The sequence below is a fragment of the Nymphaea colorata genome, chromosome 8 (genome assembly GCF_008831285.2).
Source record: "Nymphaea colorata isolate Beijing-Zhang1983 chromosome 8, ASM883128v2, whole genome shotgun sequence".
NCBI lineage: Eukaryota > Viridiplantae > Streptophyta > Magnoliopsida > Nymphaeales > Nymphaeaceae > Nymphaea > Nymphaea colorata.
This window is the reverse complement of record NC_045145.1, coordinates 23,967,800-24,111,978: the sequence shown is the minus strand read 5'-3', so window position 1 is coordinate 24,111,978 and position 144,179 is coordinate 23,967,800. Positions and strand designations below refer to the sequence as shown.

At 37.4% G+C, this 144,179-nt stretch overlaps 6 protein-coding genes across 13 annotated transcripts in view; 1 reads left to right on the top strand and 5 right to left on the bottom strand.

Annotated features, from left to right (window-relative positions):
- LOC116259214 (uncharacterized) overlaps positions 1–7,445 on the bottom strand; it is a 17,644-nt gene extending 10,199 nt beyond the window's left edge. The window contains exons 1-7 of the mRNA XM_031636910.2: positions 6,786–7,445; positions 5,900–5,985; positions 5,624–5,703; positions 3,858–3,913; positions 2,984–3,032; positions 2,250–2,399; positions 294–389 (exon numbers count right to left, since the gene is read on the bottom strand). Of these exons, the coding sequence (XP_031492770.1) occupies positions 294–389; positions 2,250–2,399; positions 2,984–3,032; positions 3,858–3,913; positions 5,624–5,703; positions 5,900–5,985; positions 6,786–7,225 (957 nt within the window). The 5' untranslated portion in view covers positions 7,226–7,445. The remainder of the gene's footprint in view (positions 1–293; positions 390–2,249; positions 2,400–2,983; positions 3,033–3,857; positions 3,914–5,623; positions 5,704–5,899; positions 5,986–6,785) is intronic.
- A 2,453-nt stretch (positions 7,446–9,898) lies between these two features.
- Positions 9,899–16,430, bottom strand: LOC116258846 (amino acid transporter AVT6A-like). Of its 3 annotated transcripts, XM_031636261.2 has the most exons (7): positions 16,207–16,430; positions 15,905–16,099; positions 14,726–15,173; positions 13,801–13,953; positions 13,200–13,403; positions 12,058–12,523; positions 9,899–10,421 (listed from the first exon to the last, which is right to left on the bottom strand). In XM_031636261.2, the coding sequence occupies exons 3-7, from the start codon at positions 15,153–15,155 to the stop codon at positions 10,280–10,282; spliced, it is 1,395 nt and encodes a 464-aa protein (XP_031492121.1). In that variant the 5' UTR covers positions 15,156–15,173; positions 15,905–16,099; positions 16,207–16,430; the 3' UTR covers positions 9,899–10,279. The 3 variants fall into 3 exon arrangements, with proteins under 3 accessions (XP_031492121.1, XP_031492120.1, XP_049935125.1); XM_031636260.2 differs by having other exon boundaries at positions 15,905–16,430; XM_050079168.1 differs by lacking the exon at positions 15,905–16,099.
- Positions 16,431–25,716: 9,286 nt separating this feature from the next.
- LOC116259690 (transcription factor bHLH49-like) lies at positions 25,717–29,828 on the bottom strand. Of its 6 annotated transcripts, none has more exons than XM_031637588.2 (9): positions 29,703–29,828; positions 27,793–28,806; positions 27,451–27,684; positions 27,176–27,241; positions 27,001–27,069; positions 26,844–26,915; positions 26,540–26,737; positions 26,333–26,432; positions 25,717–26,232 (listed from the first exon to the last, which is right to left on the bottom strand). In XM_031637588.2, exons 2-9 carry the CDS (start codon positions 28,708–28,710, stop codon positions 26,195–26,197), a joined length of 1,695 nt encoding a protein of 564 aa, XP_031493448.1. In that variant the 5' UTR covers positions 28,711–28,806; positions 29,703–29,828; the 3' UTR covers positions 25,717–26,194. The 6 variants fall into 6 exon arrangements, with proteins under 6 accessions (XP_031493448.1, XP_031493447.1, XP_031493452.1 ...); XM_031637587.2 differs by lacking the exon at positions 29,703–29,828 and adding an exon at positions 29,448–29,672; XM_031637592.2 differs by lacking the exon at positions 29,703–29,828 and adding an exon at positions 29,448–29,671 and having other exon boundaries at positions 26,342–26,432.
- An 11,243-nt stretch (positions 29,829–41,071) lies between these two features.
- Positions 41,072–44,844, bottom strand: LOC116258416 (pentatricopeptide repeat-containing protein At2g33760-like). Its single transcript, XM_031635558.2, has one exon. It carries the CDS (start codon positions 44,002–44,004, stop codon positions 42,256–42,258), a length of 1,749 nt encoding a protein of 582 aa, XP_031491418.1. The 5' UTR covers positions 44,005–44,844; the 3' UTR covers positions 41,072–42,255.
- Positions 44,845–46,198: 1,354 nt separating this feature from the next.
- LOC116258345 (uncharacterized) lies at positions 46,199–50,408 on the bottom strand. Its single transcript, XM_031635450.2, has 4 exons — positions 50,110–50,408; positions 47,814–47,892; positions 46,675–46,746; positions 46,199–46,445 (listed from the first exon to the last, which is right to left on the bottom strand). Exons 1-3 carry the CDS (start codon positions 50,259–50,261, stop codon positions 46,681–46,683), a joined length of 297 nt encoding a protein of 98 aa, XP_031491310.1. The 5' UTR covers positions 50,262–50,408; the 3' UTR covers positions 46,199–46,445; positions 46,675–46,680.
- Positions 50,409–52,872: 2,464 nt separating this feature from the next.
- On the top strand, positions 52,873–79,903 carry LOC116258600 (pentatricopeptide repeat-containing protein At2g33760-like). The gene is given in 4 exon segments (XM_050079120.1): positions 52,873–53,489; positions 72,731–72,957; positions 74,962–75,040; positions 76,960–79,903. A coding segment is annotated over 1 exon segment (1,749 nt). The 5' UTR covers positions 52,873–53,489; positions 72,731–72,957; positions 74,962–75,040; positions 76,960–78,067; the 3' UTR covers positions 79,817–79,903.
- The last annotated feature ends 64,276 nt before the right edge of the window (positions 79,904–144,179 follow it).

Sequence of the window (144,179 nt, the reverse complement as noted above, 5' to 3'; positions counted from 1 at the left end):
ATCTCAACTGGCAATTCTCTAACTATCTTCAACAAGTTCATCCAGTATGCAAGTTCAAAAAAATTAAACAAATGGTGTGCTAACTAAATGCTGAAACACCATCATCACATTTTCATGTTGAATCTTTTAGATGAAGCAGCATACTTTTGTATTAGGAGGGACAAGGGGGAAGAAAAATTTCATCAGGCCCTTAACAATTGCACATGTCATTTCCCAATAAAGTAACTTATAACAAGTTTTTCAAAAGAAGCAATTCACTAATGAGGAAAATATAGCAGCATCAAACAATGTACCTTTTCAGATCTTTTGATAATCTTATCACGTGTTTTTTCTTGCTTTTCAGTAAGTTGCCCCTTGTATGACTGCCAGGTCACTTCATCAGCATCATCCTGAAAGAGAAAGCATCAACTGGTGATTGTAATAAAGGAAACAATAAATAGCGAATATTTAGATGCAAAACATCAATATGGCTCAACACACTCCTTGCCTTCCCCATGTACCAGAAAAAGTAAAGGGAAAAAAAATGAGAAAAGGGAATGAAACAGTGAACAAGCAATAGGAAAGAGAGTCGAGAGTCACAATTACTATTCTTCATTAGCTAAACTCCCCAAGTCTGAGCCCCCACCCTGATCCAATCCAGCAGACTGAAGCTTAAGCCTTGGGTACTTGTGGTCAAAGTAGGCTCTACCTGTGGTCTATAACATCAACATGCATTTTAACCTTTTAGCTTCTTCAGGGAGAGGCATAGGCAATGACATTAGGTCCCACATCCTCATAAGTTTCTACCACCACCAAGACAAGGTTTGTGCATTCAATATGAGAAAGACAAGTTACAAACTGGGAAATTGTCAAGCATATAATGCTATGGACTCACCAATAAGCTCATTGACCTTTTGAAGAGATTAATTCTGGTTGAAAGTTGTGCCCTGTCTTGGCATACTTGTTAAAATCAAAGTGTATAACCATAGTTGCATTTAAGGTAGTGTATGATCTATGTCACATGGGTGCAGGCAATGTTGTAAAAGGTGTATTGTAACGTGTATCGGTCGGGCTAACCTATACACTGTATCATAAACGTAGCGTAGTGTATCGTAAATTAATTTTTTAATTCATAAAAATTTGTAAAAAATAAAAACATTAGAAAAATCAGTAAAATCAGGAAAAATAAGGAAAGTTTCGGAAAAAATGTGTTCTATATAAAAAACTCATCACATCATTCATAAGCCATAATATATTAACAACACATTTAGAAATGAGAAATAAGAAATTCATAATAACAAAATAATTGTCTATCATAACTCTAATGTTTAAACTTTAAAGTGTTTTAGATTACATTACAAGTTCACAAGAATCACAACATATAATATATCGTGATTATCATCACTCAAGGTCTCATCGCTCCCATGGGACCATGAGTAAACCTTCTTCTCCACCAGCAAGTTCTCCCCTCAATCAATGATCTATCACATAAATGGGCATTTTTGTAGAAAATCTAGTAAAACTTCCCCCTTTCACAACTTTTAGACATGTTCAGAAAGCGAGAGGTTCTTCTATAAAATAATACAAAAATTTCATGTTATCATCGTATCGTACCATACAAGGGTGTATCACACATAGCAATACATGCTACTCACTGCTTGCATTTTCATTGAAAAATATAAAAAATGATAACTCAAATTATTATCAAATTCTTGTTACTTAAAATGGGTACAGAAATAAAAAAGCTTTTTTTTATGTATGACTATGACTTACTCCTTGAAGTCATGAAACAACTTAGTGGTCATAAAACTTAAAACTTCTTATTTTGGAGGCCAATGTAGGCTCTTCCATGAAAAGCCATGAAAATTCTAATTTCATCGCATGCAAATCAGTCCTAGAATTGATTTTTTACTTTATAGAAATGCCTCTCATGAGGAACTAAATATTTAGCCTTAAGAAATCTATGTAACTTTAGTTCAAATAAGACTTTTTGTGCCTTGAAAGCAAACACAGTGTGCCCCATGTATCGCAGCATAATTTACAATATAGGGGTGTATTAAAGTTACACCCACTACAATATTGTTCCATTGTGTATGTACCACATTGACCTTCTTCATATGCTTACATTACATAATGGAACGTAACATCTTGTACAAGAACTACATTACATACAACACTGGTAAAAATAACAAGCTCAGGCTTCCTGTGCCCAGTAGTTGCCAATATAATAACATGAGTGCATGAGAGAGGGAGGGAAAGAGAGGGAGAACCTCTGCTGCCTCTTCAACTGCATCTTCTGCCATGCCCCAGGAAATGCCTTCAGCTAGAGAAGCTTCTGCCCTAGCACGCACAAGTGATGCTTCACGATCTTGTTCGTCTTGCCGGATCTTGGCCTCCTTTATTCTCTTCAGGTCACCTTCCTGAAACACAAAATTCATAGAACTCTCAAAATTAATAACAAAAGACAAGGCTGTAAGAAAAGATCACCATACTATAAGCCACAAGGTCAAACAAAATCAAATAATTGAAGGTCCTAAGGTTCCAAATGATTTGAGGCAACTGTGAAAACACAGAAAACATAAGTTGAAATTTAGTTGTTAACTAAGTTAATAAAGAAAACAAATAATATGTAATGATGCTCAACTAAACTTCACACACAATTTAATTTAACTCCTTGCTATGAAACCTTTCATATTTATTGATGATAGTCATCAGAAGGTTCAATAGTTTAGTATCATTAACTAAGCTTCTTGCATGTGATTACTTTGTAAACAGGGTCTGCTCCTTCTCTTGTATCATGGATGATTCATTCTAACAAAAGAAACTTCTCTGCAACTAGAATTGCATTGTCCTTGTGAACCCAGAAGAAAAAAAAAATTATAATACCATTTTTAGGTGTGATAAGTCAAGCGCAACAGCAGGAAAATTGTGTTGCCTCATGCATCCACAACAAAATCAGACATTAATTACTTGAATAATCTCAAGTATGGAAGTAACTGCTTACTGGCAACATCAACTCAGATGGTCCTTGGAAAATATATAAGCGGGTTGACCTGATAAACACCAAGTGCAAAAAACCAATGATTAGAATTAGATGATCATCCATTATTTCAAAAGAACATGAACAGTCCTACTAAAACAAGTCATAACGGACAGTACTGTAAATGAATTGTCATGAAAAACAGATGACAACATAGAAATTTCTGAAAATGGCACCACATACATGAGACATCACCTCATATAAAGAAAAAAGTTCTACTTTGATGCCTAATATAACAAGCAGAACATCGTATGCATGGAAATTTGGAAATTTTATAGATGGTGTTATAGCAATCAGATAAATAAACTCACAGGATGCTGACGTGCAGGTGTACAAAAATATCGGTACATCTGGCTTATATGAAATGTTTCTTGTATTTATTGGTACTATTCAAAGAGAAAGAACACAATGTGTAGAAGTAAAAATGATAAGTATATAGAGGCTGATGCCTGGTCAGTTGCACGTATACTAGCTTGAACAGCTTGATTTTCACACACTTATTTATACGAATACAATGACAATGTTTTACTTTTATGAATTTTAAAACACTTACAGAAACCTTCATTTCTGGTTTAATGTACAAAGAGAGTCAATCAATCAAACTATGGTGAGAAGACAATTAGACTGAACATCTGTTGGTTTATTAGAAGGCTGCCTCAAATTCGTTTTCTGTTTGGTAATAAAAGTAGCCAAAGAGATGGTCTTTGTGCAGTAGGAATTAAGAAAACCTGACCTGTACTCCAATTACCAAATGCCAAAGTAGTTAAACTATTAGCCAAATCGCAATGAAAGATGAGCAGTACTGTATCATAAAATCATAAACAAGCATCACGCTTACAAGCCAAATCGAATGACATCCCCAACATGCAAGTCCTTGTACGCTCTTCCTTTAACCTGAAAAAAGACAAAGAAGACATCAGATAGGACAGAAATGCTTGCTGCGTGGTTAAGAAGTCCACAAAGGAAACACATAAAGATCACACATGCAAGCACAAAACTTATTGAACAACGATCAAATTTCTTATTTTCACATTTTCAGTTATTTAAAGAAAAAAGGAAAAATGTAACCAATAAAGCTTAATAAGTTGAAAAGGTTGTCATTTATATCACTAAAGTCTTATTAAGCAGAAGCCAAACTCCTAGAGAATACCATTCAGTTGGACATAAGTAACAAATTTTCTAAAGCTGGAGGAGGTATGACTGCGCTATACAGACCGGACTAGAAGAAAGAGTGAAGCTATAGGAGCATCAACAAGATCATGATTTTATCAAAGTATGTATAACATGGTTTGAATATATTATAAGCGACATTCTTGGGATCTTATCAACAAGAGAAGTCCTGGCAATATTTTTAACATAATTTTCAGAAAAGCATCAGAAAACTCTTGGTGCTTATAGCACAATGCATTCATTTGATACTTGATTCCACTCTTTGTCCCATTCCTTTTCTCTTATGATACCAGTCACTTGACATCCCACGTCAACCTAATCTTGAAATCCTTAACCTAAAAATTCATTGCTCATCCTATGTGTATAACTGATGACAACATATGCAAAGAATTTATGACGGTGACATAACCACAAATATCATTCTCAGATTTTTATCGGCGAGGTTGTTTTCGGGTATGTTTTTGGTAAAGTTATGTTTTTGGGAAAATATTGAAGTTTTGTTAAAAAAATAAAAAATCAAAATGTTATGTAACATTCAAGAAATGAAAAACTAATAAAGGAGGTCACGTTAATTACCTAAAACAAGAGGAAATAAAACAATGAAGCAAAAGTTGAAACAAACGGAAATGAAATAAAAATAAATGAAAAACATAGCGAAATACTAGCTTTAAAATCGGGATACATTGATTTTTAACATTTTTTTCAAAATATCACGATATTTTCCCTTTTTTCGTTTTCTTCATTTTTTTGTTAAATCATGATATTTTCGAAAATATCATGACATTTGTGGCTATGGATGGAGGTTCTCAAATCAGTCTCACTAAAGCTACATCGATACCTAGAATGATGGTAGGTGGACTTAAATGACCAAAGTCAATAAACACTGACTGAAGACAAAAAGGTGGAATAAAAAAGAGGCAATTGTGTCCATATTACAGAATAAAGACAAGATGAAGCCGACACACAGAAGAATAATAAAGCATAAAAGGCAGAGTATAAAAAAAATCATAGGTACCTAATAGATGATGTTCCAACATAAGTGGATAATGATGACTGACAAATTCCTTGCATGTGAAAAAACATAGAAATTTTTGGAAGCACCATAACAGTTTCTAGTTAAATAAGAAAAATCCATAGCCTCATATGAGCAACTAAAACATCAAAGTGAGGATTCCAAGGTCTTGGTAAAGCTCCTAAAGAGACAGGCAATGTTGGAAAATATCACCTTAAAGACTATGACAAGCTTTCTCATTTCAGCATTATGAACCTGGATGATACATTCATCAGCCCTACTAAACCTCGGTATCATTATTATCCATCTTAAGCAAAGCCCCATTGCACAGGAAATAGCTTTAAACATAAAAAAGGAACATAACACGCAAAAGCACATTTATATAATATGGATAGACCAAAATATTCAGACAGGTGGCTTACCTGACTCTTGTTGATAAAAGTACCATGGGTACTAGCAAGATCATAGAGAAAGGCATCCCCATTTCCCTTGAATTGAAGAACTGCATAAAAATAAGGTGAATTTGGTCAGCATTTGCTCTTACCTAAGAATTTGTACGCAAAAACTGGACAGCTTTTCTTCAAGGATAACCATCAATTACTCTCACTATTTATAAACCATTATCAATGAAGGTGTCATCTTATATAATTTAGTTATTGAACTAAGGTAAAAGAAAGCTATTGCTACTCATTCCATACCAGCATGAAACCTTGAAATAGATGGATGTTCAAGTATGAAATCACAGATATCTATGCGCCCAAACATGAATGCACCTTTTGTTGACCTACAACAAAAAAGTGAAGACAATAAAGCTTAACAGTAACCTTTGATACCGCAAAAATATCATGCCTGAATAAAACAACCTTCCTCAGTAGCCAATAGCAAAGGAGAATGTTTAAAAAAAGCACAAAATGAGAAGAACAAAGACCAACAACCTATTTTTTTAATAATGAAAACGACACCATGATTTGATTCCGAAATCTTCAAAAGCTCGTTCGGCAAAAGAAAAAGGTGGCTATAAGAGTACATATTTATAACGGAGTAAAAAATTGCATATCTAGTTATGCAATTTAATTGGTTAATCAAACATGCCTCCGGCAAAAAGGCTTTAAGCCAAGTTCTTTTTTCCTTCTTCCCCTGCAAATCTATGTTGGTGAAGTATTCCATACCAAACTTAGTTTTTGCCATTTCAGAATAAAAAAATCACTTGAGTGAAAATATGAATTTTGTTAGATCCTTTAGAAAGCAGGCAAATTCCAGATAGATAGGGTTTAGTGGATAGTGCCGGATGACTTGGGGCTACTTTCAGCATCTTCCAAATTTATCTAGGAAGAGAGATGAAATTGATGGTGTACAGCAGCATTATACTTCGGAAACTCCACAAATTTATTTTACAAGCAAATTTTAAAACGCCATGAATTTCAAAGGGACTAGGAGTTGTGCTAACCCAGCAACGAATACCAGAAAATCCAGAGCCGTCTCCCGGTCACTTCTAAAGACATACTTTGAGACGCAACGAGACTAATCGCAAAAAAGTTAAGTCACTGCAAGAATTTTGATGGATTATGAGGGAATCCAACTTACACGTCAAGACGGTCGATGATGACTCCATCCTTTAGGACCTCCATGAAGTACGGCTGGCCAGGCGGTTCACTCCAAGCAGGAATTGTATAAGGGATGGAGGTCCGGGCGGTAGGATCTTCATTCTGCGGTTTCTCGACAAGACCGTCCATTAAAGTAGAATTGGCGGCTAATGTTGCATTTTCCCCCGAGTTGGTGATGTTGGTATCCGCCGGTACAGGTTGGCTGTGTTCCTGCTTATCCGTTTGAGCGATGGAAGGAGAAGCACCCCCCAGTTCTGCAGGAACAGGGATTCTGGGAGGTGGCGGCCCCATGGGCACCTTCGTTTTCGCTTCATTCTGGAGGGGTTGAGGATGAGGAGGAGATAACAGCGTCTGCCCTGCCTCTGAGGTTGCAGCAGCTACAGGGATTTTGGGAGGTGGAGGGCCCATAGGTACCTTCATTTTTGCTTCCGGCACGAGCAGTCTGCGCTGGGAAAAGGAAGAACGGAAAACTGAAAAGATGGAGTAGTCTTTCCTGCTTCAACTTTGGGCATAGAGGATGGTGGCGGTGGTAGTGGCGCTCGATTAAAAACGAAAATTTGTATGCTACTTGGTTTGCGGAGGAAGCGCTTAGGAGTCGCGAATCTCGTCTGGGGAGAACATCCCCGCGGTCTCCTAAAACTTCAAGAGAGAAAAATATATGGGCGGTACCCGTAAATATTGAAAGAGCAATTCATTAACAAAAAAAACTGGAAAAAGTATTAATCAGGGGACAAATGATCAAACAATATTCTTCTACCACTAGTTAAAATATTAATTATAATAAATAATAATAATAATGATACTTTTTATATCATTAAAAAGCGAAAAAAAATGCGTCTTAACTTAGAACGAAATATTGAAAAAAAATCACTTCTTTAAATATGACATGATTCAAGGAATTGTCTTAAGATCCTATTAAAAAACAAAAACCTGAAGACCATATTTAGTACTAGAGCTAAAAGGTAAGCTTTTAAATCTAACTTTTTACTAAGAAAAGCATAAACAAAAAAATTATATGGAAATTAACTCTTCATTCTTGCAAAAAAATTACGTCCCCTGTATCAAACGTGTAGTCCCTCCCTAAAAAGTTTAATAGCATGAGGGGTGTTGGTGTACCAGCTGTGGCCGGTAGCTAACTTGAGTGGCATGGGCACCGCACACTCGTTCAATTGGAGGTAAGTGACTTAATAGTTGGCGTGCAGCACGGGCACAACCTAAGCATTAACACACCAAATTCCTAGGTAGGCAAAGCCATTTTTTATACCACAATAAATTATTGGAGCCAACTATAGTTTAATCCACCTAATTTAGAGGCCAGACAGGTCAAGAATTTGATATTTTTAGTGTAACTTTTGAAGGAAAGTTGGGGAGAGTCTACTCAAACACAAAGTTTACTCTGTAAGCCGTCTGAGGTAGGAGGTGAAAGTGGTGGCGATTCTGTGATGGCGAAACGAGAAGAGGAAACGTTTGTTCAGGGAAAAAAAAAAAAAAAAAAAAAGAGATCTCCAGCCACAGTTCTCAAAAAGCATTGAGGAGCCTCAAGAGCCATACTATAGCTGGTTCAGCAGGAGCCAGGAAGGTAGGTAGAAGGTGCATTGCTTGTTCCATTCTCATATGTGCTACTTTTCTGAACTGTAATAACACCCTAGTAGACTAAGGCACCATACCCTACTCAGATCCTTAGAGGCAGAGGAAATGGGAGAACCTTTTAAGTCTTGATGGGTTGTTAACCTCTTGCTCACCTAAAAAGGCAATATTTTTGAATTACATAAACATTTTGGTTTTAAAGAAAAATGAAGTTATTTATATAAAAAATTCTAATAAGAAAAATATTTTCCTTTTGATAAACGAGCTGTAGTTACAGACACTACTACTTTATGCCAAGAAAAGCCCGTTGGGCAATGAAATCTTGGCAGGAATCAACTTAAAAGTCTCAAGTCTAACCCTTGAGCTATGCGGATGAAGCTCTCCGGAAGTACACATTGTTACAGGAGTGACATTCTCGCACTTTTTTCAGCCCTCGTAGTTAGACGACCTACCAGAAGTGTTACGACCTTCGGGCTTGCAAAAGGCCAGTTCATGACAGATTCATCGTAATAGTTTAGCAGGAACCTCCCATGAAAGAATCTGATAGGAACATCTGAACATGAATTTGAAATCAATATAACATCCCTCATTGCAAGATTGGAATTGGGCAACGCTTCATTGTAAGAGACGAGCAGTTAAAGCTTTTAATCGATCGGAAGTCTGTCAATGTATAGTTAGGTTATGTGAGTCTTCCGTCGTGTGAGTGTGTATATTAATTGTGATTACACCATCTCTTCATGCTTCATGTAACTAAGCTTACACAGAGGAAATGAAAAGTTTCAGTTAAATGATGTAGACTAATTAAGGTTTAAAGGGCAAAAGGATATCAAAGTCTGCCATTGAAGGATTTTGGCCTTCCAAGTTTGATCAGTTATTAATTGTGCCATGTTTATGAAACACAAGATTTCATATCAAAGAAAGGACTCTGAATGTGATTCTCACTAGGGAGTACCATTTTCAACAATGACAAATCTGAGGCCTACGAACTCCAAGTCCGCCTGATATAGCCTTGGAAAGACTACCTCATATGTTGGTTTGGAATTGAACCAAGTGGCTCCTACCCAGGTTTCCACTTGGTTCAATCGGTTAGCTGGCTGATCGAAAGCATGGTTGGTAATTGCACTAACCCAAATAATGTGCTTATTTCTGCAGCTCAACCCATTTAGGCTTGCCAGTGAAACAATAGGTTCACCGGTTCCCAGCATATCCAAAATGCATTCACCTGTCTACATATATTTCCGGGGGGAAGTGTTTCCTATGGGCTTAAAACCCTTTAGACATGGATTGACAGCTTTCAAATATGTTTTCTGCCAAAAAAAAAGGAAAAGAAAAGAACGCAGGATCTGATGCACAAGTCTGTAGCTCAAGCGTGTCTTCCTTGGTTAGTTGGTTTCATTTCCCAGCCAGCACAAAGACACGGCTCGCGATGTAATCCCCGATGCTCAATATTTGACAAGCTGAAGTGGCACAACTAAAGCATGGGTACATCCACATTCCACTCAAAGGTACAGAAATTCCGAAATTAAGATTATTGTCCTTAATTCTTTCACAACCAACCAGTTCTCAGCATTTTGGCGTTGAGATGCAAAAAAAAAGGGTCAAGTACAAGTCTGGAAGTAGACTCTCACAGCAATACTCAAAGTTCCGTTTATTCCAAGCAAATTTACAAGCTCTTGACTATATAAACTTCAATCCATGTTTATTGATACAATTTTCACTTAAAGGATCTAGAACATTTTTCAATTTGAATATTACTTGAAAAAATATTCCAACTTTTGTTGAACTGGCAGTACCTCCTTTCAAGCCTCGGTTTTCTGTACTCAGCAAACCAACTCCTTCAGGAACATATGTACAGACAAGAGACACGCTGTATAAAAACCTGCCATTCTAGGCCCTTGGAGAAACCTTGCTCTTCTTGAACATGGTGTATGCATCACTATATATAGCCACCAAGTTAGAGAAGACAGCAAGCACAATCATGAACACTGACAGGTACTTGTCCCTCTTGGTTGCAATACCATGAGAATCCCTGAAAACCATCAAGAAAGAAAGAGTAATCAGAACCCGGAAATGTTCAAGAAATTAAGCTTTTATCTCCTACAAAACATTACAATACTGCAGTGGACCAGCTAAATAAAAATTCAATGATGTAATCATCATATATTCTTATCCAAAGCTACCATTTTGCAGCTTCACTGAACCAAACAAAAAGCTTCTTATTTTCACAAGGCTCATGTTTTCACCCCCTCTACTTCCATTTAATGATTGTTAAAAATCGACTCCAGAATTGAATCAGCCAGCAAAGAGTCGAAATTCATTTGAGTCGCAGCCAATTCAGGCTAATTTTAGGAATACTGCTTTCACTATCAATTTCCCTCTTTGACAAAAATTCTTGAGCAAAAGTAACAGTTACACCTCAACAGGAGAATTTCAGTATACTGTTCCAGTGTTTACGTTTTCGCCATTAAGTTCAAAACAAAAATATTTACATAGGATTATTCTTCATTAGCAAGCTGGCTTGGAGTTCGCTACCAGATTATGACGAATGCACCACATCGAAACAAATATAACCAACTACAGGACAGGTACCTCGGAGCATAATGGTGGAATGAACAAAATACAACCACCTTCAACTTGAATGTCATAAGTCTAATACCCTAGGCAGATGGATCTGGTTGGCATATTTCTAAAGCTCTACATAAAGATGAAAAGGAAACAAGTGAACGTTTTGCCCTGCTTGCAAAGATTTACCTGGTGAAACTATGCTTACGCAACAAAGCCTCCAATTACAAGTTTAATGTTAAGAAAATGATGTCTTCATAAACTAGAACTGCAACAGATAATAGTTGAAGTACTGTGTCGATCTATACCAATTACCAGGTATCCAAACATACAGATGATGGGCAACAACAACCAGGCAAGGCTGTAAAATTTTTTCATTTTATTATTTTTATTTTCACACTGTAAATTTTAGTATAACTTTGCAGTGGAATTGCACTAACTGTAAAGAAACCAACCTCAGGTGGAACTTGGGACAAGATAAACTTGGCCTTTATCCAAGCCATGCAGATCATGGTTATGAATATATCATTTATTCAAAAATGATTATAGGCTAGGTTGTCAAACTTGGAAGTCCAATACAGGTAGTTGAAGACACTTAGACCCTAAAAAGACTAAATGGATGAGGTAGGAGTAGTCAGTGCGACTTGGTCCAAGTCGATTGACTATAAATAAATAAACACAGATATTTGACATAACAATAAACATACACACACACAAAATAACACACATATTTGCTTATAGGCCACAGATTAGTTTGCTGTCCAAATACCAGGCTTACCACTTCACTAGTCTGACCAGCTAATCGCTAGTTTGAAGGACAGGCCTATATAACCAATTGGTCCAATTCAACTGACTACTGGGACTAATCAGCCGATCAAACTAGTCCGACTAGCTGAGATTCTAACAAGTAACATGCTAGGTGTTTTGTTTCAGTATTACATAATGATCATACATACCTTAGTGCAAATTTGAAAGCCACTACTATAATCAGAAACTCATGACAGACAACGAGATTCTTGTCTAAAACCCATCTTTTATACTACTATGTTGTCAGGTGACAAACCAATCAAATAATCCTCTCAACATCACAAGTGAAAAGTTACCTGAGTGCAATGGCTGCAGGGAAGATGAAACCAATACAAACAGCAGCAGTTGCTCCTGTGAATTGGAAGGCATCCCAGATGCTGGGTATGAAGTTTGCCCCCAGGAAGATGATTCCAATAAGCCCCACAGTAACCAAAGCAAACCTCCTGTTATCCTGTACCAGGGGTCTTGAAGATGGAAAGAGAAGCCCATCCACGTTGAGCCGAAGAGCAAAGAAGATGATGGGATAGACAAGCATCAAGTGAACAGCATAGCTAATGCGGACAGCATCATTCAGTATTGAGCTGTAGCAGATCCCAAGGTTAGAATCAAAGTTAGCCAAGACATCATCCTGAGTTTCCTCCCCAAACAGAAGGAAACCAAAGAAGCTGGTTGCAACATAAACTGTGGAACAGAGGGCCAGCGAGGTATGGACTATTGACTTCATTTGTGAAGGTTCCTCAAGCTCATTCTCTATGCTATGGACTGCATGTAATCAATTGAAAACTGTCATAATGTGTGATGAGAAAATTGGAATAGCAAATATTATTAAAAGAAAGGTGCAACTATGCATTGGTGCTCTTGAAACATACTGAAGGGAAAAAAGAAGAACGGACACAAATTCAAAAAGATGAACCAAGAGATGCCAATTATTTCAATGGAAGAATAATTTATTGCAGGTTTGACAAAACTGACTTCTCATAATCCTCAGAATCTTAATGATAGACAAGCCAATTACTGGAAAAATAAATAAAAAAACAAAAGAAGGTAACTTTAATGAGGAGTCTCTTTCGTCCAGGTTCGATGGCTCATGAATTTAGGATTTCAGTAAGCAACTACTGTATGTTACAACAGTCATGCAGAAGTAATCTCAAAATCAAAGAGAAAGACAAGAAATTCCTTGTTATCTTAAGAAAGAATTTAATATTCTTCATTTTCAAATTTCTTCTTCAAATAAACTAACGGCATGTGAAACTAAAGAAGAAGATAACCATGACTGTTCACTAATGGAAACGGATACCTCTGTCAAAAGGCTCAAAACATTTCTTTGATATACACTCTTATGTATAAGAAGTAACTGCAGGATTATCCATTTGAAGATTGCTGAACCCACATAAACTAATTCAGACAATTAAATGATACAAATGGTTCTCTAACATACCATTGTAGTGGCAGATATAAGCAGTCACAAGCACAGGAACCACTGTAAAAAGGTTCCAGATGGATGCCATATCTGTAATATGAGGTGTCCACCTGGGCATTGCTATGCTTCCATTTATCAATTTAACAATAGTGATGCCAGCTGTTATAACAACAAATACCACTGCAAGTGCCACTGATAGTGCAGAAGTAAATCTCAGAGAATCTGCAAATAAAGAAAAACTATCAAATAAAGTACTGATACAGAGCAAAGGGAAAAAGCAAAAACAACTGGCATTATTTTAATGGCTTTGCTGCGTAGTAAGAAAGTGCCATGTAGAATTCAAAGGAGATATTGAATCCAGAATCGTTAGACAAGTATGCTAGTTACAATGCAAAGGCAAGTCCATAAAGGAATTCCTCCAGAAAACATGTACATGTGCCAAGTAGTGGAAAAGTCAGGGCCAAGACCAAATTCACATCCTAAGCCAGATGTCAGATCACAACCTCAGCCTGATTAAAGAAGCATCAAAATTTAAGGGAAAGCAATAAGGGAAGCAATCATTCTGATATCACAGTCCAGATAAGGGACAAACAGACATGGTCAAAGAATGGACACGTACCAACACGCTTGAATGATACCAATGGGGCAAATATAGCTAAAGTTGTAATCAGCAAAATGAATCCACGTCCATTCCACCAGTGTTCGCCAAACCATCCTTCCAGAAGACCAGCGTGATGCACTCCAGTTGAGGATGTCCCAGAAAGCACATCACCTGAACGAAAAAGTTCTCAACAATCATATTTATTTTTCCACTAGAGATGCCTGGAAAAAGTAATTGTATTCTGAAGAGTATTCATGTGGTTCTGATTGCATATTTATTTTTCCGCTAGAGATGTCTGGAAAAAGTAATTGTATTCTGAAGAGTATTCATGTGGTTCTGATTGATGCACAGCTAAATAAATGCTCACTAAAATTACACAAGTTAATTATAAATCTAAGGAAGAAGTGTTGACTAATGGATTGCCAGGGGAAGATCAAAATTTCACATGAATGTGTGAATAGAGAAGAAACACAATGACATGCCTAAGGAATGAAGTGATTATCAGCAAACTCATGAACTCAATCAGGAAAATGTAGATACACAGATTGAAAGATATCGTTGGTTGTATACAGTAGCTTTTAAGTCTTATAAGGTACCAATTTGTGTTTTGAGAAAATGAATATTGGAAGAGGTTCACACATGCCTTTTCTCAGAAATATGTTTTCAATGGGCCAGAAGATATTTGAATTGAGGATAGTCATGATCCAAGTTATCAAATCACTAAAAGAATTGTCCAAAACTGTGGAAAGTTAAGAGTGACGAAACATCCAAATTCCAATCGACATATTAGAGTGAAGAACTTTCCCTTGCATAAGCCACAACGGCATCTACCAAGCAGTGACAGACAAGAAATTTTAAAAACAAACACATTCGATGGGGAATGATTGGACGGAATCGAGAAGGGAAGAAGTGAACGATAGTATAAAATAAGATGAATGATTACCTATGATGATCATGTAGACAATCAACACGCCTACATTGTTAATAATGACACATATCTGCAACAATATCTTTCCAGTTCTCCCAAAAGCTTCTCCCATAAGCCCTCCATATGAGACTGTCTTCCCAGCTCTGCTGAACCTCAAGAGGATCTCAATCGAGGCCTCCGTCAGAAATGCCATTAAGATGATCATTACTATACCAGGTCCAAGCCCAAGAACTTTCATGGTGGCAGGTAAAGCCATGATCCCAGCACCAACAACCGTGGTAGAAAGATTGAATACCGCGCCAGAAAATGAAGCCCCATTGAACCCATCCAACTCTCCTTGAAGCTCATCTTGTTTCCTTGGGAGCAGAGGCGCTTTCTCATCCACCACTTGCTTATTGTTCCTTGATTTCTTTTCTCTTGGAGGGGCCAAGCTCCCGATCGTCATCCCACTTTGCTAGTATCACTTAAATGAAGCAAAAGGAAAACAGAAAGAAGAACAATAATACTTCAATACAGGATTTTATCTTAGCTCGGCCTCTGTTACTACATATATTTGCATATCTCGAAACTTTACTTTCAAAAAATTTAACCAAATTAATCAAATAACAAATCAACCAATCTTAACTGGTAAGATGGAGGAAGGACAAAACTAGCAAATTGAAGAACCGAAACATTACTGTGGGAATTCAAAAACATTTAGAACTCCGTATTTGAAGAAAGGGAGAAGAACAGGAAGAGAAAACAAAAGAACAAATACAGAACGCTCTAGAGATATTTCCGACGAAAGTCACGGTTTAATTTTTAAATAAATCCGAGTAAAGTTTCCGCATGGAGTGACAACAAATCAGCAGTCAAACAAAACAAAACAAATTCATAATACATAAAAAGATCAAACCCAAACTTTAAACGATAACAGTTACTCAGCCAACGAAGAATTACCAATAAAACTCGCTCATTTAGCGCATAATAAGCAACAGGGAGTTGAAAAATGACTAAATTTTATTGCAGTTACTCCAATCAGGACAGAACTGGATAAAAAGACATTTTTCAATTCCAAAGCGAAACTGTTGACTAACAATCGAAAAACAAATCAAAGAGAGACAAGAAAAACCAAAAGGAAAAAGGCCATCCAAGAACCACGAATTCCATACAAACTAAGAAACCAAAAAAACACAAACAGAGTTACAACCGTACCTACAAAAGCACCAAAAATTCACGTTCACGGCTAAGCTTCGGCAGTCAAGCTAAAGAAACCACACAATCGAAACTCAAATCAACAAAACCTCTTCCAATCCGTCACTCGGAACAGCCAACACAATCCCAAAATAAAGGCTAAACTGGTCTCTGACAGCCTCAGGTCAGAATCCCCACAGACGCTGCAATCGCCGCCTACGCCGAGACAGAAAGGAAACCGCTAATTCAGGAACCCAAGATCCTGAAAACCACCGATTTCTCAAAGTACAGACTAGAATCCAAGCTGGGAAAAGATAATCTACCTAAAATCCGAATTCTCAATGCCGACGATGGGAAAAATGGATAAATTCACGAGTTTCTAATCAGAGAGAGAAAGATGGCGCTGTCGCCAACTGCCATACTTCAACCATAAATATGAAAAATCAGACAACCAGAGATTCTTGCGTGCAAGGAATTAAAACGTGTGCATAAATAAGTCGATGTTTCTGTGTTTCTTTGCACGACCATGAAAAACCCGAAAGAGGGAAAATCTGAACCACTGAGATCACGTGCTCCCTTTTTCTTCTTATATAATTTTCACCCCGTGTTTGTGAAGAAATGCTAAAAGTAGAGTAACTACATATGTGCATCTGAAAAACAAGCCGCGGGCAGTTGATCCCACTTTGAGCACGACAGGTCAAATTACAAGCTTTGCAACGATATCGTGGCAAAATGAGATGGAAGGACTGTTTCTTTGGGTTTCATTAAATCTTTCTTGGCGACGTTGAACCGCATTTTTCGTCTGTTTAACAAGAGATCAATCAATCAAAGGAGAAGAAAAGGACGTGACAATGACTTAAAGTTTATAATGGCGACGTAATTTTCAATTTTTCGTGGAATTATTTTTTTTTCCATTTCGATCTTGTAAGCTTTCTACCACTGCAATCCCATGAGCGCAAATTTATCGCAAATTTAAAAATTAAAAAATAAAATTCAAAGGTTTTTATTCTGAACTTTTTTCTTCCGAGAAGGAAAAAGAGATTTTGTAGCACTAAAAAAAAACAGTTATTAATTAAATTTTAAGATTGTTGTCATATTTTGAAAGCTCAAAAGTTAAAAATTAAAACTACATTTAAATTGGCATTTTCAGGTAAATATACTTCTATTTTTCAAGTCATGCATGAGATCTTTGAAAGTTAGGGTCGGCTGACGTGGGTCCCACTTCGGCATTATTGGTGTCAAGAAATAAAATTTATTTATAACCCGACAAATTTCATAAATTGGGTGGCTCAGAATGTCTGTGAGGCGGACTGAACATCTGGATCTGGATCTGGATCACAGGGCTGACCAAGGACAAATAAGCCCATTCGGCTCAATTTTGGTTGCTTTTGTAGATTTATAATCTAATTAGAACATTAATTTGTGAGCGACAATATTTTTATATATAATATGGATTTAGCAATAAACGCTGATGTTCGAAGGGAGGCGTCAAACCAAAATTTCTAGTAATTGCCTAATTGGTAAAGTAAATGGGCTCTCTGCTTGGTCCAGATCCAGATCAATCCAGATCTTAGACCCACTAGGTTCAGATTTGGATCCAGATTTGCAAAAGCGTAAACCGTTAAACTTTGTCATAGATGGTTGCAGGTTAACTAAGGCTATATGAGATGACCGTGCATCATATGGTTCACGGATCAGATCCAGTTCAGGATTTATCAATTAATCCAGTTCAAGAGTCCGCTGCGTTCTCATGTAAGAAGAAGGGGAAAGTCACTTTAGATCTTAAGTCCAGATCACATCGGGAACAAGAAAAAACTGAAGAGCTAAGTCAAATCCAGATCTGAAAATGAACCCTATTCGGACCCGTGATCAGATCCGACAGCCGACATGCTTGAAGCTATGAGTATGTGCAGTCTCCTGATTGGTTAGCCAGATGAGCAAAAGTGGTTGGTTGGTGGTGTCAGAGTCGCATCTGGTCCAACGCGATAGCCGGCAGCAAGGTTTTGCTTAGATTTGTATTTAATTTTTATTTTTTGTGTTTTCCTCCGGTGAATGGCTGCCAGAGGCAGCGTTGAAAGTTTCTTTCATGAGTAGAGCTGAGTTATGACAAGTGCTAAAATATTATTTTTTAAAATTTTTATATAAGATGATTTTTTTTATAAAAGTTATGTGTAAATTTTTATTAGAGAAAAGAAGTTTGATCCCATTTATTATTTATATCTACAAATTGAATACCAACTTAAGATATTCTCATTATCATTTATTTATTTATTTATTGAACACATGTTTCTGGGTTCTAATATGATTCAACCCCACATACTGTTCGAACAATAATCGGACGCTGCCTAAAGGAAGGCCAAGGTGCTGGACGAATACCTGCCTTCAACCACAGGTTAACCTACCCAAATGCGTGAAATGCTTGTAAGCTTTTGAAAATTAAGTTCACACACACACACACGCACATATATATATATATATATATATATAAACTTGAAATCATTAAAGAAAATTAAAGTTTAGTTGGAAGAATAGATCTGGGATTTTACTGTGTCAGATCTTGGGTTGCCAAGTTAGACCAGGACGAAGACCGTGAGTAGATTCTTGATTCGGGTGTCAAAGAAACTACCAAGTTTGAACTGATGCCGTCAAAATTCAACCTTTTGTTGTTGAACTCTTGATAAAACATCTTGACTGGAATCCCCAACCCTAGAGAGTATACGTGCATGCTTTAATTTGTGCAAAGAGTCGACATCCCAAAATTGTAAAATAATATTAATAGAATTTACCTACATGAATTTAACATAATTGGTATAGATAGTTGCTATTGCTTTTGTCATAATTGTATTGCAAAGGATTAAATGTGATTGGCAATTGTAACCTTGTTTTAAAATATGTAGTATCAAACTTGGATTTATTAGTACCTATAGTTTGGATTTCTTCTAGTTCAGGCTTCTAACTCTGCCAGTACTGCTCAAAGAGTAGCACTAACTACATTCCCATTAATTTAAGCGTCTTTATGATCCTCATGCTCCTCGAAATCTACATGAGAATTTATTTTCATATATATCAAACATTATTTTATGCACAAAGCTTCCAAGGTATTGAAGTTGAAAAATGCTGAGGGACCAAAGAAAGTGAAAGTTGAGATAGTATAAGACAAGTTGAACGTCATCAACACCATCTCAACCACAAGTTTGAGATGTCATTACATATCTGGGCTCTAATAATATAAATTATGATCAAGAGGACGACAATTTAAGCACCTTTTTGCGGCTTAAGTGGGAAAGGGATGTCTCAAGAACACATCGGCAACCACTGCGCATGGTGATCTTGTAGACCTTATCGTTTCTCCTTTTTCCTTTCTCAAAAGTAGGGCTGTGCATGAGAGAGTTGAGCTCAAGCTGGCCCAGCTTAAGCTCGACCCGACTCCAACAACTCGAGTTTGGCTCGAACTCGAGTCAAGCTTGAGATTCGATGATACGACATCAAGCTTGAGCTAAACATACTTAACTCGTTTCACTCATATAGGTTAAGTCAAATGTCTCCTGTTTCTTTTAACTTATTTACGTGGTTTCTTTTGACTAATGCAAGTATGAACGACCATCTAATAATAATTCACGCTAGGCCAGCCGAGCCTTCGAGTTCTTACAACTTGAACTTGACTTGTTTAACACTTCGAGCATAAATTTAAACTCGAGCTCGAGTCAAGCATGTGTTGGCTAGACTCGTTGTGCAGCCCATCAAGCTTCTCCATAGGCAAACATCATCCCAAGAGGTGCCTGTTTATCATGTTCTTGACTTGTCCTTCACTTGGAAAACCTTCTTCACATCTCCCTTGATCCTTTCTAATCTAACAAGTTCTAACAAATGCAAGACTGAAGCTATGATCCATTGTGTTCATATGCTTCCTTCGATCTGTGAGTTATGGTTAGATCCCATCAAGTTGAATTGAAACCATATAATGTGCAGTCTGATTAAAGAGATCAATAGTGTCCAAATTGCTGGAATAATCTGATCTGCATGCGTGGTTTATATAAGTAGAAACGCGATGGTTTGGTGTTTTTTGAAATTAAAAGTGAAAAGCTCGTGAAAGTATACAATTAGGAGTTGATCCATCGATCTACAAGAAACCAATATGGATCAGCTGTGGTGCAAGACGCCAATCATAATGCGTCATATACGCAATATGATAATGACCAATCAAATGAGGAACGTAAAATTGACCCGCCATTCAAGGATTACTCTGAAGCACCGAAAGCTGGCTTGATATCTTATGAGGACGGATGAGGTTTTATTGAATGAAGATATGATGAATGCTTCTTCTACTTACCAACAAAAACAAAAAGGAAAGTTCTGTTTGTGAGTAATTTAATATTATTATATTTTTTAGTTATTTTCATATTTTTGTTTTCTAAAGAAATTTTAAATATTTTTGGCAGATTCACAAACCGAGAGTTGGAGAATCGGCAGCTTTGGCTCAAGAACGGATTTTTGCGTGCTGCTAGAGTTGCTGCGAGACTTCCCTCGCTCCATCCCATGCACGAGAAAACTTTTAATGAGGATAATGGTAGTGATAATGATGCACTGTATATCCACTGTCATCGAAGAAAATGTAGAGTGTAGGTGAGCCTTACATGGATGATGACGATGACATGCGAGCATTGATGATTCGCCACCTTTTTTAATATGATTTAATGAAAATGACCGTTGCTATCGCTGACACTACGCAGCTCAAGACCCCGAAGACAGGGGAGTTCGGGCCTTTTTCGGGCTGTGGGATTAATACCTCTCGCTCACCCGGAAACAAATTTTATCTCTCTAAAGTGATTGCAGGCTTATGTTAGCTTCAAGAACTAAGACTAGTATCTCCTTTAGAAGTTAAAATAATTTTTCTCGAAGCTATGGATATTAGAACAACAGATTTTGTAATTTAAACCACGATTTTCCATCCTTTCTATCCACTTAATTTGAAGCCACAAGATTCAGATTGACTAAACCACCTGATCCAGCGTGTAAGCGAACTAGTTGAATTCAATAGTCAAAAGTATGTACATGATCATCGGTCCGTATCCAGTAGCCTTTTGCAAATTAGAAGTTAAAAGTTTTGCATAAACATGATCTGCAGAGGTGCTTCTCTTTGCTAATAGCTTCCGTCCTTTCTTGTCAGAGGTGCTTCTCTTTGCTAATAGCTTCCGTCTTTTCTTGTCATTGTCTTTGCCATGCAGTCAAGGCGTAGAATAGCTGAATGGTACACTGTCGATGCATCTTCAATTTGATTGTCATGGGTTCTACTATGGGTAGAGGGAAGAGGGGCCTATAAGGGTCTTGGCCCTTCTTTTAGATTTTACAAATTTTATATGTAAATCTAAAAAATTTTAGTTTAATATATATAAAAAAAATTCAAAATTTCTATTTCGCCTATGTTAAAATTTTGAAACTATAGTTTAGCGCTTGCGACAAAAAAATTCCTACTTTTGCCCCTGCTTGCTACTCATTTAAATTGTAAAAAGTAGTATGGGTGACACTTGAGTTAAAAGGTGTATGTACCATATAACCATTTAGATCCCAAAGCAGCATTGAATCCTCTTCGGAGGTAGGGGGAAGGAGAGAAGCATCGGCCTCTTGGCCACTTTTAGAGAGAATAGTGCATAGCAGTCCTTCACGTTTAAGTAGGTAATTAAGAGTTCATGCCTGTCATTACTGAGACAAATTTACCACTCACATTGGTGCTCTCACTTGTTTTACATGAAAATGGAAAGGAGTGACTAGTGAGCTGTGGTCAGGGGGCACATAATTGTGGCTCAAATTGAAAGGTGGCTACGTGTAACTTACACGATGTGTACCATGCACAGCTCTCGGTGCATGACATGTCTTTCCTTGTCCTACTCTCAAAAGTACATGTCATGTACATGGTTCTATACATGGTATAAAGAGTACATGTCATGTACATGATTCTATACATGGTATAAAGAGTACATGTCATGTACATGATTCTATACATGGTGTAACCGGCTCTTGATTCAAATTTCATTAGCACCAGCCCTTTGTGTAAGCCGAAACATGCATAAATTCTGAATCCGAGTTTTCGGGGAAATGGATTTGTGACACTTCCTACCATGGTTGGTTAACTTTGTCAAGTAAAGATGACTCTTGTGCAAACGTACCTGAGAAAATAAGCACTGTATTGCTAAAAAGGTTCAACAAAGAAGGTTTATTTCGCAATATTCTTCACGGGCAAAAAAGCTATTAGAAATCCACTTGCCTTCTTAACTTACAATCTATGTCACCTGTGTGCGGGGTGCGGGTGCTGGTGCCGGTGCGGCACATCTCAAAAAAATTAGGTGCGGCGGTGCGGTGAAGATATTTTATTAATATTAATAATAATAATAATATTATTATTAATTTTTTGTAGAAATTAAATAAGACAATTAAAATTATACATTTTATGGTAGTGGAAAAAAATCAAAAAAGAAATGTTTGAAAAAAAGGCAAACAGATTGTTTTATGAAAGTCACCATTCTTTAGTCCTGTATCGTTGTTTTTGAAAGAGAAAAGAGAACATATAATATATCTATAGATGTATCTAACTTAGATGTAATGGCCGACGGGTGAGAATGGTGGATTTGATTTTATGGATTTTGGATCTGATTTTTTTTCGAAATCAGATTTAGATCCAAACCATACACTTGGTTTGGATTTGGTTTCGACTCAAAACTAGATCCAACCCCCGGGTGCGAGCTCATCAGCGGGTGCTGATTGGGTGCGCACCCGCACCCGCAACGGGTCCGTGCGGGTGCGAGCTCAGTTTTCCATTTGTTCCTCTACGTAACATGGCACTAATTATGCAATTTTGAGTTCCACTTACCAAAGTAGCATTAGCACATAACAAAGATGTGAATTATATATATATTATAGATATGCAATTTTAAGTTCACTTACAAAGTAGCATTAGTACATGAAAAAGTTGCGAATTATATATGTAAAGAGAACAAGAACGTATTGCTTAAGGATTTGAAAAGATTGTATGGACTTTAAAATATTGAAACCATATGATTTCAAAAGGACGTAATAATTGATACTAGACATAATAATTGATACTAGACATTTGTGCAAGGTACTTTTCAGATTAATCATCTGCGTATTAATCAAATTCAACGATGGCAACATGCACTTAATTGGCTGAAACAAGGGGCGGGAAATCCACAGCCTACATAAAGCTTGTCAAATTATTTAAAATGTTTACAAAAGCACCCTTAGGCTTAATATTAACAAGCTCATGAGGTTTGAATATGCTATATTTAACCACATAATTTACATAAAAATGGTGGAAACATGAAAAAAAAATCAAAATTAAGGAGTTTCGTAGTGAGACACACTCATGGAAAATTGCAGTTTGAGCACAACGTTAATGCCCTCTAAGTTTCTGCACTGGGCTCCCCACAACGTTAATTTCAAAAAAAGTCAAGACTATGGCGAGTTTTATTTGGCTTGTTCATTCTTTAAATTTCAATTAATATAGGTGAGCAGTCTAATCTCAAGGAGGCAGACCGTGATTGGATGGAGGTCCAGAGGATTTTACCTCTCTCTCTCTCTCTCTCTCTCTCTCTCTATATATATATATATATATATATATATATATATATATATATATATATATATATATATGTCTATTTTTTCAACTAAGTTTAGACAGAGAAATCATCTAGCCTCTCATATATAATATATATATAAACTTAGATGAAAAAATGGACAAATATATATATAGCATGGATAGGAATCAGCGGTACCGGCAACAGGGTTTTACAGTTTTACCGCTTCCGGCTAATGACCAGGCACCTGACCCAGATGCGATTTCCTGGTGTTATAAATAGGAAAGGGAAAAAAAACATAGCATGGTTTGAAACTTTGAATACAAATCATGATGAATACCTGTACTCTCTCTCTCTTCATCACTTGAAGGGGACATATACATGAATCTGAATCAAGCTTCTTTCTCTTTTCCTCTCCTTTTTCTAATAAATAAATGTCAAGTTGGATTTGGGCAGCTATCGACAAAAGACGCCGCATGTATCGAAATAATTAGCTCCCTCATCAACTTGAAGACCTTGAGCCTACCAGTACCCACTAGTTGGTTGACAGATCCTTGATATGTGAACATGGACTTATGCAACAGCGTTGACACTCTCATCAACTTGAGCAAGTTTTCAATGTTCATCTTCTATTGTCCAAATTTCAGATACAGATACATCAAACCGGTAGACTACCCATAGCCATCAAGATAATGAATTTTAGCTGAACTCTTCTATGGTTCCCCCCATAATAATTCGAACATAATTAAATGATACAGTACCACTTTTCACTTCCCACAGTAAAAAGTTCAAAGTTATCTGCAGCGTACAGAGAGCAGTAAAAGGCCTACAAATTAGTTTTATGACTTCAATTCTTCTTCTTTATAGGTCGTCTCTGCCAAAATCTAAAGTTGAGAGACGAAACGCATTAGTGCAGGTCCCAAAACGGTTGCACAAGGATACTGCTCTGTCAGATGCGCAGTCATAATTCCCACCTTATGTACAGCTTGCTCGAACATTTCTGTATATGTTCTTGATTCTTTAGCGTTACGTCTCTGATTTAGTTTCTCATAGATGGTCAAATCTTTCAACCACAGGCAGTCGCGTCGGGGATTTGTTCTTACTTACAGACAAAAAGAAAAAATGAAAATATTAGCAGCAATCCAGTCTTCAGATCTGACCAGAAATCTGCTGCCCAAGAGATCCAGAAATAATTCATGACAGATGTCCAAATAAATAATGGAAAACTGTACTAGAGAGAATATTTTGTTCTTGGTGCCAATCTGTTCATCAAGTTCACATCTTAACTTCTTTGTTTTATTCTTAACTATTCATTAATCCCATAGGACTTGGGATCATCTCAGCAGACGCACAATTCAGCAGGAATCTTAAGCCTTTCAAACCACCAAGAACAGTTCATTAATCTCATATATTGACAGAACTTAAGCTACTATTAATACAGATCGCGTACAACCATGGCCATTCACATGTTACCCATAAACAAGAATTTTCTTCTTTTCTTGTTTTGTCTTCTTCTCCTTTTCTTTTTCCTTTTCCTGTTTCTGCAAAGGTGATGGTCATGGAAATTAAGGGAAGAGAGGAACAGGGAGCTCGATCAATTTCATTGGAAGAATAACACATTATTCGAGGAATTCCGTAAGAAGCTTAGGACCGCTTTCTCTTTCAATAAAAGATGAAGATGACAAAATCGCAAAGATTCCTTTCCAAAATGATGCGATTTGTATCTGGTCCTCTAAGAATGGTGATGATAATTCTGTTTGCATCTGAAAAATCAAATTTTGAAGCACGATGGGAAACCTTTCGGGTCGTCCATTCGAGGGGGAAGAGTTATTGTTCTAAGCACGAAGAGAAACGACAATATACACCGGAGGCGCACATCAAGCAAAATGAAACAAAGAATTACTCGAAAGAACAAGATGGTACTTCAGGATTCTAAAAGGATGAAGAACATTTCCAAGTGAAAATTGGAACTTCCTCATGAAAAACAGATAAAGTTTGAGCTTATCCTGTAAAGCATACGAGATAATCAGAACATTCAATCATCAGTAGAAGATCGAGTTTTGATTATCCTGCATTAGGAGTCTGCAGGTCCTTTTTTTTCCAATAACAGAACGTAAATCCAGAATAAGGAAATGCAGACTTCAACCCCAGTGTACGTACAACCAAGAGGATACCATGATTAGATGGCATTTCATGTGCATTGTCAAATGTTACTCATGAAGAAACCAAAAGAGAGTCTGCATATCATGGAACTAATAATTTTCTTCTCATTTTACCTCCTTAAAATTAACTTCCAAGTTCTCAATGTCAGAAAAGGAAAAATGCCACCGTGATCTCTATTGTAAACAGCAATAGATATTGAAGCGGCCGTTGAATTGCTTTCCTGCAGACTACCAGCTTATGAAGCATTCCACTAGACTAGCTTGTGCAGATTCGGGCCTGAATGATGAAGAGGATTCTCTCCTTAAACAGCGATGAACATTTTTTTATTTCATTTTTTAACTTAATGGAAGTGAAGGCAAAAGTTTGGTTGGAGAATGCACCCAAAGCCAGAGTAAGAAACATGATCTGGTACTTGAAGTGCGGCTATACAAAATATTCTTGAAACTCTGGAACAGATCCACATCCAAAAAGCTACTGAATTTCAAAGACCTTGATGGACAGAATTTGCTGTTCGACCTGCATCATCAAGCTGGACACCATCTGAACAAACAAGCATGCCCTAAAGCTCAGCTTTCATATGACCTGGAGGCAATGAACCTGAGAACACCAAGCAAGAGAAGGTTTGTATGAAAATGTTAAATCTCCTTTTTTAATCCTGTATGACCTTAAAAGAGGTCTTGAGGAAATGTTGGCCCACTTGACTTACTACCACACATCTCCTGATTGCTGAGGGGGGTGCTAGCACCAAAATTCATCTGAACAGCATTATGGAATTCATCTTCCCAGACATTTGGAATCTATAGTACAATTACTAATCAGAAAAACCTATGCAGACAACGGTGCTAACAGAATTTTTTGTTTTAGAATTTCAATGGTAAGACAAGCACAAGAGGCCATTGTTCACCTGAGATGATGGTTCTCTGTATCCATTAATGGAAGTTAAATGAGAACTAATAGCTCTCCTCAATGAATCGGGTACATTTGGGACTCCGGATGTGGCAGTTTGAATCAGCCCTTGCTGCATTTGTTGGAGGTTGGGATGAACCATATTCATGTCATGCACATAACCAGCAGTTGAAGGAGCACCGTGCGACTGAAGAATCTGAACCAGAAGGGCAAGCAGGTCATGGCATGACTCTTGGGGGACAAAATGTTTTTTAAAGGTAAATTTTTTTTGTAAATGTGCTTAATCATAGTAAAAATCTTACATCCTTTGACAGAAGCCCCTCTATACTGAAATCCAGCCGCGGATTGACAGTTGCAAGCTTCATTGAAAGAAACTATATGGAAAACATAATTAGACAATATTTATTCTTCTTCATAAAGAACGGAACATCCCACTGGCTAGGTTCATTATAGCCGCACCTCAACTTGTCGCTGCAATGACTGCACGTAGTTAATAATTTCATCAAGCATAACTGCCTTCCCTGTTACCTGAAGCCATGGTTAAACCCATCCATGACATATGAAAAAGGAATTGAATCAATGGAAAGCAATCGTAAGTAGGAATTTTTCATATTAATGAATCCAGTAAGGGTACCTTACTGCACCCAGGAACAAGGTCTTGAAGAAACTTCATGCGCTCACTGATCTTTTCTCTCCTCACCTAAAATTCATAGAGTCAAAATAGAAAGTGTCAACTCCATCATCTCAGAAAGATATCTTTGCCCCTGATGTGAAGATGGGCAGAGGTCTGATGGTTTTGAAGTGAGACCCTTTTGTTTATAATGGTGTGATACTAGAATCAATCCAAGTTATTCATCTGATTTTGAAAGTTAAGGAGTAACTATTCATAATTTTGTATGCAGTGCTCACCCTCTCTGCAAGACTGTGACTGTTGGTAGCCTGGCCTCGCCTAGCACGGACATGGATGTATTCTTCCTTTGGTGCATCTGAACTCTGGGAATTATCTTTTGGTTGTTTTCCATTATGCTTGCCCGAGTTATTGCTTTGAGTAGGCTGCTCACTATTTGGTTTGCTTTCAAGATTGTCATCTCCAGTATCCATTGCAAATGATGAAGAACTATTAACTTGGTTGATTTCAGCATCCTACCAAATTAGTTTGGATAAAACAATTTTACAAACAAGCATTAAACAAAGATGATTCCACGAAAAATGAAACAGGAAAAGGAGCTCAGAGTGAAGCAGCAGAAATACCTGCGCAGTCTTCCTCTTCTTTTTTGCACTGAGGCCTTTTGATGGTGGTTGGTTTACAGCAGTTTCCAAATGCAATGATTCATCCCGTCCACAACCACTAATTTCTGCACCATCAGAATCATTGCTCGACGATCCGACTCTTTGTTTTCCATCTTCCGTGTTTCCTGAGACAGAAGACTTCAACAAGTTGGCTAATTTCTGCTCTATCTTGTTTGTGGTATCCTCGCCACTGTTCATTTGTTCCCCTGGGACTAAAACATCTTTACCAACTTCAGATGCAACCATTTCATTATTCTGGGGCGAACCAGAAGGCAGATGGACAGGTGTTTCAGCAATTCCGGTTGCACATTTTGAGTAAGAAGGCATAGATTCACAAATACCGAAAGGATTCATCATATCTGAAAAGTTCCCCCCACTGAAGCAGGAAAACCTTGCCGCCCGCTCGATGAAACCAGAATCAGCAGGAAATTGAGATAAGCCCTGAGGCAGAATTCCCACAGCGCTTTGGGCGAACGAGTCCCCACATTTCGATGAACAAGTCAACGAATTCCATCCCATGTCAAATGCGGGTCTTGAGGAAGACGAAGCAGAGATCATGTCCCTCATACCAGAGTTGCCAGGGTTGTGATCATCATCGCAATGCGCTTGCTTGAGTGATGGGTTTTGACTAAGATGGCTGTGAGAATCCCAAATGGTTGCACAGAAGGAATCTGCCATGGACACAGACGGGCAGGAAGAGGGCTCCACTGGAGCTCCTCTATACACAGGAATGGAGGTGTCTGCAGGCATGAAGTTGAATGAAGAATTCGAAAGATCACCAGAAAATCTCCATTCTGAAGGTATTGAGTGTGTATGGTAGCTTAAATGATCACCATTTCCCTTGCTCGACCCAAAATTTTCCTTGCCACTGGATTCCATCAGTCGCCGACAATGCCCCGAAAGAAATGACAACAATTTCTAATGGACTAATAGCACCTTCAGGCCAAAATCCACCCACTTTCAATAGTCTCCAATCTAATATAAAAACAAACATTATTTCATTAAATCAATACGAGAATAGCAGCCTATCCAAAAACAGAATAAAGAAAAGAAAGGAACAAAGCTAAAATCACCACCAAGTATGCCCAAATAATCCCAACCTTTTGTACCAAACACACCAACAGAAACAGAGATAGCAATTCAAAATGCTCCACGTGAACACTCAAGGAGAAAAGCTAAACAAAATCAACTGTAAAACCTCATATAATCACGTAGTCCAAATGTCCAAGGCATGTAACACCTAGAATTTTCAGGTTATATCAATGTAACGCACCCACATCCATAATCCAGACAGTACTGAAAATATCAAGAGAAAGAGAAAGGTATCACAGGCTCCCCACCACAGCAAACATTAAAAGCAGATGCCCCCAAATTGGTGAAAGCCACAAAATTGACAAAACCCGAATAAATTCAGCGTCAATTGCAAGAGAAAAAAGAAGACCCCAAATAAGGCTATGGACTTAGAGGTGCTAGAAAGGAAAGATGAATCACGGCGTTGGAATCAAGTCAGTGGGAGCAAGGGGGATAACCATATTTGGGAAAACATGCCATAGAAAGGACGGTGGGAAAAGTAAGAGTGGCGCGTAGGCCCATCTTTCTCTGCTTTTCAAGCTCACCTCCATTGATGATTTCTCAGAAGATGGTCAATCTGAGTTTTGGTTGAAGTGCGTGTGTGTGTACTGGGTGGGCGATCAGAGACAGCACAGACACTGCCATCTTTCCCTCTGCTGAAACGTTGGATAGCAGAGGCCCCTTCTGATGGTTTCACTCATTCAATTTGAACAAGTCCGGACTGCAGATGGTGCACAGAAGCAATACAATAAATTTTCCGGGTGTTACAGTTCTATGTGTGTGAAATGAAGATTTCTTACCCTTTTGTTTTTCTCTCTGATGTTTTGGTGGAAAGAGGACAAGGGAAGAGAGAGAGCATTGCATTTACAATCACGCCTGCATTAGAAAGTGAGCCATTGATGATTAACCACCGCCACTGCCACTGTAAAATATTAAGGTCAGGCTCAAGGATTTTATTTGTTTATCATTTCTTAGTCTTTAATCAATATGGTTTACTGACAATGCCAACCTTTCATAGAAATTTACAGGTCATTTTCTTTCTTGGTGTTCTGCTTTACAAAATTAAAGAAGTAGAGAAAGGGAGGACATCCAAAGAGTTTGAAAAGAAAACTTTGGTCAAGATCTAATTTGGGATTCCCCAGCTGAGCTTGCACAGAAAGGAGAGTCTCTCGGTAACAGTTGTCTCAAGCGGATTGGGTTCTTCCGTCTAAGGTTGACTGTTCCCAACTTCTGCGTGTGAAAGACTAGCTCAGTTGTTCGATTAAAGCAATGACACAGACACTAGGGTCAAGGGCTACGCCCCTACCTGAGCCACCTTGAAACTTGGAACGTCATTGGAGAGGCGCCACACCAGCCTATCTAGCGCATTAGGTTCAGATGGTCCACAGAGAGAGAGAGAGAGAGAGATGTTACAAGAAGTTGGCAAGATAAATTATGATAACTTGGAGCCTCTGCAGAATGATTTTTAGATCTGTATAATTGCTAAGTGCAGTTGTTTGGACTTTCACATTAAAGAATGTGATGAATTGGGTATTCTTCTAGTAGAAGTAAAGATTGTTTTTGCCTGGCTTTGCCGACTTGAATATCACAAAGTGCAAAGAGCCCCCAGAAGGGTTAACAAAGGCAACCATGTTTTACAAGACATTCAATAGTGTGGAGAAGAACCAAAACAGAATGGTTCCGGAACACTGCCCATGTAGTTGCCGATAGCCGTGGTCAATGTCGTTTCTTGCTTGATTGACATAATTTAATACAGTGATCTGATTTTAGCCACACGACCCATGTTAGGTAAGTGTCCTGAAATTTGGCTGCCATAGCTATTTTAGATATTAAAAGGTTTCAGCGGAAGATCAATGTGGAAGATTTGGTGATATTCAAAAATTGAAAGATGGCGATGGGTCTATGGTCCTTATCATGTAGCTAATCTGTCACTGCACGGCTTTCACACCAGACTACCTGTTATCGGTCCTACCATTGACATGGAGCGGCCAGTGTCATGTATTTCTCTCTCACCTTCCGCGAGTGGCCTTAGCTGCAGGGAAGTTTCTCGGGTGGAGCTTGTTCTTGAACAGTGCGGCAGTTGGTTTCCTTTTTTTTTTTCTTCTTCTTCTTTTAAGAGACTAGGATAAGTATTTCATCTACCCTCCAAAGATGAAGCCTTTATCCTTCCCTTCATCTCGTAGGTTACCAGGCTTGCTTTCGATCTTGCAGTAATGCCCATGTTATGTTGTACATTAGTGTCCACCTTTTTTGCAGTATAAACAGCTGTTGTCATGAGAGCTCAAGCTTAGGGATGGTTAGTTTTCTTTCTTCACTTTTTCTTTTGTTATGACCAAGCCAAGAATTCCAGACATTTTTTGACAACTCGATGAGAAAAAGAACAAAAACCTTTATTGAAGCTGTACAAGTAGGAGCATAAAAGCCTAAAGATACTTCTTTGTTTGCATTCAACCAAAGTCATGGTGCCACTCGAATAGCTGATTTTTCCTGTGGTTCACATCCATAGCATGATTCCTTTTCTTAAAGAAATTTTTGTGAAAAGAAATTTGTTATGACCAAGCCTTGCAATTCTTTCGTCGATCAATAATTTAAATGATGCTAAGATCATGTTACGAATGTGATTTTGACTCAAAACAAGTTTAAAAGCTAATTTTGATGCAAAAATAGAGGGTGTTTGGTCGCAATGAGTTTCACCTAGGTAGTTTGTCTTCTTTTAGAGGAATGTAGTCCCTATTTTTTTGAGGGGACCATCCTTCTCCTCGTTTAAGGTGAAAAGGGAGAAACAACTTTGCAAGGTGAAAATCTCAATGTGCTTGATTGAAGGAAAGAAGACTCCTAAATGTAGGGTGCAACTTTATGAGTAGAAATTCTTGTCTTGTTTACAAACAACCCAATTAAGTCCGCAAAGTTCCGGGTTTTAGGCACTTGGACTGAAAATGAGTCTGCTTTGGTATAAGGACTTTGTTATTTCTTTCTTTCATACTGCAGCTAATTTCCACCTCACTTTCAATGTGTCCATACTATATAAGGATTCAAATCATACTCTAGAGTTTATGCTCTTTTCTTAGGTGCATAAATTTGGTGGGATCGGATCAGATCGGGCGGGTGAGACTTGGCGAGTTGACAAAATATATGAAACCATAGCCTGCTCCTATTTATATTGGTAGCAACGATGAAGCTTTCTAGAGAGCAAGAGGTTAACAATCCACTGTCCAGAAGAAAGGCCCTGAGGCTTCTCCCATTTCTCTTCCTTCAGAGTTATAGCTTGAATCGAGGTTTGGGTAGGTAGTGGGCTGCCTTCAACTTAACAGGCACACCCTACTCTTAATGGACACACCCTACTCTTAATGGACAGGGAAAGTAACACCCATAAAAATAGAAGTGAGATGTTTAAAACGCCATATAAAACAAGGATACTTCTTTTTAAAATTTGGTCTTTTTTTTACTTTATTTTTAGCAGCGCTCCCAAATTTAGGGCTTCCAGTTGAAGAAGATCAAGAACATGGTCATTAGTAGTAGTAAATGCAAGAGTTGAAATGTTCTGCATTCATGTTTTTATAGGCATAATCTGACTCATGTAGAAACAAAGAATATGCTAAAGTTTAGCATATTGTTGGGTAGGGAGAAAACATCAGACCCACAAGCATAATTACATATAATAGAAAATATTTTTCCTTTTCTAGTTAAAAGAATATTGAAAAGGGAACACACATACACACACAGGCACACACACACATATATATAAACCTTAGAAATTAAATTTGATGTGTAATTTCATAAAAAACAAACGAGAGAGAGCATATAGGCCAATTCTCTGTGGTAGAAACCCTTTGGTGTGCCACAGACTGATGCCATTATGGGAGGGCTAAGGGAAAGGGACAAAGTAGGGGATAGAGACCTATATCTTCTTTGTTCTTTCCCTTCAATTTAGAGGACATTACCATCCATATGAACAAGATGATAAAAGGAAAGATCCTTTTAAGGCCCAACACTTTTGATCATCAGTCGCTCTTGTCCACTCAAAAGTAAGAGTTTTCAGTTTACTTTTAAGTACAAGTCTTATCTAAGTTTGTTCTTTCAGTTCCTTCTATTTTCTTTTAATTTTCTTTTATCCCTTTTGTAAAAAAAGTATTGTGCATAATCTTGATAGCTTTTACCAAGCTTTACCAAGACAATAAGGTGTAAACAAAACTGACTCAATAATATGATATCATTGTAGTTTCGTTTAGATGTTTGACACCAGCAACAAATTGCTACTATCCAGTAAAATTGCTTGAGAAATTGTGACAGATCATGCAACATTGTAATATAGTGTTTCATGAATCTACCACAACTTTTAAGACAAAATCATTAGACAATAATATTATGTTATGGGTGCCAATGACACTTTAGAGTTTTGTGTGTAAGTTGGAGAAGTATCTTACCACCGAGTAAGAGACAAAGCTGCCTTTTCTTCTATTGCCGAAACAATAGAATTTTTAGTTTGATTTAGGTGAGCAAGAGGAGCATCCTACTGCCTCACTAAGAGTCAAAGCCCGAACTGCAAAGGTGCTTGGTGCAGTGCAGCTAGTACAATTATTCCACCCATTGGTATAAAAGAAGTTGATGCTCATGCACCTTGAACCAGTGATTGGCTGCCCATTGGCGACTAGCCCAAGTCAATATATCTAAATTTTAGGGCTAATTTGTGGTTTTCAACTTATATATTTTAAGCCTCAAGAGCTTTGGTATAACTGGTTGGTCCAGTGGCTGGTAAGAGGCCATTTGATAGTTCAATTATTGCCGGCATGAATCCTCTAGGTAGACAAAAGCAACCATAAGCCCAGGAGGTAACCAATTAAGGTTTTACGGTGTCTAGCTAATGACAAAGTCTCTCGATCCTAGCACAATTTTCTTGATCTGATCCAAAATGGGAATTAAGGTTTTACGGTGTCTAGTGAATGATAAAGTCTCTTGGTCCTAGCACAATTTTCTTGATCCAATCCAATATGAATTGTGTCTGAATCATAATTTCTTGATTTCTTGATACTTGTTATGCAAATAATAGAAGGACACGTTTGGAAGATGATAATGAAACCTCTCAAGATCATACATTTATATCTTTAAAGTTTTTGCTTGTTTTAGAGTTTGAATGGACTTACAGTTAGAGCTTAAATGGACTTACAATACTATATCAAACCTTTCAGAGATCATACATTTATATCTCTAAAGTTTTTGCTTGTTTTAGATCTTGAATGGACTTACAGTACTATCATCAAAACCTATCAAGATAATACATTTATATTTCTAAAGTTTTTGCTTGTTTTAGAGCTTGAATGGACTTACAATACATATTTTAATTTGAGTTTCACAATTTACACCCCGGAAATAAATTATAAGGTTCAGATTACCCATACTTTTTAAAAAATTTTAATCTCTTTTTCTATGCTATTCTGTTTGTGTCAGTTTCATAATATATGGATTCTTTTAATATTGATATAACAAAAGTTCTTCTTAAACGTGGCAGCGTCTGAGTTACTTGGCTTGACCTACCGGCACTATCCAAATTCAACCGGTGTAGAGTCTTTAGAGAAATAAGTTCACCGTAAGATTGCTTGTCTCCGTGAATTATTAGCTCGCCTCACGAGGCATTGAATAAGTAAAGGTTAACAACTCTCTGAAGATAAAATCAATAATAGTAATACTTTTAAATGGTTAGCTCTATATGATTGCTATTTTTAATAAATTAGTTTCTTTCTTTAACCAATAACAATCATATTTAGCACGATTCATGCTGCCCCCTCAAATTAAATATTCTCCATTCCTCAAAGCGCATCATGCCATTTTTTTCACTGTAGCAAGATGTCAAACAAATAAATAATTAAATAATCTCTCTCCCTCTCTCTCCCTCTCTCTCTCTCTCTCTCTCTCTCTCTCTCTCTCTATATATATATATATATATATATATATATATATATATATATATATATATATATATATGTGAGGGGAAGACTAGTCAAACATAAATTGGAATAATTGAACAGATCTTGTTAATATGCTTACACACAGAGCATGAAAGTAAGTGCATATATTTTGAGGGGTTTAGTCAACTACTGAACCAATCAGTTTGTTCCGCCATTAATTATATTGTGGAAGCTTAAGTTTGCGTTTATACAATTACAACCATCTTAGATCTTACAGGGTAGCTAGGGATCAAATGGGTCGGATTCTCAAAGTAGATTGAAGGTTTGGTGGATTCTTTTTCCAGGGAAAAAAATTGTTTATGATGGAAGGTCGAGCTTGAAGTTGGATTCTGTACCACAAATATCGGGTCGCCCTCCTGCCCACAAAAAGAAAGTCAAGTTTCAAGTGTTCTTCGATCGAACTGGGCAGGTAAGTATGATATTAATTAAAAGTGGGTTTAAATAATGTCTCTGTTTTGGGGATGTGGGTGTACGTAAAAAAGTATTTAAAAGATTTGAAAAATGACAAAAAAGAAAATCTTACAAACACACTCAAGCTTGGTAAAACAACAAAAATATGCTCAATTTTTTATTTCTTTTGTTCCACTGTCTAAATGGTAGGTGAGAAAGAGTATTTCATCCTAATGTTCAACAAGCAGACCGAAGCCCTCACATTTCTTTGCGTCTCACTAAAGTACCATGCCTGTATTCGGTATCTTGGAGCAGCGTCTCGTTTCAACTTGCATATCGATGTCCCTATTTTGCAACACAGACGCTTTGAGAATTTGAAATGAAAACTGATCGCTTATCTGCCCTCGCTCGCACCAATCCCCTTCAAGATTTTTCACTGCACATATAGAAACAGACGTTTTAATATAGAAATCTATGCTTAAGCATTTTTTTGCCATATCACCCAAACTTGATAAAAGGAAAAGGGTCTAACAACACGCATAGTATGAACTGCGATATATACATTCAAAAAATTCAGGAAATTTTTCTATACATGGTGTGCTTAGATTTATTGAACAGCTCTTTGAAGCATTATCTTTTAGTTGGTAGCTAGGGAAGATGGCCTAACATTTGGGGACAGGACTATCGAATTTCAAAGTTCAATAATCCACAAATATTGCATGAATATAAGGAAGTCACAAGTAGGAAAACTAATAGATCATTGAAGTGCAAAATCTATTTCTTTTTAAAGCTTGGTCATTAATCCACTCCAATAATAATTCGCATTCGTTAATTCATTGAAGTAAGCGTCTATAGTACAGTAGCACTTCTCATGACTTTGAAAGCAAGACACGTTATTGAGCAAAGAATTTCGGGTCCACGGGGACTTCTCAGTCCTGGAAAATTGTAACCGATGGGAAAAATACGGCCTTGACGAGAATATTGGTACTAGTTTACTTTGGTGTTTTTCCTCCATAGGTCACCTTGTGTTTATTCCACTAGAACCATGGGGTTTTTTACCGGAGAAAATCCCGTTTCATATAGTTTAATTCATTTTCGAGGCATCCTACAAACACAGCAAAATAGTTACATTATCACGAATGGGGACTTTTATAACCCAGTAAAAGGAGATAAGTTATCCAGGTGAGTATTCCAAAGTCTGCGGATCTATTCAAATTGTTATGGACCCGTTTTCTAAAAGTTTTCAAAAAAACAATCTCTAATCTTCGGAATATGTATATGCATATTTGAGTTGATGGTATTGAATTCTTTTTTCCAATGGAAGGAAGCGATGATCAATTAAATACTTATGTGGAGGGATTGCATGTGAGGGAAATCAAGCAGAACTATAATCTAGGCCATTCCCTTTCTCCCCGCCTTTAAGGTTCAGGATTGCTTCGAGACCTCTCGTCATTTTGTGTGTTGCTTATGGATTGGGTTAATTAAAGTTTTTAGTAGCTTAAAGGAATTCTTTCAATAATCTTCCATTTTTTCTGAATCAAGGACAATGATTCTCCTGGTGGAAGATCTGAGACTTGAAAAGAAAGATAGGTCCAGGAAACGTGACAAGGAAGAGGTTTCCAACACAAATTTCTTTCAATATGTAAAACAATTAAGCATATATAACGGCTGCTTGTTGCATTGTGTTCTTTTCCTTTCATTTAATAGCTCAAATTAATACATAGAAAACTGAAACATGTCTTTGTTGAATTGTTTTTATAAAAAGCTGATAAAAGAATCACCTAACCATCCTCTAACAATAAGAAGAAATCTTGTAAAATCGAGACTGGTAGATCCAAACTGCATTGACTTTTAAACTAAGCAGTTTACTATAAGCTTAATTTTCACCAAACCTGTCTTGAAAGAAAACAAAGAAGACTTCACTACCCAGTATTAAATATCAACCATTTCAAAGCGTTTGAAGAATTCTCAAACACCATTTTGTAAAAACTCCAAAGTGAATATTTTCTGCACTTAATTGTGAAATTAATTGAAGGCCAAAAGTCAGATTTGGATTAAAATAACAACAATAACAAGGTTTTAATGTTCAAATATAAAATCAATGGCATATAATACTTCAGCCAAGGACCGAATTGTTTTCCAGTTGGTCTTGGATTTGAAGCTGATCCGAATCCGACCCGGACGGGTCTACCGAACCTAGAAGAAAAAGGCCGGGGAAGTACGGGCAGAGCCTTTTTGCTCCCGACAAGCATGAAGTGGCGCCAATGATACGTGGCATGCCTTCATCACTAAGACAGGTTGCCCTTTTCCTTTAAAAACAAGCATTTATTTTCCCTTCACTTTTTTTTATTATGGTACGGCCAGCAGCAAGCGTGTGCGCGCGCATGTGTGTGCTTACGGATCTATGCATGTCGGCATGCATGAGCCCTTCACGTGGCTTAGATGGCACTCTTCCACCCTCCCCTGCAACATTAATTAAACATTCAAATCTGAACATTAATCGATGGTTCATGCGAAATGCCAATTTGGTCTCTCTCTCTCTCTCTCTCTCTCTCACACACACACCCATTGGATATACATATATACAAACTTGTTAATATATTTATAACATAGATTTCTCCAGCCTCTTGATGCCTTCAACCTATATATATATATATATATGGAGAAAGAGAGAGAGAGTAAAATTTTGTAACCATCTTGAATTTCATCTAAGACCGGACAATGTAATAGAGAATGTGATTAAATGCACCGTGGTGAATGGTGCATTGTGAGAGACAAACAAATCAATACAGAAATCCATATATATATATATATATATATATATAATTATGACTCTGACATTGTAGAGTCACCTAAGTATCTATTTATGACTGTTTGAATAGTTATTTTCGTGATTTAATATTAACTCACAGACTGATGATATGCTTCAGATGAATAATTCTAGTTAAATGATTGAATGACTATGAATAATTTAGAATCCTATATATATATATATATATATCATCCAACCATTTGTCCATCCAAATGTCTCAAATACATTGGGTTGGGCTTTGTATGTGAGACATCTAAAGGAGCCATGGTTGGAGAATCTTAAGGCTACCCATCGTTTCATTGGATGGCTCTAACGATAATCCTCTTTACATTGTTTTCCCAGTTTCTCTCTCCCTCTCGCCGGCTCCCTTTTCCCTCTCTCTCTCTACATCACCTTCTTCCATGCTGGATGTCTCCCCTGTTGCCGGCGGCCTTCCCTTCCTTTTTACCTGCCCGCACGATTGAGGAAGGACAAAAGTGAATAAAAAAGTTTAAAGAAGGCCGCCCGATCGGAATGTTGATCGGACTGTCCTCTCCGGCAGGTCCACAGCCTGCTGTATACATCGGGCCAGCGCTCACTTACTCTATATAAGAAATCTTGATAATCGTTTTTCCCATGAATTCAAATTGATGGGCACGCTTATAATGTTTTATTAACCATAACACTTACATATATTCGATATACGTTATTTGAGTGATACATACGGGCAAGGGGAAAAAGAAAAGGAGAGTTCAATCTTTCCCGAGGTAAAAATAATAGATAACTTTAATCAGTGCGTAAAAGTGATTATTGTTGATTAGGTGGTGCGTACAATGTAATCGCTAGTTCAACTTCCACCAACTCTTGTAGCTGCAGTTGCATGCAATATAATATGAGTCTTGGCCATTGTAAATAATGGTGGGGAGAGGAGACAGTAAGCACAACCTACTCCACTCCAAAAGTAAAGGGCAGATCGAGATTCCTCTACCTCAACTCTTCCTCTCTTTTAGTTATTTTTTTGACAGTTTATATTTTCTACCAGTAAGCTGATATAACGTGGATCTGAGGACTTCCTGAGGCAGCTTTTGTTTGCCTCAGAAAGACGTATCTGGCCTTTGCGGGTTAAGAAAATTGCGCCATGTCTTTACGCAGGGGTTGGGCCCTCACTTTACCTCAATTTTTTTTTAATTTTTTTTTCATACTTATTCTATATAAATTTTTTGAAAAATGATACTTGGCGCTATTCAAAATTTAGAAACTTTAATTTCGCAAGCTTAGTCAGCTAGCCTACTTCTAGTCAGTCTCAAAAAATCAACACTCCCTGCTTTGAAACCAAATGACAAAAATAACCTTGAATATAAAAAACTAAAATACCTTCTTTCTTATAAAAGACAAAATGTAAAAAATGACACAAATTTGAATGGATGACAATGCCCTTGTGATGGGCACCAAATAGCATGTGAAGCATTTTCCGACCACCAATGGTTGAAGCGCGGGCTGGTAATTTTGACATTAATTCAATTCATAATAAATGAGACAAAAATAAGGAAACGAAAAAATACAGAATTTTAACAAATCCAGTGCCAATTTTAACAAATCCAGTACCAATTCACAATTTTTTCTATAGTTTTTGTTCTCAGCCTGGGGGTCTAGTACCTGCCGTTTCAAATCAAGCCTTTGATCGAAAATTAAAGGGGTCATAAATTCAATCCTTGCATCAGAGTCTGGTTCTTTTCTTTTCAAACTTATAAATATATGGAGAAAATGATTAAGAAAAGGAAAATTTTGTTGTTTTCTTACATAATTTATCTCCAGCTATTCCTAACGTGCCTTGTGCTTTACCATTTACTTGAAATTCTGTTGAAAGGCCTTGCACTAGACTTCCACCAACGTTAGATTCTAGTTGGTATCCTCAAGGTGAGTTATGTTCTGTATCTTTACTGTTACATCGATCTATGATGCGCTTCTTTTTTCATGATCATTGTAGGAGCTCTCACAAAAGAAATGGAAGAAAATCAATAGGCTGGATTGAAGGACCTCCAAGCACTAAATAAACATCTATTTCCCTTTGGACTGAAATATGTGACAAATTGAGGACAGATCTGTTGTAGATTCAGTTCGTAGGTGCATTGAAAATGTGGAACAGAAGTGATCTGCTCGTATCTGAAGTACATAACCTGATTTGCCTTCTAAGAAAACTAGGAATGAATATAACCTGATTTGCCTCATAAGAAATAGGTAGCTCGCGTGAATCAACTCATAAGCACAACATCCACAAGTAGTTAGTGATGATACGGGAGTTGACATGCATAGAATCAACGCTTTGAACCTTTCTCGTCTAAAAAATAGTATGATAAGGTGATTCTTTACCGTAGCCCCGTAATGTAAAACCCCACTATAACCAAGCAACCATATGTGTAATGTCAAATGTCAAATGTGTGATTGGCAAGATTTATAGTATGAAAGACCAGGTTATTCAATCTCAGATTAAAACATCGTATATTGTCGAGAAAATAGCTAGCACTATCTAAACTAGCTTAGAGCATTAGAGAGTACGTATTTTTTCATGATTAATGAGCCAGTTTCTAGATTATTTGTCCGACAAAGGGTCCGCAACGGGAATGGTTTTCCTCACAAGATGTACTTCTCAAGTGAATAATCCTGGCTACGGTTTGTTCATCAGCAGAAAAGGATAAAGAAATGAACCCTGAAAAAGGGAACTTGGCTGGAAAGAGTTCCATGAATTCAAAGGGCTGCAACACAAATATGTGATATATGGTTCAATTCCAAATAAAAATCTGACAGGACGCAGATAAATCTCATCTGATTGCACGTCACATCTTAAACTAAGGTTCATATATGAGAAAAACCCGTGTTTAAATCCACACAGCCTGTTAAAAGATTTAACCAAGCTGAGGCAATTCATTTGATTACAAGTATGTTACAAGATGCAATACGGCAAAAGGGATTTTCAACAAAATAGGGAATATCCTTTTCTATCACACCAAAATCAGTAATTATCTTAAGGAAACTCTCGTATCTAATTGATGCAGTTCTAAAGTATTCACTCCACATATCTCATGATACCAACAGCCCTGATTGTTTCTACAATTCCATCACAACTTTTTTTTTCACTTGTTTGGCAAATTTTTTTTTTTTTATCAAATGACCAGTCAGATTCAAATCTATTACAGGTGCATGACTTCTACTACAATTTACGTTTATGGAACATGCACAGTTTCTGCAAATGGCACATATTGTTCCATCAGCATCTTCTATCACATCAGCTTCAATTCCTATCCTAGTCATATTTCCGATGATTGCGAACTTGAGGAAATAGTTCAAGGGAAATTCAATAAATCTACTTCTTTCCATGCGGAAATCGAAAGTGACGCACTTCCTGTAATCAGCAGACTTGAGACTCTCAACAACTTACCTAGGTAGCAAAGACCAGCTTCAGGTGTGAAAGCATGATGCAAGTTATTGCAGGAGCAAAGATCTTCGAATAGACAAACCTAGCAACCCTGTTCATGAAGGCAAAAACACTAGCCCTTTGAAAACTGCTGTTTTCCCATCAAATTGAGATCATGAGACACTTATTTTGGTTATCCGTACACTAAAAGAGACCTTGAGGAGAGTTTAACCGTGCATGAAGCCATTGAAATTTGACAACAAACTCTTGCCCGAATGGCATTCACTCACAATTAAAAATATTGTTAATGAATAGTAATACGTATTGCACATCTTGTTCATCAGACAATTGCTGCTTGCTCTTTTTCCAGATGACCAAGATCAACCAAGATCAAGATTCGACTGCTCCAAACTAATGCTTCATATCCCCCATGGTTCATTCTGAACCTAAGGGGAATTGAACAAATAGCATGAGGGCATCCAGGGTGAATGTCCACCAAACCACTTATGGTTGGTCAGTACTATTCCATGGTTGTATTTAAAATTTGCAGTAAGAGTGTACCAGTCATCATTCATCAGTTTATTCACCTGTTGATTCTAACTTGTATTTCTAGAGACGTGAGGATCTTTTTCTGCTTTCCTAGAAAATTTCGCTGGATTTTTCCTGATGCCTACATTATCTTCAATTTTCCCACAACGAATGTCCAGAAGTTGAAACACCGGCTATATTGAGTTGCTGGAAATCTTAAATTGATTTCAATCTCAACACAGATTCACTTCTGTTTCTAGTGAACATTTTCACCAATAGTCTCTACATGAACATAGTCCTTGCTTGAAATGGTGGAACCTGTGCTTATCTCTTATAGTTATTTCTCTTTCAGATATCACTGATACAAACTTCATGGCTGTATGACAATCTGAGCACATTCTGAGGTTCTTAAGTATCCTAATTGGTTTTTCATGACTGGTCTTCATCAAACCGTATACCACAGCCAGCTTCTCACTGTGAAACATTACTGCAACTTCCCTTTCTTCTTCCTCCAATTCATGCAAGACTGAATCTGTTTCCGGTATATAACCTACTTCTCTCAACTTCCACATCAACACCTCCATCTCTGCATGTATCTCCATGGTTTCTGGGTGTATCCTGTCTCCCATGCAGAACAGATGCGCTTGGTTGCCAATTTCAATTAAGCTGTATCCTGGTTGCTTCTTTAGTCCTCTGCTTTTCATCATACTTCTCACAATCTCCACCTTGTCCGTTCTTCCTGCTGCTGCATACAAGTTGGATAGCAGCACATAATGTCCAGAATTATTGGGCTCTGCCTGGAGAAGATGCTCAGCAACTTCTTCACCTAGTTCAAGCTTGTTGTGCATCTTGCATGCACCAAGCATTGCTGTCCACACTGCGGCTGGCACTTCACCTTGTATGTCTGTATTAATGAACTGTACTGCTTCTTCCAGATGCCCAGCTCGGCCAAGCATGTCAACCATGCAAACCTGATGCTCAGCTCTTGGTTTCAAGTAGTAATCCTTTTGCATGCATTTAAATGCATCCAGGCCATGGCTTACCAACCCCGCATGGGCACACGCAGACAACACAGCAATGAATGTTACATCATTTGGCCTTGTTTCTGAAATCCTCATCTCGCTGAACACCTGTACAGCTTCCAGTCCAAAGCCATGCATTCCATACCCTGCAATCATGGCCGTCCAGGCAACCACATTTTTTTGCTGCATTTTATCAAACACTGCCCGTGCCTTGTGAACACGGCCACACCGTGCATACATGTCAATCAACGCAGTGCCCAGGGTCAGGCTGATCGCAATTCCTTTCTTCAAGATGAGATCATGCAACCGCTCCCCCAGATCCAAAGCACCCAGTTGAGAGCATGCAGAGAGCACACTAACCATGGTGGCTGGGTCGGGCTCCACTCTGGCTTGTTCCATGTTATCGTAGATGACAACAGCCTCTGCAGCAAGCCCGTTTTGCTCATATCCAGCAATCATCGCATTCCAAGCAATCACACTTTTCTCAGGCATTTCATCAAACACTTGTCTCGCTGTTATGAGATCACCGCATTTACCATACATTGCAACCAAAGCAGCCTGAACAAACCTATCTGATCTAAAACCCCGTGTCACAGCATGAGAATGAACAGCACGACCAACAAAGAGCATGGCCAGATCTGCACAAGCCTTGATGGAGGCCGTCAAAGTGAAAGAGGAGGGTGCCAATCCAGAGCCGAGCATGAGGGAGTAGGAATGAAGGGCATCCTCAGGGAGGTTGGACTTTGCCATGGCGCGAATAACTGTTGTATATAGAAATGCATCCTTGCAGGGTACAGAAACAAAGAGTTGATGGGCATAGGCTGAGGTGCAGCCCGCCATGCAGCTAAGCGTGAGCAGCTTGGTAAGCAGTGTGGTGCTCCTGTGCTGACCAGTAACAACCATGTGTGCATGGACTTGGTACAGATGTTTTAGGTGAGGGCCAGCCCTAACTAGGGATCGGTGCGCTAAGGAGTAGGCTCTGGAAATCGGATCCATTAAAGCCAATATACTTGCCAAATGACCAGGATAAGGAGCATGTCCCTTGTTTTCTTCAGGTAACTGCGCCGCCAAGTTTCCAGTCACCCCAGAACCAGGAAAATTGGTTTAGCATGATTCTATTTTTGAGGTTCATGGAAAGTAGCTCCGATGAGATCAATTCTCACCGATGTGGCCGGAATTCTTAACTTGATTTCAACTTCGACACAAATTCTCTTCTTGTTCTAGTGAGCATTTTCACTAGTAATCTCCATATGAACATAGCCATTGCTTGAGATTGTGGAATGTGCGTTCCAGTTTCAGGTAACATGACACGAACTTGATAGTTGCATGACAGTCTGAACACATCCTGAGTTCTTAAGCATCTTAATTGGTTTCCTTGGCCGGTTTTCATCAAACCATATACCACAGGCAGCTTCTCGCTTTGAAACTCACTGCAACATCCCTTTCTTCGTCCTCCAATTCATGCGAGACTGGATTTGTTTCCGGTACGGAACCAACTTCTCTCATCCTCCATCAGTGCAGTGCAAGGAGGGATAGGAGTGAAGGGCCATAAGATTTTGGTGACCAGACTCGTGTACTGAGGAAGAGAAGATGATAGAGAGAGAGGCCAACAGCCACACTGGGTCACCCGTGCCCTAACCATATTAAATAGTAAAACATATAACACGATGGACTGAAAAGTATTGACACCAATATAGGTTATCCCATGGTTGGTTGCCTCAGTACAACACGTCCTTCTTAGGAATCATCAGAGAGGTTGGACTTTACCCTGGCCTGAATCAATGATGTGTATAGGTGGTATAGAAACAAATAGTTGGTGGGCAAAGGCTGCGCAGGAAGCCGAGGGTAACGATCTTGATTTAAGAGTATATCTGATTATTCATTAACATCCTTAAATTATAATAATACATTAAAATAATGAACAAAACTACATCCTTAAATTATAATAATAAATTAAAATAATGAACAAAACTATCTTAGAGAAGAATATATCTGATTCATTGACATCCATAAATTAGAATAATAAGCTAAAATAATAAGCATGTCCCTTGGTCTGCATTGTTTGGGTAAGCAGTTTCGGATCATCTCTGCACCAAAACAACAGCTTAGCATGTTCTATTTTTGAGGCTCATGGGAAGTTGATGAGATCAACCTCACCGCGTTGCCTGACCAAGATGGATTGTGACTTATGGAGGTTACACCGAATCCACGCAACGAAATTGTGTTGGAAATGGGTTAAGTCAGGAACTATGGATCCAGGTATTGTATTCATACTTGAGGTAACTCGTATACATATTTCTATTATCCTAGATGTATCCTAAACATGCCTGGTATACATATTTCTACGTCGACAACAAAATGGCCCGGTTAATCAGATTTTATTCGAGACCAATCCAGGGCTCTGACCCCTTTTGTGTTCCCAAATCATGAGACAGATAATTAGCTTGTACCGCCGGAAATTATAGGCTTCGCGACACTGCGTTAGGGAGAGCGTTGACACCAACTCATTATTTGATATCATAAAGAAGAGAGAGAAAATGGACAGTGTGGAACTCATCTTGGTACTTGCATATATGCCCATACCAAACGCCTAGCTACATAGTTTTCGAGTCAGGCCCAGAATCAAACAAAAATTATTGATAGATCCATTGAAATAATTGGCAGGGCATGCCCGAATGGTGCACCCGACGCTAGAAAGAAAGAAACTACATGCGAAGAGAGCGTCCCTGCAGGAAGAAAGTGGTGACATGTAACTGTAAGCCGGTCGTTTCCTGCAAGATCCATTTGCTATATGCCACCCAGGACGTTCATCCTTTTGAACAAGCAGGTTCCTTTTGGTCTTCTTTTGTTTACAGTATATTCCCAAGAACAATGCATGGCTGATGGGAAAGTTCATTATTCATTTCAACAAGAACACAAACGGGGGACAAAAACAACCAGGGCTAGCTGATATATGGCTCATATTATCTCACCTGTCCTCTGTACAGGCATTTTCTAGTTGCATGAGGAAGCGGCAATTCAACATCGCATGCCCAGTGTTGACAATCTATGGGGTTCCAGGCAGAAAGTTTCCTTCCCAATCCTTGGGTGAAACGAACAAGTCTTTAAGACAGAACTCCGAAACCAAGAGTTATGGACTTTAATGTTGCTAAACGAAAACATAATTATGACGAAGACTGAAAATCCATGATTTGTTGGCAAGCTAGACATTTCTTCTATTCAACACAAATATCAAACAGTGTAGAGTAGTTTCTGTGATACATTATCATCAAAAGGAGAAAGGTACCAAAGCATCAGCATCCAAAAGATTAGGTCCAAGAAGCAAGGAAAAATTCAGAGATAAAGAGAACATAATATCATGTAAATGTCCACTGGAATTCAGGATTGTCGAACAATATCTGTTTCTGCCATCAAGAGAAACTATGCCTTTGAGCAACCTGTTCAAACAGAAATATGTGATTATAAGTCCTAACTATCAATATCTAAATTACTTGTTTGAGAAAACTCAGCTGTTAATGCCATCATCTGAAGGTCACCCCACAATTGCTCAGCTACAAGTACAACTAAGTTCACTCAGTTCAGTTTGATAGCTGATCAGATGTGGCTTGATCGATGCCCTAAAAATAACCACTCAGTCTGTTCAGCATATAAGGTTGGAAGACTTACCATGAGCTAAGGGAAATAGACAGGCCAGTTGCGGTAGTATGAATCACGAAACGCCTTGGATCTCTTATTCCACTGCAGGAGAAGACAAACGATTACTTGGTCAACTGAAGTACAACTTCTGCAATAAACATGTACATTTCCAAGTACAAGATGCACGGACATCAAATTCTTGGTGAAAGGAGTACAGAGAAAATAAGCATATGTAATACATAAAATTTTCAATTCAGCAACACTGCTACTTTTATGTGGCTCAGTTTCAGATCATGACTGTTTAAACTTTAAAGGCCTAAGTAACCCGGAGTGACATCTTGACTTGCCTAAGCTCCCCTAATCTGAGAAGCCTGTGTGTACATGTCACCACTCACTACCAAAGTGAATAACACCCAATCATTTGTATTTTTATTCATTAGCTTTTTATAGAAAAAATTATATACAACTAGATGTATCAGTTGATTTTAATCCATTAAAGTCATTTTATCTTTTATGTTCTTTTCCTTTCTACCTTTTTAAGTCTTAGACTAGGACCAGTTAGGCCTTTTAAAGGCTTGGCGCCTAGGTGTCAATGAGTGTCACGGATTACTTCGCTTGAAGCAAGATGACGGGATAAAAGACAAAACCTAGAGAACCAGACAAAAAAGAAGTATATGAAGAATCACAAATTCTTAGAACAATGTATCCAACCCTTAAGAAAGACTATATATGCTTCGCCAAAACCTTTCCTGCATTGAAGCTCGATACTAGCAGGGAAGTTAAAAGGCTCATATGAAGCTTGTGCTTAACCATCTGAACTGGAAAAAATAGTTGGACGAAGGGGCCACCTACCTGCTGGACCAACTTTTCATCTGACACATGCTCATCTTGAATTATTTATATACAATGTTGAACAAAAAGCAACTGAACGTACATAAAAAAGATATCTCATGTATTATCTTAAACATTTATGAAAATATCTACTGGATTTTATGGTGAAATGTTTCTTTATTTGCAAACTTCTATGCCACAGAAAAGGAAAGGAAGCTTAAAAAACTGAAAAAAAAATACAGCAACATTACGGAAGTTCTTAAACTTAGACAATGCTTCCGCAACAGTGGTAAGACATGCATTGTCAACAAGACCACATTCTGGAGGAGTACACTCACTTGGAAGCTGTATGGTTGCCCCTTTTTCATAGCTTTCTTCCAATGATATTGTTCATATAGCATAGCTCGGTCATGCCAACTGAAAAACATGAAGATAGTAAGCACATCCACAACAGCATGGAGAACAGTCCTAAAAATGTTTTAATACATCCGCAGACAGGCCAAGTTAGAATGACAAATTGGCTGTAGAAAGAACCGGCAACTTCAAAATTGTTTTACAATTACTTCCCTGGCTCAATGAAGGGTCTCTTCAGCTCAAGTCATGCAACACAGCTGAAGAGTGACTAGATTGTTTAACTGAATCTGCTTCAAATTACTCCACTCTTCCAATTATTTCAACGTCAAATTTGTAATAACCAAGCTATTCATAAATTGGAGAGACTGCTCACATATTCAGTAAGTAGGAAAAATCTCAATTTGGAAAAGGTCAATAAGTCAAGCTCAATTGTTCATAAATTTGGAGAAACTGCTCATATATGTCAGACAGTAGGAAAAATCCTGATTTGAAGATGGCCATTGAAGTCAAGCTCAATCAAGCAAATAGAGAGCCAAAACGGCGTACATCTTCTGAGCACTTACTGCTTCAACTCATTAGCAGGACATTAACGTTCCCAAAGTTTGAGCACTATTCTTAGCACATATTACCCCCACCATTATTCTAATTTCATGTAGAGCCTAGAAAATAAAAAAAGGTTATAATACTGTAGCAAAAATAGATGAAAGCCTGTGCTAGGAAACTACCCTCCAAGTCTCCAACCTAAAGAGACAACTGACAAAACCTGCCCACCAGCACATCCAAGGCAGCATTTGGGAAGAAAAATATTCTTGACGCTCATTCCCACCTGGAACTCAAGAATGTTATCTAGGATCCTGTTGAAAACCCTAATGAAAAACCAACCCTTGTTTTACTACATCCTAAGTTCACTGTCACATTTCCTCAAGATGGATAGACTCCACAAAGGAGCAGATGAAAAAATCCTTCATCTGCTTATGGATTCTTCAAAAATAATCTCCACTGAAAATGAACATGCCACCAAACATCCTAGGAAGACCCAAGTTCCATGATTCACCTCAGTAAGTAAATATAGAAGAACCAAGAGAAAGACCGAATCAATAAGTAACTAAAGGAAGCTAAACATGTATTGCCACTACTGATAAAATCCTCTAAATGACACCAATACAGTTTATTTATGGTAACTTACATGCGCCAAATACAGGCCCACTCCTGCATATTAAGAGTACCAAAAAGAACAAACAAAGAAGACTACAATGAAAAAGAAAAATTCAAGCCAGTGTTCCACAAGAAAAGATAGACACTAGGCAAGGAAAATGATGCCGAAAGACCACTAAAATTCCTTAGCGCCAGAATGACATTACAATCACCAGCTAAATAGCAATTAGCTCTTGAAAAATGGGCAAGTTCAAAACGCAATTAAGGATGAAGGTTCAAGTAAAACAAAGAGATACTCTAACGCTTCCTTAGGAGAAACAAAAGAAACACAAGCAACACTTCTGCATAATGCAGATATATTTTCATCTGATCGTCAAAGATAAAGGAAAAGTTCATAGCAAATGACGTTTGGCCATATAATCTTCTCGTCTTATACCCCACTCAAAAATAACAAAGTTGAAACAGCATAATCATAAAACGTCAAGCCAATTAGGAAGCCGAACGAGGAAAAAAAGTGAAGAAGCGCATGATAGCAGAAGAAGAACGACGAAAATTCTTCTACATGAGTCATACTGCTACGCAATCCTAGCAGGGCCGTGCAACTCAAGCAGCAGCCTAGAGGGCCCTTCTTTTCCCAAATTCAGGGCTCACTACATCATAGAACCGGATTACCTTGTTTCCAGTCAGTCACATCAGTACACATATACAATGCACACCATGAAGATCAAAATCAAATGAAAAAAGTAGAAAACCCACTAGCAAGAATGTTCTAAGAACAACCAAATAGAAGAGAATAATCCATTTTACCCAGAAATTACTCGGAAGAAAAATCAGAAACTGTAACACTATCATTTTACAACGTTTGCTTACCAGAAAATTTCTCTGAAAAAGAATGAAAACTGCAATACCACAATCTCAGAACGTCAAAAGCATAAGTTATTTCACCTCATCCGGACGAAGGGAGAGTCGACCACTCAAGTAAACATAAGAAACCGGACAAATGAATAATAACAACAGAAGACAGAGAACAGAACACCAAGACAACCCACAGAAATCAGGGAAGTAAAATTCCAAAATTGAAAAAAGAAGATCAAAGTGTGTCAGTTTCAATCTTTCGAGACTCACTTGTAGGAGTTGGAGAGTTGCCAAAGGTAGGGGCGGAACCAGGTGATAACGGAGAAGGCGACGGATCCTATCCAGATGCTCACGAACCGTCCGGGGTCATTGTGCGGCACGCCCGGGTCCCCCCTATACGGGTTCCCAAAGTACTTCTCCATTTCCCTGCCCTCCTGCTTCTTCTTTGCCGCCTTCTTCCTTCTTTTTCTCTCGCTTTCTTCTGTTATCCGATGTCTCTCTCCACTTTATTTCCCCTGGAACAGTGAGAAGTGGAGCGGATAGATGCAAATGTCCATGAACCAAAACCTGAACCCTCTCTCGTCTTTTACACGGAACAGAAAGGTAGATCGACTAATAATATCCGTAAAAGAAAATCCGGTTGGTACTGTTGGTGTTGATCTTTTTTTTTCTTCTTCTTAGAGCTTCTCACCTGGTCTTGTTATAAAGCAAGATCCAAGGTTCGAGGACTGGTGGAGTTAGGGAGAGTAGAGAATTTTGCGGCTCAGACACTTTGAGTAGTACCAAATATATATATACTTTTTTGGGGCCGAACAGTCGATTGATTTTGTTCAAAATTTGAACATGGCATACTTCAAAACTAAGTTTTTGAAATGTTTGAGTTCATCAAAATTGGATTTTCCTTAAACCCAATTTTGATAAACCTGGTTTCATAAAATAGAGTAAAAAACCGACCCTTTTCAGGTTATTTAATAAAAACAAATAAGCCAAGTTTCCAGAACTCATTAAAAAACTTAATGTTCATAATAAAACTAAGTTTTCATAAAACCGGTTACATGAATGTGTCTTCGAAATAAAGTGTATTTATTCGTGTCATAGTGGCCTTACTAACTTGACAACATGCAACCGAGGGGCAGTTTGATGAGATAGAAGTTGGCTTACTTATAACTTTTTGAAAATGATAGAGAAAACTTTGTCGGGGTAAGATTGTCATAATATTTTGAAGTGTAAAATGAAGAAAAATATACCAACACCTCACAAAGAAGACAGTAATTGGTCGGATCTGAATATTAGTGTCCAAACTCATGTATCCCAAAATGGGATCAGATTTTCTAAGTGCTTTTCTATGTGTTGATCGTTCAAATGATAAATCATAAACCTACCCAATATGGGATCCGATTTTCTAAGTGCTTTTCTAAATATTGATTGTAACAAAAAAAATCATCAACCTAGAACACAGTAAGCAAGCCCTCACATCAATCCACACAAATTCACTTCTTTATATGTTGATATCCCCATAACATTTATAAATAAGGGTGCTCTAAAAGTTTAAGATTTATTGTTACTGCCCTTTGGCCAGGAATCATGGCTTGGCTACTGCTACAAGATATCAATTTGAGTGTACAGGGCCAGGAACACAACAAATATATTTTTTTTTTTAAAAAGAAAGAGCTTGAGTATTTTCGATTTTTTTTATAAAGACATGCTCATTTTAAACTTTTTAACATTTTTTGTAATCCATTTTGTGTATGCTTTTGAAAATCTCACTTTTTCACTTTATCCGAGGCATTTTCTTCTGTGCATGCACATGAATGTGCACCTAAGCAGCTTAGCTGCTACATCAATATAAATAAATAAATATATAAATAAATAAATAAATAAATATATATATATATATATGGCGGAGACCACTGCCAGTTGATGTGCTTGTTTCTTGAATATATGAAGGGCAATGGCTGGGCATTTTCTTTTGGTGGGGATATTTGCAGAGTAGAAGCATAAGAACATTAAACTGACATAAATTTTATATTACGGTTTCTTTCCACTAAAAAGAATCTTGGGAACAGTGGCATAGATAGGTGGGTGCTTACACGAGTCATGAAAACTTAAATTAGTGTACCACAATACAGCTTCATGCAATTGAAAATTTGTTAATTATATGCCACTTAGTGGTTTCTATGAAAAAAAAATTCGACTGGTTTTAATGAAAAAAAAATTCTGACTCCTCCTCTGCTTGGGAATTTAAAAAGGTTTAGTGGTGCACAAAAATTGCCTTATAAGGCCTATATATGTACAGGTTGCTCCTTTGTTTGTTTCAACCTGAGTAAGCTCCAAGATGACAGACATCCAGTAGCTGTCCGTACAATTGTTATAGAAAACTTGTTTTATTTGAAAAAAAAACATTAAAAATAGGTCAAACGAAAAAAAGGAGTTTTGTGTGTTCTTTTCATGTTTTTTCTTTTTTTTTTTAATTTTTGTTTGTTTTCTACATTTATTGTTACCAAATTTTTATTTTCACATTTTTCACATGTTATTGTTTTAGGATCTTTTCTTTGTTTAACTTTTATAAACATTGCTCAGACTTTTCTAATATTTTTTCAAGAAGTAACTTTGCGATATTATATTCGAGAAAAACCTTGTTGTTTAATATGCAAATATACATTACGAGAAAACGGGTACGGCGTTTTTTAATGTGATAATATTAAATTTTAATTAAAAAATTAAAAAAAAAACAAAACAAATGATATAATCACAGCAAACAAGATAATTTTTTTGATGCGATCCTAATAACTTAAATGTTTTGTCCCTCACATATCGCCTTAATACATTTATCAACCCCCTTAACGCAATTATCCCCTTACCCTCTTACAGCTCTCAAACCCTCAACACCCCCTATTTGCTGGAAAGAGGGAAAAAAACGTATTCCCCAAGCTGCCAAAAATGGCAAAAGAGAAAGTGAAAGGGAGAGAAAACTTAAAACAGCACTAAGAATGAGGGAGAGAACAAGAGGGAACTCGGGAGAAATGAGGGAGAGCCCGAGAGAGTCATAAAGCAAATGAGGGAGAGATCGGGTCAGTGAGGCATTACGGCATTATTTGCTGTCCGTTTAGGGAGAGAATAAGAGGGAGCTCGGTAGAAAAGAGGGAAAAGAGGGAGAGCCCGAGAGGAAAGCACCCGCAGACGCCGCCCAAAGGCAAGCACCCGCCATCGCCTGCCTGGTGGTTGCCGTCCACCGGTCGTTCACCGCGGCCGCCGCCATCTCCGCCACCGGTCGTCCATCGCCGCCGCCGCCGTCATCGCCACCGGTCGTCGAAGCTTTTCAGTTTTCAAAAGAAACAGAGGCCATTCCTGCTCGATCAAGTTCCTTGCCATCTCTTTAGGTGCACAACAATCGAAAGCATAGACTCACGGCCAACTGCAGCAACTGGCGCCATCGTTGAAGAAGATTGTGTGAGCCATAAGATGGTGTGGAAGCACAGGTCCAGCTCCAGCCTCCACAAAACATAAGGCGCCCAAATTCGGCCGCCCAAATTCACCCGAAAGTTCGAAACCGAATGGCGAAAGTAAAACTGCCGAAGGGGGAAGCCGTGAAGGCGAAGGGGCGAACCGGCGAGTGAAGGGCAAGGCTGCAGGCCCACAACCGCGCAGTGGTGAGGCGTTTTTTCTCTTGCAATTTTTAGGGTTTTCTTCTTCTTCCCGTCGGCGAGCGTTTTACCCTCTGTCGATAAAGGAGATCGCCTTGCTAATCTCTGGCAAATCTTTTCTTTATTTTGCTTTTTTCATCTCTGTCGATAAAGGAGAGCGTGAGGAGCAGGTTGGTTTTCATCTCTGGCAAATCTTTTCTTTATTTTACTTTTTTCTTGGGTTATTTTTTCCGTTAGGGCGTCAACTTTTTAAGGGGACCTCTCTGACGGATTTTCTAGGATTTATTTTTCCTAAATGACCTGCCGATGTCGAGGTTTTCTTTTATTGAATGTGAATATTGTAATTGGTTGGTTGTGGATTAGGGTCTTGTTTCCTTCGTTTGGCTGCGATCTTGTTCTTTAATTGGCATTTTGTTTTTTCTTTTCTTGGGGAGAACTACAAGCCTTATCGGTTCATGAGTTCAGGCATCTCTTTTGGATACGTGTACGTGGCTGCATACTTGACTCCCAGGATGTTGATGTGTGTTCGTTTTTTTTACTATCGGTTTTCATAGAAGCACCTATCTAGTTCAGAATCCCAGTTTTATTTAATTCTCTTGGATTTTGGGGCTCTTTTTCCTTTTAGCATTGGGCCTTCTGATTAACTCGCATGAGAACTAATATGATTTAACTCTTTTTCCTGTACGAGCACAAGAACTAAGAACCATGGAGAATGTTCCGTGACTTGTCCTGAAACCGTCGTCTAACCTCTTCAAGAACAACTCCAATGCTTGTCATCTCTCCCTTTTTTTTTGCTTTAGTTCCAACAACATGTACTAGTGCCCCATAGCACTGTCCAGAAGGGAAGGTGACGCTGCCTTCGTTGTTGAAGAAGATGGTATGAGGCAGAAAGTAACCGCGCTGCTCGCATGGGAAAAGCCTGCCGACCCAGTTCTTCATCATTACCCTCGATCGGCTGTCAACGCTTGCCACTCGCAGGAGGCCAGTGCAGCTTCGCCTTTCAATTCCTGGAATCACCAGTCGGATGATTAAATTACGAGAAGGGCAGGAGCTCAATTTTTGAGGTACCCTACTATTCCATCGATCGGGTCCGTTCTCTAATTCAACTTCATCAACCTTCTTATCAATTATATTTAAGACTTTTTAGATTGGAATTTAAAAAACAAACCAGTATATACATATATATATATAGCTACATTAGCAACGGTGTATGAAGTCAGAATGGTCTATGGTGCTTAACATCAGGTAACATCCAGCTGCTTTCAAGAACGATTCAGTAGTCAAATATTAAAAATCTCTTCAGCTTCTTTGATCGACAAAAAAAGTCCACTTTGCCTCCACGTTTTTGGGCCTAAATGCCCTTACATAGAGTAAAAGTGGATCCATGGATCTGAATCCAAACGAAACAATAATTTTCTGAAAAGAACGTGAAAATAAATTTATCGCATTTTTAAACTATTTTTTCATGTCTTTTTGTGATTCTTTTCATTTTTTGTCTTTTATATTAGTGTCATCAGGGATTCAATTTTAAACTTAAAGTAAATTATTTTCATTATTTTTATCATCATTAAAACTCTCTTTCTGTGACTTTCATCTATTTTTTTTATGTCTTTTCATTAGTTGGTCATTTATTTTATTTTTACTTAATGTTTAAAAAACATTTCATTTTTCTAAGTTTACTGTAATTTCCTAGAGATTTTTCAAGAAAAACAATTTTACTGAAAAATGATAAAAAAAACTTGACAATGGCAGGCCCCACCCATTCCATATGTGCATCAACTTAAAAAAGGTATCTCCCATGGTATTTGGACTATAAGCATGGCAGGCTCCAGCTGGTTTGATGGGGCTGGATTAATTTTTTGTATTATTTTTATTTATTAATAATATATATATTATTATTAAAAATATATTTTATATTTAAAAACATTGATTTTATATTACTTTTTTATTTAAATTGGACTGGGCCCAAACTCAAGTTTTAAGCATCCGGTAGAGCCCAGGCTTGGGTTTTGGGCATTAGGCCGGGTCATGCCCAAGCTCTAGGTTTGGACGCCAACTGCGGCTCCACTCTTATTAGGCCGAGCCGTCAGATGTCCAAGCCCGCGGGCAGGGCGGTGGGCACCAGCGCCAGCGCCAGCGCCAGCTTCTTCTTCATTCTTGAAGGGCACCATCGGCACCATCGCCAGCTTCTTCTTCATTCTTGAAGGGCACCTGTGCCAGCTTCTTCTTCATTCTTGAAGGGCACCATCGCCAACTTCTTCTTCATTCTTGAAGGGCACCTGTGCCAGCTTCTTCTTCATTCTTGAAGGGCACCAGCGCTTCTTCTTGATGTCCAAGCCCAGTGCTTGAAAGCTATCGGCTGGTTAGCAAGGGCAGCACTAGTGATGGGACCACGAATTTATCTGGGCATCAGCCGGCAGGGTGGTGGGCACCAGCACCAGCTTCTTCTTCATTCTTGAAGGGCACCGTGCCAGGTGCTTCTTCCTTCTTCTTCATTCTTAATGATTTTAGGGTTTTTATTTATTTTCCCTGCCCTTCTTCATGATTTTGGGTTTTTTATTTATGTCTCAGGGTGTAATGTCTGCGCACATGTTTTCTTTTCTTTTCAATAGAAAGAATTTTAGGGACGTTATAGAAGGAGAAAGAGAGAGAGATTCAAGGGTGTGCATATCCTCTTGATGGCATTGGTGCGGAACAATTCTTAGACACTCAAGAACTTGTGCATGGCTGGGAGATGCGAACCAAGTTGAAAATCCCATTGGACTTTGGTTTTTCCTTCAAAGCGATGCGAGCCTCTGCGCCCTACCCTTACCATTGCCCCAATTTCTTGTAGTGATGGTGTGTGTGAATTATCTTGTTGGTCTATAGATAAAGAGAACCCATGAATGTTGTTGCAGGAGTGAGCTGCTTCAACAGCGCCTCTCCTAAGGAGTTTGGTGTGAATGTAACAACCGACGTTCATTTGGGAATCCTAACAAGCACAAATTTGGTGTAGGCCAGTTACCATTATGATGAAATAGGGCCCATGTCCAACCACATGCGATGCCACCAAGCCAACCAGCATTCTGCTTTTTCATTTAGGATCTTTAACTTTCTTATTTTGAATGCGTCGAGTCATCACCAAGCCAACCGGCATTCCCCATTTTCTTTTATATCGAGTTGGTGCACATAAGATTCTTGAAAATAGCTTACCAATAATAGTGTGAATAGTTGTCGGCTTGACCAATGGGCCAAAGGTCTCGGTGTAATCGACCCCTTCCTCCTGGCTACATCCTTTAGCAAGTAGGCAAGCTTTGTATCTTGCCATAGGTTTATCAGAATTGCATTTCATGCAAAAAACATGCTTGATCCAATAAGATTATGACCATCATGACTGGAACCAACTCAAATGTTGTTTTGTTTTTGTGAAGAGAGCTACTTGCTTCTTTCATGGCTTGCTCCCATTTAACATCGGGCATGTTGAGCTTCAAGGTAGTGAGACGGATCTTGATCATGCACCAAGGCCATGTAAGTTCTAGGCATGTGATACTTGAATTTGGACTGCAGTCACGTAAGTTTTGGGATGTGAGTGCCATCCGTTGAACGTGTAATTATGGGATCTGTGCTTTCAGTTGGAAGATCAACAACGATATTTGTTTTTGGAGATTAATCAACTTACTCTTCATCGACTTCTTCTTCATCACCTTCTTCAATATTAGAGACCTTTGATACGACTAATTTGATTGGCCAAGCTTGAATTGTCTGTCCTTTCATTTGTTTCTTTCTCTTGCCTATGAGTCATATTTGTAAACTCCTTGGGTATGAAAACGATCATTAATGTTGATTTGGAACCTTGTGTACATTGAGCTGTTGTGATGACATTTTTTTTTTTAAAATTGAGTTTTCATGTATTTAGCAACTTCAGCTTCATTGGTGGGATTTTGAATATTAGCGAAGAAAAAGCCTTTCCAAGGAACTAAACATGATGTGACATAAGTACCTCTTAGAAAAGGGTTCATACTTCATAGTATATATAGCCTTTATGAAGAGCTTCATAACCGATGGTTCACAGAGTTGGGGTATAGGCTCAAACTTGTTTTTGTGATAAGGCACAAGTAGAGATACTGTATCATTGTGGGTTCTTGCTGTCAGCCCAAGCCATTGGCAAAGCCACCCAAAGGCGATTGGGAAATGAAGTCCCGATGACCCTAAAGCTGTTGGGAAAAATGCCAACGGCATTTGATTTCCCAACAGTTAAAACCGTTGGCAACAAACACTGTCGTGGTTGCACACACACATATGTAACTCAACATGATATACGTGGACAACAGGCTACACATGTCATATCTTGTCACCGGTTGATTAGCATAAGTCTAGTAAGTTGCTCGATGTGAAACCATCGTACAATAATTACTTTAGAACAATTGTAAGCTTAGTTGTATGACTTCATTATTATTGAATTCTTTTTGTTATAGTCTTTGATTCAAAAAATACAAGTTCTTTTTGTTCTGTTATAGATTTCTAAATTTTGAGATTGCCTTGCAACTGAAATAAGTTTCCTGAAGGAATACTAATAAACAGGTAGTAATTTTCTTCCTACTCAGTTTGTTAGTTCAGTTCTTGAAGGTATTTCTGCGAGGCCTTCTTACTCAATAGGGTTGATAGTAGAGACTTCTCCTAAACTCGTCATATCACACATACATATTTAAATAACTTGTCATAAAACACATGCATATAACGGTTTTGAAATCTAAGAATTTGTTCGACAGAATTGATTAGGCGAGTTCTTTAAAAAAAGAAAATCATCTTTCCTAATAGCTGAATGTTTCCCATACCACATATATATTCAAATACTGTCATGAAATTGTAAATTTTCTGAATATTATGATCACCTTATGAATTTTTCAGAAACCTTCCAGACATGCCTAGTCTATTATAATGATGATGTAATGCATTGCATCGTTCTCAACATGACGCTCTCATAAACAATATGTTGTCAACTCTGTGTACCCCTATTCTTATACCTAGAAATTTACATAACTATTTGTATACATCATACATATTTTATATACACATAAGGTCAACAAAACGTACATGGATTACATGCTACACCTTTGACTGAACATCCCATATTTTATGCACACATGTTGGCTTTTTGTAGCTTTGGTGATCAATTTTGTCCATAGATTGGAGATTGGACATCTTCAAAATTCCCATAGAAACTTATCTCTTTTCCATTTCATGCATGCATCAGCATTTCTTGGAGAACTTTTCATTTTCAGGCCTATCATTCACCCACAATTTAGAGAAAAAACGATTTTTTTTATTTTATTTTTTAAGGGCCATACTATTCAAGACAACCGCTCATTAAGGGCCTGAGGTCAATTTAATTTAAATAATATAAAATGTTTGTTTTAATTTTTCTTTCAATATTTCTGTATCACTTTAATACATTTTTACCATTTTAGCTAGCATATTTTGAACATTTTTCATTGAAAAAGGGACCTTTGAAAATTGCAGAAAGTATTTTGGACATTTTTCATGGAAAAAAGGACCTTTGAAAATTGCAGAAAGTAGTTTATACTTATCCATGAGTTTCGTACAGTACCAAGCAGAGCTTGATGGAGTTGCATGCATCAGGTGGTGCACACAACAAATATGCACTGAAAGAAGATAAAGAAGAGGAGTTTTAAGCATTTTAGAATATTTCTTTATAAAATCAGTCTTTTTCAACTTTTTAAGTTTTTCATAACCCCTTTTATCCTCGTTCTAAAAGGCTCCCTGCCCCTTTAATCAGGGGCATTTTTGGTCACTATACATCCCCATGCACAACTTTTTTGTGCACAAGGGTGTATAAGTAACCAGTTTTGGCAGAGCTACATATTGTATATAGTTTGGTGTGGGCTAGTGCCCACACCAGCTAGTTAAAAATCTAAGTGTGGCCTCATTATGATGAAACTGGGCCCTTGTCCAACCACATGCGACGCCAACAAGCCATCAAGCTTTCTCCTTTTTCATTTGGAAGAAATGCAAAAATTAAAAAGATTTGAATTTGCTTATTTTGAATACGTCATACCCTCACCATGCTCCTCATTCTCCCTTTTTTTCCCTTTCTTATTCTCTTCCCCGTGCTTGTTTTGCCAAGAAATGGGGCCACCGGCCGAAAGCAAAAGCGTAGGTAGAGCACCTTCACTAATGGGTTCAGAAAGCCGCGCCAACTATTCAGTCCAGGATTCGGAAGGTGCCCAGACTGAGGGAGCAAATGAGGACACTGGATCTATTGGTGGTCCTAATTGTTCACAGGTATTGGTTCAGGTGGTTAACCGGTCTAAAGTCCCCCCAGGGGATACCGAACATGTATTCGTTCAGGTGGGTGACCAGTCTCAAGTCCCCCTTGAATCTATTGGTGATCCTAATTGTTTACGGAGGGTAATGCTTCTGATGCGACGACTGGGCAATCGTCGGATGCAACTCCAGCTGGGAGATGAGTTGTGGAATACTACTTGCAAGCCACTGACACACTTCATCATACAAGCGGGAATTACTTTCTTGATGTTTATTTTTCGCGAAGCCTGCTTTGGAGGAAAACCACATTCTAACTGGGTTTACATGAGCCTGATGCTCATCCAAATGGTGGTTGCATTTTCTCTAAGCCATTCCCTTATTGCACTTGTCTACTCAACCATCATGTCAAGCAAACAACTCTGCTGGCTTGTGCTCTTCTCTCTCATTTGGCTAATGGTGGGCATAATTGTTGGAGTAATCACATCCACCATCCTCACGGCAGGCATCACTGGCATAAACTAGGTTTCTCTTTGTCTCTCTCATTATTTCTCTTTTGTATTACATCTGCCTGCAACATTATGAATATTGAGCACTAGATTGTTAATTTCTACTACCATCATGGTCATACTGTAACAAAGTACAACATTGTCACAAATATCATTTTTGCTTATTAAACAACGAGTTTTTTCTTGACTATGATATGGCAAAGTTAACTTTCGTGAAAATGTATTGGAAAAGTTTTGGAAATCTTATAAAAGTTTAAAAAAGAAAAGATTCCAGAAAAATAACATTTGAAAAATGTGAAAATGAAAATCTTGTAACAAATCCATTTTATTTTTATTTTTCTGGTAACAAATGTGAAAATGAAAATCTGGTAACAAATCCAATGGCGATTTGTTACCAAAAATAACATTTGTTACCAGAAAAATAAAAATAAAATGGATTTGTTACCAGATTTTCATTTTCACATTTTTCAAATGTTATTTTTCAGGAATCTTTTCTTTTTAAACTTTTATAAGATTTCCAAAACTTTTCCAATACATTTTCACGAAAGTTAACTTTGCCCTATCATAGTCAAGAAAAAACTCGTTGTTTAATAAGCAAAAATGATATTTGTGACAATGTTGTACTTTCTTACAGTATGACCATGATGGTAGTAGAAATTAACAATCTAGTGCTCAATATTCATAATGTTGCAGGCAGATGTAATACAAAAGAGAAATAATGAGAGAGACAAAGAGAAACCTAGTTTATGCCTGTCATGCCAGGTATGTTGTTGTCATGAGGATGGTGGATGTGATTACTCCAACAATTATGCCCACCATTAGCCAAATGAGAGAGAAGAGCACAAGCCAGCAGAGTTGTTTGCTTGACATGATGGTTGAGTAGACAAGTGCAATAAGGGAATGGCTTAGAGAAAATGCAACCACCATTTGGATGAGCATCAGGCTCATGTAAACCCAGTTAGAATGTGGTTTTCCTCCAAAGCAAGCTTCGCGAAAAATAAACATCAAGAAAGTAATTCCCGCTTGTATGATGAAGTGTGCCAGTGGCTTGCAAGTAGTATTCCACAACTCATCTCCCAGCTGAAGTTGCATCCGACGATTGCCCAGCCGTCGCATCAGAAGCATTACCCTCCGTAAACAATTAGGATCACCAATGGATTCAAGGGGGACTTGAGACTGGTCACCCACCTGAACGAATACATGTTCGGTATCCCCTGGGGGGACTTTAGACTGGTTAACCACCTGAACCAATACCTGTGAACAATTAGGACCACCAATAGATCCAGTCTCCCCATTTGCTCCCTCAGTCTGGCCACCTTCCGAATCCTGGACTGAAAGTTAGTTGGCGTGGCTTTCTGAACCCATTAGTGAAGGTGCTCTACCTACGCTTTTGCTTTCGGCCGGTGGCCCCATTTCTTGGCAAAACAAGCACGGGGAAGAGAATAAGAAGGGAAAAAAGGGAGAATGAGGAGCATGGTGAGGGTATGACGTATTCAAAATAAGCAAATTCAAATCTTTTTAATTTTTGTATTTCTTCCAAATGAAAAAGGAGAAAGTTGGATGGCTTGGTGGCGTCGCATGTGGTTGGACAAGGGCCCAGTTTCATCATAATGAGGCCACACTTAGATTTTTAACTAGCTGGTGTGGGCACTGGCCCACACCAAACTATATACAATATGTAGCTCTGCCAAAACTGGTTACTTATGCACCCTTGTGCACAAAAAAGTTGTGCATGGGGATGTATAGTGACCAAAAATGCCCCTGATTAAAGGGGCAGGGAGCCTTTTAGAACGAGGATAAAAGGGGTTATGAAAATCTTAAAAAGTTGAAAAAGTCTGATTTTATAAAGAAATATTCTAAAATGCTTAAAACTCCTCTTCTTTTTCTTCTTTCAAAGCTCTGCTTGGTACTGTATGAAACTCATGGATAAGTATAAACTACTTTCTGCAATTTTCAAATGTCCCTTTTTCAATGAAAAATGTTCAAAACAAAATATGCTAGCTAAAATGGTAAAAATGTATTAAAGTGATACAGAAATATTGAAAGAAAAATTAAAACAAACATTTTATATTATTTAAGTTAAATTGATGAGTTGGCATGGGCAATGACCCACCCCAGCAAACGAGTGCCGCTACTTAATATAGTTGAAGGCTGAAATTTCTATGGCTTAGAGGCATTAATACATCAAACGTTAACTTTTTATGGGTGGCCCATATATTAAAAAATAAATGGGGATCAAGTCAACTCAAATTACACTTGATTTTCAAATAAATTTCAATTTTAATATTTCAACTATGTCAAGTAAATAAGATTTAAATCAATGAACTGAATTTGGCATCAATTTCGAAAAAAAATCTAATTTCAATTTTATCCAAGATTTCCTAAAATTCCCTTCATTTCTCTTCTCTTTCTTATACTCATTTTCTCTCTCTTTCTCTTATGTTTTTCTTACTTTCTCTATGTATGAGCTGTGTTTCTCTTACCTGGTCACGCTCTTTCGCTCTCTTTGGTCTTCCTCATCTCTACTATGTTTCACCTTCTCCTTCTTTTTCTTTTTCTTTTTTATCGCTCCATTCACGCTTGTAAAATTAAAACCTGTGCAAAGGAATAAAAGAAGGGGAAGGGTGACTCACAAAAAGCGAGTATGAGATGGGACAGAAAGAGGGGATAAAAACATCTCTTTTTGTCGCCTCTCGCACTCGCTTTTTGTGAATCCACCCTTCTTGCTCTTCTCTTCCCTTACACGGCTTGTTTTGATTTTACAACCTTGAAGAGAAAGACACCAATAGTGTTTTATTAATTTAATCTTATCAATATGATTATAAGGGTAGATTGATACAAAATATATATTGGGTTGGTTAATTTTTGGGTTTTCATAAAGTTTTTATAATAAGCAAAAATGAATGTCTATATATATATATATATATATATATATATATATATATATAGCCGCCGCCATTAATGATGGGCAAAGGGAGCAAAGGAGGGAGCCTGCCGGGCCTGATGCCTGGCTCTGGGATCTGCGTGGTCAGCAGCTCGAATCCGTGGACCAGCGGGTGCCGTCGGCCTTTTGACCGTGCGTAGCTCGATCAAGTTCATAAACGTGAGTACATGACTGTCAGCCATTGAAAGACGGAAAAAAGAGAAATTCGAACGCTACCAGCTTAACTTTCACAGCGAACAAACATTTCCATCCTTTTCTTGAATGTAGAAGGCGTGCTTGAAACTGGTTTTTGTTTCATGCAACTCTATGCTCCATTGTTTGCACATGTTCTGGTTAGTCTCTTACGCATGCCAGAAGAATCGTGTGCGTGCAATGAAGCGATGTATAGTTCTCCACGAGCAGACAAGATGAATCAAGTTACAATTGTTGATATCCTCTTACAACGAAGACTCTGGAACAGGTGAACTCAGAACCGCGATATCTGCAGGTTCAGTTACAATTCTTCTTACTTCTTATGAACTATGATGTGTTATATGTTTATAATGTTTTCCAATCAATTTGTCTGTTTGTCTAATATTTATTTTTCTGTTTAGATAACTTCTTGTCATTTATGCATGTGGTATCCAACACCCCACGTGTGTGAAAGGCCTTGTTTTCGCAAGATGGCTTGAAAAGTTCATTTTCATATGCGATTCTTGCATTCTTGTTTGTGAATTCAATTAGGCATTAACTTTTCAAGAGCTCGAGTACATTAGCTAGCAATTTCTTTTCCTTAGTTTCCTTATGTTTCTTCTTTGATAGTAAGGTAGTGTATCATATGTTTTTTTATGACATATATTCGTGATTTGCATCACCTTTAGGGGTCATGAAGTATGAATCCATAATGTACATCATACAATAAAAAACAGGTGATAAGTTCTCTATGATTTCTATTCTCTCCAAGAAAAATGGGTCAGCTGATAAGTTGTCAAACGTAGGAGGTATCTTGGCAATTGAAAATTTGATAGTTACCTCATGAAAAAAAAATTCTAGCTCAACCACTGCTGGTTGTTGTTATCCATATAAAGTCAGATATAGTAAAGAATATCAAATCATGCAGAGAAATTTTCAAGTCACTGCCTAACATTTATTGAATTTACAAAGGATTGTATGACATTTATATAGGTGCGGAGCCAGGATTTTGTTCAGGGGCGGGCCAAACCATCCACGGGTCGGGCCAAGAGGAGCGACGGTAGGGCCAAGAGGAGCGACGGGTCGGGCCAAACTAAAAAAAATTGATTTTTTACATATAAAAAAAAAATTTCTAGGCTCACCCGGGCCATGGCCCGGGCGGCCCCCCCTTCCCTCCGCCCCTGTTTATAACATCATGGATAACCACCTGAATTCAGAAGCTGATTTCCAGCATGTACCTCCTAGGTGAAAGAAACATGTTGATATGAAGGCCAAAACATGTCCCGACGAAGAAGAAATCTCCTAAAACTAGAAAAATTTCAGAAACACAATTTCAGGGGACGTGATGCCCGGCATGCGAAGGGAAGGTGATTGTTTAATGTTTCTTAGGTTTAATCACCAAGTTGCTCGCTGTGAACAATGAAACTAAACAAGAAATATTTCATGACTAACAAAAGAAATATGTCCCATATTTTTATGCCTAATCTAAATCCCTTAAAAAAAATAATAATATGTCTAGATCAAGAAAAAGTTAAGAACAAACTGAAACACTTAATAAAGGAAATATAAGTCTAAAAATATCCACTATGGTGAGGAGAATTATGAAAACACATGGCCTCAAATGCAAGCGTCTGCCAGTACTAATTACTTGTGAACCAAAAAATAAAGGTAATTTTATTTCCTTTTCTAAGTACATTTGTATTGATGTGCTTCCCTTTTTGTTGATTTAAGTGGTGTATCATCCCATTTGGTTTTAGTCTAAACATGTAACTTTCTTATTTTCACTATTTGCCAGTGAAATTGAATTGGTAAGAAATATGCAACAATTTGGGTAGGTAACACTGTAAAGAAAGGTAGTACTTTCACCACTCACAACAAGGATTTCCTTTTATCATCTTCCCCTTTTTTGTGTTTCAAGCATTCTAACTCTTGTCAATCTTATTCTGCTTTGTAAAGGAGGGAAAAAGATCTTATCCAACCGTTTGTTATTAAATAATCAAAATTTGGCACTCACTCACATTAATCATGAAAGATTTGTAAAACAAATTAAAAAGGCATAATATCAAGTATTATGGTAAGTGAAGATGACACAATCTAGAGGTTACTAAAGACGGACAGAAATCTTTCTTTATTTAAAAAAAATAAATAAAAGGGTTTTACTTTCATACCCCCCCAACTAATTTGTTATTTTTAAATGTTTCTTTCCTAAAATATCATGTACCATGTATTATAAATTGCCTATTGCTTCACTTTGATGGCCATCCAAAAACAAGTTTCTCAATTGCATATAGGATACTCAACGCCACAAAGTTGAGTTTCAGAACTTAATCTGTGCCTCTTCTTGTCTTCAGTGTTATCTTCTTTGTTTAGCCATAGTTTGCTGAGTGAAGGCAGGAGACCAAGGGTGGGTGGTTTGTCTCACAGTTGGGCGGTAGGATGAAATACTCATTCTTCTGCTCACCAGAAGGGCACGAAACAAACTCTCAAAAACCATCATGGCTAGTGACTTGCAACTTGTCTCATTCTTTTCTCATTTCTAGTCTTTAGTTTTGTATCTTGATCTATATGGCAGTTGGCTCAATCTCCAAAGTAACAAACTAATGCCACTATAGGTTTTGAAAGTTGCATTGTTTTATTACTCGATCAACTGAAAATAATTTTTAAGTGTCCTTGGATAGAAAATTAAGTTAAAAAGGAAAGCATGGCTGGGTTTAAATTTATATAAAAAGAGGTTCTTCCACGAGTCTAAAACACTGTTGGTATCTTTTTGTTCAAGGTTGTAAAATTAAAATGAGTTGTGTAAGGAAAGAGAGGAACAAGAAGGGTTACTCACAACAGAGCGATAAAAAGGAAAAAGAAAAATAAAAAGGAAAAAGAAAAAGAAGAAGAAGAAGGAGAAAGCGAAACATGGTAGAGATGAGCAAGACCAAAGAGAGGGAAGAGCGTGACAAGGCAGGAGAAATACAGCCCACACATGGGTCGGAGCGTATGGAGAGAGAGAAAGTAAGAAAACATAAAAGAAAGATGGAGAAAATGTTGAGAAGAAAGAGAGGAGAAATGAAGGGCATTTTAGAAAATCTTGGATAAAATTGAAAACTCTTTCGTCAGTTTCGTTGTGAAATTGTTTGGATTTGTGGAAATTGCTGCAAAATTCAGTTGGTCGATGTAAATTCTTTTTTCTTGACATAGTTGAAATATTAAAATTGAAATTTATTTGAAAACCAAGTGTAATTTGAAATGACTGGATCCCCATTTAAATTTTAATATGTGGGCCACCCATAAAAAGTTAAGGTTTAACTATATACAGTAACAGTACTTGTTGGCTGGGGTTGGCCACTGCCCGCACCAGCTCATCCAAAAATGCATTGTAGTGTCTCAACATCACATTGCCATAATTCTAAAGTTATATGCAGTGCCCACATCAAATTTGTGTCACCAATTCAGCTAAAAAATGCTGGCTCCGCTATTCACAATATATATATGGGTTGGTGTGACAATATCTCGACACTAATAAAAATGTGACTCTAAAGTATGCTGGAAATTGTTCTTTGCTGTTTTTGCTGATCTTCTGAAAGCTTTTCTGTAATAGAGGAAGATACGTTTCTTAACGAGGGACGGAAGGAAGATTTTGGAATCAGATCGAGCACCTGGCTTTTCCTTTCAATCTTGCCAAAGAAAGAGAGCTTTTTGCCTAAAAAGAATTTGACTAATTCGGTCGTTTCTTTTTAGGCAAAAGCTCTCTTTCTTTGGCAAGATTTGGAAGGAAAAGGCAGGTGCTCGATCTGATTCCAAAATCTTCCTTCTGTCCCTCATTCATTACGCGCAAGCAAGAAACGTATCTTCCTCTATTAGAGAAAAGCTTTCAGAAGATCAGCAAAAACAGCAAAGAACAATTTCCAGCATAGTTCACGGAACAACAAACACCATTTCCAATCGAAACAGAGTGTTGATACTGAGGAAATGACAAAATGGAACCAAGGGATCAAATCCATAAACATCACCTCAACTTCCAATACCCAGATGCTCCTGTTCAATGAAGAAATGGTATGACCATAGTATGCAGGGTTTAGTAGCCATTATGTTTTGTTGTAGCCATGTAGCCTTTCATATGCTGTCAGTTGAAAGCAGAACTTAATAAATTTGTTTTTTTTAAGCATAATAGTATTATAAATATATAAAATCAGCAATTGAAAATTGGGCAGGGATAAAGAGCTTCATCCGGTTGGTGAAAAGAGTATCTCTTTGGAACAGAAATCAAAATTAGGGATGTCAATGGATCGGATTTGAAGAGGGTACCTAATGTTTTAAATACTAAAATGACAACAGAAATGTGATTAAAAAACCTAGTGAGAGAATAAGCTGCACTGAGAGAACAGTTGTAGATTCCACATGTGCCCAGTGTGATTAAAAAAGCACTGGGCAGATGCCGAATCTACAACTGTTCTCTCAGTGCAATTTAATCCCTCAATAGGTTTTTTAAAGGCATTTCTGTTGTCATTCTAGTATTTTCAAAAATTTTGTCAGCAAAATGTGTGTGCATTTAAAGAGGCAAATTCTTGTCTTCAAAAACTATTGTCTTCAGCATTATCTTCTTGTTTATCCATAATTTGTTGAGTGAAGGCGGGAGACCGAGGGTGGGGTCTTTGTCTCACAGCTTGGCGGTAGGAGAGACATACTCTCAAAAAAATATGACTTCCGCTTGTCTCATTTCTGGTCTTTCCTTTTGCATCTTGATAAATATGGCAGCTGGCTCCATCCTGAAAGTAACAAATTAAAGCCAGTACAGGTTTTGAAAGTTCTATCACCTCAAAATAATATTTACGTGTCCTCGATAGAAAATTAAGTTAGAAAGGAAAGTATTTCTGGGTGTACATAAGGTTCTTCTACTCGCTAGTCAGATAAGTCGGATAGCCATATTGACAGACTACCAATTTCATTTCTCGCAACCACCAAAGCAGGGCCATCGATCGCAGTGCGAGCTATTGATATCTTTTTATGTAGGTGCATGTGCATTTAATTTCTTATGTTTAAAGATCCAAGATTTTATTACCTCCTTAAATGCCCTAAAATGGGTGGGTTTAATGATATCTTATTTTCGATTGTTTTTAAGCTAAATTTTAATAATCTAAAGATGTTAATATGCATATAATAAGAAAAGGTGAATTTCTTATACTTTGTAAAATTAATTGTAAATATATAGTTATTGTAATAAAAGAACATTATTAGATAACTATGATTTTTACATGCTCGTATATGAAACGAAAGGCAGTGGCATTGAAATGTATGTTTCGATAAAAGTCAAGTCTTAAAAGAGGAAATGTAATGCATGATAATTTTGTGATGTTTATTTCTTGAGAGAGCAAATGACATGCAAATTTTTTTCTTATTCCCTTTTCTTGTGCTGAAGATGAAACCTTTGTTATTTTTCCAAAAATAAAAGTGAAAAGTGATGTATCTTTATTAGTTGCAACTTTATTAGTGTCACGATATTGTTATCCCAACCTAGAGGTGTGCTTCGAAGTGAGTAGCATAACTGGTCGAGCTGGCAAGCTAGTGAAAGTCCAATGGACAGTTTGATTATTGTGGGTACTACTCTTCTGTTAGTTGATGAGTGTTCCACAAGTCCACCCAAGTCCCCAAGAAGCCTAGGACCTGACAAGTGGGAAAAAAAAGAGGGTGCTTCAACCCTTCTTTGGGCCGCAGTTTCCCAACCTAGAGATGAAAGGTAGAAATTTTTATGGCTTAGAGGCACTAATACATCAATTTCTGACTTTTAATGGGCAACCCATATACAAAAATTTAACTAGCCAGAATTTATCCAAATTATACTTGCTCTTCAAATATATCAAAGATTTCCTAAAACACCATTGATATCTTTCTCTTTCTCTTCAAGGTTGTATTATACTTCCTCCACTCCCTTTTTTGTGAGTCATTCTTCTTGTTCCTCTCTTCCCTTACACAGCTTCTCGTTTTAATTTTACATCCTCGAAGAGAAAGACAGAAAGAGAAGAAAAAGAAGGAGAAGGCCAAACATGGTAAAGATCAAGGAAGACCAAAGGGAGGGAAGAGTGTAAAAGTCAGGAGAAAGACAGCTCAAACATGGGTTGGAGTGTATGAGGAGAGAGAAAGTGAGATAAACAGAAGAAGAAGAGAGAAATGTTGAGAAGAAAGTGAGGAGAAATGAAAGGCATTTTAAGAAATCTTGGATAAATTTGAAATTGGATGTCTGGAAATTGCTGCAAAATTCAGTTCATTGATTTAAATTTTATTTAATTTACATAGTTGAAATATCAAAATTCAAATTTATTTGAAAAACAAGCGTAATTTGAGATGACTTGATCCCCATTTAATTGTTAATATATGGGTCACCCATAAAAAGTTAGTGTTTGATATATTAATGCCTCTAAGCCATAGAAATTTCAGCCTTCAACTATATATGGGTTGGGGTAACAATATCTGGACACTAATAAAAATGTGACTCACTGAGAACAGAGTATATATATATACATATATATATATAAATGTGACTCACTGAGAGCAGAGTATATGTATATATATTCAACATCTAATCCATCCTTACATCCAAAATTATTGGACCCGACCTAACTCTTGACATAGCCTGACATTGCAAAAGGTGGAGGAATGAATTTAACCGACAGTGTCACTAAGCAATATTAAATGTTTGGATCAAAATAATGATTTATTAAGTCACCTGATAGTCACAGTGGACATGAGTTCTATAGTTCAGAATCGGTAATTTAGAAAAGATAACTGCCTTTATAAGAAGTGATTTCCTTATAATTACATGGGAGCACCATATCTCTGTCATATCAGTAGATACCCAAGATGGCAAAACTTTTGTTTAAAAAAAAAAAATAGCAGCAGGCAGGTGGCACTAAAGAGAACCTTGGTACTGTCCTCTGATGGATTATATTTCAGCTACCCAGAAACCAAATTGAACTTCAGCAAAATTACGTGGATTTTGAAGAAGATAACCATTAGGAAGGCCCTTACATGGTGACATGGATACCCAAGAAAAAGGAAAAACAAAAATGGAAAAGCATGGTAATCTGTATCGTCAAAATTTCAAGCCTATGTGTTTTATATGAGATGTTTAATTGTGTCAGTTTCCGTAACACCACCAATTATGACCCACATGCAATGGACCAGCTGATTGATAATTTCTGCTATTATCATGGTCATACTGCAACAAAATACAAACCATTGTCGCAATATCATTTTTGCATATTAAACAACAAGGTTTTTCTCGATTATATTATGACAAAGTTACTTTTCTTGAAAAATATTGGAAAAGTCTAAGCAATGTTTATAAAAGTTAAACAAAGAAAAGATCCTAAAACAATAACATGTGAAAATAAAAATTCGGTAACTAATAAATGTAGAAAACACAAAAAATATAAAAAAAAAACATGAAAAGAGCACACAAAACACCTTTTTTGGTTTTTTCAGCTGACCTATTTTTAATGTTTTTTTTCAAATAAAACGAATTTTCTATAACAATGATACAAACAACTGATCCAATGGAGTGCAGTTTTGACGAACTACTGGACTGTCTCCTTGGAGCTTGCTGAGGTTGAAACGAAGGAGCAACCTCTACATATATCGGCCTTATAAGGCAATTTTTGTGCGCCACTAAACCTTTTTAAATTTCCAAGAAGAGGAGGAAAGTCAGAATTTTTTTTCATTCTTATAAGCACTCACCTATCTATGCCGCTGTTCCCAAGATTCTTTTTAGTGGAAAGAAACCGTAACATAAAATTTATGTCAGTTTAATCTTCTTATGCTTCTACTCCTTTAGCGTCATTTATATATAAAGGCTGTAAATATTCCCATCAAAAGAAAATGCCCAGCCATTGCCCTTCATATACTCAAGAAACAAGCATATCATTACACAAGACCACGCTTTCCACCGCAGGGCTTTTGCGGAAATGACTGCAGCTCAGGTGGGGCTTGGCGGAGACCACCGCCACTGGCAACCAGTGGCAGTGGTCTCAGCCAAACTATATATATATATATATATATATATATTGAATAGTAAGGTGATGTAGCAGCTGTTAGGTGCACATCCCTGTGCATGCACAGAAGAAAATGCCTCTGATAAAGTGAAAAAGTGAGATTTTCAAAAGCATACACAAGTAGGATTACAAAAAATGTTAAAAGTTTTAAAATGAGCATGTCTTTTTAAAAATTTCTAAAATACTCAAGTTCTTTCTTTTTTCTTTAAATATATATTTGTTGTGTGCATACCCCTGTACACGCAAGTTGATCTCTTGTAGCAGTAGCCAATCCAAGAATCCTGGCCAAAGGGCAGTGACTGCTTAAATCTTAAAGTTTAAGAGCACCCTTATTTATAAATGTTATGGGGATATCAACATATAAAGAAGTGAATTTGTGTGGATTGATGTGAGTGATTGCTTACTGTGTTCTAGATTTATGATTTTTTTTTTTACAATCAATATTTAGAAAAGCACTTAGAAAATCGGATCCCATATTGGGTAGGTTTATGATTTATCATTTGGACGATCAACACATAGAAAAGCACTTAGAGAAAATTTGATCGCATTTTGGGATACATGAGTTTGGACACTAATATTCAGATCCGACCAATTACTGTCTTCTTTGTGAGGTGCTGGTATATTTTTCTTCATTTTACACTTCTGAATATTATGACAATCTTACCCCGACAAGGTTTTCTCTGTCATTTTCAAAAAGCTATAAGTAAGCCAATTTTTATCTCATCAAACTGCCCCTCGGTTGCATGTTATTAAGTTAATGAGGCCATTATGACACGAATAAATAAACTTTGTTTCGAAGACACATTCATCTAATCCCGTTTTATGAAAACTTAGTTTTATTATGAACATTGTTTTTTTAATGAGTTCTGAAAACTTGGTTTATTTGTTATTATTAAATAACCTAAAAAAGATACGGGTTTTTACTCTATCTTGTAAAACCCGGTTTATCAAAATTGGATTTTCCTTAAACCCAATTATGATGAACTCAAACATTTCAAAAACCTAGTTTTGAAGTATGCCATGGTCAAATTTGGAACAAAATCAATCGACTGTCCGGCCCCAAGAAAAAATATATATATTTGGTACTACTCAAAGTGTCTCAACCCCAAAATTATTTATTCTCTCTTACTCTAACAGTTCTCGAACCCTGGATCTTGCTTTATACGCAAGACCAGGTGAGAAGCACTAAGAAGGAAAAACAACCGGATTTTGTTTTATGGATATTATTATCCGATCGACTTTTCTGTTCCGTGGAAAACATGAGAGAGGGTTCAGGTTTTGGTTCATGGACATTTGTATCTATCCGCTCCACTTTCACTGTTCCAGGCGAAATAAAGTGGAGAGAGAGACATCGGATAACAGAAGAAAGCGCGAGAAAAAGAAGGAAGGAGAAGGCAAGGAATAAGCAGGAGGGCCGGGAACCCGTATAGGGGGGACCTGGGCGTGCCGCACAATGACCCTGGACGGTTCGTGAGCATCTGGATAGGATCCGTCGCCTTCTCCGTCATCACCTGGTTCCGCCCCTACCTCTGGCAACTCTCCAACTCCTACAAGTGAGTCTCGAAACATTGAAACTGACACGCTTCGATTTTTTTTGTTTTTCAATTTTGGAGTATTACTTCCTTTCTGTGGGTTGTCTTGGTGTTCTCTTCTCTGTCTTCTGTTGTTATTATTCATTTGCCCTGTTTCTTCTGTTTGCTTGAGTGGTTGACTCTCCTTTCGTCCGGATGAGGTGAGACAACTTTTGGTTTTGACGTTCTGAGATTATGGTATTGCAGTTTTTTATTCTTTTTCGGAGAATTTTTCTGGTAAGCAAACTTTGTAAAATGATAGTGTTACAGTTCCTGACTTTTCTTTTCTGGGTAAAATGGATTATTATCTTCTATTTGGATGTTCTTAGAACATTCTTGCTAGTGGGTTTTCTACTTTTTTCATTTGATTTTGATCTTCATGGTCTGCATTGTATGTTTGTAACTGATGGACTGACTGGAAACAAGGTGATCCGGTTCTAGGATGTAGTGAGCCCTGACTTTGGGAAAAAAAGGACCCTCTAGGCTGCTGCTTGAATTGCACGGCCCTGCTAGGATTGCGTAGCAGTATGACTCATGTGGAAGAATTTTCGTCATTCTTCTGCTATCATGCTTTTCTTCACATTTTTTCCTCCTTCAGCTTCCTAATTGGCATGACGTTTTATGATTATGCTGTTTCAATTTTGTTATTTTTGAGTGGGGTATGAGACGAGAAGCTTATATGGCCAAACTTTATTTGCTATGAACTTTTCCTTGGCTAATGTCTATCTTTTCTTGTGGAACACTAGCTTGAATAAGTTTTTTTTTTTTTTTTCATTGCAGTCTTCTTTGTTTGTCCTTTTTGGTACTCTTAATATACAGGAGTGGCCTGTATTTGGCACATGTAAGTCACCATAAATAAACTATATTGGTGTCATTTAGAGGATTTTATCAATAGTGGCAATACATGTTTGGCTTGCTTTGGTTACTTATTGATTTTGGTCTTTTTCTTGGTTCTTCTATATTTACTTACTGCGGTGAATCATGGAACTTGGGTCTTCCTAGGATGTTGGGCGGAAAGTGCATGTGTATTTTCAGTTGAGATTATTTTTGAAGAATCCCATAAGCAGATGAAGGATTGTTTCATCTGCTCCTTTGTGGAGTCTATCCATCTTGAGGAAATGTGACAGTGAACTTAGGATGTAGTAAAACAAGGGTTGGTTCTTTATTAGTGTTTTCAACAGGATCCTAGATAACATTCTTGAGTTCCAGGTGGGAATGAGTGTCAAGAATATTTTTTCTTCCCAAATGTGTCTTGGATGTGCTGGTGAAAGGGTTTGTCAGTTGCCTTTTTAGGTTGGAGACTTGGAGGGTAGTTTCCCAGCTCAGGCTTTCATCTATTTTTGCTACAATATTATAACCTTTTTTTATTTTCTAGGCTCTGCATGAAATTAGAATAATGGTGGGCGTAATATGTGCTCAGGATAGTGCTCAAACTTTGGAAACATTAATGTCCTGCTAATGGGTTGAAGCAGCAAGTTCTCTGAAGATGTATACCGTTTTGGCTCTCTATTTGCTTGATTGAGCTTGACTTCAATGGCCATCTCCAAATCAGGATTTTTTCCTACTGTCTGACATATACAAGCAGTTTCTCCAAATTTATAAACAATTGAGCTTGACATATTGACCTTTTCCAAATTGAGGTTTTTCCTACTTGCTGAATATGTGACCAGGCTCTCCAATTTATGAATAGCTTGGTTATTACAAATTTGACGTTGAAATAATTGGAAGAGTGGAGTAATTTGAAGCAGATTCTGTTAAACAATCTGGTCACTCTTCAGCTGTGTTGCATGACTTGATCTGAAGATACCCTTCATTGAGCCAGGGAAGTAATTGTAAAACAATGTTGAAGTTGTCGGTTCTTTCTAGTTTCTAGTTTCTACAGCCAATTTGTTGTTCTAACTTGGCCTGTCTGTGGATGTATTAAAACAGTTTTAGAACTGTTCTCCATGCTGTTATTGATGTGCTTACTATCTCCATGTTTTTCAGTTGGCATGATCGAGCTATGCTATATGAACAATATCATTGGAAGAAAGCGATGAAAAAGGGGCAACTATACAGCTTCCAAGTGAGTGTACTCCTCCAGAATTTGGTCTCGTTTACAATGCATATCTTACCACTGTTGCGGAAGCATTGCCTAAGTTTAAGAACTTCCATAATGATGCTGTATTTTTTTTTTCTGTTTTTTAAGCCTCCTTTCCTTTTCTTTTTGTGTGGCATAGAAGTTTGCATATAAAGAAACATTTCACCGTAAAAAACCAGCACAGATATTTTCACAAATGTTTAAGATAATACATGAGATATCTTTTTTTTGTACGTTTAGTTGCTTTTTGTTCAGCATTGTGTATAAATAATTCAAGATGAGCATGTGTCAGCTGAAAAGTTGGTCCAGCCACTAGGTGGCCCCTTCGTCCAACTATTTTCTCCAGTTCAGATGGTTAAACACAAACTTCTTATGAGCCTTTTAACTTCCCTGTTAGTATCGAGCTTCAATGCAAGTAAGGTTTCGGCAAAGCATATATAATCTTTCTCAAGGGTTGGATCCATTGTTCTAAAAATTTGTGATTCTTCATATATTTATTTTTTATCCTGTTCTCTAGGTGCTGTCTTTTATCCCATCATCTTGCTTCAAGCGGAGTAATCAGTGACACTCATTGACACCTAGGCGCCAAGCCTTTAAAAGGCCTAACTGGTCCTAGTCAAAGATTCAAAAAAGTCGAAAGGAAAAGAATATAAAAGATAAAGTGACTTTAAAAGCGCAAAAATTTTAATATTGCCCACATGCTTTAGATTAAAATCACTTGATATGTCTAGTTGTATATGATTTTTTTCTATAAAAACCTAATGAAGAAAAAGACAAATGATTGGATGTTATTCACTTTGTGGTGAGTGGTCACACGTACACATAGGCTTCTCAGATCAGGGGAGCTTAGGCAGGTCAAGATGTCACTCTGGGTTACTTAGACATAAAAGTAGTGGTATTGCTAAATTGAAAACTTTATATATTACATATGCTTATTTTCTCGATACTTTTTTTGGTCAAGCCACATCTGCCCAGCTATCAAACTGAACTGAGTGAACTTAGTTGTAACTGAGCAATTGTGGGGTGACCTTCAGATGATGGCATTAACAGCTGAGTTTTCTCAAACAAGTATTTTAGATTTTGATAATTAAGACTTATAATCACATATTTCTGTTTGAACAGGTTGCTTAAAGGCATGGTTTCTCTTGATGGCACAAACAGATATTGTTCGACAATCCTGAATCCCAGTGGACATTTACATGATATTATGTTCTCTTGAACTCTTTGAGTTTTTCCTTGCTTGTTGGACCTAATCTTTTGGATGCTGCTGCTTTGGTACCTTTCTCCTTTTTGATGATAATGTGTCACAGAAACTACTCTACTCTGTTTGATATCTTTGTTGAATAGAAGAAATATCTAGCTTGCCAACAAATCATGGATTTTCAGTGTTAGTCACAAGTATTTTTTCGTTTAGCAACATTAAAGTCTATTAACTCGTAGTTTGGGAGTTCTGTCTTGAAGACTTGTTCATTTCACCCAAGGATCGGGAAGGAAACTTTCTCCCTAGAACCCCATAGATTCTGTTACGGGCCTACCTCCGCGCGGCCAGGGTAGTGACCGCATCCGGGCCGCCTTCGGCAGCGGGGTCCCACCAGATTCTCAATGGGATGTTGAATCGCCGCTTCCCCTCATGCAACTAGAAATGCTTGTAAAGAGGATAGGTGAGATAATATGGGCCACATATCAGCTAGCCCTGGTTGTTCTTGTCCCACCTTTTGTGTTCTTGTTGAAATGAATGAACTTTCCCATCAGCTATGCATTGTTCTTGTGAATATACTGTAAACAAAAGAAGACCAAAATAAACTTGCTTGTTCAAAAGAATGAACATCCTGAGTGGCATATAGCAAATGGATCTTGCAGGAAAGACAGGGTTGCACTTACATGTCACCACTTTCTTTCTGCAGGGACGCTTATTCGGGTACACCCATGACTGGTCGGAGGAAGGTATGCCCTGTCAATTATTTCAATGGATCTATCAGTATTCTTTATTTATTCTGGGTCTGAATCGAAAAGTATGTAGCTAGGCGTGTAGTATGGTTTCCTCTCTTGCTAGAGGCATCTATGCAAGTACCAAGATGAGTTCCACACTCTCCATTTTCTCTTTTCTTCTTTATGATATCAAATAATGAACATGTCAACAGTGTCAATGCTCTCGCTAGCGCAGTGTCGTGAAACCTATAATTTCCTGAGGTAAACCAAGCTAATTATTACCCGGCTCATGATTTGGAGGCACAAAATGGGTTAGAGCGCTAGATTGTTGTCGAATAAAATCTGATTAACCGGGCCATTTTTGTTGTCAACATAAAAATATGTATATCAGGCATGTTTAGGATACATTTAGGATAACAAAACAGATAAATTTGTATTTAGTTCCTTCAACCAAGTGTTCTATCCAAGAGTTGCACCTCGAACATGAATACAATATAGTTCCTGACTTAACCCGTTTCCAACATAATTTCGTCGCTTGCATTTGGTGTAACCACAATCCATCTTGGTCAGGCAACACCATGAGGTAATCTCATCAACTTTCCATGAGCCTCATAAATAGAACCATGCCAAGCTGTTGTTTTGGTGCAGTGACGACCCGAAACTGCTTACCCAAACAATGCGGACCAAAGGACGTGCTTATTGTTTTAGTTTATTATTCTAGTTTATGGATGTCAATGAATCCGATATATTTTTCTCTAAGATAGTTATGCTCATTATTTTAATTTATTATTATAAGTTAGGAATATTGATTAATTCGAATCGAATATACTCTTAAACCTTAAACGAATATAGTTACCCTCAGCTTGCATGGCAAGTTTGTGCGCAGCCTGTGCCCACCAACTATTTGTTTCTATACCACCGATACACATCATTGATCCATGCCAGGGTATATTTCAAAAATAGAATCATGTTAAACCATTTTTCCTGGTTCTGGGGTGACTGGAAACTTTGCGGCGCAGTGACCTGAAAAAAAGCAAGGGACATGCCCCTTATCCTGGTCCTTTGTCAAGTATATTGGCTTTAATGGATCCGATTTCCAGGGCCTACTCCTTAGTGCACCGATCCCTGGTTAGGGCTGGTCCTCACCTAAAACATCTGTACCAAGTCCATGCACACATGGTTGTTACTGGTCAGCACAGGAGCACCACACTGCTAACCAAGCTGCTCGCACTTAGCTGCATGGCGGGATGCGCCTCAGCCTATGCCAATCAACTCTTTGTTTCTGTACCCTGCAAGGATGCCTTTCTATATACAACAGTTATTCGTGCCATGGCAAAGTCCAACCTCCCTGAGGATGCCCTTCATTCCTACTCCCTCATGCTCGGCTCTGGATTGGCACCCTCCTCTTTCACTTTGACGGCCTCCATCAAGGCTTGTGCAGATCTGGCCATGCTTTTCATTGGTCGGGCTGTTCATTCTCATGCTGTGACATGGGGTTTTAGATGAGATAGGTTTGTTCAGGCTGCTTTGGTTGCAATTTATGGTAAATGCGGTGATCTTACAACAGCGAGACAAGTGTTTGATGAAATGCCTGAGAAAAGTGTGATTGCTTGGAATGCGATGATTGCTGGATATGAGCAAAACGGGCTTGCTGCAGAGGCTGTTGTCATCTACGATAACATGGAACAAGCCAGAGTGGAGCCCGACGCAGCCACCACGGTTAGTGTGCTCTCTGCATGCTCTCAACTGGGTGCTTTGGATCTGGGGGAGCGGTTGCATGATCTCATCTTGAAGAAGGGAATTGCGATCAGCCTGACCCTGGGCACTGCCTTGATTGACATGTATGCACGGTGTGGCCGTGTTGACAAGGCACGGGCAGTGTTTGATAAAATGCAGCAAAAAAATGTGGTTGCCTGGACGGCCATGATTGCAGGGTATGGAATGCATGGCTTTGGACTGGAAGCTGTACAAGTGTTCAACGAGATGAGGATTTCAGAAACAAAGCCAAATGATGTCACATTCATTGCTGTGTTGTCTGCGTGTGCCCATGCGGGGTTGGTAAGCCATGGCCTGCATGCATTTAAATGCATGCAAAAGGATTACCACTTGAAACCAAGAGCTGAGCATCAGGTTTGCATGGTTGATATGCTTGGCCGAGCTGGGCATCTGGAAGAAGCAGTACAGTTCATTAATACGGACATACAAGGTGAAGTGCCAGCCGCAGTGTGGACAGCAATGCTTGGTGCATGCAAGATGCACAACAAGCTTGAACTAGGTGAAGAAGTTGCTGAGCATCTTCTCCAGGCAGAGCCCAACAATTCTGGACATTATGTGCTGCTATCCAACTTGTATGCGGCAGCAGGAAGAACGGACAAGGTGGAGATTGTGAGAAGTATGATGAAAAGCAGAGGACTGAAGAAGCAACCAGGATACAGCTTAATTGAAATTGGCAACCAAGCGCATGTGTTCTGCATTGGAGACAAAATACACCCAGAAACCATGGAGATACATGCAGAAATGGAGGTGTTGATGTGGAAGTTGAGAGAAGTAGGTTATATACCGTAAACAGATTCAGTCTTGCATGAATTGGAGGAAGAAGAAAGGGAAGTTGCAGTAAAGTTTCACAGTGAGAAGCTGGCTGTCGTATACGGATTGATGAAAACCAGCCATGGAAAACCAATTAGGATACTTAAGAACCTCAGAATGTGCTCAGATTGTCATACAGCCATGAAGTTTGTATCGGTGATATCTGAAAGAGAAATAACTATAAGAGATAAGCACAGGTTCCATCATTTCAAGCAAGGACTATGTTCATGTAGAGACTATTGGTGAAACTGTTCACTAGAAACAGAAGTGAATCCGTGTTGAGATTGAAATCATCTTAAGATTTCCAGCAACTCAATATAGCCGGTTTTTCAACTTCTGGCATTCCTTGTGGGAAAATTGAAGATAATGTAGGCATCAGGAAAAATCCAGCGAAAATTTCTAGGAAAGCAGAAAAAGATCCTCACAACTCTAGAAATACAATTCAGAATCAACAGGTGAATAAACTGATGAATGATGACTGGTACACACTTACTGCAAATGTTAAATACGACCATGGAACGGTACTGACCAACCATAAGTGGTTTGTCCCACCAGTAACCTCAACTTTTTCTAAAAAAATAAACTATTGCTCTCTCTAGCTACATAGTGTGTGAGTGAATGATGACTTTGGCAATTCCGAATCACCTAACCATCTAACTGGTGTTGTTCAACTAAATCATATGGATTGTTGGGAGCAAAACAGGGAAAAAAAAGTGTCAACTAATACTGAACGATGAAAATATCCATCAGTTTTTTCTTCATGTTTTTTTCTTAACCATCAATTATATTGGATCAGATGGCCCTGGTTAGTAGGCTAGATGACTCTGAAAAGCCAGAGTCAACATTCAATTTTTTTATATGTACAGACACAATACACGTACGGGTATTAGTGGCAATGGGATGGTTTGTAACTCTTTTCTTCTCCTAAAAATATGTGATCTTTGAAGTCTTTTATGTATATTTGAATCACAATAGTTGAGTCCATTACGAGATTCTCTCTCTCTCTCTCTCTTTTGCAAGACAATATTCATAATGTTACAGGCAGGTGTAATGCAAGAGAGAAATAATGAGAGAGAGAAAGAGAAACCTAGTTTATGCCAGTGATGCCAGGTATGCTTTTGCCATGAGGATGGTGGATGTGATTACTCCAACAATTATGCCTAATTGCCTATCATTAGCCAAAGGAGAGACAAGAGCACAAGCCAGCAAAGTTGTTTGCTTGTCATGATGGTTGAGAAGACGAGTGCAATAAGGGAATGGGTGAGAGAACATACAACCACCAATTGGATGAGCATCAGGCTGATGTAAACCCAGCTAGAATGTGGTTTTCCTCCAAAGTAGGCTTCGCGAAAAATAAACATCAAGAAAGCAATTCTTGATTGTACGATGAACTGTGCCAGTGGCTTGCAAGTAGTCTTCCACAACTCATCTCCCAGCTGGACTTGCATTCGACGATCGCCCAGCCGTCGCACCAAAAGCATTACCCTCTGTAAACAATTAGCATCACCAATAGATTCAGTATCTCCAGGGGAAGCCAGAGATTGGCCACCTTCCGGATCTTCAGGTGGATAGGAGGCGTTGTCATTTGAATCCATTCGTGACGGTGCACTACCTGGACTTTTCTTTTGGCCGGTGCGCACACTTCCTGGCAAAACAAGAAGGACGAGGAGAATAAGAAAGGGAAAAAAAAGAGAATGAGGAGCATGGTGAGGGTACGACGTATTCAAAATAAGCAAATTAAAGATCTTTTTAGTTTTTGTATTTCTTCCAATTGAAAAAGGAGAAAGCTGGTTGGCTTGGCTGGACATGCATCTAGTTTCATTATAATGAAGCCACAATTAGATTTTTATCTAGCTGGTGGGGGCATTGGCCCACAACAAACCATATACCAAAAAATACTTCGTTGCTTGGCATGCAGTTTCTATAAGTGTGCAAACTACTGCATCGCATGTCGATCACTTGCATCTATATCGTCTCAGATATCAATTTATTGGAATCCAACGTATGGGAATAGGTTTGCTCATCAAATACTGCGACATTGGCCCATTGTATCATTGCAACCCCTCTATTGCTCTATTTTTTTTGTGTATTTTATACATTTACAAAATAAATTAAAACATCTAATAAATCAATCACCAAGAAACCTGTATATAGAAAAGGAAAGCCAAAAGCAATTGCTAAACCACTAAATATAAGGGGGAACGGAACACCACATTAAAGATTACAGAGCAAAGGCGACAAAGACAAAACCTGCACATCAGGGTTTGCATTAGTGAGGCGGAGACTATGAGAGTTTTGCAGCAAAATTTGGGGAGTGTGGAGCCTCACACGTCCATCCATGACTTTGGTTTTGCTTACTTGGACAGTAAAAAAATACTCGATTATTTCCATACGTTGGATTCCAATAAATTGATATCCGAGATGATATAGATGCAAGTGATCGACATATGCGATGCAGTAGCTTGCACACTTGTAGAAACTGCATGCCAAGCAACAAAGTATTTTTTGGTATATGGTTTGGTGTGGGCCCATGCCCCCACCAGCTAGTTAAAAATCTAATTGTGGGTTCATTATAATGAAACTAGACACATGTCCAGCCAAGCCAACCAGCTTTCTCCTGTTTCAGTTGGAAGAAATACAAGAATTAAAAAGATCTTTAATTTGCTTATTTTGAATACGTCATACCCTCACCATGCTCCTTATTCTCCCTTTTTTCCCTTTCTTATTCTTCTCGCCCTTCTTGTTTTGCCAGGAAGTGTGCGCACTGGCCAAAAGAAGTCGAGGTAGTGCACCTTCACGAATGGATTCAAATGACAACGCCTCCTATCCACCTGAGGATCCGGAAGGTGGCCAGTCCGTGGCTTCCCCGGGAGATACTGAATCTATTGGTGATGCTAATTGTTTACAGTGGGTAATGCTTCTGGTGCGATGGCTGGGCAATCGTTGGATGCAAGTCCAGCTGGGAGATGAGTTGTGGAAGACTACTTGCAAGCCACTAGCACAGTTCATCGTACAATCGGGAATTGTTTTCTTGATGTTTATTTTTCGCGAAGCCTGCTTTGGAGGAAAACCACATTCTAGCTGGGTTTACATCGGCCTGATGCTCATCCAATTAGTGGTTGTATTTTCTCTCACCCATTCCCTTATTGCACTCGTCTTCTCAACCATCATGACAAGCAAACAACTCTGCTGGCTTGTGCTTTTGTCTCTCCTTTGGCTAATGGTGGGCATAATTGTTGGAGTAATCACATCCACCATCTTCATGGCAAAAGCATACCTGGCATCACTGGCATAAACTAGGTTTCTCTTTCTCTCTTTCATTATTTCTCTCTTGCATTACACCTGCCTGCAACATTATGAATATTGTCTTGTTATTTCTAACGATAAGAGAGAGAGGGAGAATCTTGTAAAGGACTCAACTATTATCATTCATATATACATAAAAGATTTTAAAAATCACATATTTATAGGAGAAGAAAAGAGTAATAAACCATCACATTGTTACATAATTTATTCCCCATTTATGCTAGAACACTAGAGACCATAACACCCGTGCGTGTGTCTGTGTGTGTACATGTGGAAAAGTTGAATGGTAACTCTCGCTTTTCAAAGTTATCTATCCCTCTAACTAGGGCAGTCTGATGCAATATGATGGATGATTAAGAGAAAAGCAAGAGGAAAAAGCTGATCAATATTTTCATCATCCAATATTAGTGGACATATTTTCTCCTTGTTTTTCTTTTAATCACCCATATCCTGCAGTTGAACAACACTAGTTAGATGACTTAGTGTTTCTGAATTGCCAGTGTCATCCTTCACTCACTATGTAGCTAGAGAGAGCAATAATTTGTTTCTTTTACAAAAAATTAAGGTGACTAGTGGGGAATTGTTTATTTATCCTTTTTGATAATTGTCCCTGGTAGTGCATATTGGACTATAAACAAACCTTTCCTTATTTATTGAGAATAATTTGCTCTTGTCAATGTGGTTAATTTATTGTCACACATTTCTTGTGGATTTGTGATTTTTATTATAATTTGGATTCAGGGTGATCAAATTGTAGAGCCTTTTTCTGATATATGTCATAGCTTGGCTAATTTGCTGGCTTTTTCTTGTATTCATTCTTTCTGGGAACCCTTCTCAATATATAAAAAAAGGTAGATTTACTGACGCATGAGGAAATGGCCGTTGGTGAAAGTCAATTTTTACCGATGTCCAGAGGTGATGTTGAAGATTAGCTTTTACTGACATCCTCCTCTAGACGTCAATGAACATCTGCCTTCACCAATGCATGTGGTGTACGTGTTCGGTCTTTCGATTTCGACTAGTTTACTAAATAATCCTACTCTTGCTTTACTAAACAGATTGACCAGTTTAGCTTTATCAATGCTTTAGCCAGACATATAGATAGAGTTTACGTTATGCCTCTGGTATTCTGCTTCATCATAACACCGGCAGACATGCATGATCATTTTTTTCTTTTTGATTTTTAGCTTCCATTAGTTTCCTAGATTCTGCCCTGCAAAGAATATGACTTATACTACCCTGTTCTCTAATGTTGATTTATGTTCATGAATTTTTCTCCACTATTGGTTCACACTCGTGGAATTTTAAACAACAAACTTAATCGCCATGTCAATAAACTCCAGCAAAAAACCTTTTAACTACATTGCATGCACCTGTAGGGGTTAACAATTTAGGGATCATCAGGCTTATATGAAAGTTTAAGTGGGACAGAAAATTTCAGCCTAGCGGCCTCATACTCATGAAGCTCTAGAACTTCAGGTAAAGGTTCTTGCTATACTTAAATGACATGATACTAATTAAGCTAATAAATAAAGGAAAACCTTCAGCTGAAACACACCTAAAGGTTTGGCAATATAATGGAAAAAAAAACCCCAAGTTTTGTGCCATTCTTGAAATTAAGCTAGCCGGCTATTAATTAGAGACTAAGTTATCATTATGAAGTTGATTTAATGAGATATATGACAAAGATACCCTTAACTATTTCGATATGAGCCCTTTAACTATTGATACAGAAAATATTATTGATTAATGCGTTGCTATACTTGAATTGGCACATGTATTATCGAAGTTAGTATTTTTTTTTTATTATGCTGGAAAGATATGCAAGAAGGACTTAAGCGTATTTTTGAAGTTGGATGTTTTGCAGCTCCTTTATGGAGAGTTTGGTAACCAAACGGTTTACTTGGCAAATACAAATGAAGCAGCAATTAATGCGGACATAACTACGAACAGGTTTATAGATATTCAGAAGATGCAAATGGTGATCCATGAAATTGACTGAGACATATTTATTTGAGCAAGTTTACATTTGCTATTGACCAGGTTTAGCATCTTTGCAAAGTCTGCACTGAATAATTTATTGGGAATCCTACAAGGTCAGTTCGTTCTTTTTTCTCCGACGTTCTTTTTTCTCCGACAGATGGTCAGAACTTCATCTGGTTTCGAATTCTATGGAGAGGTTCACTAGAGATCTAGAGATCAGAAATTGTTGAAGAAACAACAAGATGTTTTTTCTAGCATGTTCGGATTTCATGCATTATCTGTATTATTGTTCAGTTCATTTTTTTGCAACCTTCAGTCAGACAGGCAAAGGCTGCGTTGCTGAATTATACCCTGTTCTCTAATATCCATTTATGTTCATGAATAAACTATTGTGTGTTCAAAATGACAACCTGAAAAGAAATTAGTGAAATCTACTGAAAAGATTAGTATTTCATATGGGGGTCACACAATTTTTTTTTTCTTAATAGTTTGGCGCAGAAGGTCACATTATTCAATCCCTTTTAAAAACTATGGTTTGTCTAAGTTGGGTTTTTTTTAAACCCAGTTTTGATGTTGCCTAAATAATGCAAGGAAGGTGTTTTGAAGACAAAGCTACATTTAGCTCCACTATTGCATTTTGGTATGTCATTCAAGAAATCCTTAATTTCTCGACTTCTTTTTCGAAAAATGACCCGAATGTCCTTGATTTTCAATTTACCGGCACAAGGAGTTAATGTTACTGGAGCTCAAAATGAAAACTCGCTGCTTCTTCTTGGTTACCAGTTCCTACCCTTTCCATTACATGGATGCCCTCGGGATAATAATACTATGCTTTAAATTTTTAAAAAACAATTAAAAGATATCTATATCTATATATATATATATATATATATATATATAATATATAATATATATAAGATATATATAAAGTGCCCCTCCAAGCTGGTCACCAACTCTACCGTGAGCAGACAGTTCTGTGTCAGGCTTCTTTACTATGGTACGTAAGTGAAGAGGCAAGTTTGAGAGACGTTTTCTGATCATTAATCTCACGTTCAGTTCAAAATGAAGGAATTGTTGAAAACTAGATCATGGTAACACTAAGGTGAACAAATAAATAGTGTTCAGAAGCTTAACGCCATTTAGTTTAGATACAAAAAAGAAGCCCTTGGAGTGGACTCTCTTTCAATTATCCGGTTGAGGGGAAGGGCTGTGGTGAATCATGGATCCACCAGTTCTGTATTTGTTGGAAAAATAAGGTAAAATAAAAAATGAAAGAAGAATAATCTCAAGGAAATGTTGAAAAGAACCTTCGTCCCCGCTTGCACCTTTGTCTCTACAGCAACGACACCTGGGGCTCGGGCGAAAGTTTGTCAAAAAGAGCAGCCCGAAGAAAGGACAAGACACGTCACATTTACTATAAATAAAGTCATGGTTTCTCTATTAATGGTCGAAGTTTTTTCAAAGTAGACACGTCGCACAGTGGCACACCAGTTGGACGACTGTGTAGGTGGGCAACTAAATTTAAAAATAATTTAAAATATTAAAAAATGATAAAAGAGTTTTAAAATATAAGATGGTGTTCTTTTACGTATTAAAAATTTATATGTAAATTTGAAAATTTAAGTTTAATATATATAAAAAATTTAAACATTTTTATCTTAGCTCTTGTTAAAGTTTTAAAACCATAGTTTGACCTATGCGACAAAAAATCCCTAACTCCAGCAAAACTCAATCCAATTTATATTTTTATATTTTGAATACATATTGAATCCAATTTTTCAATTTTGAATCCAAAATTTTACTGCCAAACCGAATTTGATGGTAGCCCCATATTTAGTTTAATTACAAAAAAGAAGCCCTTAAAGTGGACTCCCTTTCAATTATCCGGTGGAGGGGAAGGGCTGTGGTGAATAGTGGATCCACCAATTCTGTACTTGTTAGAAAAAATAAGGTAAAATAGAAACTGAAACAAGAATAATCTCAAGGATATCTTAAAAGACCCTTCATCCCAGCTTGCACCTTCGCCTCTACGACAATGGCACGTGGGGCCTCGGCAGAAGTTTCGCAGAGGGAGGAGCTCGAAGAAAGGACAAGACACATCGCATTTAATATAAATAAAGTCATGGTCTCTCTATTGAGGGTAGAAGCCTTTTTCAAAGTAGAAACATCGCATAGTGGCCCATCAGCCAGCCCACTCGGTGTAGGGTGTGAACGACGACTATGTAGGTAGGCTAATAAATTTTAAAATAATTTAAAATATTAAAAATGATCAAAGAGTTTTATAATAAATGATGGTGTTCCTTCGTATTTTAAAAATTTATATGTAAATTTTAAAAAAATAGTTTAATATATATAGCAAATTTTAACATTTTTATTTTAACTCTTGTTAAAATTTTAATGCCATAGTTGGACCTATGCGACAAAAAAATTATTAACTATGAAGCAAAACAAAATGTTACGGTTGTAAAATGAAAAGTTTTCAATGTAAGGTGGGCAAGATGGAAATTTTCATTGTGAGACAAAAAGCTTACCGTGTGGGGTAGGTAATATTGAAATTTTAGTTGTGAAAGCAAAAGGTTGCCGCGTAGGGTAGGCAAGATGAAAATTTCGGCAAACAAAATGTTTCGGTTGTAAAACGAAAAGCTTTCCATATAAGATAGGTAAGATAGAAATTTCTATTGTGAAACAAAAAGCTTGCCGTGTAGGGTAGGAATATGGAAATTTCGGTTATAAAATGAAAAGGTTGCCATGGAGGGTAGGCAAGATAGAAATGTCGGCAAAACAAAATGTTACGGTTGTAAAACGAAAAGCTTTCCATATAAGGTAGGCAAGATGGAAATTTCCGTTGTGAAACAAAAAGCTTGCCGTGTAGGATAGAAAATATGAAAATTTCAGTTGTAAAACGAAAAGGTTGCTTTGTAGAGTCAGCAAGATAGAAATTCGGGAAAACAAAATGTTACAGTTGTAAAATAAAAAGCTTTCCATGTAAGATAGGCAAGATGGAATCAAACTTAGTTGGTTATTTCCCTAGCTGATTGATAAATAGATTCATAAGATGATAATTGAACTCACTAATAAGCTTCAGTTTGTGCATCGCCAAACTAATCATCAGTCGGTTCATTTGCCTGTATGTTTATTAAAATATCAAATAGATTAAACTTGATCATCAACAAATTATTCAATTTCTGGAACTGCATTTTTAACATGCATTATAGATCTCCAAAGGTGTTGATATGGATGTCATTATATTCATAAGTGTTATCTTATACTTCATATGACAAATATTGAAATCAAATTCAATCTTAAAAAAAACGACCTTGCTTAGTAGTATACTAGCATAATTGGATCCATAAGTAAACAAATAACATAACATATTTGGTACTAATACAAACATGATATGAATGTTTAACCATATATCCAAATAAATATATTCAAATCTGAATCAAGGCTGTACGTATGCCAGATTTTAAGCAATAAATAGATACAATCCCAAATGATATATAAGTATAAAAATTCAGATTATATTAGCATTGATCCAAACACAATAATATCCACAATGCAACTGATGTGAACTTAAAATACAAATGATCCATATGAAATATTATACATCATGATTCAACAACCATGTTTGGATCCAAATAATAGTCATATTCTTTAGCAAGGTGAAATAAAAACTTTCCTTTACCTTGAAATGATGCAGGTCTGTATCCATAATAATCCTTCACTCTTAAAAGCAAATAAAGTTATCATCCGCTAGTGCTGCAAGTTTTCAAATAAAAACATTCATACTAATATGGATTTTAGTTCAATAGTGTTATATTACACTTCTTGAGCATATATTAGGAACAAATTCATTCTCATAAAAGGAATCTATCATGACTCAAGCTTTTTACAAGTTGAATCTCACCATGTCTAAGAGTGTTGCACTACACCTCTTAGCATAACCAACATGTAGTAATTTAACTGTTCTTTTACATAGGATGAAGACAATATAGTCTTCGTTAGTCTTTGTTTAGAGAATATTCTTTCATAAGGAGCAAAAGAAATTCATCATTTAGCACTCTAATGGTACTCACATTAAACATGTACAACTCCTTTTTTTTTCTTTTCACAATGTGATAAAATAATTGGATCTAAAAATTCAATTAATATCATAATATGTTCATATCCAATATAAGCATGATACAAATCTTAAACAAAAGATCTAAACAACTTACATTAGATGATGGTCCAAAAGAGTACAATGTTTAAAGTGAGATCAAAATTCAACAACTAAATGGATATCAAAAAATTCACGTCAAATCTAATATTATTATGGACAAAACACAAACATGATACAATATATTTTTAACCGATATCTAGACAAATTCAGATCTTAAAGAATATAAGGGTTCAACATACATGGATCCAAACCTCAATGACATCCGACCATACAATAAATATGAATGTACAACGCGTAGAGATCCAAAATGCAAAGTGGATAATAGTCAAATTCAAAATCAAATAGCTATAGAGATCCACATCATATCAATCATGGATCTGGATACAATAATACCCACAATATAACCAATTTTGATTTGAACGAGAAAGCGGATTCAACTTCAAACAGTGTAAAGCATGATTCAACAAAAACATTTAAATCATAACTAGAATTCTAGTTAACGCAAAAGAGATTGAGATTGCATATCAATTTTACTTCACAGTGTTCCACCTTTATATCGATACGCCCAAATCCCAACACCCAGGGGCAGAGGAAAGGGGGGCCCTAGGCCATGGCCCCACTCCAGCCAACGAAAAAAACAATTTACAATGAAAAAAATAATATTTTTAAATTGTGTAATGTATTTTTTGTATTAGAATTTAGTTTGACCTTACTTGGATCTAGAGGCCGGACTGCCCGCTCGCCCCTGAAGAAAATCTTGGCTCCGCGCTTGCCAACACCGTTTCGGTTCTCTTCAAGTCAGGGCTAAAGGACATACTGATGTCTGTTTTGCAAGACACAGTGACGTATTTTACTTGTCACTTTCAAATTCACCAAGTTTATTGAAAATGTATCACATAAAAACGAAGATATCGAAAATGTATCACGTAAAAACGAAGACATGCGTTCTTTTGGAGAGCACATAAAAGCATAAAAAGCTTCTTGATTTGGAAGTAGTTATAAATGACGAATAGGATAACACATTCATGCCCCTTTCTAATTGCTTAAAACCTCAAACGCCCACAAGTTTAAAAGCCTTAGAAAATGTAACCCTTTTTAACATTTAACATAAATTTTGAGAAAAAATTGGGGCAAATCGGTAATTTGAGTGGACATAACACCGAGAGTCCGATGACGTTAGATGCAATGGAGGGCATTGATTTAATGAGATACATGACAAAGATAACCTCGACGTTGACAAGTTACAAGTCCATGAGCCCTTTAACTTTTAGCCAAAAAGTATTATTGATTAATGCCTTTCTATATTTGAATTGGTACTTCTATTATCGAAGTTAGTAAGCCGTGAATAATTTATTTTATTAAGCTGGAAAGGTCTGCAAGAAGGACTTCAGTGTATTTCTGAAGTTGGAAATTTCGCATGTTCAATATGTTGACTTGGATAACCTAACGGTTTATTTATTGCACTAACAAATGAAGCAACACTATTCAATTGCGCACGCCCTTAACTACGAAAAGATTTACTGCTAGATTTTCAGAAGATTAAGTGTGTGCATGATATATGCATGTTATGTGTGAATCATGATCCATGAAATTGACTGAAACATTTAATATGTGAGATGAACTAATTGTAGCTAGCATTTGACTTCTTGTGGTGTGGGATTTTTTATGCTGTTAGAAATGAGACGTAATGCAGGTTGTGAGAGAAGGTTTTTCCATATTTATGAAAAGGGTTATAACATGTTATTAGGTTGACTTTTGTAACATATTTATTTGAGCAAGTTTATATTTTGTTATTGACCAGGTTTAACATGATTATTTAACTTGCTTGCAAAGTCTGTTATTACTGACCACGTTCTGCAATCGAGTTCATGCATGATCTGCATTATTGTGCAGTTCATATATATGTAGCTATGGGGAGCATTAATTTTTTCCTGAAATTTCAGGTCGCTGGTGGAGAAATGTGATGGATAAATGTCTCTTCGTGGCAGATAGTGATGTTGCGGATGATTCCAACGTTTTTTCTGCGGGTTATTCATCAAGATCTAGACTTATATATGCCCTGTTCTCTATTGTCGATTTATCAGCCTGCATCCCGAGTGCACACGAGATATACACCGAATGAGGTGTTGGGGTATTTCTAGAAATACTTACAAGAAAATGTTCTTTTTAATCTTGTTTAACTTTTTTTGTTTCCTTGTTTATCCCAAAAAAATCTCTTCTCTGTTAATTATAGGAACATTTTGGTCATTAAGCATGCTGATGTTGATGTATGTACACCGGCCCACAAAAACCATGTGCTCTCTGCGTCAGGAATCCGTTTCAATGAGTTGGGTGTCATTTAAGGTTTGAGATATTGTGTTATATACCTAAGTAAAAACAAAGGTTTCAACTTCAGTATAAAAAAAAGGAATAAAAAAAAATTGCATGTCACTTGCTTTCTCAAAAAATAAACATCACTAAATTACCATGCAAACATTTCCTCTCTTAAGACTAAGGCTGGGCTGCATTCCCCGGTACCCAGCCCTATTGGGCTGGGAAAAAGGGACTCGGGCTGGCCCGACTCGTTATCGAGCCGGCTCAGGTGGGATCAATAAGCCCGATTCGGACCGATAATTTACTTTTTAAATTTTTTATTGACTTACATATATATATATTATAATTAATTATATTTATATATTATTTTATATTAAAAATATATTTTTTGAATTTAATCGAACATGTCTCGAGCTAGGGTTTTCCGAGTCGGGCTGGGCCTAGGCCCAATTTTTGGATGTCGGGCTGGTCTGGGCCCCACTCGCTATCGGGCCGGGCCGGCCATATGCAAGCTTACTTAAGACTGCCTTTGAAGATATATTTCAATAACAGCTTTCGTTTCATATTGGAGCCCTAAAATGAGAATATTAATCAACATCTTACAATACTTTTTTATTACAAGAAATATTTAATTACATTTAAAGCTGAGCAGGGTCTGAGCCCCTGATCAGCGTATCCACTATGAGATCCTGTAGGACCTTTTTATATTGTGACTTGCATGGTACGGCTCCAAATCTAGACAAACAATATATGTTGGGGGTCATGGAGGCGGAAGACGCCTGCAACCTCGTTTGCTTCCTAGGCAAAGTTAACAGCGGAGGCTCCAAGGTGGGCATGAAGCGCAGGTAATAGCAGCAACTAAAGAGTTGAAGAAGAATAAGAGAAACAGAAACTGAAGCAAAGAGATTAGCTGGGTTTGCTTTTATGAGCCTCAAACAAAGGTAATCCGAAGATAAGTCCCTAAATCGTGTAATTGTGGGGCTTATATAACCAGCCTCATAGGTTTTCCCATATGCCCAGCATGCTGTTAGGGCCAGTGAAAGATTCTAGGAAAAAGACAATGTAAACTCAAAGTTTGTTTTTAACAAAAATCTTCAATTGGAAAACTAGTTGGCAAAGTCTATCTTGTAACTTTGAGTGAACTCCTCCCCCCATAGTTAGGAGTGAAAGGGATGACACTATCCAACATCTCTCACTTGGCCATTAAACTTTCAATTTGCTTCCACTTTTGTGAGTTTTCTCAATCTTTAGTTATGTGGTTTTTTATTCATTAGTTTTCCAACATAACTCAAATATTCAATATATTTAACATTAGTTACGAGGTTTTCCATAAAAAATTTACCGTCTAACATGCTGAAAAATAACTAGTCCCATGTGGACCACAATCTTTACAAATAAATCATCAACAATTCTTTTGTTAAATATGCTAACAATCACATAAGCATTTGAAACGTACATGAATATTATCTTTTTGTTCGACAATGAAATCAACCTAGACACTGTTTTGATTTTCAATTTTGTACACAAAAATAAATGCAACAAAAATAGTCTAATTCAAGGTTCTATTTTCCCTTTTTTGTCATTCAACAAGATATCATTCTTACACAAAGCAACTCGCTTAACAATTACAATGGCGTAATCATATAACTCAAATATTCAATTAGGCTCCCACTTTTTAAACATTTACATAGTCATCTAGTCGCATTGGCAACATTCTCAATTTTATTTTGACTTAATGTAAAATAATGATCTCAAATACTATTTTAAATTGTACAGGATTTTTCATCTTGTCCTTTCTTTATCAATAGTTAGCTCACTATGTAGTTTTCATAATGTAATAGTCTTTCCATTTATTTCATCAAGATCAGTACGTAGCTCCAAAATGTATGCAAGAGCATTTCAAATATAGCCAATGAGCTTTAAAATTTTGTGAAAATTATCAATGTCCGGAGAATAGAAGAATTGGACTCAATTGGCTAGTTCCTTAACTAATCCATAAATTGATCTACAAGATAACCATTGAATTCACTAATAAGCTTCAGTAATGTGATCATTATTAGGATCATTTTATTTGTACTCTGGGAATAATTTCATCTCATGCAAGAAAACATCACAGACCCTTCTTATGGATGTTTGGGTACCAAATACATATGCATTTGCAAGCTCTTATAGAAGGATCTTTGGGTACCTAATACATATGCATTGCAAACATATTCTTCAACTTGTGGATTTGCATTTTGACATGCATTATAGATCTCGAAAAATATTGACATGAATCTAGTTAGTGGGGTCTCATTCTTCAAGAAAAATTTTGCTTAGTAGCATACTAGCATAATGTAATCCACAAGTAAATAAGTAACATAATATGTTTGGATCTAATACAAACAAGATATGGATGTTTAATCATATTTCCAAATAAATTCAAATCTGAATCAAAGTTTTATGTATGGTAGATCTTAAGCAATAAATAGATCCAATCCCCAATGCTATACAAATATAAAGATTCATATGACATTAACATTGATTCAAACACAAAATATCTACAATAGGAGTAATGTGAATTTAAATACTAATGATCCATATTGAAATATTATACAATATGATTCAACAACCATGTTTGGATCCAAATAAAGGCCCAATTCTTAAAAAAGGTGAAATAAAAATTTTCCTTTACCTTTGAGATGACGTGATTTAGATCCATACTAATCCATCACTTTTATGAACAAATAAACTTTTTCATCTGCTAGCACTTTAGTGCTACAAGTCTTTGAGTAAAAGCATATAGTACACCTCTTGAGCATGTACTAAAAACAAATTCATTCTCAAAAAAGAGCCAAAGAAAACCTAGTCCAATAGCAATGCAGAATGATTTGGATCCAAAAAAATAATAGATATCACAATATTACTGGATCCAAAAAGCAAACTTTGTAACATACATTGGGTCTAATACAAACAAGATATGGATTTTAACCAATATCCAAATGAATTATAGATACCAATCTATCATGTGCCAAGCCTATCATAGGTTGAATCTCCCATTGTCTAAGATTGTTGCGTTACACCTCTTAGCATAACCGACATACAATAATATAATAGTTCCTTTCATCCTTAACCGCTCCTTTAAAACTAGGATGAACATAGTATAGTCTTCTTTAGACTTTGTTTAGATAATATTCTTTCATAAGGAACAAAAGGAATTCATCCTTTAGCACTCGAGTGGTACTTACATTAAATATGTACAACTCAATTTTTAGAATGTGATAAAATCATTAGAACTAAAAATCAATACTTACATTAAATATGTACAACTCAATTTTTAGAATGTGATGAAATCATTAGAACTAAAAATCAATGACAATATATTCAGATCCAATATAAGCAGGATGTATATCTTAAACAAAAGATCTAAACAAATTAAATCAGATCATGCTCCAAAAGAGTATAATGTTTACAATGAGATCCAAATTCAATAGCTAAATGGATATAAAAAATTTAGGTCATATCTAATATCAGCATGGACCATGGACCCAAAAGTGCAACAAATATCCAAAAAGCAAACATGATTACATATAGTTTAACCAATATAAATAGGATATGGATTTTTAACCAATATCCAAACAAATTCAGATCTGAATATGTCATGAACCAAATGAATACAAACTTGGATCTTAAGTGACGATTAGATCCAAAGCGAAATTCCAACTAGTTATATGGATTCAGACCATAACAATATGGATCCAGGTCATACTAATCTAGATCCAAACGCAATGATATCCACAATAGTATCAAAATGTATTTAAACAAGAAAAAGAATCCAAGTTCAAATACGATAAGACCATGATTTAACATAATATCGAGATCTAGATATGATTTTAGTTAGCGCTACAAACAGAAATACAAAGTTTATAGCACCAGTATTTTCTAGCATTGATCCCCCTTATGTACAATCTCTATATGTGGTTTTCACCCAACTAAAGATTGAGGCTGAAACATTCTCTACAAGCCTGTTTACGTAGTTTCAAAACGTGCACGTGGAATCCATTTCTAACAGGGGGCCATGTACTTGAATTTAGTTGGAAGCATGTTTTCCGAAATCCCCGTTCTATTTTTTAAACCACTTTTAACGATTTTTTTATAAGCAAAGTGTCCTAAGTAAAAACTTATAAACCTTTAACCATGTTCACGAAGACTATAAAAATTGTTGGGGGTGTCAATATGATTTTTAAAGTTGTGGGATAAATACCTTTTTTCTTGATTTTTTTTTTATTCATCGCTTTCTCTCTCCTCTCATTTCGACCTTTCTCTTCTTTCTCTGCTATGGTTTCCTTTCTGTAGCAGTGGTTGTTTACGGCAAGCGACGACCGGTGAGCCCGGTGTCATTGAGAAGTCGATGTATCCCCCCTTGGAAGTTCTAACTAATAGGACTCCTCATGTTCTTTCTCAAACAGTAGGAGCAAGCTCTTGTTCATTATACCAGCTCCATCTCCGGGTATCTTTCTTCCAGCTTCTATTCGATTGAGAGGCGACCATTTATCTGACATCGTAATACCCCAATGTCACTTTCTTATGTCACGTTCTTATGTTAGCAAAGCTCAAAACTTGCAACTTTGAATGCACCGTTGTGTTTTTATATTAGCAAAGCCCAAAATTCGCAACTTTGAATGCACGGACGAAAATCTGATGTCTCAGTTCTCAAAAGCAGCAAGAGATTGGAAAGAAACAGACGAACAACGCACGAACAACGCACTTCCTCTTCTTTGGTTTTCCACAAGGGTTTAAATTCACAGAGAAGAAACAAGGAGGTCCCAGGGCTCACGATGTACATCTTTGCGAGTCTTTTCTCATTTTTCACCATCTCTCTTCCTTCGCGAGTCTTTTCTCATTTTTCACCATCTCTCTTCCTTCTTTCGAACGGTCACCGCAGGGAAGACAACCGGAGTTGCGGCCGGCGAGCACCGACGACCTGCTATCCAGTGAGAAGGGGCAGTGGGAAGGGGGGTAGGCTGACATGGGCTTTGTTGTGTAAGTTTAAAACATTTTAGTTTAATAACTTACAACTTACGATTTTCCCTAATACATTAAAATACATGACATAATTGACATAGTGGATATTAAGGTAATATGTACACGTACACTTATCAACAAGCAAGAACTTTACAAAAAGATTTAATAAACCATCAACGTTATCTCATGAAAGTCATGATGTTCCTTGTTGTGAATTTTTTTTATACTTTCCCTGAAAGAAATATCCCCATATATTTTCGGCTTTAGAAGTGTCTCTTGTACGAGCATCTTGTTAAAACAGAACAGCACATGTCTACACTGTAACAAGTAAAAAATGGCAACAACCAGAAAAAAATTGGCAAGGCAAAGCAACACAAACCTTGAGCAAACATAAACATTTAGGTCATGGACCTTAGAGCACAACACCTCAAATAGCTTTTCACTTAATAATTTCATCAAACTGGTGAGAGAGAGAGAGAGATGGACCTCCAATATCTAGCTCTGCCTCTCTTTATAGCGTCATACCAAAGCCTGCCACCCTGCTTTATCAGGTTTAATAAGAACGAAAAAGAGGAAATAAGCCTTGGAAGTAAGGTTTGCCATATTATACGGCCATCATTTATTCTTCATTTTTAAATTTCTAGAGCAGATTTGCAAAAATAAGACCCTCCCAATGTCCTCCATGCAGCAGTACTCAGAAATCAGCCTGAGACACGTCTTTTAATGGAAACAGATACGAGTGTTAGGAAGAAAGCAGAACAGATTATAGGACCGCTGCTTTTAAATTTATTCAACCGTGTTTAATGTTGTCGAGACACAAAAAATTAACCGGCGGGGAGAATCAAATGATCAATGCCACGTGATCCTGGTACAAAGAGGCGAGGAAATGAGGCCATTCCAAGGGTGAAATGAGGCCACTTGAGTGGCTATCAATTTTCGCTTCAACACACTTTGGTATCCAACTAGTTAGTAGATGTGTAGTATGTGACAGCAATATGAAGCATCCACTCATCTGTTTTTGAAGTGAAGGAATGTCATGTTAGTCTAAAAACTTTTTGCGGATAAATTCATTATGCTTAAAAGTGAGGGAACAGTAATGACGGTAGCAATATTGCTTGTGAATTTAGTCCAAACATGTCGATTTTTTGCTTATTTTCATATTTTATTAGTGAAAATCACCATGTAAAGATGAACTGGCAAGACATATTTCCACTTGGTGGCTCAGGCTCAGGTTCGCCAACATTCCCGGTAACTTGGATATGTAGCCAAGGCAACTGCAATTTATAATCTTTCACTTTTTCTTTTCAAGCATTCCCACCAACTACATTTTCTTGGTATGTTGAAAGGCGACCAATCATTTTTTGCTTTGTAAAGAAGGGGAAAAGAATAATCTTTCTTGCCTTTGTCTTCATACATATTCAAATCTTAGACTAATTGACATTAATCGTGAAAGATTTGTAAGACAAACTAAACAAGGAATGGTGCCAACTATTATGACAAGTGAAGATTGCACAACCTAGAGTTTACTAAAGACAACAATTTTTGTCAATTAATTAAAAAAGAAAAAAGAGATTTATTTTCATATTTCCCCTAATTTCTTATTTGGTCACCTACCAAATGATTCTTTCCTAAAAGTATCATACACTAAGTACTATAAGTCGCCCATTGCTTCACATTGATGACCATCAAAAGCGATATTCGTCAACTTTACTACACATTAATAAAAAATGTTCAAAGCCACATGTAAGAGTTCCACAACTCAATGTATGCTTCTCCTTATTTGTGCTGCTATAGATTATCTCCTTTAGTTATAGTTTGTTGGATGAAGGCAAAAGGCAAAGTGAGCAGCCCCTTATGAAGACCATCTTGGTGGTTAACGACTTCCTCTTATGTCATTCACTATGCATTTTTCCTCTTTATTTTTTAGATTTTTAACAGGTCGTTCAACCCCAAAGTAACAAAAGCTGGTATATAGGTCTTGAAGATTTCATGTTTTTACTATTCCGTTAATTCACAACGGTTTTTACTTTGTTCTAGTTCGATAGAAAATGCTAACAATGCAAAGTATGTATGGATGTATATTGGTAAAAAAACAGGGTTATTCACTTAGGAGTGATATAGGTCTCCAAGCCATACTGAACAGACCTCCCCATTGTTTCTTTATATTACCATAATTTACATGATTATGCCAATTTTATGAGCTTTTATGCTTTCATAAGCTCTTATCTCTCTCTCTCTCTCTTTGGGTGGACTCTGTAGGTGATCATGGAATTCTCCATGCACAACTCCTCCACCATTTTTGAAATGATGATGAATAGGATAATGAAGATGAAGCCCTAGATCTCTGTGTCCACCTCAGTGTTCAATAGCAGACCAACAAGGTGCTGGTGCGGGCCACTGCCCACACAATGCCTGCATTAGCTTCGTGTCAAAGCCTCTTAACCAAAAAATTCTATCTCCACCAGTGCTCATATTTAATGCCTATGATGCAACGACTTGTCCCCTTGAAGGTGGGGAAACCAGATTCTCCATATTACCGCCAGATCTTGGGCAAACCTAACCTTGGACTTCCTGCGCTTCAGAATTCGACTGAGGAGACCTCAAGCAGTTGGCATCTCCACTAGATATACCTCTATCTCGGTCTCTTCAATCATTTGTCGAGTTCTCAATTTGATCGTGTGACGGTTTCTTACAAGGGAAGCTGTTCTAGTGCTTCTTTTGGGATTTGCGATGGAGACAACGACTTTCAGAGGACGGATTCATCACCCCATCAAATTGAGCACCCGACAAATGACCAAACAAAAAAGGATTTGTTCAATTACTCATAAAGTAAATTTCCCACTCTCAAAATCAAAGTTCAAAGAATGAAAGAATATTCCAACAATTAAATAAAGAAATGGTGGTATTATACCAGCTTGCATCCGAGGGAGGGAGCAAAACCTGAAATTGTTGAGGAGGCCCGGTCCTAAAATCGAATCTGGATCTGTTAAAGTGCAGCTCCAAGGATGATTGATCCATATTCCATCCTGGATTCAGTCATGGAAAAGATTTCTGGAACTATTCAGCTCCACAAAGAATTTTCCGGTTTTTACCTGGCTTGTGAGGGAAGGCTCCACACCCAAGATAAGATGAAGAAAATGGGCGATTGCATGAAAGAATAAAGCAATCTTAAATAACACAACAATCAAACCAAAGCGCCAAGAGAACTAGCAATTTGTATTATTTTGTATGGCTGATCACCATTACTTTCTTCTCCGGTTGACTATCTATTTTCAGTTGATTCTCTGTAGCCAGCATTGCCAAGGAACTTATGGTTACACAATAGAAACGAATAAATGGAATAATGAACTGTTCATGTACTTCCCCTCTGCCTCCCGATATTTCAGAATTTAGGAGTTGTGGACATTACGCAGCCTGATAGACATAGAAAGCCAGGGAGACAATCTTTTATCGACTTCCTTTCCGGTACTCTTTTCTTTTTAAGTCTGTACAAAGTGTGGGAGGTTTTTTTTTTCTAACTATCTTCTTAGTCCGTCCACCGCTTTCCTTTGTCGCCTTTGTACTTAATCAAGAAGCAGCCTTTAACTACATAGAAAGAGACATAGGGAGGCAGAAAGGAAGTACATGAACAGTTCATTATTCCATTCAAACGTTTTTGTTCTACAACCGTATAATCCATGACAGAATCCAGGATATATAAAATCTACAAAGAATATGTATTAAAAAAAAAGCGATGGTGAGCCATACAAAATAATATAAATTGCTAATTTTCCAGGCTTACATTTTCGTTTGATTGTTGTGTTATTGAAGATTGGTTCATTATTTCAAACAATCGGCTAATAATTAATCAGCTGGGTTGGAGGTGTTTGAAAAAGGTTGGTCGATGTCAGAATGTAATTTTTTTCGAAAATGAATTTCTATATTGAATTTGCTTTTAAAATTGGGAAATTTACTTTATAAATGATTGAACAAATTTCTTTTTTTTTTTAAGAATTGAATAATTCATGAAGAGGGTGTGAGAAGTCAATCACCAAGTAAAATGTCTCATTAGCAGAGTAACTAAAGTTAAGGGAAATTAATTCCACGTAAAATGAAGCACTTTAGGCTACCAACATGTGAAACTTCATTACTCACCAAGTATAAGTTTACTATATCGACATCTAGCCACATTTTAGTTGGTCCATTTGAAACTTGTTCAGCTAATAAAATGTATTTTATTCTTTGCTAAAAACTGGCGCAGGAAGCATGGGCTTGAAGACCAAGGTAAGCTTAATGGCACGTATCGACACCAGCTGCAGACTACCTAGTACTGGTGATGAGAGATTATACAGCTAAGCTGAGTCTAGCTTCAGCTTTGTTCCTTTACAATTAAATAACCTTCTTAAACTATTCGGTTTCTGCTTTCAGTGGGGCAACTGCATTCTTTTATCTGATGTTTTATATTGACATTGTAAAACACAATGACAGCAGCTTAATTATTTCTTGTTCATGGGAAGTTTAGTCATTGCTGGAAACAAGTTGCCAAATTTGCTCTCATTTCTTTGTTTGACTTCCACCTTCAGGTGATTTTATTGTTTCATATAATGTTTTAGATTAACATTGTAAAACAAAATGACAGCAGCTTATTTATTGTTCATGTCAACCCCAATCATAATTGGAGTCCCAAGTTGCCAAATTCCCTCTCATTTTCCTTATTTGATTTCTAATTCTCTTGGTCCTTTGTGTCATTTCATCTGTTGCTTCATCTGTAAAACACAAACAACTTAATTTTCTCTCCCTAAAAATTCTCGCAAAGTGTAAAACTTGTCTTTTGATTAACAATTTTGTCTTTATTAATGTTGTCACAAGGTTTGAAGAATGAGTATAGCTTTTGGGTTTCCTTTTCCTCACTTTGTTAATGCTAACATCAACTTGAAATAGAGCTTTTCCTTCTTGTCAAATCAATAGTTGGAAGGAAATGAAAAATTTGAAAGACCATAGAAACAAGAGAGAGGGAGGAGATGACAATAGAAACGCTCCAATGTTCTCCTCAAGGGCTTTCATCAAAAGCTGCTACTTCCCCCATGTACCAATCAATCCGGGTCTGTACACTCAATGCTTACTTGATCTACGAAGAAAGACCGATAAGAAGATAACAAAGTAGTAGCTACTTGAATTGATATGAATAACGAAGAGGTGGGCGAAGCTTTTTATAATAAGAGATGCACACATCCTGTAGCCCATAGTATTATATCAACTGACGTTGGCTTTGAAAGAAATGAGAAACAAGAGAGAAGGGATGACGACTCAAGAGGATGAGTAACTCTCTTGCATACTAATTTGCAAGAGTATTCTTTCGATTATATAGTGTAATAACTAGATGTTACAAAGCTAGAGTTACAACGTTACAAGGCTGCTATACATATGGTAACATTACAAGCGTCTAAGCTTGTATTTTGAATTCTTTCCCTCGTTGATACGATTATTGATAATGTCTAGGCTTTATTGTCAATCTATTTCCATGATTCTTGACAACGTCTAAGTTTGATTGCCAATCTTTAGCCGTTGACAACTCTTTCCTTAACAAGCTTGATTGCCAATCTTTTAGCCATTGACAACTCTTTCCTTAACATGCTCCCTCAAGCTGAACATTGGATCAATTATGTTTAGCTTGTCTCGAAACAAGTTGAACGAACTAGAGCTAAGTGCTTTTGTCATTCCATCAGCCACTTGCTGAGCGGATCGTAAGAATTTAACTTGGATATTTCCTTGATTGACATTATCTTGAATGGAATGAAAATTCACCTCAACATGTTTAGTTCTACCTTGAAAACTAAATTGGCTGCAAGATATAATGCTCCAATGTTGGCACACCAAAGAACGAATGAAGATGAGGAATTTATCACCAATTCTTTGAGAAGTGATTTTAACCAAAGAAGTTCAGCAGCTGCACATGGTAACGATTTATATTCGGGTTCAGTACTGATCGAACTATTGTTTGTTGTTTTCTAGACACCCAAGATATGATATTATCTTCTAAGAATACAATGAATCCTCATGTAAATTTTCTATCTTCTGGACTTCCTGGCCAGTTGGCATCGGCAAAGACACAAACTTGTAATGATGACGATGTTTTGAGATGCAACGTATAGTGACTGGTTCCACTCAAGTATCGCAGTATTTTTAATAACCATGATCCAATGATTTATCGTCAGAGAATGCATGAATTGGCAAGCTCGATTGACTGCAAATGCTCTGTCAGGTCTACTAAGATTAGCATATTGTAATGCCCCCACCACACTTCGATATAATGAAGGATCTTCAAAAGATGTTTGAAGAAGTTTCTTTGCCTTTACTAGTACTCATCGGTGAAACAGTAGGCTTAGCCCTGAGCCAATATCGGTGAAACAACAGGCTTAGCCCTGGCCATATTGGCTCGTTTGATGATATTAGTAATATACGAATGTTGACACAGATATAATGAGTGTTCTATCCGTTTGACTTCAATCCCAAGAATGTATGACAAGAATCCAAGATCTTTTCATAGAAAATGTATCCTGGTGGTGTCGAATAACCGAGTCAATAAAAGAAGGGGATGAGGTAGTAACAATTATATCATCAACATAAACAAAAACATAAAGGTTGTCTTTGCCTTTGGAATAGATAAAAAGTGATGTGTCCAATTGTGAGATAAAGAAACCAATCTTTTGAAGATAACAACTCAGCCATTGGTACCAAGCTCATGGGACTTGTTTGAGGCCATAGATGGCTTTTTCCAATTTGCATACATAAGTAGGATGGTCTTGATCTTCAAAGCCTTTTGGTTGGGTCATATAGACGTCTTCTTCTAGGTAGCCATTAAGAAAAACATTGTCAAAATCAAGTTGACGAAGAGACCACCCATGTTGTACGGCTAAGGAAAGTAAGACCCTAATAGTCGTGGGTTTTATTGTTGGACTGAAGGTTTTGGAGTAGTCGATGCCTTCTTCCTGAAGAAAAACCACGAGCAACAAGTCATGCCTTATGTCTAGCTATGGTCCCATGGACGTTCCGTTTAATCTTGTATACCCATTTGGAGCTAATGACATTAAGACTAGGCCATGTTGGAACAAGCCACCACACATCGCTTGCTGTCAGTCACTCTGCTTAATTGCTTCATTGAAGGAGGTTGGATCTTTCTGATCTATCATAGCAAAAATGTTTTTGGTGTCAAGGAACCTGTCATTGACCTGGTTACAACAGAATGGGTCTGAACTGGTTGCGTAAAAGATGAACTTCCTTGTATTTTCCACTTTCAGTCTCTTGTGTGTGTTCATGACCAGCAAGATCCTGTATGGGCGGATCGGTAAGATTATCATGAGAACATGTTCCAAGAGGTGGTGAAGGGCTTGATTGCTGTGGTATGAATGTAGGTGTAGCATGACCTCCGGAAGGCGAGATGTCTTGATCAGAGGCTGCAAAATCAGTCACATGTGACAAGAAAGAACTATCCTGTGGAGGTGCTGAAGCATGATTGACTAGTGAAAGCATATTATCTTGATATGCTAAAGGATCCATGTCATGAGAAATGTTCAAGGTTAACCATCGTACCTTGATCAATTTGAGTACTGGGAATATAGAGAGAAGCATCAAAAGATGTGGTGACTGTCCAGAATGCAAATTCTCAGCAAAAATCACATGTCGAGAGATAAGAGTCCTTCCAAATGTGGCATCATAACAAAGATATCCTTTATGTCTGCTTGCATAGCCAAGAAAAATACATTGTGTTGTCTTCGGTTGAAATTTGGTGCCATTAGATAAAGTGAGAAGTGGATAACATATGAATCCAAAAACTCGTAGATGAGTATAATCGGGCACCATGTCAAACACCAGTTGAAAAGGAGTCTTTCGTTTAAGCTTGAGAGTCGGAAGCCAACTAATAATATATACTGCAGTCCTGAAAGATTCAACCAAAAACTTGTAATCGAGGCCAGAGTCGTGTATCATACTCAAACCAGTTTCAACAATGTGTCTATTTTTCCTTTCAATTATGCCATTGCTCAGGCATGTAAGGACTTTAAACTTGCTACAATATGACTTGTAGCACCTATATCTGGACACAAATATTCGTTTAATGAGTCTTGCAGACTCATGGTAGAGTAGGCCTGAGGAATGTCATAGCACGTAAGAGCTGAGTGCCCCTTTCGTCCACAATATTGGCAAAAAATAGGAGGGTGTTGGTATTGTGGATTGGCCGTACCAGGTTGTGCTTGTGGCTGGGGTTGATTTTCACGTCGCTGAAATTGATTTCCATGGCCACCTCGATTTCGTCCTCCTCATCCGCGGAAAAACCCTTTGCCTCGACATTGCCCACGAAAAATGATGAACGCAGTTTGGTTGACAACCTGCGATGCTGGCTGAACAAACTCAGTTGAAGTCGACTTAAGTAAGGCAAGCCATTTTTCTTGATTGAACAGAAGATCAAATAGTTCAGAAAATGAAAGATTTGATGATGATGGACCAGTGAGCATGGTTATAAAACTTTCATATTCAAACGACATTCCATTAAGATTGACTTGTACTAGATCTTGATCAAAAATTTCTTGACCAGCAATGGATCTCCTGTTTCACACTCTGAAGAAGAACAGAAGAGGCGACCGGAAAACAGGAGATTTTGGTCGGCTCAATTAACGAAATTGGGCAAGGATGGGCTCCTTTGAACTACAACAAGTTGGGGATGTTTCCTGAGCAGTACGAGGACTGACGAAGGTCAGTACAGGCGTTGGTGTGTAGATGAAAAGGAACGGTGAAGACGAACTATGGTTGAAAAATAAGAACAACCAAAAACAGAGGAGCAATTTAGGGCTGCATATGGGGACACACAGGTGGCTCTGATACCATGAAAGAAATGAGAAACAAGAGAGAAGGGATGAAGAATCAAGAGATTGAGTAACTCTCTTGCATACTAATTTTCAAGAGTATTCTTTAGATTATATAGTGTAATAACTAGACGTTACAAAGCTAGAGTTACAACGTACACAACTTGTAGTTACAACGTACACAACTTGTACAACGTTACAAGGCTGCTATGCACATGGTAACATTACAAACAAAGAGTTATGAGTGCAGCTTGTATTTGAATTCTTTCCCTGTTGAGACGATTATTGATAATGTATTGGCTTGATTACCAATCTCTTTCCATGATTCTTGACAACGTACAAGCTTGATTGAGAATCTTTTAGCCGTTGACAACTCTTTCCTTAACAGGCTTTGTCTCCGAAAGTATGCTCCAACTCTGTTCTCCCAAGCAAGTCGTCGATAAATTTTGAAATCTAAATAAGTGGAATGTGACCATTTCTTACAAGTGAAGGGTTATAAGATCAAGTGCTGAAATGACGCCCTAGGTGATACCATCATTCTTAGAATGGTGATGCCTTTTCCCTGGGGAATACGCCTCCATGTCTCCAGCATGACTCTCCTTAGATGCACCTTGTTTCATGGTACAGCCTCCACGAATGAGGAAAAAGCCTGCGTTTCATTGCAAGTTCATTTTAAGATGAAGCTTCTTTTGCTATTGAAAAAATACTTTACATGGTTAAATAAAAAGTAAAACTTCATCCTTGGATCTCTCTCTCTCTCTCTCTCTCTTGATTTATCTTCTTAAAATCCTACTCACATGTCAAATAAACTGATCTAAGAACCAATTTCTGGGTTTTGAAGCTTCTAGATGATGCACATCAAAGTGGGTAATTAAGATCGCCAAAGAGAAAATTAATAAGTAATTTTGATTTTCCATCAACCTACCATTTCGTCTCTACTTTATTGTACAATCGAATTGCAGCTAACCGTTTCCCTCCCAAGTTCTAATAAGTGGGCTCCATGACTTAGGACTTATGAGTTATTATGTAGATAATCTTATAAATCATGTTTCTTGATGTCTTAGTTCATGTTGTGTTGTTATATGATATTATGACCACTTATTGACGTTTGTAAAGTAACTTTATCCCTATAATAAGCATTATGTATAACATGTTTTTTCATTAAAAAAACATAATTTTTATTTTTATTAATTTATTTGATTTTTCTTTTTTCTTTTTTTTGAATTAAAAAAATAAATTTACGATATGCATATGATACGACTTACGATATGCATTTTACAACATTGGTGCATAGTGGACTATAAACGATCCTTTCCTCATGATTGAAAATAATTTGCTGTTGTTTATGTGGTTAATTTAATGTCACACATTTCATGTGGATTTCTGATTGTTATTACAATTTGGATTCGGGTTAATCAAATTATAGGGTAATCAAATTGTAGAGACTTTTTCATGATATATGTCATAGCTGAGTTAATTTGTTGGTTGTTTCTTGTATTCATTATTTCTCTGAACCTTCTCACTATAAACAAAGGAAGATTTACCGAAGCATGAGAAAATGGCCGTTGGTGAATGTCAATTTTTACCGATGTCCAGGAGGTGATGCCGTTGAAGATTTACCAAAGCACGAGTATTGATGAGGCCCTGCCATGCGTCCCTCCACCGAGAAGCTTTTGAAGCACACATTCTTCAAAAAGTGTAAGAACTCCGACCATTTACTGAAGATGATGCTGAAGGATCTGCCCAGCAATGAAGACACAGCGGTAGCCGCTAAGGGTACTTCAAAGATTGAACATGAAGAAGACGAACAGGACGCGAAGAGGAGATGCAGAAGGATAAGCGGATGGAATTTCAACGAGGAGATCTCCAAAGTAGAACCCGACTTTACCAGGGAGCCCATTTGTTGGGTCGGGTCCAGCCTCAAAAGAGGACCCGACCCGGCCCGTCACTTAAGTGACGGGCGGGTGAAGGAGAGGGCACCCGATGGTGCCCCTCCCTCTTACGACGCCTCACACATCTCTCTCTCTCGTTTTTCATTTGGGGAAAAAGAAGAGGGTTTCCTCTTGTGGCTGCTCACATCAAGAGGAGAGGAAGAAGAGAAAGGCAAGGAGGAGAAGAAGGAGAAATCGCAGCAAGGTGCGTGGGTCGATTGGCACGCCAAGAAGAAAGAGGAAAGACAAAGAAGAAAGAGAAAATGAAGGGAGTCTTCATTGGGTGATTTCTTTCTTGAATCTTTGGGGCTCTTTCTTTCATTCGTATAAGAGATTGTTATTGCTCTCTTGAGTTCACTGTTTTTCTTAAAACAGTAGGGATATTGTTGCTCGTGTATTTGGCTCCCTTTCTTGATATATAGAAAGTCTCTCTTGCCCGTGATTTTTACCCCATTATTGGGGGTTTTTCCACGTAAATTGGTGTCTCCTTTTTCTTACATCTCTAGCATATATTTTGATATATATTGCTGCAACATTGGTGTTGGAATCTCGATCTTATGCACGCTGCCCTGTAATTCCGTTTTTCAGCAGTTTTGTGGTGGTTTGCCCTATTTTATTGTTGTTGAAGCATTCTTGTTGGGGGACACGACTATAACAAAGTGGTATCAGAGCCAGGTTAGCACCAAGTTAGCGCCAGGTTAGCGCCAGCGTGGTTGTGAGCATTCTTATTAAAGGATGGAGTCGACCCCTACTAGAATGGTCTCTTTAAATGGAAACAATTGGACTATATGGAAAGCGAAAATGGAAGATTTGCTGTATTGTAAAGACCTGTATGCACCAATTGAGAACCAAAAGCCAGCGAATATGACAGATGAAAAATGGAAGTTATTGGACAGGAAAACCATTGGCACCATCAGACAATGGTTAGATGACTGTGTTTTTCATTTCGTATCCGTAGAGACGAGCGCGAAGTCGTTATGGCAGAAGTTGCATGATCTTTACGAGAGGAAAACAGCTGGGAACAAGGCTTTCTTGATTAGGCAATTGGTAAATCTGAAACTTAGAGAGGAAAAACCAGTGTCAGAGCATTTGAATGAAGTACAAAGCATAATCAATCAGTTGTCAGCCATGAAAATGATATTAGATGATGAGTTACAGGCACTCTTGTTGCTCAGTTCTCTTCCCGACAGTTGGGAGACTTTAGTTGTTTCTTTGAGCAACTCCGCTCCAGATGGTGTGCTTACGATGAAGCATGTAACCAGCAGCATTCTAAATGAAGAAACAAGGAGAAAGTCTCTTGGTACTGGTAGCTCGCAAGTGCTAGTGATGGGAGACAGGGGCAGACAGAAGAACCGTAACAAATGGCAAGACATATCAAAATCAAGACCAAAGATGACAGGTAAATGCTTTCACTGTGGTATTCCAGGGTACAAGAAGATTGATTGCAGAAAATGGAAAGAAGAAAAAGAGCAGAAAAAGAAGATTCAAGAGAATGTGAAGCCAAAAGAGTACACTGCAGTTGCTTCAGATGATGAGGTAGTGTTATTTTTATCTGAAGAAAATGATTGTCTTACAGTTCAGAATGGTGATTCTACATGGATTTTAGATACAGGGGCATCATATCATGCCACACCATGTAGAGAGTTATTCTTATCCTACAGAGCATGTGATTTTGGAGTAGTTCACATGGGCAACAGTGACACTTCGAAGATTGTTGGGATAGGAGATGTTTGCATTCAGACGAGCACAGGATGCAAGTTGACTTTGAGAGATGTGAGACATGTTCCAGACTTGAGAATGAATTTGATTTCTGCAGGAAGACTAAGTGAAGATGGATATTGTACTTCGTTTAGTCAGACAGGTTGAAAACTTACCAAGGGGGCACTAGTGTTGGCTAGATGTGACAGATTTGGCTCTTTGTATGGGATGAAGTCTCGAATCAGTAGTGTAGATGTCAATGCAGTTACTGGTGGTACTTCGTCAGATTTGTGGCATAAGAGGTTAGGTCACATGAGTCAAAGAGGAATCGACTTGCTTACCAAGAAGAATTTGTTACCAAAGGCAGATGGTGCACAGATATCTCCATGTGATCATTGTTTGGTTGGTAAGTTGCATCGAGTTTCCTTTCAGAAAAAGCGCCCTTCAAAAACTAAACATGTTTTAGATTTAGTTTATTCAGATGTATGTGGACCTATAAATGTGACATCTAAAGATGGAGCATCCTATTTTGTTACATTTATTGATGATGCATCTAGGAAGGTGTGGGCCTTTACAATGAAAAGCAAAAGTGAAGTAAGTAGCATCTTCATGACTTTTCATGCAGCGGTTGAGCGCGAGACTGGTAAGAAGATGAAGAGACTGCGTACAGATAATGGTGGTGAGTACATAGCATCTTCTTTACGAGATTATTGTTTAAAGCATGGTATTAGACATGAAAAGACAGTTCCTTATACTCCACAGCATAATGGAGTTGCAGAAAGGATGAATAGAACAATAATCGAGAGAGTTAGAAGTTTGTTATCTAGCTCTAAGTTGCCAAAATATTTTTGGGCAGAGGCAATGCGTACTGCAGTTTATTTAATAAACAGGTCTCCTTCAGTGCCTCTAGATGGAGACATTCCACAGAGAGTTTGGTCAGATGAAGAAGTTAAGTATGATCACCTCAGAGTTTTTGGTTGCAAAGCGTTTATGCATGTACCTAAAGAACATAGGACCAAATTAGATGATAAAGCTATTCCTCTAATATTTCTTGGTTATACAGATGATGAATTTGGTTACAGGTTATGTGATCCAAAGAATGACAAAATCTACAGGAGTCGTGATGTTGTCTTCATAGAGGATCAGACTATTGAAGATGTCATGGGAGACACGAAGTCAGATATGAATGCTAGTGGTGTTCATGAGCCAACTTATGCAGAACCTGAAGAACTATCATCTGAACATGGTGAGACTAATGAAGATGTAGAGGAAGAAGAAAGAGAGACAGATGAGCAGTATACAGATGGCAGCCCTATAGAGATTCAAACTGATTATGAGCATGAGTTGGAGGGGGAGCTTCCTTCGCATTCAGAGCCAATTGAGGAGCAATTGGGTAGAGGTAAAAGAACACGTATACCATCTACTAGATATTCTACTGATGAATATATTATGTTTACAGATAGTGGAGAGCCAGAATGCTATGCAGAGGTGCTAGATGATGTGCATAAAGATGAATGGATTAAAGCTATGAAGGATGAGATGAATTCTTTATACAAGAATCACACTTTTGATTTGGTAGAGCTACCAAAAGGTAAGAAAGTGTTGCAGAACAAGTGGGTCTACAAGCTTAAAAATGAAGGTCAAGGCAATTTGAGATACAAAGCTCGGCTAGTGGTGAAAGGTTTCAAGCAGGAAAGAGGTATTGATTTTGATGAAATTTTTTCTCCTGTTGTTAAAATGTCATCTATCAGGGTAATACTTGGTTTGGTGGCTTGTCTAGACTTGGAGTTAGAGCAGTTAGATGTAAAAACTGCTTTTCTTCATGGAGATCTAGAGGAAGAAATCTACATGACACAACCAGAAGGTTTTGTGGTTGCCAGGAAGAAACACATGGTTTGTAAGTTGAAGAAGAGCTTGTATGGACTTAAACAAGCACCTAGACAGTGGTACAAGAAATTTGATTCATTTATGATAAATCAAAAGTATCGCAGGTCAACCGTAGATCATTGTGTCTACATCAGAGAGTTCTCATCAGGTAGCTTCATTATCTTGTTGTTATATGTTGATGACATGCTTATTGTTGGACATGATTGTCAATTGATTAGCCAATTGAAGATCGATATGGGCAAGTTCTTTGATATGAAAGACTTGGGACCAGCACAACAATTGTTAGGCATGAGGATTGTTCGTGATAGGAAAGCCAAGAAGTTATGGTTATCACAAGAGAAATACATTGATAAGGTGCTTAACAAGTTCAACATGAAAGATGCCAAAACTGTAAGTACACCTTTAGCAGCACATTTTAAATTGGGAAATGAGCAATGTCCTTCTTCAGCAGATGAGAAAGAAAGAATGGAGAATGTTCCATATGCCTCCGCAGTAGGGAGTCTAATGTATGCTATGGTTTGCACACGCCCAGACTTGGCTTATGCAGTTGGTGTCGTTAGCAGGTTCTTGTCAAATCCAGGCAAGGAGCATTGGGCAGCAGTGAAGTGGATCCTAAGGTATCTGAAAAGTACTTGTACTTACCGTTTATGTTTTGGTGAATCTAATCCAGAGATACAAGGATTTGTTGATGCAGACATGGCAGGTGACTTGAACTCTAGGAAATCTCTTTCTGGTAATGTTTTTACTTTTGCAGGGGGAGCTGTATCATGGCAGTCCAGGTTGCAAAAGTGTGTTGCTCTTTCCACTACAGAGGCAGAATATATTGCAGCAACTGAAGCTTGTAAAGAGTTGTTGTGGATGAAGAGTTTTCTTCATGACATAGGCCTTAGTCAGAAGACCTATGTGTTGCATTGTGATAGTCAAAGCGCTATACATTTGGCGAAGAATTCAGCGTTCCACTCAAGGACCAAGCACATTGATGTTAGATATCATTGGATTCGTGATGTGCTTGAGCAGAAATTGATTCAGTTAGAGAAGATACAGACAGAGAAGAATCCTGCAGATATGATGACGAAGTCTCTACCTAGAGAGAAGCATGACATGTGTAGAGACTTAGTTGGGATGACTGCCTTTAAGGCAGTGTATTAATTCTTGTTCATTTTGCAGGTATGATCCCTCTCTTGAGGCTGGAGGGAGAGTTTGTTGGGTCGGGTCCAGCCTCAAAAGAGGACCCGACCCGGCCCGTCACTTAAGTGACGGGCGGGTGAAGGAGAGGGCACCCGATGGTGCCCCTCCCTCTTACGACGCCTCACACATCTCTCTCTCTCGTTTTTCATTTGGGGAAAAAGAAGAGGGTTTCCTCTTGTGGCTGCTCACATCAAGAGGAGAGGAAGAAGAGAAAGGCAAGGAGGAGAAGAAGGAGAAATCGCAGCAAGGTGCGTGGGTCGATTGGCACGCCAAGAAGAAAGAGGAAAGACAAAGAAGAAAGAGAAAATGAAGGGAGTCTTCATTGGGTGATTTCTTTCTTGAATCTTTGGGGCTCTTTCTTTCATTCGTATAAGAGATTGTTATTGCTCTCTTGAGTTCACTGTTTTTCTTAAAACAGTAGGGATATTGTTGCTCGTGTATTTGGCTCCCTTTCTTGATATATAGAAAGTCTCTCTTGCCCGTGGTTTTTACCCCATTATTGGGGGTTTTTCCACGTAAATTGGTGTCTCCTTTTTCTTGCATCTCTAGCATATATTTTGATATATATTGCTGCAACATTGGTGTTGGAATCTCGATCTTATGCACGCTGCCCTGTAATTCCGTTTTTCAGCAGTTTTGTGGTGGTTTGCCCTATTTTATTGTTGTTGAAGCATTCTTGTTGGGGGACACGACTATAACACCATTAACAGTAATAAACCGGCCAATGTAGGCGAGAATCCAGATGGAGAAGCTGAGAAAGTGATCGTGGAAAGGATGGACAACATATCTGTTCACGCCAAGCCAGGTACCTTTCACAAGAACTTTTGTGCGAGATATATTATCGTCATCAAACAAGTGATTCCAGATTGCTTGGCAAATGTTCTACCAAAAAAAAAGCCTAACTTTTAGTGGCTTGGCAAAATTGCACCTAATTTGTTCAAAAGATTTTCTTTTATTTGCCTTTTTCACTATCTGATTCAAGCTGCTAAGTGTGAAACCTTCAAAGCATGAGCTAGTGTGTATTAAAAAAAGCTAGCTACGCATTTCATGATACAACATTCATTGTTCAATTTATCATATATTTTCTCTTCTTGGTGATAATTTCAGATCTAGAGTTGTGTAATGGGAAAGCCAGAATTTTTTGGTTGAAGAGGATGAATATGTAGCAATAATATTCTTGCTTAAAACTAATAGCATTCCATCCAAAGCGACTAAAAATACTAGTAATAGGCATAACTACGTTTTTGTTACTTTGTGAACCATTGATTGTAAAGCATACAGAGATCAATTTAATCTGCCTAATAAGTACTCGTTAAATATGCATCAAGTAGTATTACTGATCCAGATTGGATTTTAAGAACAGCTGTGGTTGCAATGGACCAACTTAATGCGGCTGTTGTCAATATAGTAAACTCATGCTTGGTGAGCGAGCAAGTTTCACATGTCCATAAAACTAAAGTGGCTTCTTTTTACATGGAATTAATTTCCCCCATGCGTCACTTATCTCACTAATGAGCCGTTAAAGTGATTTACTTCTCAAACCCACTTCATGTTCTTTAATTCTAAACAAAAAAAGGATTTGTTCAATTACTCATAAAGTAAATTTGCCAATTTCAAAATCAAAGTCCATATAGAGGAAAAAACTGATACAACAAATAAATAAATAAACGGTGGTATTAAGAAAAGTGTCATCGACATAATAATTGTGAAGCAATATAGCAGAGGTATGTTTGGACTGATATGGACCATCAGCCCATATAAATTCCCCTTTTCTCATATTGATGTTTGATTATCTTTTTATTAATTTATACCTAAATGCCCCCTTCAAATTTAAAATCTAAACTACTAATACCCCTAGCCACTATGGTCAAATGTTTTGTAGGGACAAAAACTTCAATGCATTCGAGGGTATCGGTTCGTTTATGACTTGGTGATGAAGGGATATTAATGGTGTCTTTCACTCTAATGGTCATGGAAGTGAAAACTACATAACTATACAGCGATATTAACGGTGTCTTTCACTCTAATAGTCATGCAAGTGCAAACTACATAAAACTATAAAGCAAAAGAATCAAAGAAAATAATGAAGAGACTGTGAATGAAAAAGGGAATTAAGGCAAATCTCAATTGATCAATCTTTCTTTCTCTCTCTCTCTCTCTCTCTCTTTTTGAGAAATAAATAAAACATGCAGATGCATCTTGGAAGCATCCATCACATAAAATCCAACAAATGATTCTTGAGAAGGTCCAACCCCAATAACTAAATGAAAGTAACTATAATAAAATAAAAATAAATGGATCCAGTGATCTATTCACCATCCGTTATGTATATATACAATCTATGAGAAATTGATAGGTACCATACCCTTATAGGTGTTAGACATGTGAGAAATCATTATGCATGTTGATATGTCCTAGACGTATGGTTGAGAGACAAGCAAGGAAAAAGAGTTGCTAACTATTGGTAGCTATGTCACCAGAGTGTGGGGTGCGAGTGCCGGTGCCGGTGCGGGTACGGGTGCCAGAACGTCATATTCCAAAAAATTTAGGCGCGGGGTGCGGTTAGGGTATTTTATTATTTTTATTATTATGAATTTATTATATATATAAAAGAATAAACATGTATATATTATTATTACAATTTAGTTATTAATATATATAACATACTTGAATAATTGTATTGTATAGGAAAAATATCAGAACAACATATATTACATAAGCAATTTAGTAATATGACATTCTAACTGGGCTAGGTGTGAGTTAGAGCCGCAGCCATATTCGGTGTGCACACGACTCGATGCGACTCGGGTACGACAGTAAAATAGAAGAGTCCAATGTCTTAGTTTAGATTTTAAATTTGAAGGGGACATTTAGATATAAATCAATAAAAAGATAATGAAACATCAATAGGAAAAAAAGGGAATTTATATGGGCCGGTGGTCCATATCAGTCCAAACATACGTCTGCCATATTGCTTGACAATTATTATGTCGATGACACTTTTCCTAATACCACCGTTTCTTTATTTATTTGTTGTATCAGTTTTTTGATACCTATAGGGCGGCCCGACTCCCTCTCCTTTTCCCTTTCCCTCTCCGCCTGCATCCCCTCGCTCGCAGTCCCCTCCCTCTCCGCTCCCCGTCTCCCTTCCTGTCTCCCTCTCTCCCGTCTCCCTATCCCTCTCTTCTCCCCTCCCCCTCTTCTCCCCTCCCCCTTCCCTTCCGTCTCCCTCTCCCTCTCCCTCTCCCTATCCCTCCCCCTCTCCCTTCCCGTCTCCCTATCCCTCTCCGTCTCCCTATCCCTCCCTCAATATTCCGTCAATATTCCGTGCTCGTAAAAGAGCGGCAGCAGACTTACAGTCATGTACATGATAACAATGCCACCCACCTCCCTTGGTCTCTCCATTGACATCATACATATCCCCAGATTTATTACATAAACCTGCTGTCCGACAAGATTTACCAGCTCGCATCGCATGCCTGAAGCTTGAAACGAGGGAATGAGACTTGACGCTTGTTGTTATCGGCAATCGCTTTCGACTTTTTCCCTCTTGTTCTTGTGGCAACCTTCCGCAAGCCACAGATATTTACTAGTGCTTATTATCTGCAAGTAATCCATAAGGGCAAGTGTTCAAGACAAAAGCAACAAGGCGACTCGAAAATGCCCTCAGTTCTCGAATCCCAAAGTAATGGAATTACATGGAGGAAATTAAGGATTTATTTGCTAAAGAGTGGCGTTTCATGGAAGTGAGGCGCTCGGTCCAGGGGGATTCCGTCGGCAAAAGCTTGGAGGAACGCAAGATCGAACATAAGGATTTGGTGGGTGAAGAGCCCCGTAGTTATTGTACTCAAATTACATTAACTAAGGATGAAGTCCTCTGTTTAATCTAAGGATGAAGTCCTCTATTTAATCTCCCTTCCCGTCTCCCTCTCTGCCTCCGTCCCTTGCCTGCACGCTCTCTCCCCTTCCTCTCTCTCCGCCTCCGTCCCCCCCCCCCCCCCCCCGCACGCTCGCTCCCCTCCCTCTCCCTTTTCCCTCTCCGCCTCCGTCCCGCTCGCTCCCCCTCTCCCCTCTTCCCCGCTCCCCCTCTCCCCTCTTCCTGTCCCTCTTCGCTCGGCCCGGCCCGTTTGGGCCCGGCCGGCCAAACGGGCCGGGCCGGGCCGGGCTTGGCTTTTGGGGGCCAGGCCCGGCACCCGGCCCTGGCTGGGCTTCAGGCCTGACGGGCCGAGCCGGGTGGGGTGTTAGAGGCCGGGCCGATGCTTACCCCTAGTTTTTAACATATTTAAATCATCCATCTCTTTTTTGTTTTTTTAAGGGCAAATGTGAAACACTTTACATACACGTAGATATAAAAATTGGTATGTGCCTTTAGGTGACAAACTTGTAAGAAACCACTTCAGCCTTTTTTCTAAATGGATAGTTAATATAAACAGAAAAATAATAAAATCGTGAATTAATATTAGAAAAAAAATCATCCATGTCCTTTACTTTTCACAACTTTTTATTTTTCTATGTTGAAACGACCTCGTACTTGCGTTAGTTAATGTGGTTCTTCAAAACTACTCCAATGTACCAAAAAAAAAAAAAGGAAAGAGGGAAAGAGCTTTTTTACATGCCGTTGGGTGTTCAAACTTTTTTTAAATTAATTAATTTTACCTTCGTTTCAATTTTTTTTATTTTTCTAATGAATGTCAATTGAATGGATTTGGATAGATATCTGATTGAATTGTTCTAAATTATCAGATACCAGAAAAAAAAAACTAATTGAATTGTTTTAAAAAATTAGATATGAAAAAAAATGTCTAACTGAGATAGGATTCATATGACATTCTATCAGATCTAGAGTATATGTGAAGTAAATAACCAAGGAGATTCGTGAATTCGAATTCAGATTTTTCAAAATAAGTACCCTATATTTATCTAGTATTTATACTTTTTGAAAGTCGACTTTTAATATTTAATGATACAGTTCAAATGCAGTTCTATATTTTAAAATTAGATTTAATTCAAAGTAATAAAATTAAAAGTCAGATTCAGATTGGATCCAAATTTCAAATTTAAAATTTGCAACTTGAAATGGTATAAGTTTTTTATAATTTATGTTCAAATCCAATTATGTAAACATCTTATAAATCCATTGGATTTGGTAAAGATACATCCTACTTTAATGTGATCCTTCAACATTTCAACCCTCTTCCTTTTTTGAGATAGAGCCAGGATCTCTGGCATCTATTTGTTTTTCAAATTTTATATCCACTAATTGTTTCAGAATCACCTAACCGTCTAAGTAATTGGGCTGTTTAATTTAATATGATGGACAGTTAAACAGAAAACCAAGGATAAAAAGATGATCATTTTCATCATTTAATACTAGTTTGCACATTTTTCTTAATATATATATAGGGTCGGCTGTCTTATGAGGGCCTACATATGCACTACACAATTATAGCCAAAATATAATTTAACGAATCATAAGACTGAAGAAATGTAAAAATTTCGATATATAAAAACGAATCATAAGTTTGGATATATTAGTTCATTTTCACCAGTGAACTGGCTGCACCCAAACATTAATTTTTTAATGGTTAGAAGCCCGACAGCCCTCTCGGACAACATCCTTCAGTAAAACATGATCGATACACTAAATGCAAAATTACATCAGTGTCATTAATTTCTTGATAATTTAATCAGGACATATATTAATTGTTCAAGTTTTATGTTGAATTGTTTTCTATTTTTCATATTTTAAAATATATTGTAACAAACACAAAGAAATGGAAGTCTTTTGGAAAAACACAGTACAACTTTGATGAAATTGATTTAAATTTTCCCCTTAATTGACTAAATTTTTGGGTGAGTAGGAGAAGTATTTCATCATACCATTTAGAAGAAAGCAGGAGCTTTCACCCAACCCCTTGTTTCTTTAAGATACATGGTTTGCTTTCGATGTCTTGAGGTGTCACCCTTATCGCTTCAACTTGCTTGTTAGAGACCTTTTTTATAATACAAAGAAATGGCATTCCAAAGATTTGAAATAGAAACTGGCCACTGGCCACCCACTTCGACGCTCTCTCATAAAACCCCATAATACACAAATCTTTCTGGAACTTAGAGAATAAAAGGTGAAAAAGAAATCAAACTTGTTTGGTTTTTGTTATAAGATATCAAAAGTTAATTGTTCTTGTTTTTGTTATCCAATCAAAATTTAGGCATGCTTTTTGTACAAAGATCTCGTAGAAAAAAAAAAAAAACATCTGTAAAGAAGGAAGTGCCAATGAACTAAATTATTCCCTCTACCCCCAACCAAAAAAAAAGAAAAAAAAAACTACAAAGTTTCCTTGAGGCAAGACTGGCGGTCTTCCTTCCTTACATGAAGCACCATTTTTCATTTTATTTCTAAGGATCAAGGTTTGTTCGTTAAAAAGTTGAGCATGACTGAGAATGAACATTGAAAGCACCATGACATTCCACATCTCATTTCGAATGAAACACATCTAATTCCATGAACATATTGTAAACAATCTTTATTCAAGATATGAACAGCCGACAGAACTGGCCCAAGTCCACAAAACGGACTTGGGCTTAATTTAGGATGACATTCAAAATGGTATGAAAGAGTACTTAAGTAAGCGTAAACAGTTAAAATCTTATTACAACTGGATAAAAAAGCCAAAAAATATTTTTTAATCCAAATATACGTGTGAGAGAAAAAGAAAAAGAAAAAGAAAATGAGGATTATTGGGTTCATCCTTGCTGGTCAAAGCATGGTGGAATGTGCAATGCACGATCCAACGGTGATGAGCACCGCAAGTGTTGTAACAAGAAGGGAGATGGCTAGAATGTGGTTAAGGAGGACCTTACTAATTCGTAGATATGGAGCAAATAGTAGCCAGTAGGAATGAGAGAGAATGAAATCAACAGCGAGCAAGCACAAGACTGCAAGCAAAGGGAGGCAGAGCCAGTCGGCCAGCAGCTTCTTCACCAAGCACACTGGCACAAGATCAATAATTCCGCAGATCTGAACATCGACGAGCTGCATCCCGAGGAACTCGGGACTGGATATAACAAGTTGTTGATGCGTCTCAATCTGCAAAGTGGAATGATTCATCGTGGGCAAAGAGGCAGAAACAGTGGAGGAGGACGAATGACAGAGACAGAAGGGTATGTGAGGGAGGGGCTGCCCGAAAGTAGGATGCTTTGGGTCAGCGCCCGATTCGAGGTCATGGAAAGACGATAAGAATGACATGGTTCTCCCCAGCCTCCAAGAAAGATGGCCGAGCATGCCTTGGAAGGACTGGGATAACCTCTCTACGAAGCGAAGCAATGCACACATTTTCTGAATGGGGTTGCAGTGAAGGTTTAAGATGATTGGAAGCTGTGGAGGGAGGGAGAGTTCCACATGAGAGGGGGAGGTTGCTCTTGCTTTATAGCCAAGAGAGAGTTCCGATTTTCGAGTGATGAAATATGGAACCGTTTGCCATTAAATATTCAACATTCTTGAGAAGGTTCAACCTATCATTTACGATTTTTTTTTTTTTATATAAGCGAATACAAAATTTTATATTGTCATGTACAGCTACGCATATTAGTTGCTGTAAAATGCATGTGGTTCTGGATCAGACTCATTTTAATTTTTAACTTACGTAGATGCTTGCAATATGCACCTGTTTGTGTTGCGATCTTAACATGTTGAATATCTGGACCACTGCATTGTAAAAAGAGAAAATGAGTTAATTTATTGTCGCTCAGTTGTTTTGGTTAAGCATATGGATTTATGCGTGAATAATAGTTGCTAAAAGATGTGGATATGAATCAGTCTCAGTACGAAGACTTGCTTACATGTGGATGCCAATGTGATCTTGCTATATCATGAACTTATTTAAAATTGAACTTGAGATTTAGGTTGTTGACTTTAATTATTACTGCATGTAATTAGGATTGGTTTTGATGGCCATGATTATGCTGGTTATTATGATTCATCCATCCTCTGTAGAATGTGTGTATATGTTGAACATGCAGTTGATGAATCATTCGAGCAAAACAAGTTTATACATGGAAAGAATGATAAAATATTTGAATTAAATGCTCATAAAAACATGGTTTTAACTTCTATGCCCTGTTTTTTGTGGCTTTCATCACAATTCACAATAGCAAGCAAAATTTGACAAAATTCCAAAGCTTGGCGAGTGGAATTTTGTCAAATTTTGCTTGATATTGTGAATTGTGATGAAAACTACAAGAAGAGGACAAAGAAGTTAAAACCATGTTTTTTTAGGTTAATCTTTAGTTACGTGGGTTTGTTTCACGTCTAGTGTGCCTATATCCAGAGTGAATTTGTGGCCATGGTTGACAAATCTATCTACATGCTTCAATTTTTCATTTCCTTCCAACTATTGATTTGACAAGGAGGAAGTGCTCTATTTCAAGTTGATGTTTGCATTAACAAAGTAAGGAAAAGGAAATTCCAAAAGCTCTACTGACTCTCAAATGTTGTAGCAACATTAATAAACACAAACAACTGTACAACTCTGGCTAAGTGTTGACTTCTCTATTAGGTTAATTTTCTCATAATTCTTGATGAAACATTGCTTCAGTAAGTTGTCATCTTCATTTGGTGGAACTACAAAAAGGAAGCAAAAGTACCAACTAGAATGATCTTAAGTCAAATTGGTAATGTAACTATGAAATTGCAACCAGTTGAATTAATCATTTTCTTGGTCAAGAAAAGCCAACTGTTGGCCAAGAAGACTAATATTACTTGCTCTTGATACCAGCATCTCCCCTGGTGTCCAATCATCATTAACCATGTGGAACAAAAATAAAGCTTCGCAAACAGGAAAAGAAGAGGACAAATCAAAGGTGGCAACAACCCGTGGTTTAACCAATACAATTGAAAATGGAAAGTAAAAGTTCAAAGAAGAAACAGAAAACCGAAGAGTAATAAGAGCGAAGAACTAGCATGTTGAACCACTAATCCACTTTAATAAACCTCTGACAGCTTTACAAAATGACGGGTTTCGAATCTCAAGACTTGCATAAATAGAGAAGAAGTGAATACAGTGGGGGAAAGGACTTGGCAGTCTGGAACTTCTTCCCAGTTTTCTTATGTTGAGATGGTAGTTAGTGGGGATCTGAAGATGTAGTGAAGGAGCTGCCATTTTTTCATTCCATCCACCACCAGGGAAAAACATCAAGCGTCTCCAAGTCTTAATTTTCATTGAAAGATTCGCTCACTGACAGCCAGAAGGGAAACACAGGTGGTGGATGGTAATGGTGAAAGATGGCTAGTGTACAGTCTCAGCATGTTGCTTAAAATTGCTTAGGGTCCACTTGGTTCATTTGTCCAACCCATGGGCAGGGCAAGCAATTAAGGATGCATATATCCCCTCTCTCTCTCTCTTTCTCTCTCTCTCTCTCTTGCGACCGCCATGAGATCTTGGCTAGCTGATAAATTCTTCACTCAGCTGTGGCTTAGGCCTGCTGGTCGTTTCTTTCTATCTGAGACACAAATTCTATCCCCCCTCGTTTAGTAGAGTATAGTTCTTCACTGCTGTAAGTAGCTAAGCTGAACTCAAAGTCTTCTTCCCAGGAGTTAGAGGGGTTGTCTCCCGCTACTTCTTTCCTAGTGATTCATCAACGGTTGTAAGTTGATAATGCCCATTCTAGCTAGCAACTTACTGTGTCTCAATAAAGCCTTGTTTTATCTAAATGATAGGATGTTGGAAATTAGGTCAGACTCACAAGTTGTTATGATGTTACAAATCTTATTATCTTTTAGGTTGTCACCACGCGAATGAACATGCCATTATGGGAGCAGAGACTATTATGAGAGAGTGTTCTAAGAGAGTGGATGATGCCATTAATTTAGTTCGGCATTTAGGGGCTTTTGGTATATATACGCCTCACGTTTTGGTTTAGAATGTGATATCTGTATATATAGGTGATGATTGGTGTACTATAGCTCATACTTATAATATGATGTTGTTTCTATAAATTTTCTTATTTCATCATGCATTATTAGACTCATGCTTTGCTTTTATATGGTAGAACACATTATCTGCTTAGGACAAATCCTATTATGTAACAACTACAAAATTAAGCAACTTTTATACTATTCACATAGATAATTTAAATGTTGTGATAGACCCAGATTCACATTCAAATTCATATATGATTTTTTTATTCGATTTGTATTTTAATATGAATTCAAATCCGAGCATGTGAATATCCAAAAGAGTGGATATGATGATGAGTTTATCCCATTTGAATTTGATCCTTTGACATCCCTAGGACATAGTTGTTGGAGGCAAAGGTTGCAACAAACAGTTCAGAATTTATAAAAAGGCAAGACATGAGGTACTCGACCCTACATATGGGTAAGAACAGGACTATAATTAGGAGTTGCAAATCCTTCGAAGGAGGTCTTTAATTCTCTTGTTGATCCTTTGCCTAATCTTTAGGCTACTATTCAATCATTTGTTTTTTTCTTCAAGGATGTATTTTTATTTTTCATTTTTTATTAACAAAAAAGAAGGTTGCCATCTACCAACAGCTTTGCACCTGAACAGCCTTAACCTAAAAAATAAAACTTGTCTAGATAAAAAGAAAAGATAAGGACAGATTTAAAAATTTAGTAAATGATAAATATCCGATATAGTGAGGAGAATTATGTGGAAACATATGGCCTCACATTTACCATTACAAGTTATTTGTGAACCAAAAAGGAGGGCATTTTTATTTCCCTTGGAAAATTAAATGCAAGGCTTAACACAATTACCAAATTGAGAAGTTCTTATTTCCAAGTTGATTTGTTTCAATGTAGTGATGGTAGCACTACATTTGCTTTTAGTCTAAACATATCAATTATTGCATTTTTTCGTTATTTATTAGTAAAATTGACCATGTATTTTCTACTTGGTGGAATGGGGGCGTCATGCCCAACCATTTGGGTAGGTACTTGCCCATGACTAGAATGAAAATATGCACCAAAGATTTCCTTTTATCATCTTTCCCTTTTGCTTTTCAGGTACTTCAACTACATAACGACATTTTTCTTAGTATATACAATCCTACCAATCAATTTTTGGTTTGTAAAGGAGGGAAAAAAAATCTGTATAAACTTTGTCCACACAAATAATCAAATTTGACACTGAAGGACATTAATCATGAAAGATTGGAAAAACAAATTAAAAAATGGATAGCATCGATTGTCATAATAAGGGAAGATGATACAATCCAAAGTTTACAATTTTTCTCTGTTTCAAAAAAATAAAAAAAAGATTTATTTTCAAATTTTCCCTCATTTCTTATTTGGTCACCCACCATTAATGATTCTTTCCTAAACGTATCATATATTATGTATTATAAAGCGCTCATAGCTTCACATTGGTGACCATCCAAAGCCATGTTCTTCAACCTAAGTACTATACATTCTTGAATGTTTAAAGCCTCATGTATGAGTTCCACAACTCAATGTATAACTCTTCTTTTTTGTATTGTCAAGCATTGCTCCTCACTATCTTTGTGTTTTCACTTTTCGGTATGACGGGTATTTCAAACCCAAAAGTAACAATTGCTAGTATAGGTGTTCAAAATTTCATGTTTTTACTATTCTATTGGTTCAAAATAAGTACTTAGATAGGAAAGCTATCGAAGGAAAGTATGGCTGGATGTATATTAATATAAAAAATGGATATTCACTTAGAAGTGATATAGGTCTCGTAGCCATATTGGAAATGGTCCATCTCCTTTTTCTCAGTGAAAATATAAAACACTTCACATATACGTAGATATAGAAATTGGTATTTGTCTTTAGGTGGCAAACTTATAAGAAACCACTTCAGCATTCTATATTTTTCTAATTTAACGGTTAATAGAAACACCAAAATAAAAAGTCATGAATTAATATTAGAAAAAAAAATGCTCCATGTCTGTTCTTCGAGTCTCTCTCTCTTCTCACAGGTAATGCAACCAATTAGTTTAGGTGGCATATAGTAACCAAGTCCTAAGTTTGATTATTTGTGGAAACCAAGTGAACCGGTTCTTGCCCCTCTCCTGCTCTCTCTTTTTCCTTGTCTCTCAATTGAGTATGAACCAAAAAAAAATAGAATTATCTAGCATTTGATTTATATTTATTTATTGTAAATCTGCATTTTGTTTTCATTTTTTTAATTCTTGAAATAAGTTTCTAAAAACTTCTTTTCAATTTCATATTTCCAATAAGTCAAACGAGAGAGTGGAACATGGCAAACGGTGGAAACCGGTCGGTTTCTGTACGGCGACATAAGATAAGGATTATAGCTGGAGGTCGTGATGGGAAGGTTGCTTATAGGCACCTCTTCATCCATTGCTTTTGGTGCCTTTGGAACCCTACTACATTGACTGCACTTTTGTGTTTGTGTGGGACCCGATATTGCTATAAATTGTTGGATTTAAAAAAGGAGAGAGGGAGAGAGCTTTCTTTCACGTCATTGGGTGTTTGAACGTTCTTGAAATTAATTTATTTTACCTACGTTTCAATTTTTTTATTTTTCTAAATAATGTCACTGGAATGGATTTGGATAGATATCTGATTGAATTGTTCCAAATGATCAATTGAATTGTTCCAAATGATCAGATGTCAAAAATAGAAACTGATCGAATTATTTTAAAAAATTAGGTATGAAAAAAATGTCTAACTGATTATGAAACCAGATCGGATTCATATGACATTCCATCAGATCTAGTGTAGATGTGAAGTAAATAACCAAGGAGATGCGTGAATTTGAATTCAGATTTTTCTAAATAAGTACCCTATATATATCTAGTATTTATACTTTTTGAAAATCGACTCTCCTCTCTTATCCAGATGTATCTTAAGATCATGTGATGAATCCATGTGGAGCGGAACACTCATAATCCCCCATGTATTTGGTTTTTGGTTTTTTTTATTTATTTTTTAGAGAGAAAGAAAGGAAGGCTCAAAAAAATAATTTACTTATCTTTTTGGATTCTATAAGAAATCTCCGCCCCTACCACATATTTGGGGTTTAGCAGTACTTTACTTTAGGCCGAGTAAAAAATTGGGTCATTCAAGACTCGTTTCTTAAGACGACCTTATGGCTCTGGAATTCCCGAAAGAGACTCCTTCAGTGAGGCTTCCCGGAATACACAGTGACAGTGTGTGGCTTCCTTCTAGTTCTAGAGTGCACCACCACCAATAGAGAAAGTTTGTAGGTATACTTCAAAGGATTAGCTTTGGGGGTTTGGACTAATTGAATCACACGATAAAACTATTCATGGAAGTCAGGTGTGGATAACGCAGAAATTGATTCACGCTTAGAAAGCGGAAAAATGGGACCTATTACCAGAAATTCAACTGTAGGGTCAAAACTCGAAAGGCTGCCCCTATTACAGACATGGCGACCTTTTGTCTAGCAAAAGAAACAGCAAGTACGTTTCTTCTAGTAAACCACCACGCTGAGCATAAATGCGACATGCATGAATGCTAAAGCTGAAAGAATGGCCATGAAGAATAGGCATTGGGACACAGAAATAAGGGAGGCAAAAGAATGCAAATTGAAGAGTGGATTTGTAAGGACACACATTGAGGAGCACCTTTATTTACAAACATACAAGTCACTAACAAATGCTATTCCCCAGTACAAAGGATGTGGCTTTCATCAATCTAGCATACCTAACGGAGCAAGTCCAAGCAGAGTGAGGTTACTTACAAAAAATATAGCATTTTGAATTTATAAAGGTTCTGATTCCAAAACACAAAATATAAAAGAAACTGATAATCAAATTATTTCCAGTAGATATGTTATAGGGAAAAATAACACACCAGAAAAGCATCAAGACAAACACAGCATTTCTGTCGAACTTGTATAAAACCAAATAGCCAACACGCTGATAATTCCAGTGCCCATGAACTAGCAATAAACTTTTCAAGAACCTGAACTGCCCCATTGCAAAATCCGACGCATAACTGCTTGGCGCCCCTCCTGCCCAGATATCCCAACTCCAACATCAGCCATTTGGATCATTGAAACATCATTTGCCCCTGCAAGTGACCATAGATGAATTAGGGTAAAACTCTAAGGTTGGACAACGGAATTTTTTTTCCACAAGAATCAATGAACACTTTGACATAGTCACTGTAACATAACAATGCAAATCATGCACACATCAGCAATCAACTGAGTCAAGACTAATCTGAGGAGGAAAGAATCAGTCCACCACTATACTGCCGCCATCCCGGAACCGAGTTGCTTCATTCCTCAGAACTTGGAAGGGACGCAAGGATTTGTCAGTGTAAAGACACCCAGAAAAAGGAACAAGTCCATGCAGGCAACAGATGAACTTAAAAATTCGTCAGCAGTGAATATACATTTTACAGGCAGCCTACTATCACCTATAGCCAGCGTCCAATCATTGATCCTACTCTTAATTAGATCAACAACCCCAGCCTTTTGTAGAGGAGCAACACGGCAGCAAACCACTACTTCACAGGAAATTGCCAAGTCAAACTTGATAATGCTAATGTATACCCTTTGGCTCTTTTGTGGACCATATTGAGCAGGGCTGAAGAAATCATAATGAGAATCATACTTCTATCTAATTCGTAATGTTAAATACTGAAAGCCTGGAAAGAAGTCACATTAACAAGAATAGGTACTGCCTTATTAAGTATTACATTGACAAGTTTTATCAAAAGCAGCTTCAATTGTCAAGACCCCTTAGAAGAATGAACGTTAAATGAGATAGTTGACTAAGCGATCTCATCTCAGCCTTTTCATCTTAGTCTCGTACCTTATGAGAACAGAAATGACAAGAAACAAAATAAAGGCAAGAAAACTAGATAAGCAAGAGGTGGCAACCAAAAAATCCACATACTACGAAAAAAGGTTGACAAAATGTTCTCTCCCATCAGATACTCTCTCTTTTTGCATGAACTATGAAGTAGTTGTAACTCTTCTTAGAAGTGAAGCACATTATATATATATATATATATATATATATATATGTATATACAGAGAGAGAGAGAGAGAGAGAGAAAAGACAAAATGACAGAAAAGAGAGCATGCCAACCATTAAGTGCAACTCCACCCCTAGGTAAACGCTTCACTTTAATAAAGTCACCGTCATGAACCTTTAGGTATTATATATCACGAAACTTTAGATATAACATAGGTACATTATATATATATGAGCATGTTATATATAATATATATCTATAATATATCGTCATATATATATGAGCACATTATATATAATATATATCCATAATATATCGTCACGAGATATTATAGATATAATTATATATAAAATGCTTATATATATATAATGTACCTATGTTATATATAAAGTTTCTTGATATATAATACCTGAAGGTTCATGACGCTGACTTTATTAAAGTGAAGCATTTACTTAGGGGTGGAGTTACACTTTATGGTTGGCATGCTCTCTTCTTCTTGCTTGGTTTGCAAGAAGAAGGGGGATGAGCATGGCATAAAGAAGTCATAATAATCCATCGTGTTTGCTTTACTGCTGAGAAGAGTTACAACTACTTCATAGTTCATGCAAAAAGAGAGAGTATCTGATAAGAGAGAACATTTTGTCAACTTTTTTTCATAGTATGTGGATTTTTTGGTTGTCACCTCTTGCTTATCTAGTTTTCTTGCCTTTATTTTGTTTCTTGTCATTTCTGTTCTCATAAAGTACGAGACTAAGATGAAAAGGCTGAGATGAGATCGCTTAGTCAACGTTTCATGATCATTCTTCTAAGGGTCTTGACAATTGAAGCTGCTTTTGAAAAACTTTTCAATGTAATACTTAATAAGGCAGTACCTTTTTCTTGTTAATGTGACTTCTTTCCAAGCTTTCAGTATTTAACATTACGAATTAGATCGAAGTATGATTCTCATTATGATTTCTTCAGCCCTGCTCAATATGGTCCACAAAAGAGCCAAAGGGTATACATTAGCATTATCAAGATTGACTTGGCAATTTCCTGTGAAGTAGTGGTTTGCTGCCGTGTTGCTCCTCTACAAAAGGCTGGTGTTGTTGATCTAATTAAGAGTAGGATCAATGATTTGACGCTGGCTATAGGTGATGGTAGGTTGCCTGTAAAATGTATCTCCACTGCTGACGAATTTTTCGGTTCATCTGTTTCCTGCATGGACTTGTTCATTTTCTGGGTGTCTTTACACTGACAAATGCGTGCGTCCCTTCTGAGTTCTAAGGAATCAAGCAACTGGGTTCAGGGATGGCGGCAGTATAGTGGTGGACTGATTCTTTCCTCCTCAGATTAGTCTTAATTCAGTTGATTGCTGATGTGTGCATGCTTTACCGTGTTATCTTACAGTGACTATGTCAAAGTGTTCATTAATTGTTGTGCAAAAAAATTTTCGTTGTCCAACCATAGAGAGTTACCCTCATTCATCTATGGTTACTTGCAGGGGCAAATGATGTTTCAATGATCCAAATGGTTGATGTTGGAGTTGGGATATCTGGGCAGGAGGGGCGCCAAGCAGTTATGGCGTCAGATTTTGCAATGGGGCAGTTCAGATTCTTGAAAAGGTTATTGCTAGTTCAAGGGCACTGGAATTATCAGCGTGTTGGCTATTTGGTTTTATAAAATTTCTACAGAAATGCTGTGTTTGTCTTGATGCTTTTCTGGTAAGTTGTTTTTCCCTATTACATATCTACTGGAAATAATTTGATTGTCAGTTTCTTTTATATTTTGTGTTTCTGGAAGCAGAACCTTTACAAATTCAAAATATTATATTTTCTGTAAGCAAACTCAGTACGCTTGGACTAGCTCCGTTAGGTATGCTAGCTTGATGAAAGCCATATCCTTTGTACTAGGGAATAGCATTTGTTAGTGACTTGTATGGTTGTAAATAAAGGTGCTCCTCAATGTGTCTCCTTACAAATGCATTCTTCAATTTGCATTCTTTTGCCTCCCTTATTTCTGTGTCCCAATGCCTATTCTTCATGGCCATTCTTTCAGCTTTAGCATTCATGCATGTCGCATTTATGCTCAGTGTGGTGGTTTACTAGAAGAAATTTGCTTGCTGTTTCTTTTGCTAGACAAAAGATGGCCATGTCTGTAATAGGGGCAGCCTTTCGAGATTTGACCCTACAGTTGAATTTCTTGTACCACTCAAATAATCTCATTGACTCCTGAAGGATCATTCTTCATTAAAAAAGGTTGTAACGTGCCACAGTTTCACCGCTCCACTTGTGCCCTTTGGAAAACATTATTACCAGAGCTGTGTTGGGACTAGTTGAACTTATAGTTACTTCATTGCCAATGATGGAAACGGACGATGTCGTCGGCGCGAAGCCGATGGTGGGGTGAAGCAATGAAATAGTAAGATTTTGTGATTAAAAAGCACAAACTTTTTTAGTTTTTTGTTCTTGAGGTTGGTGGGTGTAATTATTTAAGATTATGTTATATTAATTATGGGTAGTTGATCAGCACTTTGTGTGCACAGTTTTCTTTTTCTTTTTCTGTTCTCAGATTTTTTCCAGGTCTTCCTCCTAGGTCCCATTTCTCGGCTTTCTGAGCATGAATCAATTTCTCGGCAATTCTCCAGCGATCGACTTTGTCCGGCGATTGAGAGGATGCTTCACCGTCCAGGCCACCAGATATGTTGCATCGGAAGAAGTTTCTGCATTATCCACACCTGAATTCCATGAATAGTTTGATCGTGTGATTCAATTAGTCCAAACCCACAAAGCTAATCCTTTAAAGTATACATACAAACTTTCTCTATTGGTCGTGGTGCACTCTAGAACTAGAAGGAAGCCACACACTGTGTATTCCGGGAAGCCTCACTGAAGGAGTCCCTTTTGGGAATTCCAGAGCCATAAGGTCATCTTAAGAAACGAGTCAATTTTTCTTGTCGTCGTCTCATGGAATGACCCCATTTTTTACTCGGCCTAAAGTAAACTTCTGCTAAACCCCAAATATGTGGTAAATCCATTGTATGTTTAAAATTTGAACGCAACAACTGTTCCAATGTCAGGTTGTCTTTGAAATGTGCATAAATTATTTCCAGACTAAATTCAAGTGTTCCATGTTCAAGGATAATTTTTCTGGATAAATTTTTAAGTTACCCTTCCCAAAAATGGGCAGTATTTTCACTACGAAGAGCCAATACAGGAAGTAAACAGCAAGCACACAAATCTCATTTTCATTCATGTTTCATCACATAAATTTAAGACAGATATTGTAATTAAACTCTCTTTCCCCGCAACAACCCTCCGGGAAAAAACCCCCTAACGTTTTATTCCAACAGCAAATATATATACAACAAAAATTGACAATCACTCTACCTTAAAGCTTAGAACGAGCCAGTAAGAGAAACAGAGCAAGAGGACACCAAAAGCTGAAGGAACCAGATTTACAAATTTTAGATTAAAAGAAACAAAACATCATGAGCAGGTTGTTGTTGAAGAATTTGAACTCTATAAAAGAAGTTGCCATAGTTACTTCACCATCTCTAAATGGGGCGACAACATTCAAACATACCCGAAGCCAATGAAGCCAAGGCTTGTTGTTAGATATCAACATTATATTCTCAAACCTCTCCAAACCACCAACCATCAAGTGTTGACAAAGGATAGTGTCATTTGACCTGATCTTGGGTTTGAATCCAGCTACTTCTAACACCTTTAAAAAATGAAGACTTCTTGTTGGGGTGCTTTAAGGTCAGAGGCTTTGAAAAGCAAGATATTTCTTTTTGATAAAATTTGCCAAAGGGGCTTCATCCTCTTAGATGTGCAGTGTGATGCGATCAATACAAGTTTTGTTCCAATCATCAAGACATTTTAAACCAACATCCCCCTCCAAAACTGGGCGGCAAAGAGAATTCCAGTCAACCAAGTGCACACCTTTCCTAGCTGCCAGGTTGCCCCAAAGGAAATTCAAATGAGAAATAAGGGAGAGACACTCCAATTATCCATCCAGAAATGAATGAAACCAATACCAATAGACCATCTGACTTGATCTTGGATTTGAATCCAGCTACTTCTAACATCTTTAAAAAACCAAGACTCCTTTTTGAGGCGCTTTAAGGTCTAGAGGTGTTGGAATAAAAAAAATTGAGGAGCCTTGGAGGAAGTTGATTTGGTCCCCTCAAGCTCATCCTAGAGCGCAGTGGTATGTTTGGTTGGCTTGTAGTGATCGCCTCCTTACTTTCGATAGACAAAAGAAAAGTGACATTTCTTTAGCTAACAAATGTGTTTTTTGCCTCAAGGACGAAGAGTTCGCTCACCACGTTCTTTTTCCTACCCGTACTCTTCAAAAATTTGGGAGTTCATTGCTTCTAAATTCAAGAGAAGTCTTTTTCCCCAACGCACCATTGTCATGGAGTTAAAACATTGGTTCTCTTGTAGTTCAAAAGAGGCTGGCTTATGAAGTGCTGGAAAATCTTCTTTCACCTCATTCATTAGAGAATATGGTGTAGACGCAATTCTACAATTCATAATGAAGAAGCTTTGTCTCCTCAACAAGACTCTTATGCCATCTGGCGGGTCTGTGTTGATGGCTTCTATGCTACCCTGAATAATTTTGTAGATGACAGAAATGACCTACTTAAGAAGTGCTGGAAAATCTTCTTTCACCTCATTCATTAGAGAATATGGTGTAGACGCAACTCGACAATTCATAATGAAGAAGCTTTGTCTCCTCAACAAGACTCTTATGCCATCTGGCGGGTCTGTGTTGATGGCTTCTACGCTACCCTGAATAATTTTGTAGATGACAGAAATGACCTACAGGTTTGGCTGGCTACTGGGATTGTTCCTACCAAATGCCCCCTTATTTTCATAGGACAAGCGTGTCTGCAAGTTGCCTCTATAGCTTCCAACGGTAGAAAGCTGGTCACCTTTCTGTTTAAAGACTCGACTGGACTGCATCTTGACTAAGGAGTAGCAGGGTGGGAGGACAACAATGACCTACCTGAAAACACTATCATTCGTCAGCTCTTGATGGCTGGTGCTTTGGAGAGGTTTGAGAATATATTGCTGATTTCTAACAACAACCCTTGGCTTAGAAGACTTCGGGCCATGTTCAAAGGACATTGCCCCCTTCAGAGATGGTAAAGCAAATATGACACTGTCTTTCATAGAGTGCAAATTCTGCAACAACCAACCTGCTCATGATATTTTTTCTCTTTTAACCCAAACATTGTAAATCTAGTTCCTTCAGCTTTTGGTGTCCTCTTGGTTTGTTTCTCTTCCTGACTCGTTTTAGGCCTTACCGTAGACTGATTGCCATTTTTGCTGTATATATATTTGCTGTTGGAATAAAAGGTTAAGGGGCCTTTCCCCAGGAGGGTTGTTGCAGAGCTTAGCCCAGCTGACGTAGTGTGCGTCTATGGAGGAAGAGATGCTTAGCTTTACGACCTCCAGCCATGATCCTTATCACCCATCGCCGTTGCTGTGCAGAAAGTGACTCCCGTTTCAAACGTTTTCTATCTTCCACCGTCGTCCTCTATATACATGAGAATGGCCTGCTGATACATCAGCCAATCAAAAGCTTATTTAAGAGCACTTGAAATTATATTAATAAATTATGTAAGAGGCCCACACTAGATCTGGACTGATGACTCGCAGTGCCTTCAAAAAAAAAAAATCTCAACTCCGCCATTGTGCCATCTCCATTCTTCTCCTACGTCAGTGCATAATTTCTAGTATTACAATATCATATGCTTCTGCAAATTATTTTATACATGAAACCCACTTCACAGTGGAACACTTACTTAATAATACTCAAATATGATGGGACACTTATATATATATATGTATATATATATACACACACACACATATATATATATATATATATAAAAGAATAAATATTTAAGATTTCCATTTAAAAATAAATAATTTTTAAGATACTGGCGTGGGCAGACATCACTGTCACTTTATAATTATTTCTCTGGAAATTTGAATTGATAATGAATTCTATAAATAAAAAAAAAGCGAGAACACCCTTGCAACCAAAAGGTAAAAGAAGTGGTAGCAAGTCCATTTTTTCTCTCACGTGAGATCGGAAGTGATAATGGGAAATAATATGCATTTTTTTTCTTAGAGTAAAGTGACAGGGGCCTTCAGTAGAACCTCTGCTTCAAAGTTCATATGGCCCTTTCCGAGATGCTACACATGTACATTACACTTGATAGCCACAGATCTTGTATCAAATACTGCATTAAAAGGTGGAAGACCCTCAATTTGTTTAAACAGTTACATCGTAAGTGGCCACTTACATGTAAAAACCAGGTCGCATAGTGTGTGAGAAGTTCGACCTTAAATTCGTAGATCTGAGATCCTAGTGATATCAGTCTCCCTGGATCTGAGATCAATGGCGAAACCAACACAACCACAGGGAAAAGTGAGCACTCAAGCGAGTCAATTAGCTTGTGCCTCGTGACACACACTCTCTCTCTCTCTCTCTCTATATATATATATATATATATGAGATCCTAGTGATATCAGTCACCATGGATCTGAGATCAATGGCAAAAGAAACACAACCATAGGGAACAGTAAGCATTAATGAGAGTCAATTAGCTCGTCACTGAGCTGCTACATAGTGTTACTGTGTAGCAGCTATGCTCACGATTGTTTTTTTTCTTTTTTTAATTAAGAAACAAGCTCCCCAACATGTCAGGGAGAACCGCGAGGAGAGGCCATCCCCTGCCGCCCGCGGCACCGGTAACCCCCAGCAGGGCTCGCCGGTTTGGTCCACCATCTGCACTGGCAGTCCATGTCTGCTGGCGAGCCACCACTGGGGGTCACGGGTGCCACGAAGGGGTGGCAACGACCTTCCCCACCTATAAAAAAAAATTGCTGCCTGACGGCAAATTTTTTTACTCAATGCCACCATGGACAGCTGGCCAGACAGATGTATGAGATAACTTATTTGCAGGACAAAAAAAAATGAAGACTTCTTTTTTTGCTGCTGAAAAGGGTATATTGGTTCTAATGATATGCATATATAGATTGACAAGTTCTAATTTTATCCAATTCCAAAATCTTTTTTCTTTTGCAGTTTTTTTTTTCATACAATTTTTTTTTGTATTAATCATGAGCACTTTTTGTCATTATTAAATGACACATGAAAAATTCATACACAACATGGCAGATATAACCAGCTTCACTCACCTAAACCTCATACAATGACTTAAATGTCCAACTGCAGCCATGTAATCGTTGTTATCAATGTGTATCTTGATTTAATTACTATGTAAAAACTACAATACCCTCGGTTGCAGCCCTAAGTAGGAATGAACAACGAGCTCTTAGACAAAATTGGACAAAGAAATGTTGGGGAGTGGTTTTCCCTTTAATGTTGTGGAATGTTTGGAAACTAAGAAACGGAATTGTTCATGATGAGAAGGAGAAGATAAATAGAAATTCAGTGAAGTGTGTTTTGGACCGGCACCTCTTAGGTCCTACAACCAGCTTAATTCTACCATGAACTCGCCTGATCTCGAGCAAAAAATGCCACACTTTCGATTTAAAGATCATAAAAAATCTCCTTCCGTCATTAACATTGACACAAATCTTTTGAATCAAGACCCCAACTTTCTCAAGCAAAGGCTACGGATTAAGCCTAATGCCCAAGTAAACCACACCTTAATTTCAGATCTAAACTTCACAGGCCACTGTGCATTAAAAGAGATATTCTTTATATCTTTCCATATACATACTAAGACACAAGCTCATAAGAGAATGACTGTCAATATCATGCATTAATCAATTTCTATATATCAAGAGTTTCCAAAAAACTGATGGGAACCCCAATCTCCAAATGTTAAGTAACCATTTAGCTTTAACATTCTATTCCACCACTACACCTACAACTCCTTGACCGATCCATGAGATGCAACGGTATAGTTTGCTCGAGGAATAGCCCCACTTTTCCAAGTCCAACCCCTCCCAACATGCTTCTCAGCCCTACCTCTTAACTTCAAGTATGTCTTCATTCTATTATACTTATTAACATCAATTCCTTCCCATTACCACAAGTCATTCCCTTATAAATGAGTTCGACTAGTCACATGATGTAGCCTCGGCGGCATGGAGTGCAATAGACAATAAGAGCCTGCAATCTGTGACAACTTGTTTAATATTAAGGCGTCATAGATCTTTAATATAGTATGAACTTTAAAAATTAAAATAGGATTCCTTGATAAAATAGAGCAATAAACCCCAGGCCCACTTCTGAGTCCACAAAAACAACCTTCTCATCATCTCCCACATTCCAAGAAACGTCATGACTAATCTTATCCCAGCCCCATGAGGCCCTTCCAAGCCCACTAGAAGTTCCATGGAGAGTTTGCCAGTTTCTCCGGTTTCTCCGGCCTCATGGAGATGGCCCACGGAAAGTTTGTAAGTTTAACTCTAATAATAAAAATTCTAACTCCAAATAACAAGAAGATCATTTGAGACCGATTGAAAGTGCATAAATCAAGCATGCCCACCCCACCATTCAAAATTGACAAACAAAGAGCTGTTGATTTTTGAAAAAGTTCGCTTGTAAAATTTCCAGATAATTGGCGCTTAATCTGACAGTTAGAATTCCTCGAAGCAATTTTGTAATTTAGCATATTTAATGTTTGTTGCCTTGCAAGTGGCCCTGTGCCGAAAGAATTGAAGTTTAATGCATGTTTGTTCCATATCAATCATGTCCTTTAGATATGTTGTCGTTTCTGGTGAAACCTACACTGAAAATGTATGCAAATTGCCAGACATATAGAATAAAAAAGAAGTAATATAGAAATGAAATTTCATGAGACCATTGAAAGAAAATATTTATTTTAATGACATTAATTTATACATAAAAGTTTACACTTGAGAGGGAGAGAGAGACTGAAGCATAACTCTACCGTTTGTGATGTCAAAATGGCATTTCCTATCTACCATCTGATCGCGTGAGATGAAAGACATGCTTAAACGCACCTTTTCATCATAAATGGCTATCAAGCGCGTTGAAACAGTCCCTCCCGTCCACGCTTCCCCCTTTCGTTCCTATGAGCGGAAGCATCTGCCACTGACCGGATGTGAGCAGACGAGCTCACGATCTGATCGGAAAGGGCAACAGAAGCTCGTCTCCACTGCTGGCGGCGACACCAGCACCCGCGACACCAGCACCCGTGACACCCGCACCCGCGACACCTGCATAGCATAACACTCCCAGACCGGCGGTGGAGAAGTGCCCAAAATTTTCCGTCCACCCCTGTGCTTCTTTCCTTCTGTTGGCAGACTTGGCAACCACTTGCCGCCGTCTGGTGTAGGATTTCTCCCTCCATTAGTAAAGTATCAAGCTTCTCCTTCTCGCAATCTTATTTTGTAGTTTTACTCTTCTTAAGAATTCATTGCATCATTACTGTAAAATTTTCTGTCAGCCCCTCGCCTTCTTCCTTCCGTTGGCAGACTCGGCCACCATTCGCTGCCGTCTGGTGTAGGTGATCACTTCCACTGCCTTGCTTTTAGTCGGTTTAATCCACATTAGTTTTTTAAGGACCACGATAGATTTAACGATGGTTTACAAGGTTCAATCCACATTGACAAAATCAGTACATTTTTCTGCACAAGCAAATGTTTATTGTTTTGGTAGCTTTTCTTTTTGGTAGAATTTTCGTGTGCGTATATGCATCACTTAAGAACTCCTACAAACAGTTACTGCATTTTTCACTAAGGATATTTCACCCTTCCTTCCACAACAACATTATTTGCAATTGCAAAATCAAGGAACTTGTTAAGATCATTTACATAGTCGTGGTTTGTCCTATTTCACAAAACACAATGAGTAATTAGTTAGGGTAATTAAGAAAAATGCAATTACAAATATTATTTTAAACACATAGCTGAATATGACCTATGCATATGAATCCAACTTCTAGCATCCATGTCACCCATCTTTTATTAATAAAAAATCACCAAATAGAACTTTTATCCATAAAAACCTAAAAGGACATATCATTTATTGTATCAACCTCTCTACTACTTGACCGCAAATAAAACTACCACTTAAGCATGATCCAACATATTTGTCAGAGAAAGAAGACTTCTTAGCCGCAATAAAGTTGAAACAGTTGCAGAATTGCAAAAATTATCAGATGGCAAACGTGGGGGCATAAAAAAAACTACTCTAATAACCACCTAACGACTGGGGAGATGCCCAAAATATGAGAAATAGACTCTCGGTATGTAGGAAAAGATATCCCGCCTCACTGTTTCGTAGGGCATTTCCTTACATAAGACATATAATGCCTAAAAGTTGGGGATTTTTTTATCAGACATGAACCAAAAAATGCAGTAAACATAACTAGATTGAGAATGGATGACTAAACGGATGTCCCTAACAATACAACAAAATGGAACTGATGGCTTCTAAACATGGGAAATTAACTCTTGGTCCAATGAGCTTAAAAGAAGTTTTTAAACGTAGGAAGTTAACTATTGAGCCAATGAAAAGGAAGAGAAGCAATCACAACAACTACAAGAAAAGTTCAAGAAAATGGGACAGCACATGTAGCTAGGCAAAAATATGCTAAAATTTTGTAAAAGAAAAACTGTAAGAGCACCTTCAACATGCATGTACTAAAATTTTGTAATAGAAGAACAAGATCTATGAGAAGTGAGTTAAAGGAAAGAAGAAAATAAGTGACCTGAAAGGTTTTGTTTTTTGCAAGTCATGTGAAAAGATGCTGGCAAAGAAGAGTGAAAAAAAGCCAAACCCAGAAGTGGCCTGAAAGGTTTTGTTTAGTTAGTGCGCTTAAAGAGGCCACATCAAACGCTTAAATTTTCAATGATGCAATTGGTTCATCATGTGCTTCATGATAACTGAGTGCACAAACAACTTGAAGAGAATGTAAATGCACCCAGCTTTTGGTACATCCTTTGTTGAAAAATTGAAATTGATTTTTAATGTACTGTTTTTTTATCAAATTATTGTTATAATAACTGGAATTAACTGAATTGAGTTTGCCTAGCTGTTGAATCAGTGAATCAGCCAATTCTAGTGGTTCAGTTGAATCTCTTATCAATCTCCATAAAAAAAAAACTACTATACTTATTTTCATTTGGCATGGTTATGTTAATTAGCTAATGAATCAAATCAACATGCCACACAAATTCAAGCTGATTTTTTATATTAAATTCCAAGACTTCACATCTATACAGTCAGTTTCATGGAACAAGTATACAAGCCCACCACACTTCTGCTGCAAAAGGGAAGTTGATGTTAATAAAAGCTGCAACTTCAACTTGTTCTACTATACCTCGGTGAGTTGATGTTAATATGAATCCAACTTCTAGCATCCATGTCACCCATTATTCCAATATGCTTGTTGGCACAAGGGGAGTTGATGCTCATATAACTCGAACCAATGCCCAGCGGCTTATGAGAGATCATAAAGCTAGCTGAGTACTGCTCCAGCTTGATTCTTTTACAATTAAATAACTTTCTTATAAAAGCATTGTTGCCAATTTCACTCTCATTTCTGGCCTATTCGATTTCTTCCTTCAATTGGGCAACTATATTATTTTATTTAATGTTCTAGATTAACATTGTAAAACATAATGGCAGCAGCTTAATTATTTCTTGTTCATGGGAAGTCTAGCCTACTCAAACTCCTGGGAATGATGGTGTGACACACCAAAAGTTTAGTCTCATGTTGAATATTGTGTGGAATCTTTGAGGGCTTATAAAGGGGTTGTTAAAGTAGTTGGTTATCTTGGTTCCTAGTATTTTTTCTAGCTAGAACCAAAACTACTAAGAATCATATTGGAATCTGTCGGAGCAGGGGCTTAAACTTGGGAGTGAGTTAGGTTGTTACAGTGGTATTAGATCATGGTTCACCACAAAGACTGAGGTCCACACGTGCGATCATGTGCACCTTAACGCAGGTGGATTGTAACATCTAAAAGGTTTTGTCTCATATTGAAGATTGAGAGAAATCTTCAATGGCTTATAAAAGAGGTTATTAAAGTTGGTTGTCTTGATTTTTAGTCTTTTTAAGGCTGAAACTAAATTACTAGGAGATAGGTTGGGATCTGCCAGATCAAGGGCCTAAGCCTGAAAATGGTTCGGGATGTTACAACGAATGCATAAGCCTTAACGAATCTCTTAGCATACATTTTTGTTTGATTGTTGTCTTATTGAAGATTGCTTCATTATTTCAAACAATTGGCTAATAATTGATGACCCAATAAAATCATGGAACTATAAGTATTGAAGATAGAAAACTATTTGGCTAAATATAAATGAGGAAAAAGAATGCATGACCTTAGTCAAGCAAGGTTGGTAATTGAGCCAATAAATGATTATCATATTTAATAATAGAAAGTTAAACAAATAAATAAATGAAGCATTGACAAGGTATGATGAAATGTATACTTGGAAGTAATTCTAAAAAAAATGGACCTGTGATATATTAGAATTTGAAAATTCATTGTCACTTAGGTAGTAGGGATAAAGCATGAGCATATGGCATAGTCATGTTGAAGTTTACCTAGAGATGATAAAAGAACACGTTGATTTAAATGATGAATATGAAATGTAAAATTATTAAATTGATTAAGGAGTGTATGAAAGACACACATGCATTGATAAACATCCAACACTTTCTAAAGTCATATACATTTATCATGCATATGTTTGACAAATGAGCATAGGACTCTAATTGAGTTTGCTTTGATCAATTATGATTATTCCATATAAAATATGCCAATATAGCTTAGCTAAGAGGCTAATGTATGAGCATAGACTCCTTCATTTGGGAACTAAAGGTAAGGTTGATCCACTTCTTCTTGGACACTTGTCGATATACCACAAGTTACCACTCATGGTAATAACGAGGGGGGTTTCCTGCCCTAGGTGTGGTTTAATTGTAAGGTTTAGTCTTATGCTACCGCCTAAGACCAAGCCTGGCAACATGATGACAGAGACAAATATGTATTTGAAATTTTCAAAATATGAGCAAACATGCAAAAATGCAATGCTTTCTAAGTTGGGGATTAAAATAAGTAGAAGAGAAAATATTATTTTCAATCAAGTTTTAAATTGAGGAGGATTATATTTGATCATAGATCTAGGTGAACATCATTGATGCTCCTCAATTAGTCATATATGCAAGATAGAAAACACAATCATCAAGCACTGTAATGAAATGCCGATGGGGTCAAGGCCAAATAATGAGACATGTTTTATCATCGGCCATATATGAAATATTCAAGTTTGTGAAAATGCATCAATGATAATTATAGTCAAATGATGATGGGTCCCATCATGGTCGCAATTTGATTGCATCCCTAAAAAAATATTTGGTTTTTGGAGTGCTTGAGAAAAATGAGATTTTATTTTTAAATGAAAGAGAAAAGGACTCGTCCGTCGGTACGAGGATTGACCGTTCTCAGCACCCTTACAGGAGGTAACCAATCCAAGGGCTATGCTTATTCTTGATGCACTTCGTTTTGGCTTAAACATCTTTTCATTCTAAATGCAGTATAGTATTTGAGAAAATGTTGAAGATTTTGTGTTTTAAATTTTTTAGAAAAGTTTTGAAGAAACATTTGAGAGTGTAAAACATTTTGATTTGAAAAATTTTGAATTGAAAAATCTTTATAAATATTGTTTGGAAACATTTGAATATCACCTTTTGAAGTCACATTATTGTTCTCTTAGGACTTTAAATATGTTTGAGATTTTGCTGTAATTCGGTTGCTACCTAGTTAGAGCTTCATCTCATCTTGCTTAAGTTCTTTTAGAGGGGTGTTTATGATCATTTTGTGATTTCATAAATGGATGTGAATATATAGATGCATTGACCATACATGATTAAGAGTTTCATACCATAATATTCATCTAAAGGCATTCCTACTATCGCATATATCTAAGTTTCTTATTTTTTTATTTATAAAATTGTTTTAAATATGTTTATGCAGAGTGAAAAGTTTTTGAAAATAGAATGAGGTTACAGATCATTAAGCGTGATTATAATATTAGGTTATTACTTGAGTTTTGTTACTGATAAAGCTGGCAAATGCAAAAATTTTGAGATAAAAATATTCAAAAGAATGGAAAGAAAAAATACTTTAATCCGAGAGTAATAGAGAAAAAGAGAGAGAGAGAGAAACAAATTTTAAAAACACAAAATAAAATATTTTTAAAAAGAAAGAGAGAGAGATGCTTATATATATATATATATATGTATAAGACCTTGTGAAAAGAAATTATTAACTCAAATGGGAAGGAGAAGAAGATTTAAAAAAAAGAGATATTGAGATATGTTAAAAAAAAAGATATTTTTTACAAAAAAGGAAAATCTAGAGAGAGAGAGAGAGTATGTACGTGTATAAGAATTTGTAAAGAATATGTTAAATAAAAAAAAGAGAAGGACAAAGAGAGATAGTCATGTGCATGTATGCATGTAATCAACCCAAATTTTTCCAAAATAATATGCTCTTTTATCATAACACGAAACCCAATTTTTAGATCCAAATTAGATCCAAAACTCAAGTTCAGATCCAAATCAAGCATTTCAAACCAAAATATCGAATCAAGTTCGAAACGACAAAATTTGAGCATCGCGCGTGCAAGGACCTTGCGTTTGTTTTAAGAACTCATTTCTTACACCAAAACGTTTTTTAAACCCAAGTCGCACGCTTGAACGAGTCGACAACCAACTAAACCAGAATTGGATTTGAAGCGAGTTCAGAGTCGTTCAAAATGGAGTCAACCACAATTTTTATAACGAAAAAAACTAATTTTATATGCCTTTTAAATAAATTAATCCAAAAAATTTGATGTTTTTCATAGCATAAGGTGTTTTAAAAAAAATAATAAAAAACAATTCGCACCTCCCGCGACGTGCAATCTCGTGACCGCGCATCGCGTAACATGGGCACGAACACGCGCTCGATCATGTGAACCGATCGCTTTAGCATGCAGCAGCACCATTTGTGATGCCGCGAGCGTTTTCCCAATGTTGGATGCTGTTGCGTCTGGTGCGCAACAACGCCCGGCAGGAGCCTGCAACAGTGCACCCCCCCACCCCCCCTCTTTTTTTGCAAAAGCAGCCTCTTGGGGGGTGATTTTGGTTTCTTTTGGTGGGCAATAGCCTTGCCCACACCTCAGAAGGCAGAGCTATGGCCAATCCCTTTTAGTCAAAGCCTATTTTTTTTGAAAGAAATTTGAAAATAATTCAAAATTCTTCGAAATTCGGATGAAAATATTGTGAAATTAAAAAAAAATCAAATTTTGAATTTTGAGTCCAAAACTCTCTATAAATACCCCCACAATCTTCTCTCTTGGGTAGGAGCTAACCCTTGAAGAAACTCTAGTGCATTCACCCTTTAAAACTTAAGAGTTTTCCCCTTAGCTCTCTTCCTCCATTTCCCTCTTCTTCTTTCTATTTATCTTATTCTCCAACTTGGAGCAGCCTTCATCAAGTTACAACTCTCTTGTTGGCATCATATTCATCATCTTGGAGCTTTATTCAAAGGGGACATAGAATCATTTCTAGCTAAGGTGTTTATTTTTCTAAAAGTCATTCTCATTAGAGGTATGTAGTGATCATCCATCTTATTTCTTTTCCTTGTTTCTTCTCTTCTTCATCTCCCCATGACCATATAAAATAACATTCAAATATCCATTTTGGAGTTTAAAAGCTATTCTTGAGTGACCCAAGAGCATGAGAAGGTGAAGTATAGCATTTAAATCTCTATTTCAGAGTCAAGAAGCTATTCTTGAGTGCACCACGAGTACGAGAAAATGAGATTATGTTTCATTTCATGATTGAATGATGTTCTTTCTTTTCTTGAATATAAACTTGTTGTTGTTCCCCTATTTCTTCCATTCTTCATCTCCTCATGGCAATATAAGATAGCCTTCAAATCTCTGAAGCTATTCTTGAGTGCACCGAGAGCATGGGAAGATGAAGTGATATTTCATTTTATGATTAAATCAAGCTCTTTTCTTTATAATATAGTGTTGTTCTTTCCTCTCTTCTTCATCTCCTCATGGCCATATAAGATTGCTCTCAAATCTCTATTTTAGAGTCAAGAAGCTACTCTTAACTGTACTACGAGCATGAGAAGATGAGATAATATTGCATTTATAATTTAACGAGTTCTCTCTATTACTTAAATGTTGCTTTATTTTGAACATTGTTCATGCATAGTTGCTTGATTTTTCTATTCGTATATGTGAATGCACCACGAAAATGAGAATGTGGTTTGAGACTCTTTATTATTATGTAAATTTTTTAGGTTGGGGCTTGTCCAACCCGAGATAAACCCTCACGAATGTGTAAATGTTAATATGCATTTTCATATCATTGTTAATATGCATTTTCATATTGTTTCGCATTAGTTTCCTTTTAATCACTCGATTAGGACCCCCTAATGAGTGCTTTATCATGTAGTTTGGTTTTCTTACATACACAACGGTGGAAGAAACATATTCAATTGTAACAAACAAAATAACTATGTCTTTTGTTCATATATAAAAAGAAAATATTTGAAGCCATGCTTTCCAAAACATTTTTGAAAGAACCCTCTCTATTGTGGCCTTGAAAACTTAGCTTAGGCTTTTGTTTGAGTCCAAGCTCCCCTCTGACCTACATCAAACTTGAAGTCGGTTATTTTTCATTTCTTGATTTCTAATCTCATGAAGGCACATATGTATATACATATATGTCAACATGGTGATTCCCTTCATTCTCCTCTCTTTATGCTTTCATATTTTTTTTTTTTGACAAATTTTCGTATCTATATGAATGCATATATACATGTATTTTATTATCCCTCTCTAGAATTTTTTATTTGTCTCTTCAAGTTAAATGTCTTCTCTTACAAACTTCTTATAGATATAGATATATTCCTCTATTTGTTTCCCTGCCTCTTCTAATCAATTCCCTCTTTTATAAACTTACATATACGTGTATGTGTGGTAATATGTACACATATATGTGCATCTCTCTCTATCTCTTTCAGGAACTTCTCTTTCCTCTCTATTTAGTTAACACTTCCTTTTCTAAAGTTTTCACATATATACGTGTACATATATGTATACATATTCATATATTCATGTATGTATGTACATATAAAATACAAACAAAGATTTGTGTCTCTTCTTTTAAAATATCTCATTTAGTGATCTTCAAAATCTCTTTCTCTTTCTCTCTCTCCATATTTCTTTTTTGGTTAGGTCTTTATTCTTTCATTCCTTTGAACATATTTTTCTTACAATATCATTTTCATTTACCGACTTCACCAAGACCAAAGTTCAAGTA

Bases quoted from the DNA above. Each gene is read 5' to 3' on its own strand.
- LOC116258846 (XM_031636260.2), bottom strand. From the start codon at position 15,155: ATGACGATCGGGAGCTTGGCCCCTCCAAGAGAAAAGAAATCAAGGAAC. The intron at 13,954-14,725 runs GTAATCATTCAT...TTTTTCGTTCAG, and splicing joins TGTCTACATGATCATCATAG to GTGATGTGCTTTCTGGGACA. The intron at 12,524-13,199 runs GTATGTTAGAGA...GATTACATGCAG, and splicing joins TTATATCTGCCACTACAATG to TCCATAGCATAGAGAATGAG.
- LOC116258416 (XM_031635558.2), bottom strand. From the start codon at position 44,004: ATGGATCCGATTTCCAGAGCCTACTCCTTAGCGCACCGATCCCTAGTT.
- LOC116258345 (XM_031635450.2), bottom strand. From the start codon at position 50,261: ATGGAGAAGTACTTTGGGAACCCGTATAGGGGGGACCCGGGCGTGCCG. The intron at 47,893-50,109 runs GTGAGTCTCGAA...CATGTTTTTCAG, and splicing joins CAACTCTCCAACTCCTACAA to TTGGCATGACCGAGCTATGC. The intron at 46,747-47,813 runs GTGAGTGTACTC...CTTCTCCTGCAG, and splicing joins GGCAACCATACAGCTTCCAA to TGGAATAAGAGATCCAAGGC.
- LOC116259690 (XM_031637588.2), bottom strand. From the start codon at position 28,710: ATGGAATCCAGTGGCAAGGAAAATTTTGGGTCGAGCAAGGGAAATGGT. The intron at 27,242-27,450 runs GTGAGCACTGCA...TATGAATTTTAG, and splicing joins GTCACAGTCTTGCAGAGAGG to GTGAGGAGAGAAAAGATCAG. The intron at 26,233-26,332 runs GTGGGCCAACAT...TGGTGTTCTCAG, and splicing joins GATGTGTGGTAGTAAGTCAA to GTTCATTGCCTCCAGGTCAT.